This window comes from Panthera pardus, unplaced genomic scaffold, assembly GCF_024362965.1.
Source record: "Panthera pardus isolate Hobbes unplaced genomic scaffold, ASM2436296v1 HiC_scaffold_11, whole genome shotgun sequence".
Classification (NCBI taxonomy): domain Eukaryota; kingdom Metazoa; phylum Chordata; class Mammalia; order Carnivora; family Felidae; genus Panthera; species Panthera pardus.
Window position 1 is genome coordinate 98,179,335 of NW_026526666.1, and position 142,036 is coordinate 98,321,370.

General features: G+C 52.0%; 2 protein-coding genes across 4 annotated transcripts; one reads left to right on the top strand and one right to left on the bottom strand.

The window, feature by feature from the left end:
- The first annotated feature begins 25,207 nt into the window (after window positions 1–25,207).
- Window positions 25,208–25,510, top strand: LOC109274364 (selenoprotein W-like). Its single transcript, XM_053889194.1, is given in 1 exon segment — window positions 25,208–25,510. A coding segment is annotated over 1 exon segment (258 nt). The 5' UTR covers window positions 25,208–25,210; the 3' UTR covers window positions 25,469–25,510.
- A 37,568-nt stretch (window positions 25,511–63,078) lies between these two features.
- On the bottom strand, window positions 63,079–118,329 carry DISP3 (dispatched RND transporter family member 3). 3 transcript variants are annotated; one of them, XM_053898973.1, is made up of 21 exons: window positions 117,914–118,328; window positions 97,353–98,451; window positions 96,208–96,427; window positions 86,714–86,850; window positions 85,705–85,839; window positions 85,240–85,400; window positions 83,850–83,989; window positions 82,749–82,897; window positions 82,365–82,526; window positions 81,150–81,311; window positions 78,834–78,947; window positions 77,925–78,061; window positions 76,666–76,850; window positions 74,741–74,871; window positions 74,489–74,661; window positions 73,395–73,521; window positions 72,732–72,877; window positions 71,336–71,495; window positions 70,652–70,765; window positions 70,027–70,193; window positions 63,079–69,233 (listed from the first exon to the last, which is right to left on the bottom strand). In XM_053898973.1, exons 2-21 carry the CDS (start codon window positions 98,446–98,448, stop codon window positions 68,871–68,873), a joined length of 4,179 nt encoding a protein of 1,392 aa, XP_053754948.1. In that variant the 5' UTR covers window positions 98,449–98,451; window positions 117,914–118,328; the 3' UTR covers window positions 63,079–68,870. The 3 variants fall into 3 exon arrangements, with proteins under 3 accessions (XP_053754948.1, XP_053754949.1, XP_053754950.1); XM_053898974.1 differs by lacking the exon at window positions 117,914–118,328 and adding an exon at window positions 110,601–110,718; XM_053898975.1 differs by lacking the exon at window positions 85,705–85,839 and having other exon boundaries at window positions 117,914–118,329.
- Between the last annotated feature and the right edge of the window lie 23,707 nt (window positions 118,330–142,036).

The following is a 142,036-nucleotide window of genomic DNA, read 5'->3' on the forward strand; positions in this document are numbered from 1 at the left end:
AGGGGGCACGTGACCTTGGCCAAGTCAGGGCATCCTTTTTGGGGCCTCGGTCTCCCCATCTGTAGAATGGGCGTGGCAGTGGAGGAGGTGGCTTGTCAGATCTTTAGAGCTTGGACATTCTGAATCTAGTCCAGCCCTCAGAGAGGGCTCAGCTGGGGAGGGGGCCACACTGCGGGGGGGGGGGGGGGTGGTGGGAGGGTGGTGGCAGGGAGGAGGCGCTCGGCTTGCGGGAGCCAGGGGGCAACTGAGTCCCCGTAAGTCAGTCCAGGGGGGCCGGTGTAGGCAGCAAGAGCTGGCGAGGGGGCCGCTGGGTAAGGAGGAAAAATGCCTCCGATGCGCAGCGTGAGAGAAGCCACAGGATGACTCTGGGATTCCCTGTCGCTACTGTGACGGGGAGGGGCCTAAAAGCATAGACCCTAGAGCTGAAGGCAGCGTTCCTCATGGTTACGAGCAGGCCTCCGGGGGGCGGGGCCGCAGGCCGACCACGTGACTTTGTGGCCTGACCGCCCCATGCCTCAGTTTCCTCACTTCTCAAAGGAGGAGGACAGTATCTACTTCACGAAAGTGAGTCCTCAGTGAGTTGATCAAGGTGAAGAAAGGCTGAGGGCAGAGCTGGCTGGTGGCCTGGGAAGCTGCCCCCGGCTTGCAGTCAGAGACTTGAGTTGGCTCTCTAGCTCCGCCCCTCCCTGGCTCCGCCCCTAACAGGACCTTGCCTGCTCTGCGTCCCCTCTCCTCACTGGGACACAGGTAGGGGTTGTCTTGTGAGGCTTGCGGGTGACAGTGAGGCTCCTCCCAGAGCGCACCTGCCAAGCACCTGGTTCGCGGGGTGGGGTAGTGAGCCTCGGGGCTGGGTCCTCCATGCGGGAGGAAGGACGGACGGTTGTCTCTCCCCCTTTCCTCCCTCCTCCCTCCTCCCCAGCCTCTCATCTGGCCTCTGCTCTCTCCCTTCCGCTTCCCTTGTACTTTAAGATTAGACTTTATCGCTTGCGTCTTGAGGACACGGATTGACACGCGGGCGTCTTCGCGCATTTCTCCCCTGCCAGCGTCAGCCCCCCGTGCGGCTGCTGGTGCTGGACTTTTCACTGCAGTAGATGCACCAGGGGAGTGGGGGGGGGGGGTCCTGCTCCTCATCCAGCTGTGTAGACATAGGAGGGACTTTCTTCCTTTCGATTTGTACCTCTTGCCTCCTTACGCCCTGTGCTAGACGTGGCCTCCCCCTCCTTCCTGTGGTGCTCAGGATTCTAATTAAGTGGAAAAGGCTTTTACTCCTTACAATTCTCCAGTTATGAATAATGATACTGGCTCATAAATGAAAATTGCTTTTCTATTTAAATTCTGGTGTGTTTTTTTTTTTTTTTTTTTTTTGGTTTAAAAAAGAAGGTAGGAAACCAGGGCTCTTGGGTCATTTGCAAGTTATTAATTTCAAGCAGAGCTCTAAGCTAGCTTATTAACGGTGAGGGTATTACAGCTGAGTTAAATGGCTGCGATATTAATTACCTTGCAGGCTTTTATGTATGGAGTAATGGCTTATTTCCGTGCTGGTGGGTGGTCTAGGTGAGAAAACACAAGTCCCCTTCCGGGAGGCAGGAGAGGAAATTGGTGGGATGTTCCTTTGGTAGGTATTGAGTCCCCAGAACTCGGTGCTGGGACTCTTGGTGTCCTGGGATTCCAGGCAAGGGGACTGGATACGCCGTGGTGCCCGGGTCAGGATGTCAAGGCCAGGCACAGGCAGGGGAGTGAACACTTCTTCCCAACTCGTGCAACTGTGTCCCCTCGGCCCTCACCTCCACTGGGGACAGGCCAAGTGGAGGTGGGTTGACATGGCGGCAGGAGCTATTTCGGTCACTCCAGCATCCCTACAACCTCGGTTATTTCAGCTCTGTTTTGGCCATATCGACACACTGCCTGTTCTATTATTTACTTACTATTTTTATTTCCACTGAGTCACTTTTAAAAAACTTAAATTTAGTTTAAAGGGAAACTTTATATCACCTCCATAAATGGGAAACCAGCATCCCTAGTCATAAATTCAAAGCAACATAAAAGTGAATACGTGACTGTTAAAATAAAAAATGTCAGCTCCCACGTGGGCAATGGCGCATTCGCCACGTGAAGGAAAACCTCAGTCAGTTGAATCTGACCTCCTGGCTGGTGCAGCATCAGGGTGGGGGTCAGGGGGTAGGTGACCCACCCGGAAGAACCAACGCTTTCTGGGTCCTTCCCAAGGAATTCAGTTGGAAATTCCAAGGCTATAGGGGAAAAGGAAGATCTGGGGAATTTCTGTATATTTTGAACTTTACGGAACAGCATGTTAAGGGTATGCAAATACCCCACCAGCCACCATTTCTTCTCGAAGGCTGATTGCTCAGGTGTATTGGGCTGGCAGTGTGGGTAGCCTGTCTGTGGTTCCTGCTCTCAGCTGGTCCTTGGGCTCCTAGGAGCCACAGCAGGAGTGAGGGGACTGTCCAGAGAGCACTGGCCTGAGAGTCAGGATGGAGGCAGCCAGGCACTGCTGTTACACTGCTGTGTGACCTAGGACAGCCCCGTGGGCCTCTCTGGACTTCTGTTTCTTCATCTGAGGGGGCGGAACAAGATGCATCCGGGGACCCTATGATGGCTGACTTTATGTGTCAATTTGGCATGGCTACAGTGTCCAGATATGTGGTCAAACGTTATTGTGGATTTTGAGTAAAGCAGTCTGCCTTCCGTAATGTGGGTGGGTCTCATCCAGCCAGTCGAAGGTCTCCATAGGACAAAAGACTGATCTCCTTCCAACAAGGAGGAATTCTCCAGCAGAGACCCGGGGCCTTGAACTTCAGCATGGGCTCTCCTCTGGGTCTCCAGCCTGCTGGCCCATCCTGCAGATTTTGGATTTGCCAGCCTCCTTAATCACATGAGCCAATTCCTTAAATAAGTCTCTCCCTCTCTCTACATCTCCCGTTTGTTCTGTTTCTCTGGAGAACCCCGACTGATACATACCCCCCCTTTAGTCATCGGCCCCCTCTTTGGCATCAGGCAGGACAGACAGATGCTCATGGAGAGGACGGTGGCCGGTCTCCAGTTCCCTCAGCTTTTTCTGCTGCCCTTGCGTGAACCTGACAGAAGAACTCAGCTCACAGTGGCTTGAACCAGCGAGCGGGTGTATCAGCTCATGCCTCTGGGGCCCAGTGGTGAGCCCGCCCCGCTGCTGGACTCAGCCGCTCAGTGGTCATCGATCGTCCGATTGTTTCCCATTGCTCCCCTCTCTTCCATTGCCGGTGTGGGTTTCGACTGGAGGACGGCTTCCTTCATGGCAGCAAATGGACTTCGCACTTCCAGCTACGCCTCCCTGCACACCAGGAGGGAGATGTCCGCCCGGAATTCCAGCGAACGTCTTTGGCTGACTGGCCAGAGGGGTAACACGAATAGATGGGCTCAGACCTGGTTTGTTCGCAACCAAGCACCATGGTCAGGGGTGTGGGATGACCTTGTAGCAAGGGGGTTGGGGCGGGGTGGGGCTGGCCTCAGGCAAGCAGGGTGTTTTGGGGGTTTGTACAGGTGCTGAGCTCAGATGGAGCCCTGTGTGGTCCAGGCACTCTCCCTTCCCTTCTCTCCCTTCTGTTTCCTTTCCTCTCTCCTCCTTTCTCCCTCCTCTCCTCCCTTCTCTCTCCCTTTTATCCCCTTCCCACACCCTTTCCTTCCCGGTGGCCGCAGGCTACAGCCCTGCCTTGGCCAGCTGCCCAGTCACCTACTGGGAGACGCCGATGTGTCCATACTGTCTCTGCTCAGCATGACTGTGCCCTCTTCTTCTGCTGGCAGAGCCCCCTCCTTTGGGAGAACGTCCCCCTGGCCACTCCATTTGGCTGTGGGGAGCTCTTCATCACCGGACCCCTTTCTGCTTAGTGAGAGCCCATGAGATCCTGGCTGGGCCAGTCAGATTTCCTCTCTAGGGTTTTGCATTCTCTCCTTCCCCTAAAGCCCATGTCAGCTGGAGCCTTGCTCTCCCCTGTTATGTGGAGGGAGCTGTGTGCAGGAGAGAGAAAGAGAGAGAGACAGAGAGAGAGAGAGAGAGAGATCCATGAGCCCATGAGGTTGAAGGACATTGTTTAGCCCCTGGATCCAGCTGTGTCTGAAGCCAGCTCTACCATACCTGGACTTTTTAGGTACTGGAGCTGCTAAGTACCATTTCCCCGCAAACTAGCTTGGGTTGGGCTTTGGTTCCTTGTGACTAAAGGCCCCTGACAGGCATACCAGTTTTCATTCCTGTATTAATTTCACCAGTATGTATTCACCACTTCCTTCAGGCGGGGGATGCTGAAAGATGAGTATTATGACTAACCCTATCTCATAGGTGGGGAACGGAAGCATAGGGAATTTCAGCAATTTCCCCAAGGTCAATCACTTAGTCATGGTGGAGCTGGGATTTGAACCCCAGCTCTGCCAGTGTCTAATCAGCCAGCTCCGGACTGGAGCTGCTGTGAAGCCATCCATCTGAGGCCTGCCGCTAGGAAGTGACGGGGCTGGGATTTTCTCATGGCAGCAATTTCCACGTGTAGGTCAGAGCCTTGGGCTGGGGTCCGATCTTTCCTGAGAGCTGGCAAAGCCTCCCAGGCCGCCGAGGCGACAAGCGCTGATGGTAAAGGCCCAGCAGCTGGGCCCGGGCCTCCCCCTCCTGCATTCAGAGCAGGGACCCTGCTGATTTTCCAGAAGCAGCGTGGGTCATGCAGAGGGTTCAGGAGAAGTGGCCTTGCCCTGTGTGTGACTGACCTCAAACGGCGGCCGTTGGGGTAGCAGGGGCGATGGCAGAATGCGGAGCGGCTGATGCCAAGGAAGCCAGTGGGGCTCCGGCTGGAGGCAAAGTTGTAGGTCTGGTCTTGGTGGCAGGCCCTCACGGTGGTGCCCCGTCACCCCAAGCTCTCCGGGGCCCTGGGCTCTCTGCTCTGATGAGGGGGGTGGGAGGCTAATCTTAGTGTCAACCCTCTGTCCCTCTTGGTAAGAGCGGTGCCTTGTAACAGGGGTCTTCTAGAGACAAGGCCTTACCCCAGAGATGAAGACGGGTAGAGCTAGAATAACTGATTCACCTTCCTAAGGGGTGCCTGTCGGGGCCGTGAAGACCCCAGAGAAGCTGGAAGCTGGGCAGTTCTCCTGGAGAGGGGGGAGCCACCCCCATGCTGCTGCACCCCCCCCCCCCCCCCCCCGTCCACCAGGTCAGGCTTCTTTCCTGAAACACTCAGGATGAAGTCGCCACTCCCTCCGGGAGGCCTTGCTGGTCTGTCCTGCTGTCCCCCCACCTGGACTGGCTACAGTCACCATTGTCAAGGATTTCACACATTCAGTGACAGCTGATTACATTCAATTTAGACTCGGTCAAGCACTGTTGCTTACTTCTCCTTAATTTATTTAAACTGCTTTATCTCCCCCCCCTCCCCGATTTCAACCCCTACCACCCCTCTGCTCTGGTTCCACCATTTGGTTGCGTACCGCAAACACCTTGGGGTCCCTCGTACGTACCTGGTCCTGAGCTGCTTGGGCATGGAAGGCTCCAGGCTAGACAATCACGTGGTCGGCTTGAAGAAAACCTATCCCTGTGGAAGCTCGGTGCTCAGTGTGCCCTGCACTGGGGGGTGGGGCGGGGCGAGGCCGGGGAGAAAACCGGCTGAATGTCTCCAAGGATCACACGGGTCAGAGTGGGTTAGGTTGTGCCGTGGTAATAATGGCCCCAACCTGTCAGTGGTTTACAACAATAAAGGGTGTGTTTCTCACTCGCTAAACATCCATCGTGGGCTCGCTGGGGCTTTGCTCTCGTGTCATCTCACTCCAGAGCCCAGGTTGGTGAAGCAGCCACCCTCTTGAATGTACTGAGCACCTTGGCACCGAGTTCTGGAAGGTTCTCCACTTCAGGGTACACCCCATTGGCCTGAGCTGGTCGTGTGGCCCCGCCCCATACCTGGAGGCCTGGAAGAGAAGGGCTGGGACCATGTGGGCAGAAGTACTAATGACCAACCCTAAGCACCTAGAACCTAAGGAATAGCCTGCCACTCCCTGGACCCCAGTCTTCCTCATCTTGCTGGATAGTGGCATCTCCACCCATGGTGGCATGCTCAGGCCCAAACCTAGGAGTTGCCCCATCCCCCTTTCTCTCCTCACCAGTCAGCCCACTGAGGTACGAGTAGTGGGACCTTCCCATTGCCATGGCTGGTCTTGCTTACTCTCCAGAGCAGCCAAAAGGATCTTGTCTCCTTTTGGGGTTTCAAAAACACATATAATTCCTATAACATAAAAACCACCATTTAAAAGTGTATACTTTAGTGGTTTTAGTATAGTCGCTATGTGGTGCAAACCATTACGACTAATTCCAGAACATTCCATCCCCCAGAAAGAAATCCTGTAACCGATTAGCAGTCAATCCCTATTCTCCCTTCCCCTAGCCCTGGACAGCCACGGATCTGCTTTCCGTCTCTATTGATTTGCCTATTCTGGGTATTTCACATCATTGGAATCCTACAACAGGTAGCCTTTTGTGCCTGATTTCTTTCCTCTAGAATGGGTTCAGAGTTGTAGCCTGATTGAGTTTTCCATTCCCGTTTATGGCTAAGTAATATCCCATCGTGTGGGGAGGCTACGTGCTGTTAATCAAAAGATTCTACCCCACTGCTGCCCACAGGTCTCTAACAGCTTCTGCTTGGGGGTCAAGGTGAAGGCCACAAGGACCCAGGGCTTTGAGGGTCAGGCCCCACTGTGCTCATCTGACGCTCCTACTCATAATCCACTGTGTTCCAGCTGCACTGGCCTCCTTGCCTACCCTTGAACTGGCCACATTCATCCCAGCCCCACGACATTCATGATGGCTGATAACCTCTGTGTAGAAAGTTCTCACCCTGAATCCTGTTTTCATCTGTTGTTATTTTTTTTCCCTCTACAAACAGATACAACAGGAGAGAAAACAATGATCCTCCCCTCTATCCATCACCCAGATCTAGTGATTATTAATTCATGACCAATCAGTCTTGTTTTATTTATAGCCCTACTTGTGTGTGTGTGTGTGTGTGTGTGTGTGTGTGTGTGTGTGTGAAGGTTTTTGTGAAGCAGAACTCAGGCATATTGTCATTTAATCTGTAGATATTTTAGCATTATCTCTAAAAGATAAAAAGACTCTTTACCAGAACCTAACCCCAATGCTATTATCACACAAGAAATAAACTCTATTTCCTTAATATCATCCAACATCAAATATCTGTGCATATTTCCCCTGTTGCCCCCCCCCCCCCTTTTTCTTTTTGGCAATGTTTTAAATTTATTTTTATTGAGTTTTTACTTGGAACATTGTGAATTCCTACCTGTCTCCAGGTTCTTTTTTTTTCTTTTTAAGTTTATTTATTTTTGAGAGAGAAAGAGAGCAAGCAGGGAGGGGCAAAGAGAGAGGGAGAGGGAGAAAATCCCAAGAAGGCTCTGCACTGCCAGCACAGAGCCCGACTTGGTGCTTGGCCATGAACCATGAGATCATGGCCTGGGCAGAAATCAAGATTCAGATGCTTAACCCACTGAGCCACCCAGGCACCCCTCCAGATTCTTTTTTCCAAAAGTAATCTCTACATCCAGTGTGGGGCTTGAACTTAAGAGATTAAGAATCACATGCTCTAACACCTACTGACCCAGTGCGACACCCCATGTGGCTCCTTTTTTTTTTTTTTTTTTTTTTTTTAGAGTAGTTGCATGACCAGCACAGGGCTGAAGGCTGAACTCGTGACGCTGAGATCAAGACCTGACCTGATATTAAGAGTTGGAGCACTGGGTGTTTTATGGAAACCAATTTGACAATAAATTATATTAAAAAAAAAAAAAAGAGACCAACTGAACCATTCAGGCACCACCGAGGTGGCTTTTCAAAATATTTATTTATTTATTTATTTATTTATTTATTTATTTATTTATAGCACATGCACACCTGTGCATGAGCAGGGGAGAGAGAGAGAGAGAGAGAGAGAGAGAGAGAGAGAGAGAGAGAGAAGAATCCTAAGCAGGCTCCACACCTAGGGCAGAGACTGATTTGGAGTTTGATCCCACAGTCAGGAAACTGTGCTGTGTATACATTAGAGTTTCCTGCTGTCTGGAGTTTGCAGACTGCATCTTTTATGGTGCCATTGAACATGTTCCCTTGTCCACTGTCCCTGCAAAGTGGCAGTTCCATCTAGAAGCTTGATCAGAGTCAGGCGAGGTATTTTTGCAAGAGTGCATCTATGGTCATCTTGAGTGCTTTCATCGGGAGGCACACAGTGGGAGGCATGTTTTGTCTCTTTTTGTGAGTTACATTGCCCCTGAGGGTCACTGCATACATGCATGAACGTACTGGGTGGTGTCATAGTGGTATTCTAGCCCAGCAGTCTTCAACTGGGGTGACTTTGCTCTGAAGGGACATTTATCAATGACTGGAGACATGATTGGTTGTCACGACTGGAGAGATGTTACTGGCATCTGCTGGGTAGAGGTCAGGGGTCCTAACCATTCTATCATGCACAGGACAGCCTTCTCAGCTGTTACCCAGCCTGGCCATCCATATTTCCAAAGCTGAGAATTCCTAGCCTTTTCTTTGTGGAGATTGAATCAGTGGGCCAGTTCTTCAATTTTCTGCAATAAAGGTATGTGTCCACACAGGCTGTGGCCTCATGGGGCATGGAGGGGACTTTCCACCTGTTGACTTTGGGTTTGTTGGGGCCAGAGAGAGGGGTATTAGTAGACCTGATAGGAGCAAAGTCTTGAACTGTATCTTTTCTGTGCTTATTTACTGTTATTTATTTACTTTTTAAAATGTGTATTTGGAGAGAGAGAGAGAGAGCGTGAGTGTACAAGCAGAGGGGCAGAGACAGAAGGAGAGAGAGAGAGAGAGAGAGAGAATCCCAAGCAGGCTCCACGCTGTCCGCACAGAGTCCAACATGGGGCTCGATCCCATGAACGGGGAGATCATGACCTGAGTCGAAATCAAGAGTCCAACGCTTAACCGACTGAACCCTCCAGGCACCCCTGCTTATTGCCTTTGAAATGTAAGCATGCACACATCCACACACACACACAGACACACAATTTCTTAGATAAATAGCAACATATTATACACACCTTGCCACCTCCACTTTCCACTCAACAGTATGGCCTTGCGGATAGTCACGGTGTAGGGGCATTTGGAGCTCCTCCCCCTTCCTTTCTACAGGGGCCGGGCTCATCCAGCCACACCCCTACTGATGTTATCCGGGCTGTTTTGGGTCTGGCTTTTACAAACAGAGCCGCAGTGAATAGCTTGTGCAGACATATTTTTGCCAGTGCATTTTTGTTACTGCAGATATTTTCTTGGCTACTTTCTTCTTCTCCTTTGGGATTCTGCTCAAATAAATGTCACCTCCTCAGAGTAGTCGTCCTTGATCAGCCCTATCCCCCAGTCACTACTGAATCTATCCATTACACTGTATTGTTTCCTCTGTCTTGCCCTGGTGATGAATGTATTGTCCCCTCCCCCACAGCGGAAGCTCCCATAGGCCAGGGACTTTTTCTTATTCTCCCCCATAGACGCAAAGCTCAGTATCTGGTAGAGGGATTGACGGGTTCCCAGGATGTGGGACTGCCAGTCTTTAAAACCAGGACAGTCTGTGGGCACTGGGAAGATCCAGTTACCCTACCCGTCATAAAGTAGGTGCTCATTAAATATTTATTGCATGAATGCTGAAAAACCTGGTGGTAGATGTGTGTTGTCTAACCTATATAACATCTAATGAAACGTATTTTGATTAGATAACTTTTTAAAATTTTTTTTAATGTTTTTATTTATTTTTGAGACAGAGAAAGACAAAGCATGAGCAGGGGAGGGGCAGAGGGAGACACAGAATCCAAAGCAGGCTCTAGGCTCTGAGCTGTCAGCACACAGCCCGACGCGGGGCTCGAACTCACAAACCGCGAGATCATGACCTGAGCCGAAGTCGGACGCTTAACCGACTGAGCCACCCAGGCGCCCCTAGATAACTTTTACAAACTCGAGTATTTCATATGAAAATCTGGGTCCTGTTTTCCGAAAAAAAGCAGACGATCTCCCGTCATGGGGCCTTACACTCCCGCATGGCAGCTGTCAACTGGAGTAGAATTTTGGCCTTCTGTGTAGATGGGGCCGACGCCCCACAGCACCCAGTGCTCACATGACACTCAGCTGCTGACCCGCTCAGCCCTGGCAGGTGTTTGGGGTTTTGTGGCCTCATGGCCTAGCAGTTGGAGGCATCAACTTTTGAACCAGACAGATTTGGATTCAGGCCGGGACTGGGATGACTACTAGTTCTGCAAACTCGGCTGCCCCCCCCCCCCCCCCGCTCTCTGGGCCTCAGTTTCCTCCACTCTGCCTCCTTCTACCCTCCTCAAGGTTGAGGAGTTTCTAGACACTCCTGTTCCAACGTGAAGGTCTTTCCAGGTGGGGAATCAGAGAGCTGAGCCCTGGAGAGCCTAGTGCTTCTCGAAACTTCCTCCCGTGGCCTAGAGGGGACACTGAGCTCAGTGCTGGCTCAGCCAAGGCCGGGTGCTGTGTAAGGAAGACCTGGTGTGCTCCAGGCTAGTAGCAGGGGCAGGACCCCCAGTGTGGAGGTTACCATGACGATCACCCCATAAGGTGGGTGTGGGGGTGCAGGGACTGGAGACCAGAGGAGGAAAGGAGAGGAGTCTCGGGCGAAAGGTTCTCTGGCAGAGGAGGGAGCGCTGAGCTGATGGCAGGGGGCGGGTATTTCCCTTCTGGCTCTGATCCCTCTTAAAATGCAAATCCCTTGGGAGGGTCAGGTGCTGGCAATGCCTCTTGCAGTTATGAAAAAATGGAAGATGTGAGGCCCTGACAGCCTGAAATCAGTGGACTCAGGCTCCCTCTCTCCTCAGTTCCCATCCTCATACCCTGTGACCATGTGGGCTCTTCAGCTCAAGGCAAGACTCGGGGGTCTGGCTCCCCGGTCGCCGTCCATCTGGGACAGCCTCTGCCCCCACTGACGGGCCTAAAAGATGCACCATTCTGTGCTCTAGGCTTCCCCTAGGGATCCCCTCCTCCTTTCCCAGATGAGCTATCTCCTCTTCCAGGAAGTCTTCCAGGAATGCTGCCTCCACAGTCCTGGAGAGGTACCCACTGTGCTTCCTCAGCCTGTATTCCTTCCCTCAGAACTTGGCCCATCCTCTGTGACTGCTGCACTTACTTGTTTCTCTAGTAGTGTTGTGAATCCCAAAGGCACAGGGACTGTGGTCTGCCTCGTTTGCCTGCGTACAGCGGATGTGAATAACAGTGTGCGAATGGTTGAAGATGTGGTTCCCTACTACAGTTTAGCTGGGGCTGCTGTGAAGGTAAGAGGGGAGAGGGAGTGATTGAGGGAGAAATCAGAGGAGAGGGGTATCTGTAGCTTGGATAGGGGCTTGTCTGCCAAAGCCCACGCCTCGGCAGCCTTGCAAAGTCATCTCCGGTTTGCTGTCCTTACAACTCATGACCAGTGTGGGCAGGGATGTTCCCTATTGGGGTAGTGGTGGGGCAGGCAGCTGAGATCCGCCCCCCCCCTCCCCCCCCGGCCCCGACAAGGTTTGGGCCTCAGATTCCTCCATGGAGGCTGGGCTCAGGGAGTGGTGCTGGGCTGGAGGAAGGGGAGGGAGCCCGTGTGTGTATATGTGTGTTTATAGTTGGAGCTACTGGTCCCACCTGTCATGACTTATTCAGGACCCGATCGCAGAGTGCCTCACGGGCGGACAAGTCAGGGGTGTACCTTCCTCTCCTCTCCCGCTGGCCATGTCCCAGTTTCTTGCCTTTTGTCCCACACCTACTTAACTAGGGGTAGAGGGCACTGGCCATTTGGCATCCTCCAGCCTGCCAGCAGAGGAACAGGGCAGACTGGATCACCTTGACCCAGGAAAGATGCCTGGAGGTGGGGTTGGGGACTTCCCTTCAGCAAGGGCCCTATGCTGGGGACTTGTCCCTGAGGTCTAACCCAGATCATATATGCTGCACATACAAATGCTTCCCCAGTGACCTTGCCCTTGACCAGGCGGTTAGGTCCACGGCTGTGAGGCCCTGCCCTGTGCAGACCTGCAGCTATCAGCTGTCAGCTGTGTGGGGAGATATGGCAGGCTTTTCCACTTCCTTTTCCCCCTTTCTCTCCACCGAATTGAAAAAGAGTGGTCATAAATGTGGCAGGTTCATTAACTAGAAAATACACTCCAAACCACACAAATGAAATTCAACCGACTGGCAAAATAACATTTTTTATTGCTTTGCTCTTCATGGGTGAGAGGGAGGTCTTTGTCTCTGTCTTTGTGTGGTTCTGAGCATCTTCATAGTGGCTCTGGCAGCCCCTGTTGGGGCTTGGTCTTGTTCTGACCAAGCGTAGTTCTAAAATGTCGCTCCTGGTGTGGGTCAGCCCTGCAGGATTCGCCTATGGCTGGCAAGGCCCCCGGGGAACAGGGCGGGGGTGAAGCTGGGGCCCAGGGAGGCTCAGTTCTTTTTTTTTTTCAAGGTCACACTAGCTTTTTGGGCCTATGAACTTTTAAGGATCCTGCAAAAATATCTGAGGCCTTAAAATATTTATTGGCTGCAAAATGGGAAAAGAAAACGGTGAAATCGAAATTAATAAATGTTAAATGTCTACAAAATGTAACGTTAGGTCAACTGCATTAATTACTACATTAGGCATTCATAAAAGTGTCATTACTCGTAAAAGCAATTTGTCAGCTACATTTTCTCACTTGGTAAGAAATCCCGGGTAAGGAAGAGAATGGACGAGAAGGAAGGCATAGCCACCTGCCCGTTAAGTCAGTGCCTGGTAGCCAAACAATTCCAAGAACAAAATTATAAAAATCCTGTAAAAAGATTGTTGGCAAAAATGTCATATTTATTATGAGCTGTTGGTGCACTTTGCTCTGATAGAGGGGAGGACTTTAAAAGTCCTCTTGTCTTGGGCCTGGCCTAGGTCTGGGGCCTGCCCTTGGTGTCTGAGAAGCCTCAGCCAGGGCTTTCCCAGCACTTGCACGGCCAGTAACCCTTCACCACGGCTGAGGGAGGCACTTTAGCAGAGATAGGAAGGAGCCTGCCCAGGCCCCTCTTACCCCTCTGATTCTGTTGCCAGAGTCCCTTTGCAGGGCTGGTTGCCATGTCCCCATTAGGAAAAGGCCCCCGGAGTCTGGGAGCACAGCTGGAAGCCACAGCCTGGGTAGTTTGGGGATTAAAGCCACAGGCTCGACTGTGGAGAAGCCTGAGGGTTGGGTCTGGCTCGGCCCTGGCTGGGCAGAGATGTTGCAGAACTGGCCCATGAAAGACACCTAAAGACCATATCTGGTCCAGCATCAGATCTTAGCTGTCTCTGCCACAAGGAGCTGTGTGACCTTGAGTGAGATGCTTTCCCTCTCTGGGCCTCAGTCCTTCACTTGACAGTTGAGGGTACTGACCCATCCCTTTGAAGTATGAGAGCAAGAAGAGGTCTGTTAATGTAATCTCCCCGCTTTGCAATGGAAAAGGTGGAGGCTCAGAGAAGGGAAGGGAGCTGTCCAAGGTCCCAAGGGGGGATAGGTCGGAGGCAAGGCCAGAACTCCCTTCTGATTCCCACTGTGCTATCACCCTTCTTGCTTTTGTCTCCGCTTCCTCCGCTATAGGGTCCTCCTGCAGGGCAGACCAAGGGACCCAGCCCCTGTGGGGACCCAGGTATCCAAGGGCCTCAGGCCACTGAAAGCAGGTGACCAAGTCATTTCCCCCAGAGGCTCTCATCCCTTCCCCTCCCCACCCTTGAGAAAGCACTGGACTTGGAGCCAGAAAGCTGGGCTGTAGACCCTCTCTCCTTGTGTAATGGATGTACAGCCTTGGGCAAGCACTCAACCAGGTTCTCAGGTTTTGAAATCTATACGAAGAAGCAGAGACAAGCTCTGCTCACCCCGGGGAGGGTGGGTGGGTGGTGGTGACAGCAGCTACCAGCAGCCATTTCCCTGGGCCCAGACCTCCTCTGGAAGAGGCACCCCCTGCCCACCCAGGAGAGATGTCATGAAATCTATGATTTGTCACACAGAAACTGCTCCATCTGGAGAGAGAGAGAGCCAGAGCCCATGCCTTTCAGAGCTCCGTTGGAGAACCTGAAGTGTCCAGAGTCTCCCAATGTGGCCAGGAACCTCCTGATTGGGGTCTTTCCTGGAATGAGGTCCTGGCTCTCTGGAGGAGGGGGTTGCCAAGAGGTGGGGCCTGGGCTGGGCACCTGGGCACACCTTTTCTGGACGGGGGCTTGTAGTGAGCAGCAACGTGTTTCCAGCCTTTGGTCAGCTGACTCTGGAGAATGTTCTGGGTAACACTGAACACAGGCTCCCTTGAAGCCAAACAATCTGGGAGGAAATAAAATTGGGGATAATATCTTGGGGAAACCTATGGTCCTTTTTCCTCCACCTCTGCCTCATTCTAAAAGGGATTCACAGATGAAATCATAATGAATATTGATATTTCTCAAGCACATGTTACGTGCCAGGCACCATACTGAGCATTTTACATGCATTATCTTATTTAACCCTTGCTGTAGCCCTATGGGAGTAGGTGCTGTTTATTATCCCCATTTTATGGACGGGGAGGCTGAGATTCCTGTGACTGGCCTAAGGCCACACAGCTAGGATGTAGCAGTTCAGGGATTTGGAGGTGAATCAGGGCCCTAGAGCCCCAGCCCTTAACTTCTAGGTCATGCTGCCCTTCCTGACACGTTGGTGCCAATGCCCTGGGAACTGAGGCTCTTACTGGGACCCTTGGGATGGCCACCCTCCCCTTCTGTGTCTCCTGACTCCCTGGAACTGGGCCTGACTGGCACAGAGGGGCTCCAGCTGCCCTCCCCTTGGCTCTTTTCTGCAAGAGGGTCAACGTCCCAAGACCCTTGACACCCGGCCCAGTGTGCTCCCCAATTCAGCGCTCACCAGCAAGGAGCCAGGGACAAAGAGGAATTAGGAGCCGGAAGACTGTGGCTTGAAGCCAAGTGGGGGTGCTCCAGGAGGGGGCCGTGAGGTTAATGAAAAATCTGTCCCTGCACACGTTGGCAGCAATAGCACTGTGATGATCTCTCCGCCTGAGGCCCTCTGGACCTGCCCCACTGACTCGATTCAGTGCGATCGATTGGCAGGGGCTCTGTAAGAGCTGAGGGTCAGGAGAATTGATGTCCAAGGGCCTGGTGGGGCCGTTCCTGTGGAGCAGAGTGAAGAGAATGGCTGGAACGGGGGCCTCAGTTGTGGTCCGGATGACATTTTAGACCCCTGCCTGCAGAAGGGAAGGGGATGCTGTCCTAAAAGATCACATGATGGGGGTCCTGCCTTTGTGGCTTCCTCTCCATCCCTGGTGCATGGACCACCAGGCCGCGTTTCCCAGGGCACAGACCCTGCTGCCTCACTGGCCCGTCTGACCAGCTCCTCTCTCTAGGTTTCTCTGTCGACTGCTCAGAACCTTCTGTGGCTTCCAGCTACCTCTTGTGTTCATCTCCCCATCCATTCTCACGCTTCATGCCCTTCTCAGAGCGCTTATCCAGATCCCAGTCTCTAAGTCCGAACATTTTCCTGAATTCCAGACCCACAGATCCTCCTGCCCATTGGGCATCCCCATCTGGACAACCCCATGCCCCTCAGACTCAACAAAGCCAAGCAGGACCTGCCATCCTCCTTCTGCACCTGCCCCCCTCCACACCTGCTTTCTCTGCTCCAAGTCTCCCCATTCCAGTCAATGGCAGAGACACACACTTGATCAACACACAGGCAAACATGACTGTTTCAGACGATGTTCCGTGAGATGCAGGGAGCAAGTGGGGTAACGCAGTGGGAGTGACTGGGAGTGGGGCGGGGTGTGTTTGGTGGTCAAGGGCAGCCTCTCAGAGAAAACACATTTGATATGAGAGGCCAATGATAAGGCAGAGTTGGTTTCGCAAGGATCAGTAGAGTTTTCTGAAATAGCCAGTGCAAAGGCCCTGTGGTGGAAACAATGAGGCTGGTATGCTTGGGAAGCAACAGGAAAGCTTGTGCAGGGATGCGTACATGGAAATGTGCGGGATGAAGTCAGAGAAGTCAGCAGGCAAAGAGTTTGAATTTTTTTTTTCTGGTATGAGAGCCACTGAAGGCTTTTAAGCAAGGGAGAGGTGGTCACGTCTAATTTATATATTAAAAAAAAATTTTTTTTTTACTCTTGAAAGAGAGAGATAGAACATGAGTGGGGGAGGGGCAGAGAGCGAGGGAAACACAGTCTGAAGCAGGCTCCAGGCTCTGATCTGTCAGCACAGAGCCCAACACGGGGCTAGAACTCACGATCTGTGAGATCATGACCTGAAGTTGGTTGCCCACCTGACTGAGCCACCCAGGCACCCCACATCTGATTTATATTTTTAAAAGATCCCTCTGGCTGTTAAGCGGGCAGGGATGCTGGAAGCAGTAGGGAGTTGACTTGGAAAAGGAATTTAGGGACAGGGATGTATGAGGAAGCATATTTTGGGATAGGTGTTGGAGACAGAGCCAATAGGACTTGCCAGTTGGGTGCAGGGAGTGGGCACACAGTGGGATCCAGGATGATGCCTGGGCTTGTGGTCCAAGTGACTGAGGTGGAACCCTGTGCCTTTAGGTTCCAACAGGAGTAGAGGGAGACTGGGATTTCTGTATATATTGCTGAGCACTTATTGCGTGTGTAGCTCTGTTTTAGGTGCTGGAAATACAGTCGTAAGACAGCACTCGTGCCCTCTGGGAATGCTGACTTCAGTGGCTGAGGTGGCCATAACCAATGAATATGTAATGTGATGAGGAACAGTGACAAGAACTAGGAAAAATTTAAGTGAGATAAGGAGATAAAGAGCACTGGGGATGTTCTTTAATTTTTGTTTTTAATGTTTACTTATTTTTGAGACAGAGCATGAACAGGGGAGGGGTAGAGAGAGGGAGACAGAATCCTTAGCAGGCTCCAGGCTCTGAGCTGTCAGCACAGAGCCCGACGTGGAGCTCGAGCCCATGAACCATGAGATCATGACCTGAGCTGAAGTCGAACGCTTAACTGACTGAGCCACAGGTGCCCCCTGGGGATGTTCTTTAGAAGGGTGGTTGGGGGAGGGCTCTAAGGAGAGGACCTTTGAATAGAGACCTGAGGGAATGAGAGGTAAGCTGTCTGTATATCTTGGGGGAAGAGCATGCAGGCAGGAAGAACAGCATGTGCAAAGGCCCTGAGGTCATAACACAGATGTCCTTGTGCTGGCACACTTCAGAACAGACACACTGGGGGCTAATGAGAGTAGGTGAGCATTTTCCTGTTTCTCACACTCATGAAAATTCACTAGCAGGAACATTTCTTTTTCCTTTCCAATAATTTCTAGGTTTAAGAAGGATCCACTGGGTAGAGAGGTCAAAGCCTCTTTTGGGAAAGAAAAAAGGAGAGTCCCACCCTCTCTGGTGCAGGACCCTCACCCCCCCCCCCAAGTGTTTGCTCTGGAATCCCTTCTTATCACTGGGGGCAGGGGTGTGAGTTAAGTTCAGTGACACAAATTATCTTAATGATAACGGTGTGTAATGACCTAATGGCTTCATAGGGCTATTATCTATGGTCACAGAAGTCACCTCAATGCTGCACTGCCCAAGAGCACCGGAACACCCACACCCCAGGAGCTTTCACCCTGATTTAGCCCCACAACACTCCCACTTAAGGTGGGTGGGCAGGCCCAGCACCCCCAATTTAACACTATCGACCTCAGGGGATGAAGACAGACCTCCAGTTGGAGGTTCCAAACTCCTCCCTACTATGGGTTTTCCCCCTTCCCCAGCAACCTCCAGGTGCTTTGGGGAAACTGAGGTCACTGTCCTCAGTTTTTACATGTGTAGCATCTGGGGAAGGGAGATGGGAGCAGGGACTCCCCACTTCCCAGATGAAAACACCATTTCGTCTCTTGGTGACTCTGACTCTTTAAAAATGCTGTTCAAACTCATGTCCTTCTTTCCCCCTGGCCACGTCTTTCCAGGAGCCTCTGCCCTTGGCTGTCGGTCTGCAGCTGGCTTCCCCTCCAGCCCTGCCCTTCCTGTCTCTGCGTCAGAAATCCAGCAGGCTGGACATGAGTCCCTGGAGTCCCTGGGTTGGGAGAGATAGTTGTTCCAAGTGATGAAATTCACAATGGGGGACAGAGCCCACCTCTTCTTTAGACTCATTAAGCCAACAACAGCAGCAGCAACAGCAGAAATAATAATAAAGCACTCGTTGCATGCTGAACACTTTTCATACATAGCCTCACGACTGACTGTCGTCATCCCCATTTGCAGAGGTAAAAACTGAGGCTTGGAGAGGTTGAGAGCCTTGCCCAAGGTCGCACTTTCAGTAAGAGGCAGAGGAGGGATTTGAACCCTCACCTGGCTGACTGCGCTGCTCTCTGCCTGTACCTGAGCTCCCAGCCCTGTCACTCATCAGGGGGCCTTGACGGCTGCCTCTCCTAGGCCCCATCTGGATGTGCTGTTCCTTACAGGGGTCTCTGGTGCTGGTTTTCCCATGGCAGGTGGGCTGGCCTCTCCCTTGAGCTGGGCAGTAAGCAGCTTTGGCATGTGGAGACAAGGCGAGCGCCGAGAGGCATGGGTGGGATGCCATGGCATCCATCACATGGGTATAGTCACAAGGAGTAGGGGGGAGGATCAGGAGGGTTTCTGGGGGTGAAAATCTTCAGGAAAAGCTTCAGAAAGGCAAGAGTCATCTTCCAAATGGAAGGGATCACAGTTAAAACTGAGTATGAATACCCACCCACCCCGGCCCCAACTCCTACAGCACACATCATGACCAAGGTTTAGTGCATCCATCTGGCTGCCACTTCTGGCAAAATGAAGTGAGGCTTTGCTTGATTTCCAAGTGAGAGATTGTTTCCTGGGTCAGGAAACTAATCCTGCTGTGTGGGAGATGTGAGTGTTGCCAGTGACCCCCGAATGGGCTGTAGATCTAGGGTGTCCCCCAGTCCTCCTAGTTGGAAGCCTACTCTCCCAACATCCCCCCAGAGCTCCTGCCTACCCTGTCCCTTCTCCCAGCTTTTAATGTCCCCAAGCCATGGATGCTGGAGCCACTGACAGAGCGAGGAAATCAGGTTGAGCAGCACTGGGGGAAAAAAATGAGAGGAGGAAGATCTAGGGACATTAAGTTTCAGGGGCTTGGAAAGCATCCAGTTGTAGACAGATTACAAAGTAGGCAGCTAGAAGATACTCAATAGATTCTCCATTAATTTGGGGGAAAAATGGAAGAACTTTGTAAAGCATCTCCACTTTATTTTTAAAAGTTTATTTATTTTTTTGAGAAAGAGAGAGAGAGAGAGACCATGAGCCGGAGAAGGGCAGAGACAGGGGGAGAGAAGGAGAATCCCAAGCAGGCTCCACATTGTCAGCACTGAGCCTAATGCAGGGCTCGAACTCACAAACCGTGAGGTCAAAATCAAGAGTCGGGTGCTTAACTGACTGAGCCACCAGGTGCCCCAAAGCATCTCCACTTTTGTGAATAGTAATGGTAATAATCAGAATAAAAACAATGGCTGCCATTCATCGAGCACTAGGCACCACCCACTTGTAGTAAGTAATTTGTGGACATTTTTCTTATTGAATCCTCTCGCCCCAGAGAGGCCATAGGTAGGCACACGGAGGGCCTCCCCGGGTGCTTGTCCTACGTCATTTCCTTGGAAGTCATGAGGGCTCAGTGAGGATGTGGGAGGGTGGCCAATGCCACTGCTGAGCCTCGTTCTTCCCGTCAGAGCCTTGTTTCTCTAACAACCCTCAGAGTTACCTGGTTGTGTCTGTTTTGCCTCGTGAACTGCGAGCCCCAGGACAAAGACTGCTTTTCTCTCACTCCTATCTTTACTGCTCACATGGGGGATTGCTGAATACATGAATAAGGAAACCAAAGGGTCAGTTTCTCTAGGACAGGCTCCCACAGACCTGGGAGTGGTGTTTCCCATGGGACATCTAGGTTCAAGTTGACCCCACATTAAATGTAGAGGGAGGGCCCCAAGAACCCTGGCCTACAGCTTTCTGATAACTCCTTCTCCTTCTTTTGAAAGTCAGTTATATGCTGATTATAAACTGCTGTGTAACAAACTGTCCCCAAACTGTCCCCGAGCTGTTTTAGTCAGTGTTCTCCAGGAAAACGGAACCAATAGGACATTATTTCTCTCTCTCCCTCTAAATATAGATAGATAGATATAGATATAGATATAGATATATACATATGAAGATTTTTTTTATAGGAATTGGCTCATGTGATTGTGGAGACTGAGAAGTCCCACCATCTGCTGCCTGCAAGCTGGAGAGATAGGAAAAGCAGGTGGTGTCGTTCAGTTGAGTCCAAAGGCCTGAGGACTAGGGTAGCTGATGGTATAAGGTCTGAGTCCAAAGGCCCAAGAATTGTGGGGGTTGGGGGGGGCAATGGTGTAAGCGCCAGTCAGAGACTGAAGGCCAAGAACCAGGAGCACCAATGTCTGAGGCAGGAGACAGTGGATGCCCTTGCTCAAGCAAAGAGAGGACATTTGCCTGTCCTCTGCCTTTCTGTTCTATTCCTACCCTAGATGGATTGGATGATGCCCACCATGTCTGAGAGGTGATCTTTTTTACTCAGTCTACTGATTCAAACGCTAATGTCTTCTGGAAACACCCTCACAGACAACCTAGGATTAATATCTCACTGGCTATTTTGTCATCCCTTAGCCCAGTCAAATTGACACACAATATTAACCACCATGTCCATCCCTTGTCAACCTGACACCCACACCCATCTCCATAAACTGTACTTAATCTCCAAATAAGGACAATCACAAGGTCATAATTCTACCTAACACGATTGACTAGGCTGCATATGAGCAAAACACGCTAACTCCTCCGGCAGAAGAAGAGGTAAAGTCCTTGAGTGATGTGTACTCTTCTTGATATGCCACAACTTAAATAGTGTGATATAAAATCAGCAGTATGTGAAAACTGACGTTAAGTCAGTACATTTATGTTATATGACCAGGGAATAAGAGAGGAAAGAAAAGAGAGATATTTGCTTCATACATGTATATATATACACACAAACATAGTCATAACAATAAGGAGGAAATACTGATGGTAATTACGGTCCTCATTTCTGTAACTGGTCATTTGGTCATAGCTGGTATTTATAACTATCTTCTTCTGTTATACATGCTGTATTCCCTCTGCCTTCAGCAACACCTCAGCTAGTCATGGTCTTTTATGTGGTGGGGTGACCCAAACCTTCATTCCTAAAGGGTCTGGGTCATTCATAGTCCTGCCAGAATTAAGTTGTTACAGTTTTCCATTGACTCAATTTTTTTTTAATGTTTTTATTTGTTTTTGAGACAGAGAGAGACAGAGCATGAGCAGGGGAGGGGCAGAGAGAGAGACACAGAATCTGAAGCAGGCTCCAGGCTCTGAGCTGTCAGCACAGAGCCCGACGTGGGGCTCGAACCCACAGACTGTGAGATCATGACCTGAGCTGAAGTCAGACGCCCAACCGACTGCACCACCGAGGCGCCCCTAGTTTTCCATTGACTTTAATCACAGGGCATGGTAACACTAAGAGATGCCCTAAGGGATCTCCTGTATTCCAGGCATACTCTTCCATATTCCTTTGGGGAGTAAGAGCTCAATTTCCCCTTGGAAGTCAGGATCAATCACCCCAGCCAGGACTGTGATTCCCTTCTTTGCCTGTTGACTCAGAGGCCTGAAGTTCCCAAAGTCACTGGGTGGCAGTCTTAGCTTCCAGTTCAATGGAATCATTGTGTCTCCCGGTAGATGCATTTGTCCCTCTGGAACTAAGACCTCTAGTCCAATTAGAGCATAAAGTTTCTGGAACAGGAAGCAAAAATTTTGCTAGTGAGTCACTAAGGTTAATAGCGAGTGGTGCCGCTCTAATTTCTACCCTTGATTTTTGGACTGTGAATCCTGTCTATTGGAGAAACAACACCGTATATTGGAGCATATATAGCCTTCTGGAGAACCTTGCCCCAGCCCTACAAAGTATTACCACCTAGTCGACACTGTAATTGAGTCTTCCAAGGGCTATTCCACTGTTCTATCAAGTCAGCTGCCTTAGGATGGCAGGGAGCATGATAAGACCAATGAATTCCATGATCATGAGCTCATTGCCACACTTCTTTTGTTGTAAGTTAATTCCTTGATCAGAAGCAGTGTTGTGTGGAATACTGTGACAGTAGGTAAGGTACTCTCTAAATCCACGGACGGTAGTTTTGGTAGAAGTGTTACATGGAGGGGAGGTAAGTCTATATCCAGAATAAGTGTCTATTCCAGTAAGGACAAAAAGCTGCCCCATCCGTGATGGAAGTGATCCAGTGTAACCAACCTGCCATCAGTAGCTGGCTGATCCCCTTGGGAAATGGTGCCCTACTGGGGGCTCTGTGTTGGTCTCTGATGATGGTGAATTGGGCACTCAGCAGTGGCCATAGCCAAGTTGGCCTTGGTAAGTGGAAGTCATGTTGCCGAGCCCAGAAACAACTTCCATCCATGCCACCATGGCCATTTTGTTCATGAGCCCATTGGGCAATGACAAAGTTGTCTAAGGAGAGAGGCTGACTGGTATTCATAGAAGGTGTTCTCCTAGCCACTTGGTCATTAAAATCATCCTCTGCTGAGATTACCTTTTGGTAAGCATTCATGTACAACACAAATATCTTCACATTTTTTTGCCCATTCAGAGAGGACTATCCACATACCTCTTCCTCAAATTTCTTTGTCACCAATTTTTATTTTATTTTATTTTATTTTATTTTATTTTATTTTATTTTGTTTGTTTGTTTTTGAGAGACAGAGAGTGAATGTGAGCATGCGTGGGAGGAAGGGGAGAGAGAGAAGGAAAGAGAGAGAGAGAATCTTAAGCAGGCTCTATGCCCAGCATGGACAGGGGGCTCAATCTCACAACTGTGAGACCATGACCTGAGATAAAATCAAGAGTCTGATGCTTAACTGACAGAGCCACCCAGCTCCCCCTGTTTTCACTTTTTTTTAAAATTTTTTTTAACGTTTATTTATTTTTGAGACAGAGAGAGACACAGCATGAACGGGGGAGGGGCAGAGAGAGAGGGAGACACAGAATCGGAAGCAAGCTCCAGGCTCTGAGCCATCAGCCCAGAGCCCGACTCAGGGCTCGAACTCACGGACCGTGAGATCATGACCTGAGCTGAAGTCGGACGCTCAACCGACTGAGCCACCCAGGCGCCCCAGTTTTCACTTTTTAAAATATTTTATTTTTAAGTAATCTCTTTACTCCATGGGAGGCTCAAACTCACAGTGCCAAGATCAAGAGTCACATACTCCTCCAACTGAGCCAGCCGGGCACCCTTCTCACCAGTTTTTAAGCCATGTTCATTCCAACCATCCAGCTAAACCATTGGCCACAGCTCATGAACCAGTATATGTGTGTATATGGTCACACATCTGGCCATTTTTTCTTCCAAGAAAAGCAGACAACAAGATGCCATGGCCAAAATTTTGCCGTTTTGTCTTCCCACTTTGGGAGATTTTGCTTCACCATGTCCTTCGGGGATGTCCCAGGGAGGGGCAGTCTTGCTGCGGCTGTCCACTCTGAGTATTACCTGCATGTTGCACACAACCATCTGTAAACCAGGCCTACGTCTCCTCTTCCTCTGTCAACCCATCATAGGGAGCTCCCCATGAGACCATAGATGCAGGCTGGGTGAGAGAAAGTGGTGTAGCAAGTGGGGACCTGGGCATCTGGGCCATTTCTTCATGCAATTTGCCTATGCCTTCAGGGCCTGCTTGGTCCTGATCTTGTATATACCACTTCCATTTGATGATGGAGTGTTTGTGCACCCCCAGCTTCGTGGCTGGGTGGCTCACATCACTCCCAGAAATAATGTTTGCCAGTTTTCCGGGTAACCCCTTAGCCCAATTGACACACCAAATTAACCCATCACAATAACTGGAAACAAAAATTTATTATTAACTCTCACATTGCTGTGGGTTGACTAGACTCAGCTGGGTGGACCTCTCTTGGGGACTTTCATGTGGTTACAGCCCCGTGGTGTACAGGTTGGCAGGGCTGGATTCTTCATGCACACACCTGGTGCCTTATTTGAGATGCTAGAATACCAATCTCTCCCTCTACGTGGAGCCTCTCCATGTAGCTAGCTTGGGCTTCCTCACAGCATGGAGGGTAGTTGGACTTCTTACATGGTGGCTGGTTTTCCCTGGAATGAGTGTTCTAAGAGTCTTAGGTAGAAGCTGCAAGGTTTCTTGTGACTTGGCCTTGAATGTCACACAGCATCACTTCCATCATGTTCTGTTGGCCCACGGCAAGTCACAGTCCAGCTTGGATTCGAAGGGAGGCGCCACATAAGCGTGTGGATGTTAGGAGGTGTGGTTACTGGGGGTCGTCTCTGGTCATACTGGGGACCAGCTATTATGGGGGGAGAAGAGATGTGGTGAAGTAGGCAGGTCAGAAGACCTTGGTCTTCGCTCTACTGGTCACCCTTGGACAAGTCTCTGGACCTTTCTGGGACTCAGCTTCCCACAGTATAAATGACAGAAGCAGGCTAGATGATCTGGAAGTTTCCCCTGGTACCAAAAGACCTGGGCTTGGGTCCCTCAAAACTCAAGGCTGGCCCCCCACTCCAGGCTGGGTCTCTGGTGGAGTGGGTGGGTCAGTTGCTCCCCTCCGACTCCCTTGACCCCCAGCTAGGCTCCCAGACATGAGAACTGGGAACAGCTGGAGATTTAAGTCCTCGGCTTGAGGAAAAAAAAAAATCACCCTCCCTAGCCATCTCTGGGCACATTACTCACAAGTTCATTACTGTTTAATTTAATCACCAAATGTCATCCGAATGCCATTTATTTTGCCTTCTCACCAGAGATTTACCTATTTATTTTACATTTCAAATGAATTGCTCATTATTCTGTCATTTGGGGTTTTATTTTGTAATTCATTTGGCAAGTTCTGACAAGTTGAAAACGATGCTGTATTGAACACGGTACCTTCCGGGCCCCCTCTCAGGGGTCCCTCCCCTCAAAGCCCCCCACCCCGTGCCTAGCATCTCCCCTCAGGAGGCCAGCCCAGGACTCTCCACCTTTCTGACGGGAGAGAGACACAACATTCTGGACTTTCCTCCTCAGGTCCAAACCCTGTGTCCATGACACTCAGATGCATGCCAAGGACTGAGCTCTCCTGTCTGTGCCTCAGGTAGGTCACCTGTCTGTGCCCCTGCCCAAGCTGTGGTCGCCAGCCATGGCCCTTGCCACCTGAGTCATTTATTGTGGTGCTTGAAGCTACAAATCCAAGTACCTGCAGCACAAGAAGTTAGAAGTTGAGCTCCCCAGAAGCCTGGACATCTGCAGCAAGGGGACTCCGCAGGCCACCGGCTTTGAAGTGATGGTAGCAGGGAAGTTGTTTCACTCCAAGAAGGGAGGTGATGGGTACACGGACATGGAGAGTAAGTTTCTGAAGTTGGTGGCTGCGATCAGAGCCGCCTTGGCTCAAGGCTAATGTGTCCTGAAGGCAGAGTCCAATGACCTTGGTCCAGCCCCTCACGACAGACACATCAAGATAGGAAGGACTGAAATGTCTTGTGGATGCCTGATCTTTCTTTGATGTCCCTGTGGTCACCAGGTGGGGCAGAGACTCACGCCCGTGGTCCTTACCTGTGTGTGTGTGCGTGTGTGTGTGTGTGTCCCTGGGAGTGTACCCCTGTGTCCTGTCTAGCTCCTCCCTCTCCCTGCTTTTCTCTTCCCTCTCCCTGCATCCCCTATCCCTCTGGCTTCTCTCTGGCTCCCGGCTTCCTTCTCAGGGGGTGGCCAAGACAGGGATCTGGGTGGGTGAGTTGCAGATTTCAGCAGTGTTGGCAATGGTTCGTTATCCAGTAAACATTGGATGAGTTTTTGAAAAAGAGAAAGAAAGCTCAGGACGGGCTCTTCAGTGAACAACCTTGATGAGAGTTCTGATTTTGCCACTTGGTTATCAGTCTCGGACCTTAATTCCCTCGGGCAAACGGCTTAACTTCTCTGAGCCACAGTTCCCTCATCTGTAAAATGGGACGGTAGGGCTGTTGTGAAGGTTTAGTGGGACTGGGCACATCGTTAGCGCTCCCTGAAGTAGTCGGGAGCTCATTTTATCCTAAACCCAAGGTAGACCAGGTTGACCCAAAGCAGCCCTTGCCACGAAGCAGGGGACTAAAGGTCAGAGGGCTTGAAGAATTAGTTGACTGCAACAGGCAGTTCCAGGGCACCGGTGCTGTGCAGGGGCCTGCCAGGGTGGTGCTGCCCCCCTCCTTCAGCCTCAAGTCTCGTGGGGAGGCTTTCATTCGTGGGCTTTGCCCCAGCAGCCCTCCCAGGCTTCTTTGCTGCTGCTGAGAACAGGTGTGGAGCCAGCAACCCCGGAAGCGCCCTCAGTCTAAGACACTGATAGCCTCTCAGCCTGGACCCAGTACTCACATCTGTATCATCACATCTGGTACCTCCAGGTAACTTTACGGGCTGCGCAGCAAAGCCAGAAAGGCTCTGAGCTTGGCTTCCTCCAAATAGCTGGGGAGCCCCCTCCTCAAGATTCTGATTCTTCAGCCTGGGGTGGATCTCCAGGGGACTCAGAACAACTGCCTTCTGTGTGTCCTTCTCCAATCCAGAAGCTCCTCAGGCCTCTTGGAGTCTTGAAAAAAATTTTTTTTATTTGCTTTTCTAATTACAAGATCAATACCAGCTGTTGGAGGACCCTGGGAAAGCACAGAAAAACCCGCACTGGGGAAAGTGCAATGCCACTCCTGGAGAGCGCTAATGTTCCTAGTGATTCACTCCCAGTCTTTGTGTGTACATGACATAGCTTACTGTGTTCCCCTGCACTGTTCCAGCCTGGCTTTCCAGTTAAGGGAACAATGCTCGTAGGTATTCCTCTTCAGTGGGACTTTCAGCGTCTGTTTCTGTCCCGCATCCCCACTCTGGGACTGGTTCAATGTATCTTCCTCTCTCTGGAAGATTTGCCTTCCTTTTCGTGTATCCTAATCTTTACCCAGCATCCTCAGATTCCCCACCCTTAAATATGTCTCCTCTTCCCCTCCCCTCCCCCCAAGCCATTGTCCTTGTTGCCTCTTTACTGCCAGTTTTCTGAAAAAAGTTACCTTCCCAGCCCATCCCCGGATCTCCCTTTAGTGTCTTCATTTCCTGACCCCAAAAGTGAGGCTTTTGTCCCTCCCCATCTCTGAGATGCTTTAGGGTAGGGCCATCTAATCGAAATAAAATGCCAGTTACACATGGAATTAAAATTTTTCTAGCGGCCACCTTCAAAAAGTAAAAAGAGAGGGGTGCCTGGGTAGCTTAGTCGGTTGAGCGTCCAACTCTTGATTTCAGCTCAGGTCCTGATCTCACATTTTGTGAGATCGAGCCCCAAGTCAGGCTCTGGGCTGACAGTGCAGAGCCTGCTTGGGATTCTCTCTCTCTGCACCTTCCCCAGTCATGCTCGCTCACTTGCTCTGTCTCTCTCTCTCTCTCAAAATAAATAAATAAACTTAAAAAAACCCAAAAAGTGAAGGGACAAGTAAAATTAACTTTACTTTTGAAATAAATATGTTTCATTTAACTCAATATATCCAAACTAGTATCATTTCAACCTGTAACATGTATTCATTAAAAAAAATTATTAGTGGGACATTTTCCATTCTTTTTTGTTTTTTGTTTTTTTTTTTGTACCAGCTTTTTGAGATCTGATGTGTATTTTACACTTTCAGCACATCTTAATTCAGAGTAACCATATTTCAAGTGCTCAGTAGGCAGCGACCACTGTGGTATCAGATGACATATAGCTAGAGGACTCAGTGGTGAAATCCAACCATCTCTTTTTAGGGAACCGATTGCTAAACGGGGTTCTTGTGTCCAGTGTAGCATCCTACACTGCCTTGTGTCCTACCTTCACACGTTATACCTTTATTTCTGGAACTTCTTTTATGATATCGGTAACACAGGGTAGTAAACATCAGAAAAATGCAAATATGGTGATCTAGATCTTTGAAATCAGATCTTTGTAGACAAGCTGTCCTGTTCAGGCAGACGGATCGCCTTGCGCTAGGATTGATTATGACCAGAGGGTGACAAACAGACTGGAATAGTCACTGTTGAGATTTTGGAGAATCAAAAGACCCCAAGGAAAGCTGGGTTTGGAGTTTCTGCCGTAAAATAGGTGGGGCGAGGCGGGGGCCGGGGACACCCAGCTCCTCTGACGGGCATCACGAGGTGAGGACACCCAGGCTAGTTTCAGGGCAGAGAAGGGGACATTTCTCAGGGGACTCAGTTGATCTGTAGAATCATCAGGGGCTGAAGAGCAGATTCCAGCTGAAATTTTCAGCATTGATTTCTACAACCACACAGCAGAGCTCGGCCACCAAGGGGGAAGCTGTTCTTCTAGAGGCCGGTGCCAGATCCACAGCACCACCACCCTGACCCGGCTGCTGAATCAGGGCACGGCTGCCCCCATCCACACCAGCAGCCCTGGGGCCCTGAGCCCTGCCGGGTCGCTGGATTCCAGGGCACCGGAACTCCCCAGAAATGGAGCTACAGGCAACAGACAAGAATAGCCAAAGCAGCCAAGCCCCGTGGAGATCAGAGCATTTAGAAACGAAGTTGACCTTTAAGACATGAAAGGGAATCAGACTTCAGAAGTCTGGCTTGCCATATAAAGGATGGAAATCGTATCTGCACTGGCCCAGGCTGCTCTAACACAACACCACAGACTGGGGGGCTTAAGCCACAGACGTTTGTCCCTCATGGTTCTGGTGGCTGAGAAGTCTGAGAGCAAGGTGTTGATCTAGTTGCTGGTGAGGACTCTTCCTGATGGCCGCTGTCTTGCTGTGTCATCACATGGCAGGGAGAGGGTGAGGGGACGAAAGCTGTCTGGGCTCTCTTCTTACAAGGGCACTAAGCCCATGATGGGGCCCCGCCCTCATGACCTCATCTAACCTAATCACCTCCCAAAGGCCCCACCTTCAGATCCTGTCACACTGGGGGTGAGGGCATCCACGTATGAATTTGGGAGGACACAATTCAGTCCATACAAGTATTCAAAAGCTGTAAGGTCATTGAGGTGACCGAGATACAAGGGAGTCTGTGAGATATAGCGGGTTTTTTGAGGAGACGGCAATTCCAACGTCTGCAAAAGGGATGCACATTAGAAGGGGTTTGAGTGGTGCTGGCGTCACCTAAACGGGCGTCACCTGAAGGTCCTAATGGACCACATGGAGCCGATGCCCCACCGCACAGACACCCTCAGCATCCATCACCAAGAGGACCCCCCCACTGATACTGTGTTGCAGCTCTTGTATATTTTAATCAGTATCTACTTAACCAGAAAAAATATGGAGATCATCCTTGACATATAGCTCCATGATTTGTTTTCCTGTTGGCCGTATTTGTCGAATCTTCTCGCATATCAATAAACATTCACACCATCAATTTAAGCAGCTCTCCCGTTATTTCAGTCTTGATAAAACCATAATTTGTTGAACTAATATTGCTGGGATTCTTTTAAAGTTTATTTATTTTCAGAGAGAGTGAGTGAGAGAGGGGCAGATAGAGAGGGAGAGAAGGAGAATCTGAAGCAGGGCTCTGGGCTCCGAGCTATCAGCACAGAGCCTGACGTGGGGCTCGAACCCACGAACCGCGAGGTCATGACCTGAGCTGAAGTCAGAAGCTCAACCGATTGAGCCACCCAGAGGCCCCCCATTTCCCCCTGTTAGAAACAAAATTAGGAAGAACATTTCAAAAGCGAAATCTATCGGTAAATGGACGAGAGAAAAATTGCTCTGGGATACACATGACTTACTATATTGTCCTCCAGAAAAGTTGTATCAAGTTACAACCACAGCTCGTGGTAGAGATTGCTCGACTCCCCATGTCTTCAACAACACTGTGTATTATCATGAATTTCTTTTCCAATTTGATAGTGGAAAATCTCCCCACTCTGCCCCCATCTCTTTGATGTACTTCCTCTGACTTGGCTGGTGATTCTGTCTGGGTCCCTTCCACTTCCCTACTTGTCTTACAAAGGTCTGTGCTCCCAGCTGTCTGTCCAGCCACTTTCTTCTCTTCCTCTGCATTCCCTTGAAAATTTGAACAAAACCAATCTCTGCCGTCTCTCTTTGGCTGACGCCCACCCTCAAAGCCACCAGCATCCTGTCTGTCCCTCCCTTGGCCCCAAATAAATGTGTGATGAGTAAGTGCGTGAGCAATAACCCTCTTAGTGAGGGCTTGCAACCAAAAGTGGGGGGGCATCCCCAGGGCTTGTTGAAACCTCATTGACCTTTAGGAGAAATTGTTCATGCTCAGTACAGTCATGATTACATCAGCAAGAACAAAACAGAAAGCCATATTTAAAGAATCAGCTTTTAAGAGCCTTCCTGTAGTTTCCCGGGAGAGCAAGGACAGGTTTGGAACAGAACCAGGTGGTAGTTCTTAGGAACCACATTCCCCACAAGAGGAGGAAAAGTTCACTATAGGTTTGTTATAAAGATCTCCTGTAATACAATACTTTCGGGAATGTACTTTGGTTCGATCTAAAACAGGTTTTGTTTCTACCCCCAACCAGGGCCTGACCAACTTATGTCTGTTTCTGTAAATCTTTGGGAAGTGAAAACCCAACAATAACGAAGCCCCCCCACCTCGTCTCTGCGGGGGATCCCCAGTGGTCTCCAGCCAACTCTCTTAGAGTCTTAGAAGGGACGCTAACTAGATGTCTGCTAGGATCTCAGCCTCAAGATGCTGCCATATTATTGGCCCCTCTTCTTCTTACTATTTTTTTTTAAAACTTTATTTTTAAGTAATCTCTATACCTACCAGGGGGCTTGAACCTACAACCCTGAGATCAAGAGTCACATGTTCTGCCCACTGAGCTGGCCATGCTCCCTTTCTTACTATTTTAATAGCCAACACGTATCGAGCCCTGTCTTAGGTTAAGTTTCCCCAGAGGCGGGCCCAGGGAACACTCATTGGGGGAAGAGAAGTGGGAAGAGGTAAGGGAAGGAACCCAATGTAGGGGGCGTTAATGAGCAGGTGATGGGCGTGGGCAGCTGGGCTCACTTCCTGGGGACCTCTGGAAACCTTCTTTGAGTGGAATTGCCCTCCGAGGGACAAAAAAGCCAGGTATGCCTCTGCCAATTCTTGACTGTCATCTGTGTGATTGCTGCAAGGGTCCAGGCAGTGAGTGAAGGCTCTGGGGAAGGACCTGCCAAGGGCTGTCTGTAGGAAGCCATTGGCTTTGGCAGGAAGGGTACGTGCCAGTGAGCTTCGAGGGGTGCCTGCAGCTTCCACTATGAGAGCATCTTACGTGCCAGGCAGGCATCGTGCTATTTGGTTGGCTCACACCATCTCCTAGGAAGTAGAGACTCAGGAACCCGATTCACAGGTGGAGAAACTGAGGCCTGGAAATGCCAAAGGATGAGCTCAGGCTCACACGCACCCAGGAGGTGAGCAGGGTTTGGACCGCAGAACCTGTGCAGCCCACTCCACACCCTCTGCACACCGTTACATGGCTGTGCTCCCTGGGATCAGGCAGTTCCTTCCAGGGTGGCACCTGGGAAGGAAACGGAGGCAGATGGAAATCAGGCGCTTGTTTAACCCCCTACCGTGTGTTTCCTGACATCACAGGTTTCTTGCAATTTTCGGAGCTGTCAGTTCCCCACTTGGCGGGATTTTAGACTCTATGGAGGGATTTGTGCTTGTGAAGTCCTGTGGCGGGGGCATGAATGGGGGCAGCATTCAGAGGCTTGGTAATTGCCTCAGCTTGATTTTGATGAAAGAAGATATGTGTGCATGTGTGATATGTTATAATGCTTGCTTTTTTTTTTTTTTGCTGGAAAACAACCATTTTCTTGTGCTTTGATATGTTCTTTTTTTTTTTAACATTTATTTATTTATTGAGAGAGAGAGGTTGAGAGAGAGAGAGAGAGCACAAGCAAGGGAAAGGGCAGGGAGAGAATCCCAAATGGGCTCTCCCCCCGGTCAGCACGGAGCCCGTCGTGGGGCTCGATCTCACAAACCGTGAGATCATGACCTGAGCTGAAATCAAGAGCCTGTGGCTTCACTCACTGAGCCACCCTGTCTCCCCTTGAATGATATGTTCTAAATGAGATTCCTCTTCCATGTACTGGGTTCAAAACCTTGGTCAAGTGCATGAGACGAAAGGTATTTTTATTCTGATTTCTTTTACTTCCTCCCTCTGCGATTCCCTTTGGTAGAATGGAAATAGGAGTAGTGGGAAACTGGCAGGGGACTTATTGCTGTAAAATGATATCTATATGTGCTAAATTGTAGATGTGCTGTATATAAATACGCATATGCACTATTATACCTAAATATCTAAATGCAAATACATAAATATTATATTATTTCATGTCCACAATAACCTTGTGAGATGTGTATCCCATTTTTGTAAGAGCTGAAACCCAGGTTAAGATGGCCAAGCTCACTTAGTCCGGAGCCCGGAGCCTGGAGCGGAGATCAACTGCCCACCATCTGGTGCCAAAGCCCCGGGCCCCCACCCTGCCTGCCCGGCCTCCCTCTCGCCCACCCAGCATCCCTCTCGTCCTGAATGTGCTGCCTCTGTGTTTTTCAGGCTTTGGTTGCTCTGCCCCATTTTCCAGATGGGACCTCAGTGGAAGCTGGCACCGCTTCTGCTCCGGCTCATCTGGCACATTGGCACTGAGGCTGGGGTCTCCAAGGGTGGTCCTGTAACTCGGTCCCCTGCTCTGTGTCCCTGGAACCACTGTCCCCAGCCTCTGCCCAGAGCCTGTCATCACAAATAAATATGCCACAGTGCGATTTGTGAAGGATGTCAGGACGGTGGGTGATTTTTTTAGCTTCTAGTCTGATTTCCATTATTCTTGTTCTAGTGTAGGTGCACCGAGAAACGAGTAACAAAGGCATTTTTCTTCTCTCTGTCCTCTCCCCTGGCTGCCTCCCTTTTCCATCTGTGGCTTGTCTTACACGTGAACAACCCTTCGCTGGCCCCAGCAGTGGCTTAGAGCAACTCCCCCCACCCCCACCCCAAATGCTACTCCGCCTGGGGACCATGGTTCTCTCTCTACCAGTAGACAGTTGCTCCGCGAAAATCTAAATGTAAATGGCTCAGAAAAGATGTTCTAAAAATCTGAGCAGCCACAAAATAAAAGGCAGGGAGACCCAGATCATGTGCCCTCTTACTGAGCTCCTGCTGTGGGCACATGGAGAAACCATCCAGGGGTGAGAAGGGAGGAGGAAAGGAGCTGAATACGGCTTCTCTCCCTCCAAGCTCTGCTGGGTCATTGACTTGTTCAACATTCACTGGGCACCTGCTATGTTCCAGGCACAGTTTCAAGCACTGGGGATGTAGCAGGCCAGTATTCCTGCCTTTGTGGAGCCTAGATTCTAGTGGAGAAGAAAATACATTTACTGATAAGTTAGTAAATGGGAAAGAATAATAGTTTGTGAGACAGTGACGAAGTAGGAGGGGGTGAGGCTGGGACTGGTTGGGAGTGGTTTGCAGTTTTAAGCAGAGTGGTCAGCCTAGGCCTCGCTGAGGAGGTGGCCTGTGAGCACAGACCTGAAGCAAGGGTAGGTGTGGGCCAAGTGGATCTGTGGGGGAGAGCATTCCCAGTGGAAGTGGGGCAGCAGGGTGGCGTTGGAGGGACATCAGGAATCTAGTGGGGCCAGAGCAGGGCGAGTGAGGGCAGAAGTTCAGGTGAGAGAGCGGCCGGGTGCCAGAGCATGCAGGAACTTGGGGCTACCATAAAGACTTTGGCTTTGATCTGAGCAAGACGGGAGCCATCGGAGGGTTTGAAGCAGAGCAGGGTCATGATCTGACTTACATTCAGCTGGATCCCTCTGGCTGTTGTTCCTGGAGAGGAGGTGCAGGGGCTAGAGGGGAGACCACCCCGAAGGAGTGCAGGGTGCTGGGGCCTGCGCGGCAGGTGGGGGCTGCGGAGCCAGCAGACTCCGGGTGCCTTTGAAGGTGGCGCTCGTGGGGCTTGCCACTGGGTCGGCTGACACTGGAAGAGAAAGAGCTGAGTCAGGATGACACTAAGGTTTGGGGCCTGGGCATCTGGAAGGATGGAGTTGACTGAGAGGCACAGGCTAGGGGAGCTGCCGGTGTGGGGTGGGGGGGGAAGAGGGGACCGCTCTGGCAAAGCAGGAAAGGTTCCTGGCGGGTAGTAAGACAGCCTGGCTCCAATCTGCACCCCCCACTTGCACTGCAGGTGGAACTCAGCTCCCCAGAAGGACACAGGACACAGTCTCTTCCGCAGGAGTTATCACGGGGATAATAACCACACTAATGTCTATCATGGGCCTATGGTGTGCCAGACGCTCTGCGTGCTTTACGAGCCTTAACTCACTTACTTTTCATGGCAGTCCTATGGGAGGTATATTTATCATCTCCACTTTACAGATGAGGAAATTGAGGCACGGAAAGGTTAAGTAGCCTGCCCAAGGTCACACAGCAAGTGAGTGTCAGAGGCAGGGCTCAAACTCAGGCAATTGGCTCCAGAAATGGCCCCCTTTCCTGCCTTCCTTCCTTGCCTTTGGCATTGAGTAAGATACTGGGTGGAGTGCACTGGGGGCCCAGGGGAATCCCCTTTTCTCTGTTCTTGTCCCTTCTTTTTTTTTTGGCGGGGGGGGAGATTTTTTAATCAAGATTTTATTTTATTTTATTTTTTAATATATGAAATTTATTGTCAAATTGGTTTCCATACAGCACCCAGTGCTCATCCCAAAAGATGCCCTCTTCAATGCCCATCACCTACCCTCCCCTCCCTCCCACCCCCCATCAACCCTCAGTTTGTTTTCAGTTTTTAAGAGTCTCTTATGCTTTGGTTCTCTCCCACTCTAACCTCTTTTTTCTTCTTCTTCTTCTTTTTTTCCTTCCCCTCCCCCATGGGTTTCTGTTTGTTCTTGTCCCTTCTTAAACAAATGTTTATTTATTTGTTTTTGAGAGAGAAAGAGAGTGAGCAGGGGAGGGGCAGAGAGAGAGGGAGACAGAGAATCCCAAGCAGCCTCCACTGTCAGTGCAGAGCCCAATGCAGGGCTTGAACTCACAAACCATGACATCATGACTGGAGCTGAAATCAAGAGTCAGATGCTCATCCGACTGAGCCACCAGGGCACCCCTGCTCTTGTCCCTTCTGACACCCTCAACCCTCTTTCCGCAGGTTCCTGCATCTCAGATGAAGCTTGGACCGGTGGGGAGTGTGTGTGCAGGGGCAGGAACGGAGTGGGGAGGCTGGAATCTGATCGGGGATTATCAGCGGGAGTGAGTGTGTGAGGTTGCCCACCACAGCTAAGGGGACAGCTGTGTCATGCAGGTCTCACCCTGCAGGTGTATGTGTGCAAGAACACATTGTCTGTGTCCTATAATGAGAAAGGGAGTCAGACCGTTGATGGGTCAACTAACAAAAGGTCTCAGATGTACCTCGAGGCAGCAGGTGTGTGGGTGAATGTGGGGATGGGTGTGTGCACGCAGGTGCGTGTCTGTGTGTCTGTGTTTGTCTGTCTGTCTGTGTGTGCACGTGCACACTGGAGCTGGGGAGAGGGCGGTTGGGGCAGACCTGAATATGGGATTCTCCTCTCTATTCCACCCGGCCTTGCTATATTCTAGAGAAAAATCACCATTTGACCATTCCATTATTTGGCCATTTCCCCTTTTTTTCTGTAGAGCCAGAACTCAAGAATTAATAATAATAATAATAATGAATATCGGGGCACCTGGTGGGTCAGTCGGTTGAGCATCCAACTCTTGATCTCAGCTCGGGTCATGATCTCACGGTTCATGGATTCGAGCCCCATGGCGGTGCTGACGGCGTGGAGGCTGCTTAGGATTCTCTCTCTCTCCCTCTCGCCTCGCGCCTCCCTTGCTCTCTCTCTCAAAAATAAATAAATAAATTGAAAAAAAAAAACCCCACAATAAAAACCCACCACTGGTGGAGTGCTGCTTCCTTAGTGCTGTGCTGAGTGCTGTGTCCTTAACACCTCACTCATGGCTCCCTGGAGGTCCTGTCCTGATGGCTGTTTTCCAGACAAGGAGGGTGTGGACGTTGATCAACTTGCCCCAGGAGGAGATGCCAGGACCTGGCTGACTGCAGGGCCTGCTGGGTTGCAGTGGGGTCTCAGGGGGGGTCTGTGGGAGCAGGGAGATACACACAGCTGGCGGCGCTGGGCCCTCCGCCATAGAAACACCTGCACACGCCTCCCACTGGGTCAGACCGGGAGGTGAGCAGGTCAGTGGCTAGCGTTCTGTTTCCCTCCCTGGCTGGGAGGCAGTGGTGGACAGGACACCAGGCTTGAAACAGCAGTGCTGAAAGTTTGGTGCCAGGACCAGGGACATCGGCATCCCTTGTTAGAAACGCAAATTCTCTCGGGGCGCCTGGGTGGCTCAGCCTGCTTCGGATGGTGTCTCCTTCCCTCTCTGCCCCTCCCCCGCTTGTGCCCTCTCTCTCTCTCTCTCTCTTTCTTTTTCAAAAATAAACATAAAAAAAAAAAGAAATGCAAATTTTCGTCTGGGGCAGGACCCAGTGTTCTAAGGAGCCCTCCAGCCAGAAGATCCAGCGGCTGAGATCAAGACATCCACCCAGGACACGATGTGTGCTGAGCCTCACGTAGGTGATCTCCAACACAATGAACGGTCGGTGTCTCCCAAACTCTCCCCCCCCACTCCTGTTCTCTCTCTCCTTCTTCCACGCCTGCTCCCTGGGGGAGCCCGTTGGCGGTGGTGAGAGCTCCCATTCCTAAGCAGGCCCCCAAAATGTGACAGGTGAGGGTCAGCCCCAGAACCCTCGAAAATGTCAAGTCCTAGCTGAAAGCCACAGGACGGGGGAAGGTATCTGCAACGCATTTATCCTACCGACGACTCACATCCCGGATATACGAAGGACCCCTACAAGTCAGTACAAAGAAAGAGGCCCCCAAAATGGCCAAGGGAAAGGCGACAAGATGCCCCATTTCATTAATTATCAGAGGAATGCAAATGAACACCATTAATAGGATCCCACTACATCCACCACGGTGATGAAAATGTGAAAAGAAAGTACGGGGTGCTGGCGGTGATGTGGAACGGCAGGAACGCTCTCACACGCGGCTGGTAGGAGTATAAATTGGTGAAACTCCTCAGGGAAATGGGCAGAATCTCCTGAACCCCGAACCCACATGACCTGGCGACTCTATTCTTAGGGACCAGGCTACCCTTGCGGTGTGCAAGGCCCAGGGCAAGTATTTTTTTGTTTAGATAAACAATTTTACTAAAAATATATTACAATGCCTCTAGGCCCACACGAGGCGTGGACATTTACTGGTGAAGTTTAGAATAACCGACAGAGTAACTTATGTCTTTGTTTATCACCTGTCAGTTTCTTTATAGCATCCAGGCACCGTCTCTTCCGTTTAGACCCAGAAACCCTCACTTCGTGTTCTTTTTCATCAAATGTGCCGTTCCTGGCTAACTGTATTTCTCCCTCCAGGAGGACAAGGTAGCAATGCTGTTATGATTCACAGTGCTGTGGTTTTCTGGAACTTGTCGTTCCTGGAACAGTATAGATCTTCTCATCTCTGCGGTCCCCTGATGCGTTCCCTCCATGCTGCTGGCAGCACGGCTCACGCTCCTGTATCGTCCACGGTGTCACCCCCGAATCCTGACTTCTCATGACTCTCTCAGAGGCTGTTACTGACCTTTGGCGACGATGCGCGCAGACGCAAGTCTTACCCAGCGTGCGTTCTCGGGAAGGGTTAGGTCTACGTTTGGACGTTCGTAGCATACGCGTGGCATAGCACATCTTCCGACCTTCTCTTCTTTCGAGTTTTTTGGGTTGTAATCATTGCGTTCCCAGAGCGCAGTCTCTGTCAGTGTTGACCGTGCTCCTCCAACAGGATGCCACCCCAGCATGGAGAAAAGTAAGGCGCGGGATCCAAGCAAGGAGAGAGGTCCCTTTCATGCAAGGAGTGTTGGCCCTCTGTCCAGCATGACTTAAGACCGGTGGAGCACAACATCCCACACTGGCAGAAAAGGGAAGGTGGGGAGACACCAGCAAGAGGGGTCCACTGGCCTCATGGAGTAACCGTCTCAGAAGCCCTCGGAGGAGGTGGGTGCAGCCACCCCCAGACTGCATGACATGCGAGGACGGGTGGGAGGCTACCCTCCCAGGACCAGGGCCTCGCCACGGGGCCACGGGACAAGCCATGGGTGTGAGTCCCAGAGCCCCATGGGGCGTCTGCCTCGTCCCACGTGCAGGATGGGGGGCCAGGAAGAATACCAGAGAATACCAGGCTGGTCTGGGTTTGGGGTGCTTTGTCCAGAAAGCACTGCTTGCCCTGGAGGTCCCAGCCACCAGAGGGGGCTAAAGAATTCCAAGGGAAGTTCTCCAAAATGTGAGTTTCACCCCCGCTCCCCAGGGCACAGGACTCTAGCCTGGGTCTGAGGGTAGTACGGTCAGGGTCTCCCCTTGGGGGTTGTTACTGGAAAGGGGCATGAGGGGGACCTCTGTGGTGCTGCTAGTCTCCTGTATTTTGATTGGTTGTATTTGCCCGGGTCTGGGTTTGAGAAAATTCATTGAGCTGAACGCTTAGAATGTGCACTTTTCCATACGCATTTTAAACTTCAATAAAAAGTTTATCAGGGCGCCCGGGTGGCTCAGTCCGTGGAGAGTCCGACTCTTGGTCTCGGCTCAGGTTGTGATCTCACAGCAGTGAGACTGAGCCCCGCATTGGGCTCTGCACTGACAGCGTGGAGCCTGCTTGGGATTCTCTCTCTCCCTCTCCCTCTGTCCCTCCCCTGCTCAGACACTCACGCTCTCTCTCTTTCAAAATAAAGAAATAAGCGTTAAAAAAAAAAAAGAAGTTTATCGGCATGCCTGGGTGCTGCTTGAGTGTCTAACTTCGGCTCACGTCATGATCTCACAGTCTGTGAGTTCGAGCCCCACGTCGGGCTCTGTGCTGACAGCTCGGAGCCTGGAGCCTGCTTCAGATTCTGTGTCTCCCTCTCTCTCTGCCCGTCCCCTGCTCATGCTCTGTCTTCCTCTCTCAAAAATAAATAAACACTAAATAAATAAATAAATAAATAAATAAATAAATAAACAAATGTTAATCAAAATGAAAAGAAAAAAAGAAATCCCAGTCGAGCAGTCTCCCCGCTATACCCCCCACCTGGAGCTCACCCTGCAGGCCCTGATGCCTGAGACATCTCCCAGACACCGGCGGGGACACCACACTGGAGGTGGCCAGGCTTCGAGAGTCAGAGGCACCTGACTCACTCCCAGGGGGCAGCTGGGGCCCAGGGCCAACTGCCTGGGCAATTAGAGACCCAGAGAGGGAAAAATCCAGATGTGGCCAGGTCTGCAAAGTTGACTCGTCTCTATAAGAAAGTGTTTATATACAGTCTGTGTATCTATTAAATGCCTCACTTGGGGAGGGCTTTTCTTTCTTTCTTTCTTTCTTTTTTTTTTTAAAGCAACCCACTTTTGGGGATTGAAGAAGAGGAATTTCTTCCCACGGGGAAGGTTGTGGGGAGGGCGAAGGAGGAAATATAAAGGGTCTTGTACTGGTGTTGTCTCTGACCTTGAACCCGCGGTCGGGGCTGTGAGGAGGGAAGGTTGCCTCCGGGAATGTGGTCGGGCATTACATCCCAGGGCTGCCGTAACAAAGAACTACAAGTTGTGCACCCTAAACAACAGAAATGTATCCTTTTACAGCTTGGAGGCTGGACATCCCAGATCAAGGTGTCAGCAGGGTTGGGACATCTGGGGCTTGTCTCCTTGGCCTTCTCCCTGTGTCTTCAGACGGGGTAAGTGGGCATGTGGCCAAAAGCAGTGATCCGTCACTTATAAAGCCCACAGACAGGTTGTCACAATTTTGGGGGGCTGTCTGTCTCTTACTTCCTAGCTGTGTGATTCTCAGTCAGTTATTCAACCTCTCTGAGCCTCAGCTCCCTTCCCGGTTCTGTTCTCCCGGAGATCTGTTGTGAGAGTTTCAAGGATTAATATTTGTCATTTTACAGTGCCTGGCACATGGTAAGGGCTATCTAAGGGTTAGCTATGATTATTTTCAAAGTAACGCAAACTGCTGAAGAAAGTGTTGAAAACAGAGAAAAAAAAATTTAAACCCCATTGCCCTACACTAATACACCAATTGATTTGCTTTTTAATGGCGAGACATGCCTAACGGAACATCTAGAGCGTCTCGGGGCTGGACGGGTTCAGAGACCCCTCGCCCCTTGACATCAAAAAGCCCCAAATCGGAGGTAGCAAGGGTGGGAGGGCAAGACTGGTGCTCTCACATGGGCCAGGATAGAAGCTCAGCTCCAGGTGTTCCAGAAGAAAGCCCCCCTAACCTCACCCCTGTGCCCCCGCAGTCTCTGAATCTTTTCAAGCTTGTAATTTCCTCTTCTCGCCATGGGAACCAAAGCCACCCCATTAACCCGCATTGCAGGTGGGCTTTTTTAAAGGATCTGTCTGGTTCTGTGCGGCTCTGACTTCAGCTCCTGGGCAAACGTGGCCTCCGTTGTGGCACCCGGATTGGCTAAATGGTACCCTCGGGAGCTCACGGCGGGACTCTATGATCCGGATCATGGTTAGAAGCATGGTGGCAAGGGTCATTTGCGCCCTAAAGTGTGTCTGCCACCCCCACTCCAGGCCAGTTCTCTGTGTTTGAAGAGGTTGTGTGTGTGTGTGTGTGTGTGTGCATCACCCCCAACTCGGCCCCCCAATACACGATCCTGCCACCCTGATGATGAAGCAGCCAGTGAATCGTCTCCACCCCCACCAGGCACGGAGGCCCTGACGTCTCTCAGCCGTCCCTGTGGACCCTCAGGCTCTTGGCCCAGGAGACCATGGTTTCCTTTCTGCTCGAATTGGCACCCCCAGATTTGTTGCCACCCCGCCTTTGTCTGGGCAGCAAACTGACAGACGAGGAAAATGCTCGCGAAGACCGTCACGAGGCCTCCTTGTGAGCAGGCCATGTGCCGCATCCTGAGTGTGGATTTGCTCACTGGATTTTCACAAGACACCTGAATGTTAAGTTCGGGGAGGGCACGGTTCCTGTCATCTCGCACGCAGGGAGCAATCCGTTAATAATTGTTGAATGAAAATGCAGGGCCCTATGAAGCGGATACTCTTGTTATGCCGTTCGATAGATAGATGAGAAAAACGGGCTCAGAGAGGTTGGGTAATGTGCCCGGGGTTGCACAGGTCAGACAAGGCAGAGGTGAGGCCTCTGAAGTACGACCCTGGCCGGGCCTGCTGCTCCCTGGGGAAGAGGCCTAGAGTGAGGAGGGGCTGAACCTCGGCCCTCCTGCCCTGCCCCCCGTGGGGGGCAGCAGGGTGCTGAAGTCGGGGCCTCTGGGGACATGTCTGGTCCAGTCTGTGTCTGGCTGGATGGCTGAGCTGCCTGCCAAGCCACACTGGCCTCCCGCATCCATTCTCCCAGGCAGTGTGTTTTGGGTCACGGGCGCCGAAAACTAGGTGTGCTGAGGAAGCGAGTCCGCGAGGACCTTCCTTTAGAGAGGAGTTCCTGCTGCCCATGTCTGGAATATTCTCCTACCCACCCCCCCCTTGCTCACAATGCCAATCAGCTGATTCCCACTCCCTCCAACCAGATTCCCCAGAACACCCCTGTATCCCTGCTGACATCTGATAGGCAGTTATCCTCACCAAAGCACAGATCTAAGAACATGAAGTGCCAGCAGTGTCTCTTAGATTTGCACAGTGCACAGCCCGCACAGCTGTACGTGCTGAACTCAGTGTACCATATATTTGTTAATGGACCCGTGGTTGTAAATAAAATGTGCTTCAAATGCTCACATATGTAAACTAACTAATTTAAATAACAAACTGAGTGTCTGCTTAGGGCTGAAGAGACTCCAACCTTTGCAACACAGGGAAGAGAAGTGGGTCGGTGATGAATAGATAACCATGAAGGGGCTGTTTAGAAAGGCAAGACCCAGAAGTGGGTCAGGGCTGGATCCTGTGCAAATTAGCAACTGTTTATTTAGCGACATTTCCCCCATTGTGTGTTGCTGCAGGGCTGGAGATTTAACTTATTTGGGGGATTTTGTTTCACGGTAGAATAACAAAATTCTCTTAAAAAATACCTTTCATTCTTAAAGTGAAACATTTTCTGCTGAGCTGAGGCTGGCGCTCAGCGTAATTGGCACGCTGGTGTGGTGTGGGCCAGAAGGAGGACAGCAGAAACCTTTGTCTTGACTCGCTAATGATTTGGAGTTGCTTTTAAATGGGGCCCAGCACCCCGGGCACCTTCATCTGTGTGTGTGTGGGGGGAGGGGGTGGAGCTCTGGTGCCCCAGCGTGGAGGGCAGGCCATGGCAGTCAAGGGTGTGTGTGCAGGGGTGAAGATGGAGAGAGGCCGCCCCCAGAGCGAGCGTCGTTGCTGCTGTCATTGAACAGACCAGAATTCTCAGTCTCGGGTCGGCAAAGCTTTTCTGCAAAAAAGCCAGATGGCAAATAGTTTAGGCTTTGAGGGCACACAGTCTCCACCAAACCTGCCTTTGTAGCATGAAAGCAGCCATGGACGGCGTGTAAAGAAGTGGGTGTGACCGTGTTCTAGTAAAACTTTATTCACAACAATAAGATGACGCGTGAGGGCTCAGCACGGCTAACCTGCCGCCTTGAGGTCTAACAAAGGGAACCATTCGGTGGGTAAGAACAAGGCGGGTGGCGCTTGGATGTGAATCCCATCTCCTCCACTCATCTGCTGACCTTGGCAAATGTCATGACCTCTTTGTGCCTCAGTTTTGTCATCCGCAGAATGGGGACGGTATCCATACAGAGCTGCCACGTAGGATCATGCGAGGGTGCAACGAGCCAGAAAAGCAAGGTGCCTGGCACGTAGCCGGTGCTCTCCAAGAGTGGGTTCGAGCCCAGGGCAGTCTGACCACGAAGCCAGGGCATTTTCCCATGTAGGATCCCTCCCTCTCCACCGCCCTCCCCCCCCCCCCTTGAAGAGGCCCCTGGCTGCTCTTGGGGAGACCTCTCGGCCACTGGCTCCTGAAAGAAGCAGGAGGCAGGGGGGAACACAGCGGGAGACTCACCCCCAGCTTCCAGATCACCCCCCTCCGCCTCCTCCCCCTCCTCCCCTAGGGACCTGCTCTCAGCAACTCCATGCACTTTCTCCAAAACCCTCCAGCTCAGCCCATTTCTCCTGGTAAGGATGGGGCATGAGAGTGGGGGCGGGTTTGTAATGAGAAGAATCTGGGGTCTTGCTCCCATGCCAGGGTTCTTTTCCCCCCACACCCGCTCCAGGTGACCCGCTCAGGAGGACCTCACGGGCTTTTTGAGAGGTGGGGTCGGCGCGAGGGGCAGCCCCCCTCCCCCCGACCCCGTTGCCTCTGTGTCGCTGCATCGTCCCGCCATTGGCAGATGGCTGTGCTCGGGGCAACTGTGAGCCAAGGATTGATGGGGTGAAGCGAGAGGGAGCCGTGCTGGCGGATTAGCTCCGCGCAGCGCTGTTCAGCATGGGGAGGAGAAAGAAACATAACAAATGAGATGCCGTCCCTGAGAGTCAGCTATCACAGCCCATATATTTCTGCCTAAAAGAGTTTTTATACAGCTCGGCACTTGCTCAGCAGGGCCGCTGTGTGTTTACAGACAGGGTTTTTAAAGGAATGTCTAAAGGAAGGTCTATAAAGTCACAATTAGCCGAACCCTAATTTACGAGCATAATTTGCTGCTGCCATTAGAGCTGGTGATGCCCTGGCTTGCTCGAAGCTGTGTCTGGGGTATGCTAACGGAGGGAGGTTGCACTCGTGCTGGCCGTGGCGGAGGTGGGTGGGGGGATCCCTGAGAGCAGACAGGGTGCAGAGGGTATCCCCAATACGGGGAGGTTATCCAGTGCAAAGCTCCCTACTAGTTTTCAAATCCTAAAACGGCCCTGGGGGTAGTTCCTCATCGTCTATCCAACTTGCAAAGGAGGAAACTGAAGCTCAGAGACATTCAGTAACTTGTGTGGGGTCACACAGCCTATACATGATAGAGCTAGAGCTTGAGTCTAGAGCTGGGGATCTGGACCGTTAGGGACTCAGGAGGACGGCAGCCTTCCTGCTCGGTGCTGTGTAACCTTAGGACAGTTGCGTAACGCCTCTGAGCCTCATTTTCCCTACCTGTCAGATGCGGAGGACGGAGGAGCTTATGTCATTAGACAAACGGTGGGTGTAAGGGGCTTTGCCATGTCTTGCTTTCCCCAGGTTGCCCACACACATGACCACTAACTGGGGGGATTAAACAGTAGAAATTTCCTGTCTCGTAGTTCTGGAAGCCAGAAGTCCGAAATCAGGGTGTCGGCAGGCTGGTTGCTTCTGGAGGCTGGGCTTCTGAGGGTTGCCCACCATTCATGGCATCCCTCGGCTTGTAGACGTGTTGCTTGGAACTCTGCCTCGGTCTCCACATCACCTTCATCTCTGTGTGTCTGTGTGTCTGTCTTCCGTTGTCATAGGGAACGGTGTCATTGGATGCAGGTCCACCCGGTTAATCCAGGATAATCTCATCTCTAGATTCTCTCTCTCTCTCTCTCTCTCTCTCTCTCTCTATATATATATATATATATATATATATATATATATTATAACATTTATTTAAAAAAAATTTTTTTTTACATTTATTTATTTTTGAGACAGAGAGACACAGAGCATGAACGGGGGAGGGTCAGAGAGAGGGAGACACAGAATCCGAAACAGGCTCCAGGCTCCGAGCGGTCAGCACAGAGCCCGACGCAGGGCTCGAACTCACGGACCGCGAGATCGTGACCTGAGCCGAAGTCAGACGCTTAACTGACTGAGCGACTCAGGTGCCCCTCATCTCCAGATTCTTAAGTTAATTACACCCACAGAGACACCTTTTCCAAATAAACCCACATCCATATGTTACAGGTGGATGTATCTTGCGGGGGGCGGGCACCATTCAACCCACTTCGGCCTGTGACAATGGCTCAGTAACGTTGCTTGTTATTATCATGACCAAGGGCTTCCTGAGAACATGTACAGTAGCTTCCGGAACTGCCCCCCTACCCCTCACCCCCACTTCCCCTGATGAAAACTCTTGAGTTCTGTTTCTTTTGTCTTTCCGTCTCTGGGTCTCAGGGGCTCAAGAGGCACAGATGTTCTGCTACCTTCAATTAGCCACTGCGAATTACTCCAGCGGTGAGCGACGGGTGTGGGCAGTTCGTCCCTGGGTGTGAGGGGTTGCCCAACTCGCAGGAAGCCCCCTCCCTTGACCACAAAATGTGGCAGTGGGAACGGTCACCTGGGCATCTGCCTTGGGCTTCCAGGGAGACTCACGGGCTCAGGGAAGCAGCTCAAGTCAGGAAACAAGGGTCTGGGCCCTAAGGAGGCTGGGCTTCGGGCCGGGAAAGCAGGGGTCTGTCCTCGCTCTGGGGACGTCAGGATCGGAACAAGTGCAGGTGGTGAGTTAAGTCTTTGCATTTCAAAAATAAAAAGCAATCGTGCTCAGTATGGAAAATGTGGGAAAGGCAGAATAGAAGGAAGTAGAGAAGGGGATCCCTCAGCATCCGGGGACCACATCCTCACCTTTCGGAGTATTTCCTTCCAGTTTTTTTTCCCCCTCTATGCGCAATTTCAGTTTACAGGGTTGATGCTGTTCATACTGTTTTGCATCTTGCTTTTCCTTGACTTAGTCTTTTTTTTTTTAAAGTTTCTTTATTTTTGAGAGGGAGAGAGAGAGAGACAGAGAATCCAAAGCAGGCTCCGTGTCATCAGCACAGAGCTTGACGCAGGGCTTGGGCTCACAAACCATGAGATCATGCCCTGAGCTGAAGTCGGATGTTTAACTGAGCCGCCCAGGTGTCCCTTCCCTCACTTTCTCTTACAGCCCCAAAGTAGTCTCCCACGTAGGGACGAGTTCCTTGCAAATACAATTTTTCATGGCCAGATAGTACGCCGTGGAGGGGCTGCGGCATCATTTCCCCAACCGACCCCCGCTTGCCAGGCATCGTGGCTGTTTCCGGGCTGTGAGTAGCCAAGGAAGCCAGCGGACTGGGCAGCGGGCAGGCTGGGAACCCCAGGTGTAAGGTCTCAGGTCAGCGGAGCTGTGCTCACCGGCCACCTGTAAGGCCAGGCGCCCGGCCCGAGCTGCTGTAGCTATTGTCAGACCCGTTCACCTGTGAGCAGCTTTATCTTCATTTCTGACGGATCTGCGCCGGGCCTGGGCCCTGACACTTCCTCTTTATGTCTCTCGCTCTTGGAGCCTCTCTGTCAAGTAGCTAATGAACTGTAAATAGACACTCCGGTGCTCTGGGAGGTGGGGGGGCCCTCGGAGGAGCTCACGGCTTGCAGCTGTACAGCGAAGAAGGCTTCGGGGAGGCAGGTAAGGCCCGGCCCTGCACGGGCTCCTCTCGGGGGCTGGACGGTGAGTGTCTCCGCCTGTGCTCTCCCTGCGGCTGGGCCATGGAGGTGCTCCCCCCGCCCCGCCCCGGACAGCCTGGGCCCTCAGCTCCTCTCCCTGTTGCTCTGGAAGCCTCAGAGGGTCCCTGCCCCACCCCCTTCCTCTCCTTCCCCTCTAGCTCAGCCGTTTGGGAATCGGGTTCGTGACTAGTCTTGCTTGCCAGGAGAGCTTTTGGAAACTGCCGATCGCCAGGCTCTCCAGGATGGGGACTCAGCGGGTCATGTGGAGCCCCGCTTGATTAGATTATCATGTCCCATTGGGGGGGCGCCTGGGTGGCTCAGTCGGTTGGGCGTCCGACTTTGGCTCAGGTCATGATCTCGCAGTCCGTGGGTTCGAGCCCCGCATCGGGCTCTGTGCTGACAGCTCAGAGCCTGGAGCCTGTTTTAGATTCTGTGTCTCCCTCTCTCTCTGACCCTCCCCCATTCATGCTCTGTCTCTCTCTGTCTCAAAAATAAATAAACGTAAAAAAAAATTAAAAAAAAAAGATTATCATGTCCCGTTGGGAACCGCTGGGTTAGGCTGGGGACACCCCCAAAGCACTGCTTGGCACTGCCTCTCAGGTTGAGCTTGGTACCGCTCGTGAGAGCAAGGAGTCCAGAGGTCACTCCACTCTGGGAGGGATGTGTCCTATAAACTCTGGTTTTAAAATCACTGACCTGATGCAGTTCCTTCACTTTATATCTGAATGAGCTAATGGCAGGGGTGAGAAGGGACTCATTCAAGGTCACTATAGCAGGGCTGAACTAGAGCAAAGCTCGCCCATTCCCCGATTCATGGCTCTGCAGCCCCGGAGGCTCCTGGCCCTACTCTTCTTCCTCAGTTCTCTAGCCCTCGTTTGGCTGTGTTTAAGGATGAGGACAGAGTGGTCCCCCCTGCTCCTGCCTGCCTCTCGTACTGTTTAGCTGACTCCTCGGGTCCCCTGCCCATCCGTGGCCAAGCTACTGCCATCCTGCAGTTTCCAAAGGCAGTTGGGTCCTGCTGAGTCCTCTGGCTGCTTCAGTTTCTAGTTGGTTCCACTAGTTGGTTCCACAAGAAGGGGGAAAAAGGCAAATGCCAAATCACCCTGCTGGTGGAGGGAGAAAATGAATAGCAGATCCCTTATCTCTGAGGTCCTTATCATGCTTGAAAATCCCTGATCTTGTCCTAGGCCCGCCTTCAGGGACTCAAGACGTGCTCCCCCACCCCGTGCTGGTTTGCCGACACATCAGGTTTGTGGCAAGCACCAGGTCCCTTGGGGGAGGTGGGGACACCGGGGTGGGGGCACGAGGGAGCAGGAGTGCCTTCCCTGGCAAGGGGGGGAATAGCTCTTCTTTTGGCCCATGGGAAGTGCTGGAAGGTGGGGGCTGGGCTCACAAAGGGGCCTGAGTGCATCATAGAATGTAGGTGCTGTGGGGGATGGGGTGGACTTTGGGCAAATGGGCTGTCAGCTCAGGCCCTGCATGTTCCCTTTGGTCCGGGGCCTCCTCTGAGGCAGGGAGGCGTGAAATGGGCCCACTGAAGGAATGGACGGCAGCTGAGAATGCTGAATGCCTGAAATGAAATATGGATGAGTCTTTTCATCCCAGTAAATTGGTGGCCGGGGCTGTGGGCGGTGCTGGCTGGAGGCCATGGGGTTTGTCTAATCTGATAATGGCCATTTTCAGTGACACTCACTCCCTCACCTCTGGTCTCTCGTTTTGTGAATTTCCAGGGGGGAGGAGGGTGGGTAGGGATGGGCGCCTGGAGAGAACTGGTTCTCTGGAGCAGAGGCCCAAGGGGTTGAATAACTTTGGCTCTGAGACAGGGCCGGGTGGGGAGGGCCCTCATATCAAACCCGGGAAGCTCATTCTGTCCCCATGAGGATGGGGACGGTTCCTGCCCTGATCGCCTGTATTTCAGTGCCTAGCACAGTGCCTGCATATAGGCTCCACCAGTATTTGCCAAGTGGATGAATGAATAACCTCTGTGCCCAGTCCCTTCAAGAACTTACTCTCTTTACTCTCTGCCAGGTATCGGTAACATGATTTAACGTAATCAATGCTCTTTTTTAATTTTTATTTATTTTTATTTTTTAAAAACTTTTTTAAAATGGTTATTCATTTTTGAAAGACAGAAAGAGACAGAGCACAAGCAGGGGTGGGGTGGAGAGAGAGGGGGACATAGAATCCGAAGCAGGTTCCAGGCTCTGAGCTGTCAGCACAGAGCCCTACGCTGGGCTCAAACTCACGAACTGCGAGATCATAACCTGAGCCGAAGTTGGACCCTCAACCGACTGAGCCACCCAGGCACTCTGATGCTCTTTTTTTTTTTTTTTAAATTAAAGTTTATTTATTTTCAGAGAGAGAACAAGTGAGAGAGATCAGGGGAGGGGCATAGAGAGAGGGAGAGAGGGAATCCCAAGTAGGCTCCACGCTATCAGTGTGGAGCCCCATGTGGGGCTTGAACCCACAAACCGTGAGATCATGACCTGAGCCGAGATCAAGAATCGGATGCTTAGCCGACCGAGCCACACAGGAGCCCCTTAATCTATGCTCTTATATCAGCAGACACTCTTTTATTCATTCAATCCATATTTATTGAGCACCTACTACGTGTGAGACAAAGTGCCTGTGGTCGAGAAGCTCACCCCAGTGCCAAAGGGTCCCTGCTTTCAGGGAATGTTTCAGAGGCAATTTCTTAAACTGAAGAATTAAGCTGAATGGTGGGTGTGTCGGAAGCTGTGGTAGGTGGGTGGCAAGGAGATCTCTTGTTGAGGAAAGGGGAAGGGGGACTTCCAAAGTGCTACCTTGTTTGAGCCCCCCAGCAATCTGGGCCAGGCAGGGCAGGCAGGTGAGGCCCCAGCGACTCATTCCAATTTGCACTGGGATTTGGTAGCAGGGCCAGCATCCTGGCGGCGGATTGGGATTCGAAGCATCACCAGGCTGTTTCCCAATGTGCTGTGATTAGCTGGGGCTGAGAGAAGCAAAACTTTCTCCCCACGGCAGCAGCCCCAACTCTGTGATTTGCTGCAGTCCCTGGTGAACCGGAGTTGGAGAGATGTATTATAAATGTTAAGTAGGGAACACTGATGTTCCTGGGACGAAGAGAGATACTAGTCATGGAGGGTCCTTGTCACGCTTTCAGGAGTGTGGGAGGACAGAAAGGATTGACCTGGGGGTGGTCCCAGCCTGTCCCTACCCCACACGATAAAGGGGGTTCTGGCATTGTCTACTGGGTTCCTTCCACCCTGTGAGTCCCCCTCCCCACTCCAGGGAAGGCCCTCGTGTTATCAGACCAGCTCTTTGGCTTTTGGGATATGGGATCAGGGAGAATAGGACGGAACAGCTGGAAAATCTGTAGCTCAGGAGGTGGAGTCAGGACCGGGGTATTTGGCAGGAAGGAGTCACCAGGGGAGCCAAATACTGTATGGACGTAGGTGACAGGGATAAGCAAATTGGGAAGTTTCTCCGACCACGTGTCCCCTTCAAAAGGTCTGAGTTATGCAGCTGAAGAATTGAAATGATTTTAAATAACGTTTTGGTTGCTGGACTATGTGCCATCATGACACTGACCATTTGCATTGTGGTTTTAGTTAGGGTTACATGTCAGTAAGAACAAGGACAAAAATAGTACCTACCATGTACTGAAGGTTATTATCCAATATGCCCACATTTCACTTAACAACACTATTCTGCTTTTTTCTCTTTTATATTTTGAGTTTTGACCCCCTCAAGACTGCTTTTTTTTTTTCCCCCTTCTGTGCTGACTAATAGAATTCCAATATTGGATCTTGAAACTGTAAGTCCTTATAGCTGCTGGCGAAAGAGATCTCAGCAAGATAAGATGTAAAAAAAAAAAAAAAAAAAAGGTCCCCACTTTCCCTGCAGCTATAGGAAAGCAGATTCTAGTCTGCATGAGAAATCCATCCTTGCAAATGTTATTTCTAACAAAAGAGCTTTATACGGGCACCCTGAGTTCAGAGGTGGTTGCAATCCTCCCTGGTAAACAGTTTTCACTCTTAAAGAAAACCCCCCATAATTCCAATTGATTGTCTTACTTAAAAATGTATCACCCTGGTGATAATATGTAAGTGGATATTTCCGTGTTCTGGAAGGTATTAAATACTTGTGAGCTGTCTTTGTGAAGCCAGAGGAGGGTGATGGGCACTGTCTCTTCTCCTGCATGAATGAGCGTGAACAAACCTGGCCCTGTTGGAATTTGTATTTAAACAAGGAGTTGGAGAGGCCTTGTGTCATTTCAATTAATAGGAGCAAGGTGCAGTGTCCTCTACCTGGGTTGTCTTGTTTAATCCTCCCAGCAACCCCACAAGATGGGAGCTTCTGTCATCTCTCTTTTACAGACAAGACAATGAGACACAGTGAGACTGACTAATGTGCTGGGGGACACACAGCGGGCAGGCAGCAGAGCCAGGAGTTAGAGCCAGGCTGGCTTGGAGACCACACTCTCAGCCTGGATGCTCTGTACCTGAGGGAAGGGGGTTTCATTTCTTCCTGTGGGTTGATGACTCTGGCAAGTAGTGGATGACGAAACTGGGACTGGTTGAGAATCCACGTGTTCAGAAAAGAGAAGGGTAGAGCCTCAGAAGCAGGGCAGTTTCACAGCACCTGGAAGGAATAAACACAGAAAAGAAAGAAAAGGAGGAGAATTGAGAGATTGTTCCAGAGTCAGAATCCAGGAGGCTGTAGTGAGAGCAGGGGGGTGGGAAGAGCCCAGGAATGGGCTGGAGGGGCTTGTAGAATGGCCTGGGTTTGGCGGGTAAAAGGGACAGGGACCTCAAGGTCTATGTCACTGACATAATACAACTCGGGGCAGGGCACCATTTATAAGGAAAAAGAGGTGAGTGGTAAACCCTGGAATTGAACAACGGAGAGACCCCGCCTGGGGACACTTTGCTTAGAGGAGCAGCCAGCTCACCGCAAAGAAGAGGAGGGAATACACAGAAGAGCTTACTATGTGCTTTAACACTCTGCCCAAGCTAACTGGGCACCGTGAGGCCCAACACGGGAACAGACCCACGTGTACATTGTCTTTATCCTACAATCATTCCTGCCAGCGGTGAAAGTTGGTACGTTCAGAAGTGGTGGGCCCCCATAGGCAATTCTTCAGGGGTTAGATATAGTGCCTGTTTGTCTCATGTGCTTATCTGTCTGCCTTCTAATTCCTATGGGAAACAATCTAACACCACACACACACACACACACACACACACACACACACACACACACACACAAAGTTCCAGTTATCTTTTGTCGCATAACCTATTACACCTAGACTTTGTGGCTTAAAACAACCATTTTATTATGATCACAGATTCTGTGGGTTAGGAATTGGGAAAGGACATAGCAGGGATGCGTTGTCTTTGTTTAGAGGGTGTCTGGGGCTTTACCAAGGAGGACTCGCTATTGGAGAGGAATCATCCTGACGCGATGTCACTCACATGTCTGGTAGTGATGTTGGTTGTCCACTTTAACCTCCACTGGGGCTGTTCTAACTGAACACCCACCCTTGGCCTTTCTACATGCCCTGGGCTTCCCACAACTTGGTGGCCTTGAACTTCTTAAATGGGGGCCCAGAGCTTCAGAGGTGAGTGTCTCAAGAGACGAAAAAATAGAAGCTTCCAGTTTCCTTTCTCTTTTTATTTTTTAAAATGTTCATTTATTTTTGAGGGAGAGAGAGAGAGAGACAGCATGAGTGGGGAGGAACAGAGTGAGAGAGAGAGAGAGAGAGAGAGACAGAGACAGAATCTAAAGCAGCTCCAGGCTCTGAGCTGTCAGCACAGAACCCGAGGCAGGGCTTGAACTCATGGACTGTGGGATCATGACCTGAGCCGAAGTCAGATGTTTAATCGACTGAGCCACCCAGGCACCCCAAAGTTGCCAGTTTCTAAGGGCTGGACCTGGAAAAAGAGAAAGAATTACTTTTATCATATTCTAGTGCTCTAAGCAGCCACAAAGTCTGCCCAGATTCAAGGGGAAGGGACCAACGTGACCATGAGATGAAAGGAGTGTCAGTGTTACGTTGTAAAAGAACATGGGAGATACTGGGGGGGCCACAAATGGAAAAATACAATATACATATACTTAGTCTTGGTGTGTTCGTCAATAATGGTGTTCTTCTTGTCTGGGAGTATGAAATCTCGGGCCTGTGATGACCCTCTTGGCTAACTGGTTGGGGCAGGCCCACCTGCAGAATGACTCCAAGCAGGCATAGGCAGAGCTGAGAGTTGGAAAGAGACGGAGTTCTAACAAATTGCTTAATCCTCTGGGTAGAGTCATGCCCCCAGCCAGCTCTTGTCCAGGATTTTCATGTTTCTGGCACAACTGAAAGAATTCTTAACAATAAAGCGAGGGAGAGAGGGATGGTTGTACCACAAAAGTAGTACAAGGGCCAAGATTTTGAGCCCCAAGTCTCATTCTGTGGGGGAGAAACTTCTTCTAGATGGAGGCAGAACATCTCCCAGGGGAGAGATAGTGGGAGACTGCTTTGGGGAGGTTCCACCTCTCACAGAGTATTATCAGCTCCATTCCTTCCTCTCCTCTCACCATGGCCCTAAAGAGCCCAAGAATCACAGAGATGATCTAGAAGTTGGGCAATTAAAGGTAGCTGCTTTCCATTCCTGTGATATTGAACAAGTCACTTAAATCTCTCTTAGCTTCAGTCTTCTCATCTAAAATGTGGAGATTATGGGGTAATGTGAGGATTAAATGAGATGATAATCAGGAAATCCTGAGCACAGTGCTGGGTACACTGTAAGCTCTTGATGACTAGAAACTATTACATGAGCTCTTTTGGTAGTCAAGATTCTTCTGATGTTAACACAAAGATGGAGGTCTTCGCATCTCTGAAATAGCCTCAGGTCTGCCCAGCCTTCTCTCAGTGCAGCCTGTGGAACTATTAGAAATGACAGGAGGCTCTCTTGCAGATTTATATGTATGGGTGAGCGGTAATTTCCATAACAAACACAACCACACACAGGCGGGGCACAGATACCTCCAAGGCCCAGGAGCTGCAAAGGGAACACCTACTAAATCAGGACTGGTGAATAAAGCCCAGGGTGTCTTCCTCCCCTTCCCCATGCTAATGAGCTGGTATATTCCAAATTATGAGCCCAGTGGAAGGGCCTGGCCATGATGGGATTTGCCAGTAGCTTGAAACTGAAATAGCCATACATACCCACCAGAGGCTGCATGGAGTACAGGCATCTTCGTAGTACCAGCATACCTCCTGATGATGACCAGAGAGGTTGCAGAAGAGCCAGAGCCCAGCAGGGGCTTGAAGGGGCTGGGAGAAGGGGAAGGGGATGTCTGGAGTGAGGTGAGGAAGGCTGTGCAGAAGGCACTGCTGTGAGTTCCTTCTGGAAGAGTTAGGATTTACCTGAGTGAGTTGTAATTGCATCTATGTCCTCTCTCATTCAATGTCTTGTGATCTTGAGGCCTCGGTTTTCCCATCCTGAAAAATGGGCACAATGATACATACTTACCATACTTTGGGGGGGGGATTTGGGGAGTACAAGAGGAGATACAAAAGAATGTGGGAAATTGAGGCCATTGCAGATTTAGAGACTTCTTGAGCTAGAAAATCATGAGGTTCAAATAAACCCCTTCATTTTGCATTTGAGAAAAGCAAGGCCCAGGGAAAGGAAAGAATTTGCCTGACATCTTCAAGTGAATTAGTGAATGAGATAAGACCAAGTGTCAGAGACCCTGATACTAAGCCATGTGATCTTTGTTTTTCCTCTCCTTGCTCAGTTTGCTCCCTTCCTGGTGGTCATATTGGATTCCAATTCCCATATTGGATACTTATGGCTGGTGAACCTAGTTGGATAGAGCATGGACTCACATATTATGCATTTGTGGTCTCCCTAGGTCCTGTGGCTGGTCTGGGAAGTGATATTACTGTTACATTAATGCTTTAAATATCATATACATTCATGCTTTTGTTCACTGCATGATAGTGTATAGTCTCCTCCATTGACATCCCATCGGCATGAGCCTACAATTCCCACTGACTTGGTAAAGCTTATTTCTCAGATGATGAGCTATGAGGAGTGGATTAAGTGCTCTGCACATCCTTTCTCCCCAACAAGTAACCCATGAATTGAGAGAGTGAGAAAAACTGGTGTAAAAGAGGTAATAGATTCTATTTCTAGACGAGACAGGTGGCTCTGAAGCCACCACTTATTCATTCTTTCAATGGAATGAGCCATAATATGTGACCATGTGCATGTTCTCTCATAATATCTCACAATAACCAGTGTGTGGCACTGATTATAAGAGGGACCAGAGAACGGGAACATGGATGACTCAGACAAGTGCATCCTTAATTTTGGAGACAAAATTGCAAACGGTGGGAGGTGAGAAGGGTTATCATAACCATTGTCTCTCAGTGGACCTTTGCAACAGTCCAACTTGGTCTGCTAGCTTCCTCTCCCACTTCCCCAGTCCACTCTCCACATAGGGGCTAAAAAGCAGGTTGTTTTAAACATAAATCGGATCACTCCCATGCTTAGGATCCAAATGTCTTATATGACCCACAAGACCCACGTGGACCAGTTCCTTCCTATTTCTCCAACCTTATTCCTCCAGGTCTTCCCCTCGTGCACTACACTCCATCCACATTGGGCTCCTTTCCACACTCTGAACATGCCACATTTGTTTTCACCTGAGCACCATTGCAGTTGTGGCACCCTTTTCTTGGATTGCATTTCTGCTAGCTCTTCATAAATCTGACTCCTTTTCATTGTTCAAAACTCAACTCATTCATCATCTCTTCAGAGCAGCCTTCCTTGACTATCCTAGCCAGAGTAATTCCCACCCTGTCACCATAGCCCATTTCTCTGCTTATTTTCTTCATAGAACTTACAACGAACTGAAATTATCCTAGTTACTGATATATTTATGTAATTTTTGCCTTTTCCTCCCACTAGCCTGTACACTCCATAAGAGCAGGGAATTTCTTTGGCTCATCACTATATGTCCAGTGCTTAGCACAAAGCCTGGCACACAGCAGGCTTTCAATAGTCAAGGAAAGATTTCTAAATAATAACCTCACTTTTCACTCTCTCAGAGAGGAGGTATTCTTGCATGTAGGTTTCAGAGGGAAAATAAGTTTGGTCCCAGGGGTTCTGCTCTTCTACCCATGTACTCCACTGACAACTTTAAAATATGAGAAACTCCATTTACCTGGGCATTCCCTGAAGTGCAGGTCCCTTGGGAAACACGTGGATTGGAGGAAGGAGGTGGAGGTGGAAGGGAGGTAAATGTTGGGTGTTTTCCAAACCAATCTTCTCATCACACATACATTTTTAATGCTGTCAGAATTTAATTTGTTATACAAAGCTGGAAGCAGTCGCGTTGTGTGTAAATAGCAAACTGTGGGAAGATTGCTCTCTGCAAATACGTTTTGCCAGCCCAGTCTATTTCCATACCCATTAAATGCACGAGCCCGCTGTCCCTGGTGCTGAAATAAGAGAACCAGCTGGGCACCAGGCCTTAGCGAGGGTCCTTCCCCTGTCCAAGGTGCTGAAACAACCTCTGGGAGCTACCCCTGGCGTATGGTCACCAAGCATAGCTGGATCACTGCAATGATAGCTGTTGGAAATCACAAGGCTGGACTATAATTCAATTCTAATTTAGTATGTCTTGAAATTAATCCAGGAGCTGCTGCGACAGCCATCCTATTCTGCTCTAGGGAGAGTGGCAGGGCTATGGGATGATGAGACCTTTTGGCAGCTCCAAGGGGCATGTCCAGCCTCAGGCGTTGTGCACCACATCAATAATGCCATGAGGAAGGACAGAGGTGTCACAGATCGTGGTTCACAGTCTCCACTCGCCATGACACCTGTCAGTCCAGCCTTACACTACGTGGTCTGTAGTGATGTCTCTGCTGGAAGATCCCATAGCTCATTATCCTCATGTGCACAATGAACAGCTATGTTTCCATTTCCCTCAAGATGGAAAATAAAGAACAAAGGTTTGTAATTTTATAGCCCTTGAGAAGTGAATGACAGGTGACGATTTAAATTTTGGACTGAGGGAGTGGAGTGACCATTTGAAAACATTTATTAACCATTTTGAGGAATAACTTGTATAAAGTACACAAATCTTAAGTATACAGCTTAAAAGTGTGCATGTGTGTATAACCACTATCCAGATAAAATGCATAACATTTTCAGCACCACTTTCTTGTGATGCCTCCCACCAAGGGTAACTCCTTTTCTGACATCTGTCACCAAAGATTAGTTTTTCTTGTCCTTGAACTTCATATAAATGTATTCACTCTTCTATATCTGACTTCTTTCATTCAACATCATGTTTTGAGATTCATCCATGTCATTGCATATCAGTAGTTCATTCTTTTTTTATTTCTGTATAATACTCTTTTGTGTGAATAAACCACAGTCTATTGATACATTCTACCATTGAGGGACATTTGAGTTGTTTCCAATTTGAGGCTGTTATGAATAAATCTGTGAACATTCTTGTGCATGCCTTTTGATGGACAAAGCACTCATTTATGTTGGGTACATACCCAGGAGTGAAATTGCTGATTATATGTATATTTGCATCAATTTACAGTCATTTTTTAAAAAAAGATGAATTTCTCCTTTGTGATTTTGCCTTTCTTCATTCTTTTGGTCAACAGAGAAGATGTTCTAGGGAAAACTCTGTTTAAATAATGTGGCTTTAGATTTTTCTGGGACATTTTATTGACTAATATTGATTAGTCAACTATTCCCTACTAATCTTTTCCTAGAAACCAGAGACATTCTTCCCTGAGACCTTTCTTCTCTTTGGTTATCATCATGACTGACCCCTGTAATGGAATGTGAATGAGATGATGCAGAGCTTATAATGAATAATCTTCTCCTTCCTCTGCATCCAGGTACAACAATGTCTGAGAGAAGAATCGCCAAGAAGAGCTAGGAGCATCATATTTACCTCCCCCCACCTCCCCGCCAGTGCAATGAAAGAATCTTGGGAGCTCCACACACTCAAAGGTCAATTAAAAATCTGCAAGGAGTTTTATGCTCCAAGAACAGAATGGGGATGGGTAGCAGGGAAAATAACAAGGTCCTTCTCCTTTGTTCTTCTCCATTCTTGTCTTTTGTCCAGATTTTATGAGATTTGGGAGCATTATATTTACTGCTAGTATACAATGTTTAGATAATTTTAGGGTTCAAATTTGGACTGTATTATAGACAGCTCAACAATCTCAAGGGCACACATGGAGTATTTTACAGATTTTCCTAAACATTGATCCATTCATTAGGAGACCAAATGCCCAGTCTGCCTCACCTCCCTGGATGTTCTCCCTGGCCTTGAAGTCACGAGATTTTCCATTACACATTTACTCCTCTGTAAAATTTCTCTCTCTCTGTTGCTCTATGCTCTTTTTTTTTTTTTAAACACTAGGTCTGTCATTCTCCTCACTTCTTTCCTCTGGACTTCTCATTTTCCCTCTCTGCTTCCCTTCCCACTTCCTTCTGTCAGGCATACCCTTTGGACAAAAGATCTCTGGGTTCAGAGCAGCCAAAATGACTGACGAAGAATAAAATGAGACTCTGATGTTCTCTTGAGATGGAGATAAAGTTATTACAGCCCCTTTGGAGGTAGCAGTAGAGATGGATAATGGTTTGTGCTTTATGAAATGGAAGCAATCAGAACTATGTCAACAAGAACCAAAGACCTTCCATCCTGCCTTTCTGAGTTGGGGTTAGAGAAGCTCTCAGCTGAGCTGAGGGTTAAAGGACTTGAAACTTAGGATAAGGAAGGAAAGTAGAACACACTTGTGGTATACCTTGGCTTGGATCCCTTTGGCCTAGGGAGTTGGGGGTCAGGAAGTCATGGTGGGACAAGAGAGGGTGCAGTGTTCACCCTGGGGCCCTGGGAATCTTGGAGGGTCACACATATCTTTGACATGCCTTTAGGGAGTCCCTGTAGGACTGGAATTAAGGGCTCTGCCTGCCTCAAGGTTATTTAACTTCCTCATCAGCCATCAAGGCTACCTGCAGGTCATACAAAAAGTGATCTCCAAATCTGCCATAGCTGCAGGATTCTCCCCTGGCCCACCCCACCTCTCTGGCCTGAAGATGGTCACTGTCAGCACTTTCCCTCTCTATGTAGATCAATAGGGCCCTTGGATATGACCTCAAGTTCAATTATGGCTTCAATTATGGAATAAAGAGGCCGTTATTGCACACCTACCTCTTATTAAAAACACTGCACTGGGGGGCTGGCAGAGACTGGACCTGGGGGGAGTCATTAGCCCACTAATTTGAAATCAATTTAAAGTGTATTTGCTTAATGGTATAAGCATAGTGAATTATCTATAAATTGTTAATTTAGTGGAATGTCACACCAGATTTTCGTTTTATAAATTGCATTTTGGGGTTGGCAAGTGTATATGTCCTTTCTCTCCCCTCCACCCTTGCTTTCTCTCTTTTTTATAAAACAAAGCTTGATAATCTGTCTTCTGGGATTCAACCCATAACAGGAGGGTTGAACACAATTCAGGCCATAATAGGAGGCCTTGTGCACTCCTGCTCATTCTTCAGGAACCATGACGCTGCCTTGTGAACAAGCCTGGTGAGTGACATATGGCCCTGTGACCCTTGTTCCCCCAGCTTGACAGCTAGCCAGGCCCCCAAAGCAAAACCACTCAGTTAACCCACAGCTGACTGCAGACGCATGAGAGAGTCTCTAGCATCAGAAGAACCACCCAGATTATCCCAGCGTAATTTAATTAGCTTACAGAATCATGAGCTAAATAAATGGCTATTGTTTTAAGCCACTAGTTTTTGAAGTGGTTTGTGAGGCGGCAATGGATAATTGGTATATTGAGACTCAGAGAGATCATGTGGCTTTCACAAGGTTGCACAGCTATAGGTGGAACCCATGCAGCCTGATGGTCTGATTACCACACGATGGGGAAAGGGCCTGCCTCGAGGTATCAGATGTCCCAAAGTCCCCCTGGGTCAAGGGCCCCAGAGTCCCTTAGTGGGACCTCTGGAGTTCAGTGATTCAGGGGGCAAAGATGGGAGGAGTCTTGCCTCAGCTCCGCCATTTGCTGTGAGATCTTGAGAGAAATCACTTCATCTTCCTGAGCCTCAATTTTCTCCTCTGTAAAATGGGGTGCTAATAGGCCTGCTTTGCAAAGTTGTGTGAAACTGGCGAGACAGCCTCTTGTGGGTTGCATAGTGTTATACGCATTTTAGGGTGTCTCTATTTTTATTATAATAATGTCTTCTATGCTCTCTGTTCCCTTTGGTGCTACCTGCACCACTGAGCCACACCAAGTCACTGCTCAGGGTGGAGGCAGTTGCATGCAGTAGAAACTGACCTTGGAGTCAGCCAGCCTGGGTTAGAATCCCACCACTAGGTAAAGATAGGTGACTCACTTTCTTCTCTGAAAAATGGGATACAATCTTCCTTTCAGGGAGGGTAGTAGGAATGACATGATTTCAAGGCATGTGTAAGGGACTCAGTTATATCTCAGCTTCCCTCCACCCCTCCCTGTAGAATTCTGCCTGTTCTCACCAAGGGAAGGCAGATCTGCCCTGAAGGCACTCTGGCAGGCAGAGTGGAGTGACTGTTGCGGCACAGTCTGGTCAGAAACCCTTCTCCTCTCCCCACACAAGCCAGATAAGTACAAGCAGCATCTCTGTCAGGTAGGCTTGTGCAGAACAAAGGCTCCACTGATCTGCCGAGAAACCCGTCCTTCACCTCGAGTCCCTTTGACAAGAGGTGGGGGAGGAGGCTGAAGGCAAGGAAGGATGCAGGGTTTCTGGAGAGTAGAAGGCATCTGTTAATTCATCCCCCTGTAGAGAAGCAGAGCAAGGGCATCCTTCTGCCCCAGTTCTGATGAAATAGTTCCCATTTTACAAGTAGGCAGATGGAGGCTTGAAAGGGACAGGAAATTCATTCAGTCAGCAAATATGTATAATGAATATACTCTATGCCAGGAACTGGGGATATTCAGTCTTTTGCCTTCATGGAATATGCCCTCGTGGGGAGAGAGAGACAAGTAGAAGGTCACTAAAAATATGGGGCACAAGAAATACAAAGGGCTGTGGGGTCACATCCCAGTACAGCCAACTCAGACATGGGGCAGTAGTGAAGGCTTCCTGGAGGAAGCTGAGTCCCAAAGGGTAGGAAAGAGCTATCAAAGTGCAGTAGGGAGAGGAGTGTTCCAGGCAGGGAGAACAGCCCACAGTGGAGGCTGGAGGTGAGTCAGAGCACTACATGCATCAGGACTGAAATAAATTTGGTTCAACTGAGGCCCAAGGTACAAAGTGGAGTCAGTAGTGTGAGATAAAAATGGGGAAATTGTCAATGAGACCCTAAAAGAATTCGAAGACTACATGAAGGACCTTCATCTTTATTCTGGAAGTAATGGCCAATGCTTCAGTCAGCTATTGCTGCAATAATGCTGCAAAACAAATCTCCCCAAACCCAGTGGCATAAAACAACAATCACTTACAGTGTCAGCTGAGAGTCAGGTGATCTATGCCAGGACTAGCTTTGCTTGACTCTAGACTACAGCTTGGATCCAGTCTGTTCCACATATCTCTCAGCCTCCTAGAACAGGTGGGCTCCCTGGGACACATCTTTCTCTTGGAGAAGCAGAAGCTCAGAGGGCAAGTCCCCTCAGACAGACATATTTCAAGCCTTTGCTTGCTTCACGCCTGCCAGCATCCCAGTAGACAATGCAAAGTCATATGGCCAGACCCAGCATCAATGGGACAGGAAAAAACATTCCACTCACAGTTGGAGAAAAACTAATTGGGAAGCAAATAGTCCCTATTTATTGAACAGCTTTGCAACTTTAAGCACATAAATGCTACCCTGAGTTGGGAACAATGACGATGGTAGTGATGATGGTTTAGCAGATATCACTATGGCCAAGTCCTTGGCATTATATTATCTCATTTAAAATACAACAAGCATGCACCATGGACTATTCTATTTAATGGATGAGCAAACAGGTTAAGATAGAGCAAGTGACTTGCTCAAATTCACACAGCTAATGGAGGCAGAATGAGGACACAAAACCCGATTTCTAGGACTCCACACCAGCACAGACACATAGCCTGGCCCCGGCCTTTTTCTATCACCCTGTGCCCCTACCAAGCATCCCCTCTGCCTTCCCAACTACGAGGGGGAGAGGAAGAGGCATCAGGCAATGCCACACTCCCAGTCACTCCAAAGCCTCTGATTAAATTCTTTGGCTCCAGAGCAGGTGGTTATCCCATGTTTCTGCTTAGAGGAGGAGGCAGGGAGGCTGCCATTGGCCCCACCAGCTCCTGGCAGTGCCTGGGTTCAGAGCACTTCAGCTGATGTTTGTAGATGCTTTTTCTGGGTGGAGGGTGCTCCCCTCCCTCCTTCCTCACTGCTCACCCTGCCTCACTACACCCTCCTCCAGTCTACCCTCTGCCCTGCAGCCAGAGTGAGCTCTCTAAGGAGTAGATGAAAGCCACACTTCTCCTCTGCTTAAAAAAACAATCATCCAGGTACTACATTCCTGAAGTCAAAAAAAATCCAAGAATGTGAAAAGATTTATTAAAAAAGTCTTCCTCCAGTGATTGTCTGCCATCTGCCTGGTAGCCTCCCCCCCTGCCCCCCGCCGCCATGCCCACAGGTAACCAGTGTTTTAGCTTTTCTTGTTTCCTTCAGCATTTCTTTATGCATATACAAGTGAAAATGAGAATATATCCTCTCACCTACCTATTTTTTTAAACACATAAGCTAGCACATTTTACACACTGTTTTGCCATGTTGCCCGATTTGATGTAGTTTGGTGATGTTTCGCCTGTTGGCACTTAGCTTCCTTGTTTTTTCTTTACAGCTATAGAGTATTCTATTGTCTGAAGGGACTAATTTATTTCATTGGTCCCTGTGTTGATGGACATTTAGGAGCCCCCAGTCCTTTGCTATACCAGACAAGGCTTCAGTGATTAATGTCTACACTTGACCAGTGTGTGTTTATCTGCAGGCTAAATTCTCAGAAGTGGGTTTGCTTAGTCAAAAGGATCATGCAGTTGTGATTTTGAGTGTTACTGCCAAATCACCCTCCATTTTGAGTTGTTTCTACTCTTACCAACAACGCATAAGAGAGCCTGTTTCCCCAAACCTTGCCAACAGAGTGTGTTATCAAACATTAAGATTTTTACCAATTGGACAAGCCTATAATGGTCTCCTGCTTTAAAGAACCCTTCATTATATCCCCATTCCCCTGGGATAGAGTCCAGCTTCCTTGGGCAGTCATAGGAGTGGGCACAGCTTTTTCCTTTTTAAGAGTACTTTGTCAGCCAGGAAGGTAGATGTGGACATGACTCATGGTAACATGGAACATGGTGTTCCAGCAAAGAGCCATGCAAGAGAAGTGGAAGCCTTCATGGAGAAGATGGCATCTGAGCTGAGCCTTGAGGGACAGGCCAGAGTTTGACAAGTGTTAATGGGGGAAAAGTAAGGGGGACATGTGCGTATAGTCCAGAATGGAGATGGGGAATGTCTGGGGCAGATGAAGAGTCTAGGATGGCTGGAGGACCTTGAAGGAGGTGAGCTTGAAGGGAGGCTTAAGGCCAGGTCATTATGGGCCTTGAATGTTATGTGCAAGAGTTGGGGCTTAAGCCTGTAAATATTAGAAGCTCTTGAAGCCTTTGGTGGGGGGCTATTTAGTTAGGACTCTTGATTTAAAGTGAAAGAGAACCTTACTCAAAGTGGCTTAAGGAAAAGGGGATTTATTGGCTTAAGAAAGAAATCTAGGCATGTCTAGCTTCAGGCATGGCTGGATCCAGAGGTTTAAGTAATGTGATCAGAAATTTGACTTTTACCCTTAGCTCTGCTTTCCTCTGATCTGGCCTCATTTCGAGGCAGGCTCTGGGCTCCTCCCACAACCTGGGAATATCAGTCAAAAGACAGTACATCTTTCCCATGATTCCAGCAAGTCCCCAGGAAGACACTCAATGGACCGACTTGGGTCAGGTGCCCATCCCTCCACCAATCACTTTGGTCAGGAGATGGAATGTGCTTATTGTCCAGGCCTGGGTTACATACCCACTCACCTGGTGGAGGGGTGGGGGTGATGTAAGGGGGTAATTGGGGGAGTGTGTGTGTATGGGGGAGGGTGGTCTCAGCCTCACCTGCACCACATGTCCGGGATGTGGGAAGATCCTCAAAGAAAAAATCAAGGTGCAGTGACCAGAGAGGGAAGAATGGGCTTGTATGGGAGACAGATTACAGGTGGGGAAGCCAAGAAGGAGACAGTAAAGTTTAGGAAGAGGGTGGGGGAAAGGAAGAGGCTCCCTTTGAGCCCCCTGTTGGGGGTGTGGTGGTGGGGGGGCCCGAGCACCTCTTTGTGGCTGGGAAGCACGCTCTGCCATCTGCTGCAACCTGGTCTCAGGATGCAGACCTAGTCTCTAAGGCAAATCCAGGCAGCCTTGGAGGGTGGGGCTGGTCAAAGACATCAAGCCCCATGCCAGCCTGAGCCCCTCAGGCACAGTGATGTGTGGAAGAGGGAGGCTGGGCTCGTATTATTTCACATCCGCTGGGAGTGGCTGGCATTTCACAGGACTCTGCAGAGCCTTGAATGCCAAAGGCAATGGTATTTAGCCTGCTGGAGTGCGTGTGACCACCGCTCCAAACTCCTCTAGAGGCAAAGGAGACTTGGTTCTTCCTGAGGAACTTTCTGCAGGAACCGAGGCTGGCCTGCGAGGCCTGTGCAGAGGGCCACTCTGCGTGCTTTGCTCAGCTCCCTTTGATTCACCTGGTGGGTTGTGCGTGTCACTCTGAGCCAGATGTTCTCTCCTGGGCCAGCGTGTTACCTCTTTCCACGTCTGCTGCCCCCAAAGCCTCCAGCCTTGCCCCCTCGAAGATCCAATGAATCCCTTCTTTTATGCTTAACATCAGCCTGCAGTGGGCTGTCCTTTGGCTCAAGAAGGCCTGTGTCTGGTGGGATCAACTCCCCAGAGGCGAGAAAACCGGTCCTCAGTCCCAGTTCCAGTCCCAGTCCCAGTCCCAGAAAGGGCCCTTTCTCCTCACTCTTCTTCCTCACTGCTGTTTGTGGTTATGTGTTTGAGGGTTTTTTTTTTAACGTTTTATTTATCGTTTGAGAGAGCGTAAGTGAAGGAAGGGCAGAGAGAGAGAGAGAGAGAGAGAGAGAAGGGGACAGAGGATCTGAAGTGGGCTCTGTGCTAACAAGCTGACAGCAGTGAGCCCAACGTGGGGCTGGAACTCACAAACTGTAAGATCGCGACCTGAGCCGAAGTCAGACGCTCAACTGACTGAGCCACCTAGGCACCCCGAGGGGTTCTTTTGTTAATTTTCCCCACCTCCACAGTAAGGTCCAGGAGGTCAGGGTCTGGGTCTGTGTTTGCGTTACCTTGTATCACTGAGGCCTGGAATGTTGCCTGGCACACAGTAGGTGCTCAGCAAGGAAGTTGTTGGACAAATGAACACACAGCTCCAATGGGTATTCTTCTGCCTATCAGATGTGAACAATGATGGGAACAAGAGAGACTTGGGATGGCCACCGATGGTGGACGAAGAGGACAGCTGGACTTCAGGAGACTCAAATTCTGCCAGCATAGCAGTGGAAGGATTTGGAGCTCTGGACATCGTTTTGTCCCCTGCCCCATTTCCCAAGGGATTATATCAATGTTCAGTGGTTTGTTCAAGGTCACCCAGGCAGGGCTGGAACTAAGACTCAGACACTGGGCTCTCAACTCTAGACCTGGTGTTCCTTTTTCTGAGAGTAGCATGCAGGCAGGGGACAGCAACTGAGGGACATTTGTCAGCTGGCCCTCGGGTCAAAGGTGGTGCATGCTGAGAGGCTGAAGGGGACAGAGAACATATAGTCAGGAGCCAACAGCCCTGGGTGGGAAGCCCAGCTCTGTCTCTCACAAGCTGTGTGATCTCAGCCCAGTTACTTTTTGTCTCTGAGCTTCAATTTCCTTCAGCAGTGAAACAGAACAAAAACATTCCCTTCTGAAGCTGTGAGAATTCCCAAGAATGCATGGATAGGACCTGGGACGCAGTCGGCACTCCAAAAAAAGCTGGCTCTCATTAATAAGTATCTCCTGGCCTCCAAAGGAAGGAGGGAAAGAAGCTGGGGCTCAGGGAACTTTTGCAGGTGACAAGGGTCTCTCTCTGCTGGGCTCCCCTGGTGTCCCGTGGCCCTCCTTGGCCTGCTGAATGCCTGCACATCTTCACAGACCCCAGAATAACTGCTGTGCCCGAGCTAATGAAGGGCATCTCATTAATGCTCAGCAAAAGCTCATTAAGACCGTGAGCTGTGCATCAGTAGCAAAGGAAGGTCAAGGTTCTTTTCATGGGAGTTAGTGCCTCTGGGACTCTGCGTGCGAATATTCACAAACAAGTTAAAGGGCGATTTACTTGTAGACAAGTAGACAGTCAGGTGCGTGGGCCCAAATAGTCACCCACATCCTTCCCTCAGCCTTGCCTCGGCCCCTGCCCCTGGTGAGGAGAGCATTCCTGGCCGGGAGCTGGACAGAGCGGTCACCACACAGGGCCTGAGGGACCAGGACAGGTCAGCTTTGATTAGGAAATAAAGATCCTAAGTTGAGAATGCCACCCACAGAGGGGGAGCCTGGCAGGGAGGCGGGGTGGGGGGGGGTGGCGGGAGAAGCCTGGTGCTACCGGAAACTGCCCTCCCCTCTGCGTCCCAGGTGTTCGTCCGTGAGACAGGAGCCGAGCTCACTGGAGAGCTAGAGGGGTCCCCAGAATAGTGCCCAGGCAGGGCAGCCCTAGTCAACTGCGGGGAGGTGACAGCGACGCCAAGGCCTGGCTGCCTGCTCAACACCCCCACAACACTGAAGAAACCAGAGGCCAAGGGGAAGGAGGAGGAGCTGTTTCTTAAAAGGAAATGGGCTGAGGGTTTCTTTACAAATGGGCATTATTGGACTGCATGCAAATGATATGCAAATGACTTTGCCTCTGCTTTAAAACTACGTTATTGGAGAGGCTATTAGACAGACCAGACGGGGCAGTCCTTTCTTAGAGCACCTTCCGGGCTGTCTTGTTGACTTGCCTCCCAGTCACCCCCTCCCACCTGGGCTTCACCCGGAAGCTTGCCTGCTCCTCCCACAGTGCTGATCACTGGAAGGGGCACAACCCCATAAGGGTCCCCCACGCTGCAGAGCCCTGGGTTCACTGGCCTGGCCTGAATCCCTGAGCAGCCCCTTCAGGGCTGTGTGGTCCCAAGCACAACCTGCCCCTGAGAGACAGTGCTCTTTGCTGGGCCTCCAAGGGCTCAGGTTTCACTTAAGGCTGACGAGAGAGTGCTTAAGTGTGAATATGGTACACATTCAACGGTTTCCAACCCAGATTTTCTAACCATAGGCCTCTCGCTCGATGTGACCACCAACTTTGAATGTCCCCATCATCGGGCTTTATTATAATTCTCCCACAGGCAGTATGCCCTTACTGGCCGAGCATACATCCTGGGGCAAGCTGGCTGGGGGCAAAGTCTGGCTCCACCTTAACTAGCTATGTGACCTAGCCAAGTCCATCTCTTAGAGCCTTGGTTTCCCCGTGTGCAAAATGGGTATGCTAGCACCCACTCTGTAAGGTTAATGAAGGATCTATGCAGGCTGAGCCCTGTTCTGGGTTGAAATGTCCCCCCGAAAGACGCACTGAAATTCTAACCGTGGCACCTACACATGTGAGCTTACTTGGAAATGGGGTCCTCGCAGATGATAAAGTCGAGTCATTAAGACAGACCCTCATCCGATACCACTGGTGTCCTTAGGGAAAATGACGTCAACATCACAGAGAAAAGACGAGCACGAGAAGGCGAAGGCAGAGATTGGAGTGATGTGTCCAGAAGCCGAGGACCACCAAGGACTGCCAGCAACCAACAGGAGGCAGCAGAAAGGCCCAGAACAAATTCTCCCTTGGAACCTCCAGGAGGAACCACACTGCCGACACCTTGGTTTTGGACTTCCAGCCTCCAGAACCGCGAGAGAATAAGCTTCTGTTGTCTAAGCGCCGCCCCCACCCCCCACCCCCGTCGGTGGCATTTTGTTATGGCAGCCCCAGCAGATTAATACAAATCCTCAGAAGGACGTCCAGCACGGTAACTGGTACCATTAACTGCTCAGTGTCTGTCTTCACCATAGATGGGGGGGTGGGGGTGGGGAGGGCAGCAGTCCAAAAGTCTGCTGTTCCCGGCACAAATACCGAGTCCCTGCTTGGTAGGACACTAAGTGGGAACATGGTGCTGTGCTGCTGTTGTGCATCCCTGGACCCCAGTTAATATTTACAGATGGCCAGGTGAGCTAGCCCGGACACCACCCTTGACACCTTTCTCACCCTCAGGGCTCAGTTCCCGCTCAGTCTGTGTGCAGCTCCCCAAAGCCCAGGGGGCAGCGTCTGCCCCGAGGAAGGAGGCCAGTACCTGGTGCAGCACGCGGCACGCCAGACGTGCTCAAAAACGCCCCAGCCAAGGAGCCGGAGGAACCCCTTAAAAGAAGGCACATCTACTGAGCCCCACTCCCACAGAGCTACCCAAAGCCCCCAACCTCGCCCCTGCACGCAGAGCACTCTGGGACCTTGGTCCCTGGGGGGCCCAGGCCCACCCCCTCGCCTGCGAATAGTTATCACGATTTGAAGAATATGGGGGAGCCAGCGATGTTACGATGCTCGTGTTAATGGCGGCAGTTTCCTCTCACTGGGATTGGAACCATCTGCTGTGAGATGCCGGCAGGCACAATCAGCCCCCATCTCCCAGGGGCTGTCTCCCCCAATTCCGGCCCCAGAGTCGAGTGGGGGAGCTGGGGACTTGGATCAGTGAGGAAGGCTGTGTTGGGGCCCTGCGGCCCCCGGGGAGAAGGAGCCTGTTGAGACTGGGGCCAGGGTCGGGCATGCAGAACCCCAGGCCAGTCTCTGTACTCTCTGGCCAGGACCAAAAGGCCTGGGAGGGACCACAGGACCACCCAGCACTGGCCGCCATAAAGCTGGGGGAAGGGAAAAATAGGATAGGGGGTGCAAGGCCCCTGCCCTTGAACCTGCTGTGCTCTTCCTGCAAATTCCCCGAGGGGAGCATGGGACTCAGGAGGCGGCTGGGCTCTGTCACCGACCCAGCTACAGGTCAGTCAATGTGCCTCCTGGTGCCTCAGTTTTCACATCTGTAGAACGGGGGCCCTGTAACACCCGCATGCGAAAGTTGTCAGCACTGAGGCAGTGTGAGAGGGACACGCCCGTGGTGACCCGGCATGGAGGGGGGCTGGACTCTTCTGCTATCAGGGGATGTCTGGCACGGTGGTAGCCAGCTTCCCATCCAACTCTGGCTGGGCGCCGTGATGAAGGCAGTGCGGGCCACACAGGTGGGCATCGGCTCCCACGCTGAGCGACTTGGCGCCTTTCCAGCTCAGGCCTGGGAACAGAACGAGTTAGAGCCGAGCCAGGAAACATGTCTCTGGGATCAGAGAGCAAGGGCCTCGTCCCACGCCCGCTGGACAAAAGGTGCATTAAGTCAGGACCCAGTGCCAGCGCTATAGGGAGGTCCCAGTGGGCAGGGGGATCTTATAGCCACTCCGGAGGAGCATGAGGCAGGCGGCCAGCCCCAGGGCCCCCGCCAGGAGCACAGCGCCCAGGGCTTTGAGGAAGGAAGTCCTGGTCCGGGTGAAGGAGCCGGGGGCCATGATGCCGAGCAGGGCCGTGCTGACCGTGAGCGTGTAGAGGATGGAGACACCTGTGTTGAGCGCGACGATCTTGCCGAACTTGGCAAACGGGGCGATGATGCAGAAGAAGAGGGGCACCGTGGCGATGACCGTGGTGAGGGCGCTGGAGACGATGGCCACTCCCACGTGCCGCACGGCCTCCAGTGTCCTCCATTGGCGCTGTGAGTGGGTGTCCTGGTGTGGGGTGAGGGCAAGAGCTGGGGCCAGGGACGGACATGCCAGCGGGATCCCTCCCCGCCTGGGGCCAGCCCGCTCCTGGAGGCCCCCAATTCTGCCTCCATAAATGGGGCCAGTAACAGCACCTGCTCCCCAGGGTGGGTGTGAAGATGAACCAACTCCCTGAAGAGGGCGCACAGGCAGGCGCTTAAAGGTTGCTATGACGACCAGGCTAAGGCTGATTTGCACAGTAGGTCTTCACAAATGGCCCTGATTGGAACGGAGCTCTTTCTTTTGACCAAAAGCACCTAAACACATAGCTGATTCGCGTATTTATGAGCGTTTTCACACCACCACAACTCCAGGTTAGGAAACAACGAAAACTTTACGAGACCCAGAGCTGGTGTGGGCACAGAGTATGTGAGTACATTCTCACTAAGCTGAGAGGTCCAGACGGGTGGTTGGTGGCCTCAGAGTCACGACTGGAACAGCCCGCCCTGCTCCCCAGGCTGGAGAATGAGACTCGACACAGGGAAGCAGGAAGGGCCCTTGGGCGTCAAGGGGTCCAACCCCTTATGCTCATTAGAGAAACAGGCTGGGGGATGGACCCGCCCAAGGCCCGGAGCGCTGCTCGGTGGAAATGCCTTAGGACCCAAGTCCCCTGGGCGAGGAGACTGGCCGTGGAAACCTCAGCCCCTGGAACGCAGTCTGATTGGGAGTTGGGCACCGGGGATGTCCAGCTGTCCTGGAGGATCCCTCTGCTGCACTGGGGACGGGAGATGCGTTGGGGTAGGACTGGCAGGTCGCTCACCTCAGCCTGGTGCGGGGGCAGGTTCTCTCCGGCCAGCAGGTAGCCCTCAACCAGATGGACACAGTAATCCACGGAGGAGCCGACGAGGATGGACAGGGAGATGGCCTCCACGGCACCCATCTCCCAGCCGCTCCAGTACATAATGGTCACCACAAGGCAGACGATGCCTGCAGGGGGCAGGGGGGGAGGCAGCTTGGACCCAGCCTCACCCACACAGTCCTGGAGGGGTCCTGGGCGAACTCGGAGGGCCCCTGGGGAATGGGGCCAAGCCTAGAGTGGAGCCCCCACTTCTAGACACAGGAAGGACAAGGAGGGCCAGGGCCAGAGAGAAGCGGACGCTCCAAGGGGGGGACAGGTGCGGCAAGGGGTCACTGGGCCAGGAGCTACTACCTGGCGACACGCGGCTACCTTGTGGGAGCACACATGCCTGTGGGGCACTGTCCTATGCACGCCTGTGGCTGAGGGTCTTTCTGCCTGGGAGGGAGGTGGGGGTGGTTGGGAAACCTTCACCGAGGAGATGTGACAGTTAAGGGTGGAGAGAAACCCGCCGACCGGAGGCCACTAGCAAGGCCCCTGCCCATTCCTGGCCCCACAGCCTGATGCCTGTTACCCCTCTGCCACATACCCAAGATGCTCAGGAGCACAGGCAGCAGGAGGAGCACGTGGGTGGTGAACACGGCCACGGCGGCCACACAGATGAGCAAGGACAGGGCCAGGCCGTACAGGGCGCTCTGCACCCCTGGAAGGCAAGAGCAGACGGTCCTCAGCTGGGCTTCGTGGGTGCGGCGCCTACAGGCCCCCCTCCCCTCCGTGGTTCCGAGGTTACTGGGGTTCCACGGGTGGACACGGTCACCACTAGCTGTGTCACTCTGGGCAAGCCACGACCTCCCTGAGCCTCACCCACAAAAGAGGGCAATCACAGCCCCTACCCCACAGGCCTTGTTGGGAGTTTAGAGAGAACGTGGGTCAGGCCCTCGGCATGGGGCGTGGCACCGGGAAGGCCCAGCATGACAGAGACCTGCCATGTGGCGATCACTGTTACTTTCTAGGCGGCCAGATTCAAGATCAGAGAACGTGGCTAGGTACCCCAGAGCAGGAGACACCAATTCTGGCCTCCGATGGGTACTCCTGGCCACCGTGCTGTTCTGGTTGCTGCAGGGCTCTTGGCCAGGACTGAGGAGATGACAGGCTGTAGCTCAGGCAGGCCCTGCCCTGCCCTCCCCACCCCAGGTCACCTCCCTGCCCCTGCCCCCTCCCCCACCCGTTGCCACCAGCCCGGCCCCGGCGTGGGGGCAGGGCTGCCACTTGCCTATGATCTCCATGAAGATCTGTTTCCAGTGCTCGCAAGTCTGGAAGCCTCGGCGCAGGGCTGAGCCCTCAGGGAACGTCTGCAGCTGCTGCTGTAGGAAGCTCTCCCAGCGCAGGTAGTCGGAGTATGTCTGGAAGGAGGACTTGCCCTTGTACGTGGTCTGTGGGGCACATGAGTCAGTGAGACGGGCAGGGGGCGGTGCCCACTCACCCTTCCCAGGTGACAGCTGGTCTGCTCTGTGGCAGATGCAGCCGGCCCTTGGCCACCTGCACACAGAGGATGCTGTGCGTGGGGGCGGAGGGTGCCACAGTCCAGGAATACCTCCCACCAGCCTCTGCGTGCACGTGTGATCCTTACAAGGGCAGCAGGCTCTGATGTAACCACAGTCCCCGTCCCTTTCTAGCAGAGCCCGCTGCAGCTCCCAGAGCCCCTGCGCTCTCACGCCGCGCCCTCTGCACACGCTGTTCCCTCTGCCTGCACAGCCAGCTCCCACTTGGCCTTCAAGGCTCTCACTAGGGTTCTGTCTCTTCCAGGAGCCCTTCTTTGATTAACAGGCCTCTGCTGGGCTCTGCAAGGCCTCGGTGCTTCCCCATCATAGCTGTTGTCACTGCCCAGCAAGCTGCCCGTCTCCTGGCTGCAGCGTGAGTCTGCTTCACAGCCCCCAGCTCTGAGGAGCCGTTCGGGGGAAGAGGCAGGCACTCACCCTGCTCTGGGACTTTCACGTGTATCCTCACTGACCCCGTTCTGCAGAGGAGGAACCTGAGGCCGGCGGGGATACGTGATTTGTTCAAGGACACGGAGCACACCAGGATCAGAGGTGGAGCCGGACCCTGGGTCTCGGCACAGGGACAGCAGGGGCGGGCTTGGGAAGCCTCGTGGAGCGAAGTGCCAGGGCCCTGAGGTCCGCAGATGCCCAAGTCAGGGCTCTCATGTGCTCACGTGTGCGTGCGTGTGCGTGTGCGTGCGTGTGCACGTGGGAGTCCAGGGAGTGTCAGGATGAGAGAGGAAGTAGTGACGTGCGTGGATGGCTGGTCCTTTGGCTTCCAAGCTCTTCCGGGGCAGGCCCAGCACCTGGCTCTGCGACCCACAACCAGGCCCCCCAAAGGGGCCCTCAGAGGGGAGCATCCTAGACTCTCACCAGCCCCCAACCTCGTCTGCTCCCCAGCCCAGAGGCTGCAAAACGACACACACCCTGGGCTGGTGGGAACCGGCGGACAGCCGACATCAGAGAAAGGGCAGCGCCCTGTGGTCAGGTGGCCCTGGTTTAATACCCGATGCTGACACTCATAACCACGTGACCCGAGCAGCCCCTCTGGTCTGGGCCGGGGGCGGGGAATCAGGGGACACACGTGAGGCGAGCCCTCGGCACTGTGCCCGGCTGGCCACGGGAGCTCACCGACTCAAAGGCCATGGAGATCCACTGCACTCGGCCTTCCTTGACGCCCACCGCCCCGTGGGACAGCTGCCCCGGGAGCAGGTTGGGCTCCGGCAGCTCCTTGCATTCAGGGTGCAGCATCTGCAGGACGGAGGAGGTGCTGTAGCCTGCGGGGAGAAGGGGAGAGAGGTGGTCAGGGAGGGGACCCCGGGAGAGCACCCCTGCCCCACCCCATCCCCCCCCCACCGGACGTGTGTCCTCACCCGCCGGGTGAGAGCGTGGGAGGGGTGCACGCCCTTCCCCCACCCCCCCAGCTTTCAAACGTGTCTGTAACCAGTGGCAGTGCCATTAGGCAACTTACAACAGTCACTTGCCATTGGGGTGGAAAAGGACATCTTGTGCTCCCTTGAGCAGAGCCCTGGCAGGGCCTCATCTGTGTCAGCCCCGGCCCTGGCTCCCAGTTCTGGAAAAGCTATTCCTGCAGGTGCCCCCACACATGTGCACGTCTGCACCTGTTCACGTTCACGCATGAGCCCACTCGGGAAGAGTCACGCACCCCTCACCCCAGCGCGGATGCAAATTCAGGCACAGATGCCTGTCTGCAGGACACGCGCCAGGCACACGTGTGTGTGCTCACGGCTGTCCACCCGTGGAGCCTCCCCAGCCTGTCCTCCCCCCGCGCACCTGAGGGAAGGCACTGGGCCCCGCCTGGCTTCACCAGCTCCGAGTTCCCCGCGATGGCCTTGCAGAGGCGACACAGGTGCCCAATTTCTTTGAAGAGATCAAAGCTGCTGTCATAGATGACACTGCCCTTTCCCAAGGAGACACAAGCGGGCACAGGCTGCTCAGTGAGTCAGGAACTCGGCCCTGGGCCCTGCCCCGGGACCAGAACCTCCGAAGCTCCCACCACCATCACAGACACTGTGCTGGAGCCCCGGGCACAGTCGCCTGAGGTCCCTGCCCGAGTCCACTCTGTAGGGCTCCCACCACTGCCCACCCTGCACGGTGAGCCCCCCGGGCTCACCCCTGCTTTTACCCACAGGCTCTCACGGGGGCTTCCTGCTCCCTCCCCTCCCTCTGCACATCCAAATCCCTCACCCACTTCCCCAGTGAGCTTTGTCCCCTCCTTACCTCCCCACCCTCCTCTAAACACCTCGGGATCTTCGGTCTAGACTGATCACACAGATCTCAGACTGTTCTGGCTCCCGAATTACTTCGGGAAAGATTCCTGTATACTCAGCTGGACTGGCTTCTCAAGGCAGGAGCTATGATGGTACCACATCCACAGCCCTGCCTACCACGTGCTCAGCCCCCACTCTGTGCCAGGCGGACCCAGCCACGGCTCCGTCCGTGTCTCTCCCTTTCAGACACCTGAGAGCCCAGCACAGGGCACAAGCGTGTACAAAGGAGGAGACAGAACGGAGGGCCCCTCGGTCAGGCACGCAGCAAGGGCTGTGGGTGCAGGGAGGGCCTCCTGCAGAAGGCGGGGGTTTACACACTTGCATTCTCCCTCAGCTCCGTTCCAGCCCCTCATGCTGAGGGGGCAACCAGCTCAGGCCCAAAATGTACCCAGATTCCTGGGTGATTCTAAGAGCTCAACCCTGATCACTCCTCAAGAGAAACAGTGCCCTCAAGAGCCCATGGTGGTCCCGTCTGAGCTCGGTGAGCAAAGGAGCCAGGAGGGGGTGTGGGGAGCAGGGCTAGTGGCCGCCCGAGCCTGGTTTGTGAACCTGGTGCAGTCGGGTCCTCCGGCATCTGCTCAAAGTGGGCCCACGTACCGGGTCTCCGATGACATGGTTGTCCACCTGCCGCGTGCGGTTGATGCCAATAATGCCAAAGACCACGAAGACCATGGCCCCGGTGTCCACCAGCGGCCGCACGGCTGGCTTCCCGCAGCCGGTGTTCACGCAGGGGTTGAAGCCGAAGGTGGCCGAGAGGCGGGCCTTGGGCACTGCAGAGGGAGTCACGTCTGTACAAGAGGGTGGGGCCCGGCCTCCCCAGGCCCCAAGGCAGCCTCCCCGTGCACGTACCTTTCTCACTGGGCACATAGAAGAAGCCTTTGGTGGGGCCGTCGGGGCTGGAGCTGAGCAAGCAGCCCGGAGGCGCGGCGCACACACGCCCGTGGAAAGGGGGCTTGTGGGACTGAGCAAAGTACACTTTCCTGTGGAGGCAAAGGAGCCGGGCTGAGGCTGGGAAGGCCGGGAGGAGCCTGGGAGGTGAGGCAAGCACAGCCATGTGTGGCTGCGAGCAGGGGCTAGAAGAGTGCAGGGGACGGACTCGGGTCCCCCAGCACCAGGATGTGGTCTCAGGTTGGGGGCTGGGCTCTGGAGGCCACTTCTAGTCTGGCCACTGCCAAGGCCCTCCCCAGGGCTGCCTCACAGCCTTCCCTTCTGCGTGTCTCCCCACCTGCTGCATGAGGGGTGAAGACCAGGTTTCCAAACCGCCCTGCAGGGGGTGCAAGAGTTCACAGAGGGGCCCCCCGGGCCAGCCTCAGGGTTCCTGCTCAGAGGCACCCTCACCTTAACCTGAACAGTCACTGAGCCTCAAGATTCTGTCTGAAGCAAGGGTTCCGCGGTTAGCTTGTTCACCACTGGACCTGATGGAGCTCAAGGTTCTTTCTAGAATGTTCTAAGCTCGTCCAGGCAGCCTGATCCCAGTTGCCGTTGTGTCCTTGCAGAGCAAGCCCAGCCCTGGCCTCAGGGGAGAGCGGGCAGAGGGACCCCCACTGCCCGAGCCAGGGTACCCGAGGCTGGAAGGACCGAGGGAACCCGTCTCAGTCACCTCCCCACTCCCCCCCACCTCTGCACCACTGCCCTCTGCCTCAAGTGGAGTCCAGCCTTTGTGGGTGCCTGGTGCCCTGAGGCCAGGCTGTCAGAGACCTTAGCCCCGTGTGTCACCAGCACAGGGACCGCACTGCTGCTCTCTGGGCACGTATCATCATTTGTAACGACATCGCGGCTGACTCGTTAGCTGCTGTCTCCCGCTAGCTGGCCTAAGGGCAGGACCCACATCTGTCCTGTTTACCACCGTATCCCCAGGACTAGCACAGTGCCGGCACACAGTCGGTGCCCCATGTTTGTTACGTGAATGAACGAGAAATACAGCCTCAATGGAGAAATGAATGTGGGGTCAGAACACAGGGATAAAACCTGGGAAAGAGGTGCCCCCAGCTGCTCAGAGACCCGCCCCCCCACCCCTCCAGTGCACAGGCACAGAATCCCAACACTCATTAAGTATTTTGGGGCACTTATGTCATACCAGGCACTAGGCAGGGCCTGGGGATACGACAGGTAAGTATAATAGACACAGTCCCTCTCCTGTCTCCTTATGGTCGGGGAGGGGGATGGCGGTGTTTTCTGAATTGATTATATTGGGAGAGAATGTGAAGAGTGCCTTCGAGAGGACGTACGGAGCGCACACGTCCATTCATTCAGCAAGTGTTAGCCGAGCGCCCCCTGTGTGCAAGACATCATGCCAGGTGCGAGGGACGGAGCAGGGGAAGCAGTCAGGGCGCCCGTGGAAGGATGCCTGCGCGCTCCTGACGCAACACAGCTTATAAACCAGCCAGTCAGTGTGTTTCCAGGTGATGATGGGGCCAGACTGGGAGCAGGGGGTCCCTCGCAGGGAGAGAGAGCGGGTGTGGCTCTTCTGGATGGAGGCGGGGTGGGGGGACAGCCTCTCCCCAGGGGGGGCATCTGAGTAGACCCCTGAACCCTGGAAAGAGGCCAGCACATGAGGCTCGCGAAGGAGCTACGGAGCCAGCACGAGGCAGAGCGGCAGAGCAGGTCACGGGCCGTCCTCTGCGCCCAGGTTCCCCGCGCCCCGGTCCCGGGCACAGAACCACCTGAACGCGTGTGTGCACGCGGACAGGGGCTTCCTAAAGGCGTCTGCTGACATCCCTGGCGAGAAGGGGGCCGGGCTGGCGGACACCGGCTTATCCGCGATGCTCTGTTACCGGGTGTGCTGCTGCTCCTTGGCGGCCGCGTAGAAGCTGAAGTCAAACTTCCAGCCCCGCTTGGCGTCACAGGCCAAGGTTGTCACCATCCACTTGCGGGAGGGGCTCGCCGCCTGGAGCAGCCCTACTGTAGACATACAAGCGGTCAGCTTCTTGGTGAAGTTACCCAAAGGCGCTCTATACACCTAGGCAGTGGAGCGACAGAGACAAGACACGTGACTCCGGGGGGCTGCCTCGGCCTAGGCCCGGCCTCAGGCTCCGCGCCCTCCCCCTGAGGCTGGTTCCACCCCGTCCCCGCCCCCACAGCTGGGGACAGAGGCTCAGGAGGCCTGGGTTCGAGTCTGCACATTGGGCAAATCCTTCCCTCCCTGTCTGAGCCTCAGCCCTTTTCTGCAGCTGAGCACCTACTGTGTGCCAGGCCCTGAGCACACAGTAGTCAGCAACATGGGCTTGGTCCCTGCCCCCCGGGGGGCTGCCGATCACCATGGCTTTGGGTTCTTGCAGGGGCCGTGAATTAAAGAGTCAGGATGATAAGACACGGGATAAACGGGCAGGGGAGGAGGAGGGCGAACCGAGAAGTGCCCCGGCACAGGGCCCTATGAGGAGGTGACAGTTACGCTGAGGCGTCGGTGAGGGGCCTGCCATGCATTAAGCTGGAAGGAAAGCTTTCTGGGCAGTGGGAACAGGAGTGCAAAGGCTCAGGGTCAGGAAACGCCACAGGCATCTTTCAAATGGAAATATAAAGCCTGAACACAGGAACTGACGTAGGTAACTACGTCCCCCAGGGGGTGTAACATGTCAGAGAAACACAGAGGACTCCTGACAGGGCCTGGGTTGGCCCTCAGAGGCTCTTTGCTGGGGTGCGGGAGCGGCTGCCAAGAACCACATGTAACTTGCCGAGCAGCACTTGCTGCGTCTTACGTGCTACATGCCATGCAGGCCTCACGTCGTGGACCTCCGACCCTGGCTGTGCTTTACACACCCTGTTTCACAGATGAAGAAACTGAGGCTCAGAGAGACTAAGTAAGCTGCCCGAAGACACCCAGATTACAGACGGCAGAGCCAGGACTCGAACCCAGGTCTGGCTGACTTGGGAGCCCATGCTGTCCCCGCTCTGTAGGTGCCACAGACCTGGCTGGGAGAGGGTCCTCATCTGCCTCTAGCAGCAACGTCCTCGCAGACCCCGCCTCCCCCTCCCTACGTGGCCAGTGCCACCTTCCTCGGCAGCCGCGGTTCAAGTCCCGGCAGCCCGGACTCACCTGAAAGGAGGGCACCTCCCCGTCCCCGGGGGACACGATCTGCCAAGGGGCAGGCAGGCTGGCGTTGAGGGAGAACCTGTACACGGCCGGGTGACCCTTGCTCTTCACCTTGGAGACGTACACTGTGCCTGGGGAGTCTGGGAGGCAAACGAAGGATGGAGGAGGGGTGGACAGTCACCCTGACCGGCTTCCCTGACCCCGGAGCAGCCCGCTCTCTGTTCCGCATCAGGGCTCAGCTCTGAATGCTGGCTCTGCGCCTCTCTATTGGACCGAGCCCACGGCAAGCTGGGGATGCTGGTGGTGGACGCGGGGATGGGTTGGTGGCACAGATGAAAGGGAGGTGGCAGCGGTCACCAGGATGGGGTGGCGGCATAGGTGGAGGGAGTGACGGCGATGGTTCGGATCGTGGTGACGAGGTGCAAGCAATGTGGGCAGTGCCACCCAGGGCGGGGCGCGGGCTGAGCGGCGGGGCCGGAGCTGGGAGTGACAGTGGTAGGCACAGAGGGGTGACGACAGCCAGGGGATGACGAGGACACACAGAACTGCCCCAGGGTGGGGGCTGATTCCTACACGTGTCCCAGCACCCCATCTGTGACAGAGACCCGGGCAGGGATGAGCCACCCTCCAGGGCTCAGGACACCCCTGCCCTCCCCCAGACACTCAGGGTGGATCTGGTGCATAGCGGGTTCCTAGGGCACCAGAGCCTGGCTGCGGTGCTGGCAGGAGGGGCCCTGAGGTCACCCCCCCTCACAACCCAACCCCTCCTCAGTGACCCCAAGAACACAGACTGTTGTTCTCCCAGGAGACCCAGGGAATGAATGTCATCTATCTCCACAGGACCTCCACACCCCAGCACCAGGCAGGATCCCCCAGAGCCCCCACCCCAGCCAGAACACATGCCCCACTTACCCTGTGGGGTGGCCTCAGGCCGGCTGGCCCAGGAGACCCCTGAGCCCCGCTTCTTCTTCTCCAGGGACGTCCGGATGTTGTTCTGCAGGCTGTGGGGCTTCTCCTGGAACAGACCTGGCCCCCCCCACCCCACACGTCATTAGGGACACAGGGCCTCCCTGGCTGAGCCTGGCAGGGGAGGGCAGAGACTGGGACGGATAACAGCCCCAGGGACGTGGGCCTCAGGGCTCTCAGCTTAGGGGGAGGGGTGTCAGGGGTCTGAAAGAAACGGGATGGAACTGAAAAAGTGCCAAATATCGAATTTGCAGGAATCTTTATTTAAATTTTTTTTTTGTTTATTTTTTTTGAGAGAGAAAGACAGAGACACAGAGTTCTAGCAGGGGAGGGGCAGAGAGAGAAAGAGAGACACAGAATGTGAAGCAGGCTCCAGGCTCCGAGCTGTCAGCGCAGAGCCCGACGTGGGGGCTCGGGCTCCTGAACTGCGAGATCGTGACCTGAGCCAAAGTCGGATGCTTAACCGACTCAGCCACTCAGGCGCCCCTGATTTCGCAGGAATCTTAAGGCGAAAGAAAGGCACCTGTCAGCTCCACCCAGAGAAAGACATGCGGACGCATTCTCTCGTCCTCCTCGCCACGCCTCACGTCCCTGCTCTGGCAAACGGGGTGACCCCGAATCTCCAGAGGGTGGTGGAAGGACCAGACGGGGCGCTGCATCTCGTGCGCTTGGCTACATGTCTGGTTCGTGATAAATGCTCAATTAGTGGGAACAATTAGAAAAGGAACGTCATCAACTAGCACAGATGACAGGGGACTGTCTCGTTTTGCCTCAACCACTGCGGATGAATTTTCTGTTTTCTTCGTTGTTTTCTAATGAGAGAAATTTGACACCTTCAAAGATGCAGTCTTCACAATAATTCTAGAAGGTCGCTATCATTAACCCCGCTTGACAAAGGAGAAAGCAGAGGTTCAGGGAGGTGCCGTGACCCGCAAAGGAAGTGAGAGGCAGAGCCTCATTCAGATCCAGTCTTGTTGGCCCTGCAAGCCCTTTTTGGGACAACATGAACAGGTCCCTCTGAGAGGCAGTTCAGAATGCTGAGAGCTACAAGGGGCTGGGGGCTGGACTTGGGCCGGCATCCTGGCCCTTCTCCAGATGATTCCAGGAGTTTTGGCACTATCCTGGGTTTTGTCCATCTGTGAAATGGTAGTGGATGTGGCTTTTTGACTCCGGGCCCTGAGGGATGGCAGGTGGCCTCATAGCGGCAGTAGTAATGGAGTTTGATGCATGTGCCCGGGCGGGCAGGAGAGGAGCCGGGGATGTGGCGGGAGTGGGGGGGAGGGGGTTGGCTCCAACTTAGGAGGGGCTCTTCAGGCACCTCCCTGAGCCACACTCAATTATCATGCATTTGGCTAATGCCAATACCAAGGGGAAGGCCAGGTTAATACGGACACCGCCCTAACTAAATGAAGGCAATTAGAGCGGTCAGCGGATCCTCTCCTAGAAGCAGGAAGCACTTGCCCAAGCATCTTCTCCTTTGGTTCTAACCGACTGGCCAACTTCCCCTGCCCCCAACCCTGACCTCAGGCTCTCCTCTGGACCAGACTACCTCTAAGGCGAGGAGACATCTTTAACTCACCTCTTTGCTCATCCCTGACACCAACTCCATCCCCAAATCCTATGGCTTTCACCTCCTAAAAATCTCGTGGCTCTGCTGCCCCCATAAGCACGCTGGCCTCAGGCCCACCATCTCAAGTTCAGATGAGGGCACCGGCCTCCTACCTGGTCTCCCAGCCAGCTTGCACCCTGGCCCTACCGTTCACCTCCACACAGCGCCCTCCATCACAGCCCTACTCTGCTCAAAACCCTCCACTAGCTCCCCCTGCCAATTAGAATAAAATGCAGACACCTCGCTCTAGCCCTCCAGACCGTGGCCCCACCTACCTGGCTGGCCTTAGCTCCCGCGGCTGCCTCTCTCAGACTTGGCCCTGGTCTTGCCCACCTCTCTTCTCTTCTCTCTCGAGCTCCCCAGGTGCCCTGTTCTTCCTCCATCACAGCTCAGATCCACTATTACAACGCTAGCCCCTGGCAGGCGAATGAACTCCCTGAGTTCAGGAAGCCTGTCCTGCCCACTGAGGTCTCCCCAGCACCCAGTAAATACCTGTTTCAGGAAACGCGGAAACACTCAGGCTCAGCGGTTTGCTGAGGTTGCACGGTGACGGACAGCCTGGACACGTCACATCTCTCAGGCTGACAGTCTTGGAGACCAGAAACTCCAAAGAGAGCAGGGAGCCACAGGGGACACCCCGACGGAACTCTCACCTGAACAGGTGATGCACGATATGCCCTCAGCGCTCAGGTTGTACTTGAGATCCAGCAGCACCTGGATGTTGGTATCGGGCCGGAAGAGCAGGGGGGCCCGGCTGGCGGGGCGGAGCCGGCTGGCAAACACCAGGGACAGGATGAGGACGGAGACAAAGAGCCCTGCCAGGAGAGGACGCCGCGCTAGGTGGGGCCAGGGCGCAGGAGGCACCCACAGCCCCAGGTGAGAGCTGTTCCCTTTGTGGGGTGGCAGGGTGGGGCGGGGGCCCAAGGGAGCTGGCAGAGGTATGGTGAGCCGGCCTGGGGGTGAAGCCTTGTCAGGGACTGGTCCTTGGTGCGGGGGGGGGGGGGGGTCGGGGGGGGGGAATGGATGTTATTTGTGTCATTTGGAGATCAGGCTATAAGCTGCGATCTCAGACTCCTGGATAAGAATCGGCCACTACCTTAGGGCACTTAACAGTTGGTAAAGAGCTGGCACATGTGCTTGGTTATATACAACCTTAAATACTCTCAATCATTATCATAACGGCAGCACTGAATGTTTCTTGAGCACTTACTGCACCCCACACACCCGGCTGAGTTCTCTACTTGCCCCACGACTGCCTTATTAGATACATACTGTTCTTTTTTTTTAAGTTTATTTATTTATTTTTGAGACAGAGAGAGAGAGAGACAGAGAGAGAGAGAGACAGAGAGAGAGAGAGACAGAGAGAGAGAGAGACAGAGAGAGAGAGAGACAGAGAATCCCAAGCAAGCTCCACGCTGTCAGTGCAGAGCCCGACGTGCTGCTCCATCCAACCCAGGAACCGTGAGATCATGACCTGAGCTGAGATCGAGAGTCAGATGCTTAACCAATTGGGCCACCCAGGCGCCCCTAGATAGATGCTATTCTCCTCCTCAGAAACAGGATAGGAAAGTGAGGCTCAGACTGACTCACAGCTCAGCCTTACTGGCTGGTCACCCAGTTGGTGGCTGACTGGTCTGACTGGGTGGTCTGACTCTGGAGCCCAAGCATTGGGGGCTCTGCTCTCCCACCCAGCATGATGACTGGAGCATAGTAGATGCTTAATAAACAACAGCTGTTGTGGGACCGGCTCCATTCTACACAGGAAGTGGGGAGGCCCAGAGAGTGAGACACTAACCCAGGTTCGTTTGCAGGAGGGGGCTGGGATCCCACCGCAAGACACAGGGGAAGGAGGGTGGAGAGCCACTTACCCACGATCACCCAGCGGCTCTTGACGGCTGACCACAGAGCCCAGTGGTACAGCAACTCCTGCAGCTGGGCAATGAGCTGGCCCCGGCTGCCCCTGTCGGGTGCTGGCTGTAGGCTCTCCGAGGGCACAGACACCAGGGACACGTCTCCCAGCTCCAGCGACACTGCCAGGCAGAACAGCGGCCCATCAGAGGCCTGACCCAAACACCCATCAAAGCCCACCCACGTCCCCGCCCTCCCTAGGGAAGCCCAAATGCTCGAGGGGGATCCCCAAGGGCCATCAGGATCCGCCTGTCCTCAAATCACTTCGTCGAAAGTGACCTTCCTGGCAGATACAGCCCCGGGTCCCGCCAGGGTCAGCAGGGCAGGCCTGTGCCGGAACTCACCTGGCTCCTCCTCCACATTCAGCAAGGGGATGTCATCATCGAGGTAGGGCATGGGGCCCTGGGTGGGGCTGCCCCCAGCCCGCTCGGGGGCGGCAAACACGTCCCCGGGGAGGTGCAGGGAGCTCTTGCGGCCACATTTCTGGTGGCAGCTACGGACAGAGTCGGGGAGAGGGGTGAGCCCCAAGGGCCCCAGGTGTGCCAGGAGGGTGGGGCAAGCCCCCCCTCACCTCCAGCCTCCGCCCACCACATGAGCCCGGGCCTCAGGCTGCTGCGGACATCTCCCGAGGACACGCGTCACAGACTCCCAGGAGCCTGTTGTCTGGTTCCTTCCCGGTGCCATCTGCCCCCCAGACCCTCGGTGCCCCCCTTCCTCTGGACAAAGGGTGACAGCAGCCATGACCCAGGGAGAGGGACCCCCGCCCTGGTGTGCCCTGCCCCAAGCCCAGAGCCCCTGTCATTCCCAGCACCCAAGCCCAGCCAGCCACCCAGGCCAGACCCCATGTGGCCTCCCCCGCTCTCCCTCCTTGCCCCACCACTCGGGCCGTGAGACCCCAACCCCCGACCTCTGGCAGCAACCGTGGCCCTGACCCGTTCACGTCTGCACACAGCTCACTGTGTCTAAATATGTTTCTCCACCAAGAGGAGAAGCCTGGGGACATTTAGTATGGCACCTGGGCATGGGGTCTGGTCAGATTACGAGGTTTTAATCTCAGCTCTGCTGCCTACTGAATGGGTGAGCTTGAGAATGTCACCCACCCTCTCTCAGCCCTTGTTTCCTTGTGGGTAAGACCAGCAAAACAAGGGAACCCAGCTCCGAGGGTCCCGGGGACGGGGAGGCGGTGGGAATAAGGTCTTGTGCAAAAGTGCTCTGCCCACTTCCTGGCACGGAGCAGGTAATCACAAATGGTGACTATCAGGGAGGGTTCTCTTCTCCTTCCTTGGTCCCCCGGTAGCACCCAGCATAGAACTGGGCATACAGAAGGTGCTCAATAAAGGATCACAGAGCTTGTAGAAGAGAAGGTGGTATGCTGAGTGGCCCCAGAGGACATGCCCCCTCCCCCTCACCCCCCCTCCCCACCGCGCCTCTGCCCACCTGCTCACCTGGTCTGGCAGGCACTCTCCAGTGGTGCCATGTAAAGGCTCCAGATGCCCAGGGCAGCAGGCATGGTGAACAGCACAGCCAGCCAGCAGCAGGACACGATGAGAGACATGAACAGGCCAAAGTCATGGACGGCCGGGATCTGGCAATGGAGAGGCAAGGGTGGGATGTGAGGCTGGTCAGGCCTGGAGCCCAGGGAGTCTGAGACCCTGCAGCCGGACCACCTCCAGAACGAGACGGGATGAGGAGGCTCAGGCTGCCAGGCTGCCAGCCACGGGAACTAGGAGGACGTCAAAAGGCAAGGGCTGGTGTCAGGGGACCCAGCAGGGGAGGGACACTCCTAGCTCTGGGTCGGAGGCTGGTGTCCATGCTGCAGCCCACTGGCCACAGCGGTGCCTGACTCGGAGCAGGTGCTCGATAGCAGTCATTCCAGGAGCGACTGACGATCAGAGGAAGACAGCATGTTAGACACCAGGCCGTGTGTTAATGAGGGTAAGGAAGAGAATGTTCACATATGCTCCTGGGGCCGAGGAACAACGGGTGTGCTCCAGGGTGTCCAGGGACCCTCACAGGGATGTGGCGCTCAGAAGGAAACTGTAACCAACAGCAGACAAGCCTTCACTGTTTGTGAAAAACTTGGGACAATCATCTCCTTTTAGTCTCTGAATAAGCTACACAGGGGGAAGTGAGGCTCAGAGAGGTCTGGAGGTCACGTGGCCCATCACAAAGGTGGAACTAGAGCCCAGCTCTGTCTGTGTTCTGGATGCAGTTCTCTAGCACGGCCTGGATAATCCCAAAGCATCTAGTGGTTTCTCGATGAGACACGCGGCCCAGGTCATTAAATGTTTTGAAGGCTCAGGTGGGCTCACTGCCTTTCAGGTTCTGTCAGCACCAAGGCCCTGGCCCCAACACAGACCCTTCTCCTGAGCTCAACTCAGAGGCCTGAAGGAGCATGGGGCCAGGGGAGAGGGACGTCAGCGAGAGGGGTGACAACACAGTGTGAAGCCGGTGGTTGGAAAAAGCTCTAGACGGAGGGTCAGGGGACTTGATAGGCCACCATTTACCAGTTGTGTGACCTTGGGGAAGTTGCTCTACCTCTCTGGGCCTCAGTTTCTGTATTTGGAAAATAAGGATGTAATTGTACCTTCGTCCTATGTCTTGAAAACTAAATGTGGAAGAGCTTTGGAAATTGCCACATACCCTTCAGGGCAGAAGTTGGATGACTACCATTTGTTAAGTTCTAGTAATGGTGACTAGTAGCCAGAATGGTGTCTAGGGACATGGCAAGTGCCTTGAGGCAAAAGCTATGTGGGGCATGTGGGAGGAGCAGAGTCCAGGGCTCATGGTGGGGGGAAGGAGGAGGCGGGGCCAGGGACAAAGGCAGTCTCGCACCTGGGAGAAGACATTAGCTGCATAGGCAGCGGCCGTGGTCAGGGAGGTGAAGAAGGTGGCCTTGCCTGCCGTCTGGATGGTGTGGATCATCCGCAGCTGTGGGTCTTCCAGGTGGGTGGCCTGGCGGTAGGTGTTGATGAATACAAAGACATCGTCCACACCTATGGGAGGGAGTCCCAGGCCAGCAGGGGCAGGCTCAGGATCATTTTGCTATATCCAGAATCAGGCCCAAGCTGGGCCTAGCCCAATCCTGAGTCTGCCCCAAGAGGTCAGGCTTCAGGGGAGTCCTCCTTCTCAGTCTGGAGTTTGGAAAGACCCATCCAACTTTGGCTCTACCCACTCGAAATCCAAGCCCTGCCCTTCATTCTCCCTGCCCTCCCCAGCCCCTGTCTCCAGAACGAGGCCCCTGTTTCCAGATCTTGGCCTCCTTTCCACCTTTCCCACCATGCCACAGAAACAACTCACCAATGCCCACTATCACAAAAGCAGCCACCCCGTTGAGGATGCCCAGGTACTGGATTCCAAAGACCACATGGTACAGGAAGAGAGCCACCAAGCAGCTGAGGCCGATGCTGGCAATCCCGAAAAAGGACAGGAACACTGGGCAGGGCAAGAGGGGATACAGTGGGAGGATCCAGCAGAACACACACCCTTCAGGGACACAGCTGGGTCCTGTGGCAGCCCTGCACTACCCTGGGTGTGCCCTGCACAGTTCTCACGCCCAGAAAGAAGGGGCCAGGCAGGAGCCCGAGTGGCAGAGGAAGCCACCTGAGTAGGTGGTTCATAGGCCCTCATCTTTGCAGAACCTACCTCAATCGCTAGTAGGGAATTATTATGTGTTTAACATCTGTCACCCCAGTAGACTAGAGGTTCCGTGGGGGTAGGAAATGTGTTGGTGATATTCACCACTGTATCCCTGGCATCTCAGAGCATCTGACACATAGTTGGTGCCCAATTAATATTTGTTACATGGACGAATGAGTGTCTTTTCCATTTGTGAAGGTATTACTAATCTGTTGTTCACCTGGGCAATAGAGAGTACCCACTGTATATGCAGTGAGAAGCAGCCAGGGTACATGGAAAGATGATGCTGTTAAAGTGACCTTGGGGACAGAAGGGCAGCTGCACTGGGACTGTAAAACAGGCTACAGAATAATCCATAAAGAAGGGTCCAGTACTCCAGACTCCCCAAAACCAAATTTTTAGCAAGAAAACGATGGTCAAAGGGCAAAAGGTTAACCACGTGAGGTCCCAGGAGCAGGGGCCCTCAGGTATGGCCCAAACTGCCTCTGGACCTCAGTCCACCTGCCTGGGGTTGGAAGGTGATTTCTGAGCACCCTTCCCCAGATTCCTTTGACGCAATGGATTTGAGATGATTTCTGGCATTCTGGAGAAGGCAGGCTTTGGCCGGACAGGAGCACACAGGAAGGAGAGAAAGGGGCTGGCTCCTGCTGGGCCTTCCAAGGAGGCCTACCTGAGCAGGAGGTGAGAATGTAGACGAGGGCAGCAATACAACTGCTGCTGATGAAGGCCAGGAGCATGTCATTGTTGAAGGTTCTGCGCACCTCGTAATCAAAGAGGTCTGTCCCCCCATACAGAACCTGGACTTTGCTGGAAGGGGAGAGGAAAGACAGAAGTGGGTTGTACTGTTGATACTTGGAAGAGGAGCAGGAGCTACCCACCCCCACAGGGCTCTTTACCTTGGCTCCATGTTAAATCACCTGGGGGCTTCCAAAACTCCTGATGCCCAGGCCGTACTCTAGACAAATTAAACCAGAATTTCTGGGGTGGGGCTGAGTCATCAGTATTTAAAAATCTCCCAGGTGATTCAAACGTACAGTCAAGGTTGAGACCCTGCTCAACACAGATAATAATCAATTATAGTCAAATACTACATCATTTCCCAATACTCAATTATTCACTGCAAAATTCTAAATTCAAACCAGCTTCCACTTATGCAGTTTTACACTGCTATTCAGTGTGCACTTAACACAAGCTATTCTTCATAATAACAAAAATGTTAACCGGGCTGGTCAAGTAGAGTTTTAAAATACAAACAGGAGTGATATCTGCTTCTGGACACGATGCAGTGATAAGATGAAATCTAGATTTACCCTCCCCATAAAACTAACAAAAAAATAAGAGAAACTATATAAAACAAGAATCGGGACATGAGACAACACAGGATGATGATTCTTGAGAGATGAGAAGCAAAATGGGCCCTATGGTTATCCTGACTAACGGCCTTGAGAGTTGCTGGGTCTCAGTGTAACCTTATACATAGATTATGGGGCTCCCCAAAGGAGGCTGAAATTTTTCCAAACTTGATGGAAAACTATAAACCCACTGATTTAAGAAGCTGGAGCAACAAACTCCAAGTACAAAAAAAAAAAATGAAATGAAATGACAATAATGCACATCATAACCAAATTTTTTCAAAACCAGTGACCAAAAGAAAGTCTTAAAAGCAGCCTGAGGAAAAAGGCGCATCACATACAGAAGGACAAAAATAAGAGAGACTTCTCATCAGAAACAAGTGCTAGTGAGACAATAATGGAGCAGCATCTTTTACCTATTGGGAAAAACATCGACCCAGAATTCTATACCCAGCAAAAATATACTTCAAAAGCAAAGGCAAAATAAAGACTTTTTCATTTTTTATTTTATTTTAATTTTAAAGTTTATTTATCTTGAGAGAGACAGAGACAGCATGAGCAGAAGAGGGGCAGAGAGAGAGAGAGAGAGGGAGAATCCCAAGCCTGATGTGGGGCTTGAACTCATGAAACCATGAGACCATGACCTAAGCTGAAACCAAGAGTTGGCCACTTAACCAACTGAGCCACCCAGGCGCCCCAGTAATACATGAAAGCAGAAGGAATTAATCTCCAGGATCCCTGCACTATAAGAGATGTTAAAGTAAATCCTTCAGGTACAAAGAGAATAACAGATGGAAATATGGATCTATACAAAGGAATAAAATGGATTAAAAATGGTAATGATATGAACAAATATAAAATATTTTCTTATTGCTTATTTAAGTTTCTTTATAAGATAATTGACCACTTGAGCAAAAATAATAATGTAGTGTGGTGTTGATAACACACATGAAAATAAAATACATGAGAACAATACATAGAGGCTGGGAGGAAAGAAATGGTAGCATACTACTGGAAGTGTCTTACACTATACACAAAGTGGTAAAATGTCATCTGAAGGTAGCCTGTGATAATCTAAGATTATATACTATAAACCCTAAGCAACCATTAAAATAAAAAGTTATAGCTAAAAGACTAACAAATGAGGGGCACCTGGGTGGCTCAGTCAGTTAAGTGTCCTACTTCGACTCAGGTCATGATCTCGTGGTTCATGAGTTTGAGCTCTGCATTGGGCTCTGTGCTGACAGCTCAGAGCCTTGAGCCTGCTTCAGATTCTGTGTCTTCCTACCTCTTTGCCCTTCCTCTGCTTGCTCTCTGTCTCTCAAAAATAATTAAATGTTAAAAAAACTTTAAAAAAAGACTAACAAAGGAAATAAAACATAATAATAAAAAAACATGGAATCAGTCCAGAAGAAGGCAAAAGAAAAGAAAAGGGGAACAAAGAGAGACTTAAGTCTAGCCATATTAATAACTGCATTACCTATAAATGGTCTAAACACCCCAATTAAAAGGCAGAGACAGACTAGATTTTAAAAAAAGCAAGACCTAGAAGCTTACAAGAAGCCCACTTTAAGCATAGAAACAAATAGGTTAAAATATTTAAAAAAGAAAAATATATGACATGCTAACTCAAATCAAAAGGAAGCTGGAATGGTTATATTAATAACAAATGAAATAAATTTCAGAGCGAAGAATATTACTAGGGATAAAGAAGACAATTTCAAAATGATAAAACGTTTGATTCATCAAGACAACACAATCAACCAACTTGACCTGATAGGTATTTATTAAACACCCCACTCATCAACAGCAGAATATGTATTCTTTTTAAGTGCACAAGGGAACATTTAGTAAGATAGACCACAATCTGGACCAAAAACAAGACTCACTAAATTTAAAAGGACTGAAGTCATACAAAGTATGTTCTCTGACCACAAATGAATTAAATTAAAAATCAGCCACAAAATGATATCTGGAAAATTCCCAAATATTTGGAAACTAAATAACATACTTTTAAATAACACACAGGTCAAAAAAGAGATCGAAGGGGAAATAGAAAGTATTTTGAATTGAATGAAAATGAAAACACAACATGTGAAAATCTGTGGGATATGCTAAAACAGTACCAAAAGGGAATTTATAGCAATAAATGCCTGTATTGGAGAAGAAGAAACATTTCAAGTTAATGGCCTCAGCTTCTACTTCAAAAAAGTAGAACAAGATAAAAATTACATGTAAAGTAGGCAGACAAAAGGAAATAACAAAGATCAGAGAAGCTAATGAAATACAAAACAAAACCAATAGAAAAAAAAATCAGAGAAATCTAAAGCTAGTTCTTTGAGAAGGTTAAAAAAAATTTGATAAACCTCTAGTCAGAATGATCATGAAAAAAGAGAAAATACACAAGAAAGATGTGACATCACTACAGTTTTACAGATATTTAAAAGATAGTAAAGGAATATTATGAACCACTTCCTACCAACAAATTTGACAATTTAAATGAAATGGACAGATTTAATGTTAGACTCAAAACTACCAAAGCTCATGCAGGAAGCAATAGCTAACTTTAATAGCCCTATCTATGTATATTAAAAAATTCTTCCCATAAAGAAAATTTCAGGCCCAGACAGTTTTATTGATGAATTCTATCACATATTTAAGGAAGAAAGAATACTAGTTCTATGCAAACTCTCCAGAACACTAAAGAGAATACTTTCCAACTCATTCTATAATAGCAGAATTACCCTGATACCAAAATAGGACAAATACATTACAAGGAAACTACAGCCCAATATCTATGTTGAACATATTGTGCCCATGAACACAAAATACAAACAGAATACAAAATACAAAATAGAATCTAACACTATATAAAAAAGAAACTATATCATGACCAAGAGCTGGGGGGGCTTGGGTTGCCCCAGGAATGTAAGCTTAGCTTAACATTAAAAACTCAATCAATGTTATTCACTACATTAAACCAAAAAAGAAAAATTGTATGATCTCTCTTTAGACACAGAAAAAACATTTGAAAAAATTCAATATTCATTATTGATTAAAAAAAAAAAAGCTACCAGCAAATTAGGGATAGAGGGAGCCTTTTTAACCTGATTAAGGACACCTACAAAAACCCTATGTACTTTTGATTAGGAATAAGACAAGAATGTCCTCTCTCATTACTTTTATTCAACCTTATACTGGAGGTTCTAGCTAGTGCAATCAGCCAAGAAAGAAAAATAAAAGGCATCTAACTTGGAAAGGAAGAAGTAAAACTGGTTTTATTAGCATAAGATATAATTAACTATGTAAAAAATCTAATGTAATTTACCAAAAAACTTCTAGAACTACTAAGGGAGATTAGCAAGGTTACAGGATACAAAATCAATTATATTACTATATACTAGTATGAACAATTGAAAATTAAAATTAAGAAAATTATACCATTTACAACAGCATAAAAACATGAAATAGGGATACATCTGACAAAAGATGTATATACTACATTCATGGGTAAGAAGACTCAATATTGTTATGATGTCAGTTCTCAAGTTGATTTATGGATTCAGCACAGCCATAATCAAGATCCCAGCAGACATTTTTTTTTCCTGGAGAAACAGACAAGTGAATTCTAAAATTCAAATAGAAATTCAAAGGACCTAAAATAACTAAAATAACTGTAAAAAAGAATAAAGTTGGGAGGCTTAACAGATTTGTTATAAAGACAAGATTTGGTATAAAGCTACCAAAATTAAGGCAGTGTGGTACTCATGTGCAAATAAAGAAACAGATTGATGGAACAGAACAGAGAGTCCAGAAATTAACTTATATATCTATGAACAATAGATTTTTGTCCTAGGTACAAAGGCAATCTTTGTTGAAGGAATAATCCTTTTGACAGGTGATGTTTGAACAACTGGATATCTGTATAAAAATATGTGGCATCTTGGGGTGCCTGAGTGGCTCAGTTGGTTAAGCAACCGACTTCAGCTCAGGTCATGATTTCACGGTTTGTGAGTTCAAGCCCCGTGTTGGGCTCTGTGCTGACAGCTCAGAGCGTGGAGCTCACTTCGGATTCTGTGTCTCCCTCTGTCTTCCCCTCCTTTTCTTGTGCTCTGTCTCTCACTCTGTCTCAAAAATAAATAAATGTTTAAAAAATTTTTAAAAATGTGGCATCTCCATACACTGGGTTACTGCTCAGCATCTAAAAATAATAAACTATCAATGGCTGCAATAACATGGATAGAACTTAAAGTAATTAGGCTGAAAGGGGTCAACCAAAAGAGTGTATACTATATGATGCCATGGATATAAAATTCTAGAAAATGAAAACCAGTATGCAGTAATAGAAAACAGAAAGTGGTGCCTGGGGTAGGGGTGGAGAGGCAAGAAGAGGCAGGATGGACTCATTAGCCAAGGGACATGAGGAAACTTTTGGGGGCGATGGATATGTTCACTATCTTGATTATGGTGAAGGTTTCATGGTATATACATGTGTCAAAACTAATCAAACTGTAAACTTTAAGTATGTGCAGTTGGTTGTATGTCAATTACATCTCAATAAAGCTGTTTTTAAAAACAGAACACTTAAAAGTAAAATAGAAAAGATCTCTGAATTATCTACTTTTTAAGTTATATAGATCAATTGATCTTTCATTAGAGTAGACAACTGAAAATTCAAACAATTTTTTTAATGTTTATTTGTTTTTGAGAGAGAGAGAGAGTGAGAGTGCACAACTGGAGGAGGGGCAGATAGAGAGGGAGACAGAGGATCTGCAGCAGATCTGTGCTGACAGCAGAGTGCCTTGATGCAGGGCTTGAACTCATGAACCATGAGATCATGACCTGACTCCAAGTTGGACTCTTAACCGACTGAGCTACTCAGGAGCCCCAAGAAATTGTTATTCATTCTACTCATTCATTCGTACAGCATTTATAGAGTGCCTTCTAAGTTCCAGGTCCTATTTTAGTTGCTGGCTATAAAAAGACACAGGCCCCAATTTTCACTCTCAGGTATAAAGGAATAGTTCATGGAAGACAAGTATTCCTGCCAAGAACTACTAAAAAGATAAAATTCAGAAATCATCTGTTTGATGACAGTAGAAGGTTCCTGAAGTAATGAGAAGTAGAGGGACTCCAGAAAGATTCCATAAAGGGAAGAACCTAGGAAAGGTAAGCCGTTCTACAGCTATTTTCACCCTGGAGGCATCTGCTGATTCTGAACACAGGCAGAAAGATGTGAAAATCGAGGCTAGGAGTCAGATGAACTAGCAGAGTTTCCCCTCAGCACTTTGGTTAAATACTGGAGCTGCATGAAGCATTAGGCTAGAAACCTAAGCAGAAAGCTTCTTTAAAAACGTGGCATGGAGTTTCTGTTGGTGTGTGTGTGTGTGTGTGTGTGTGTGTGTGTGTGTGTTTGTAGTTTTGAGAAACAAAGATTAGAGTTTGGAACTTGTTAGGGGAAAGAGTTCTGCAGAATACACCAGACTCCCAGTAGAAAGTCCTAGAGAACCAAGGGCAAACAAGGGGCAGACTGAGACTTTCCAGGGCTGCAAAACAGCCTTGACTCAACAAAATGGTTGGTTACTTAAGGTGATCAGTCACAACTCTGTCTGCCTAGTGGAAGGAATGATAGACTTTCTGTGCAGGAAATAATATCACCTGGACCTGTTTGTTTTTTTTATGCATAATGTTTATCGCTCAATAAAAATTACCAGGCATACTCATAGGCATGACCACATGACCAAAAACCAAGTGAAAGAACAGACTACAGAAACAAATCCACAGCTTATCCCTATGTTGAAAGTCGGCTGATAAGGACTTTAAAATAATGATAATTTAAAAAATAATAATAATATGTTTAAGGACAGACAGGATACTATGGACAAAATAAATAAAATGATGAATTTCACCAGGGATTTAGATAAATAACAAAGAATCAAATGGAAATTCTCCACAGAAAAACATACCATTAAAATGTCAACAGACATTAAGTGGCAGATTAAATATAACAAAAGACTGGATCAGTGAACTAGAACATCTAAAACACAGAAAGAAATGAAACATAGAAAGTAACAAAAACCAAAACATAGAAATGAAAAATAAAAAACCTAGACAAGATCCCTGAAAACACATGGGACTCAGTGAAAAAAAATCTAACATTTGTGTAATCAGAATCTTAAAAGGAAAAGAAACATAGAATGAGGTAGAAGCAATATTTGAAGCAGTGATAGCCAGGAAAACTCCCCAAACTGATGAAAGTTATCAATCTACAGATTCAAGAAGTTCTGTGCACCCCAAGCAGAACAAATTCAAGGAAAACTACACCTACATAACTCATGGTAAGACTGGTGAAGCCAAGGAGAAAAATCTTAAATGCAGCCAGAGAAAAAAAAGACAATTTTTCCAAGGAACAACAAAAATATTTACCGCTGACTTTTCCACAGGAATGATGGAAGTCAGAACACAATGGATTGACAGCTCTAAAGTACTAAAAGAAAATAACTACCAGCTTACAATTCTATACCAGCAGAAATATACTTCAAAAATGAAAGTAAAATAAAGATGTTTTCTAGGCAAAAACACAGAATTTATCCTCAGCAAATATGCACTTAAAAAACTATTAAGAAGAGGTCTATAGATACAAGGAAAATGATTCTAGGGGGAAACATGAAATTGTAGAAAGTAATGAAGAGCAACAGCAAAAGTAAATATGTGAGTAAATATAAATGAGTACTGACTTAGTAAAATAATGTGATATCATGCGGGGCTTCAATGTATCTAGAATTAAAATGCATGCAACAAAATGCAAAAGGCTAAAGGGTATAAAAGCAGTGAACATGTTCTAAGATTCTAATATTATCAGAGATGTAGTGAAAGTGATCATTTGTATTATTCTGTAGTTAAGTCAAGGTGCATGTTGCCATCTCTTGGGTAACCAGTCATAAAGTAGTAAAAAGATCCAATTATTCCAAAAGAAGATACTAAAGTCTATAGGGACTCTGCTTTTCATTGCTCCTATGAAGCTCTAGAGTAATGGGAACGGGAAGAGAGGCTTTTTTACCCAGGCAGAGGTTTTGTCTTAACAGCTGAACATATTACGCAGTGGTAGTTTTTGGTATTTGAACCCTAAAGATCCTCCTGCAGGCAGCCCCTCCCAGTTTCCCACCCTAGCCAAGTACGTTTCTCTGGAACACCTCTATTTGTTCATCCACCCCCACCCACCCACTCATTCATGCCCAAGATAAATTCCTACTAAGGGGTTCCTGGCACTGTCCTAGGGACCAGGCCTATAGAAAGAAGCCAGGAACAATCCCAGCCCGCAACAAACTCACACTCTCTTGAAACATAATGAAACTAAACCTTCCTCAAACTTTAACATGCAGACAAGTCATCTAGGATCCTGTAGGTCCAAGAAAGGCCTGGAGATTCTGCATTTATAACAACCCCCCAGGTGAAACAGATGCTGCTGATCTGAGGAATGCACTTTGAGTGACAAGGAATTAAACAGCTAAAATACAGACTGACAAGTGCCATGATGAAATTGTAGCTCAGAGAGGTGAAAGAGCTCATGGAAACTCCCAAGTGGACTAAGTCACCGGTATGTGACCTTAGACATATCTAACTCCAAAGCTCATGTATGCTCTTTCGTTCCTCCTCTAGTGAGAAGGAAGGGCATGGTGGAAGGGGGGTGGATTGGGCTTTCACTCCAGCTTCAGGGAAAAACCGCCCAGGCTGGATCTTAGTGGATGAGCAGGGGTTTGTTTAGCAAAGAAGCAGGGTCAGGAGAAGGTTCCTAGTGCAGCGACTGGCATAAAAACAAAAGGGGTAAGGGCTCTGGATTGGAAAGGTTGGCTTTTAGTGCCAATCCCACCACTTATGGGCTTTATAATTTGGACAACTCACTTAATAGGGCTGTGCCTCGATTTCCTCAACCATAAGATGGAGATGATCATAATAGCACCTGCCTCATTGGGTCGGTGTTGAGAATTAAATGAGATGGTGTGTATAAGGGGCTTATACCAGCACTGTGCCACATAAATGTTGGTTCTGATTATCATAGTTGTTGCTCAATGCAATGAATGAGTAATGGAAGGAACAAGGGTATTTCAGGCAGAATGATTCATTTGCCTGGAGCTGGCCTGTCAGGGCAGGGGACTGAGAAGCATCACAGTTACTGCCCATCAGGACTGATAGATGAACTATTTAATGCCCTTTCTGGGTGAGGAGGGGCCTACGTGTATTTTTAGACACATAGCCCAAGGTTTGGAGGACAACCAAAGCACCCACTACCTGAGAGCACCTTCACATCTCTTGGCTCACCTCCTCCTAATGCCTCCAGAAGGTATCAGGACTCATCATCCCCATTCTACAAGTAGGGAAACTGAGGCCCAGAGAAGTAGAGGCATATTTGCCAACTCTCTCTCTGGGTAGACGAGGCAGACAGGCCAATACTCCCTGGTCAGTACTCTTTCCAGAAAGCCCTCCAGGCACCATCTCAGGAGAAAAATCAATATCCAAGACTTCTTAGGCAAAAGCCCTGGGATTTCCTACCTCCTCCAAAGCTTTCATGTTCACTAACCATCAGCACTGATCAAGAAAAGGGGCTTTTTGAGCTGTCAGAGTGACAGTGAGGATGTATCTGGCTCTGCCCCTGATTCAGGAAGAAAGACTTCCTAGGGAGAAGGTTCAGGGGAGGTGATCTGGGGTTTATGAGAAAGAAACACTCGAAAGACAATTTCCTACCCTAACACAGCCCTTTCCTGATATACACAAGGACAAACAGACACTGCGTGCAGCTGGACCTCCTACCTACCTAGTAGACTGCTTGGCCAGCATGGCCACGTAGGTGACCACAAAGCTCTGAAACTTGGCCCGCTGCTCCTCCCAGCGATCGTCCACTGAGTAGTAGTTGGGCAGGGGTGCTCCAAAGAGGATCTCGCTGCGCAGTAGGGAGCTCTTGAGGTTTTCTGCAGAGAGGCCCTCGTCCACATACCAGTAGAACTCGGGGTGAGTCATGGCCAGCTCTAGGGAGCCTGCAGGGGCAGGGGTGGTGGCCCAAGGAGCTCAGAGGGCAGCTCCCCACAGCCCTCCATCAACATCATCCTGTCCTTCTTGCTAATCTCACTCCTTTCTAAGGAGGTGGCACTCCCCCTCAGGCTGCCTCCAGCTATCTCAAATGGAACAGAGCAACGGTTTAAAGAACTCACTGCCCAAGAGCAGCAGTCCCCCAAACCTGCTCAGGCAGCCTCCAATAAATTCACATTTTATTTGCATGTGAACCTCACCTAATTCCAAGGCTCAGTCTTTGCAGCCCTCGAGTTCCACCTTTCCATTACAGTCCCCATTCATCTGCCTAGAATCTTGCCCGTGTGCCCCTTAGAAGGCACACCCAAGCACCCAAGCCCCACCCCACGACCATTCTCTAGCCCCACCCCACCTTTCAAGTCTCATCCCTAAATTACTACAAACTAACCCCGCCTTGGTCTCCCTTCAACTTGTCTCTCTCCCTTATCTTCCTCTGATTAGATGCCCGGTCCTCTAACCACACCTGGGTTTCCCTCTAATCAAACTCATGCCCAAGCCCTACCCCACCCATTCTTTAACTGGCCAGTTTTCCACAATCCAGGTCTGCACCCAAACCTTCCTTGCCTCTCTCAGATCCCATCTCACATCCTACCCTGCTGCCAGTCTTTCGCTGTATCACCTTCAGGTCACGCCCAGCAGGCAGCTCGAGCCTGAGTCTGCCCACAGCGGAGTCCCACCCCATTCTCCTTCAGGTGTGAGTCCATGGCCAAATTTCCCATGGGTCTCTAAAGTACCTTCTCTCAATCTCATGAAGACCCGCCCTCAGCCTCACTGAGGCCCCGCCCCTTACAAGCCCCACCCACCCAAGGGCTCCACCTCTTACAAGGCCCTCCCCAGCAGGCTGTGTCCCCAGCCACACACAAGGCTGCTCACCCCGGATGTCGGCCAGGTCCTGGCCCATGCCATCATAGTAGATCTTGCCGCCTCTCTCAGTGGGGAAGAAGTAGGTCATGAGCGAGCTGGGTGGGGAGCAGTAGGAGTAGGACCCTAGTGGAAGGTCCTTGAGCACCTCATGGGGTTTCCAGCAGAACTCCCGGAAGCCCGGGTGGTCCATGATCTTGCGCTCAATCTCGTGGATTGTGACCAGCCGCTCACTGGTGAAAATGTTGCGCTCTGCGTCCCCACGGGCCAGGAAAATGAGCTCAATGCGCCAGTGCGCATGCGTCTGGGTGTTGGCGCTCACATAAGAACGTGAGTAGTCCCAGCGCGAGGCACCCCTGCGGACTCGGCTCTGATTGGCCGCAGCCACAGCACGGGGCGGGGTGCTGGGTTGGCACCGTCCATTCTTCTGCATGCCCTGGTTCGTTGGGCCTTCACTCTGGTTGGCTGCCAGATCCACCAGGGTTGGGGCCTCCCGCCGAAGACGCCCACTCCGATTGGCTGCTGGTTTCTGGTCTGCGGAAGTGTCAGGGGATATGCCTGGGCCACGCCTTGGGGCCGAAAAGACTGCCCGTGGGGGCCTGGTGACCGGTCGAGAGCGGTTGCCTAGATGCAGCTGCTGCAGCTGCTCTGAGATAAGGCGTTGGAGCGTCTCAGAAGTGAAGTCAGCCAAGTCGCGCCGGTTGCGCCCCCAGGACCCAAACTGGGACTTAAGCGCCAGCGCGAGGGCATCAAAACGCTGGGAGGCCTCATGGTTGCGGATCTCAAAGGCGTTGTAGGAGATGTCAATGTCCAGCGGCGGGTAGTAGAGGAACATGAAGGCCGACAGGGCCATGGGGATGCTGCAGCCCAGGAAGAGCACCAGCCCTGCACAGCAGGGATTTGTGAAAGCCCAGCCCAGGGTGCTCCAGAAGCCCGAGGCAGGCGGCCGGGAAGGCAAGGTCCAACGCCTCCAGCAACACTGCCCTCCTTTCCCAGCTCGGGGCCCTGGCTTCTGGGCCCTCCTAAAGGCCTCACCTGTTGCTTCCTCCTCTTCCTGCTCCTCCTCTAGCCACACGTCTTGCAGCAAGGGGTCATCCTCCGAGTCCATAGCCTACAGGAGAGGGAGAGGGTCAGCAGGCTAGAGAGAGGGAGAAGACGGTGTCCTGTGGCTGCAGTCGCCCAGCCCTGGGTATTAGCCCCGTCCACAAATACTGCGATGGAATTGCATCGCGTGGGCATGTAACTCAACTGAACTTCATCACTTGTACACGAAACAAAGAAAAACATGTTACTGGTCCATCACCTCCCCCAACTAGATCTTGGCTTTCGAGGCCACAGGAAAGGGAGAATCACAGCCCGTTTGCAAACAGAAGAGACATTCCTCCCTGTGTAAGGGATACTGGGGCGTGGGGGTGGGGGGTGGACTCTGACTACACACGATTTCTCAACTTCCTCTTCATGCTTTGATTCTAGAACTCATGGCCAACAGGAGGCGTTACTCCACTGCCATCACGTTTACTTATAGTTAGCAACTCTAAAGTAGATCTCCCCTATGACCCAGCAATAGCACTGCTAGGAATTTACCCAAGGGATACAGGAGTGCTGATGCATAGGGGCGCTTGTACCCCAATGTTTATAGCAGTACTTTCAACAGTGGCCAAATTATGGAAAGAGCTTAAATGTCCATCAACTGATGAATGGATAAAGAAATTGTGGTTTATATACACAATGGAATACTACGTGGCAATGAGAAAGAACGAAATATGGCCCTTTGTAGCAACGTGGATGGAACTGGAGAGTGTTATGCTAAGTGAAATATGTCATACAGAGAAAGACAGATACCATATGTTTTCACTCTTATGTGGATCTTGAGAAACTTAACAGAAGACCATGGGGGAGGGGAAGGGGGAAAAGTTAGAGAGGGAGGGAGGCAAACCATAAGAGACTCTTAAAAACTGAGAATAAACAGGGTTGATGGGGGGTGGGAGGGAGGGGAAAGTGGGTGACGGGCATTGAGGAGGGCACCTGTTGGGATGACCACTGGCTGTTGTATGGAAACCAATTTGACAATACATTTCATATGAAAAATAAATAAAATACCTTCTGAAGTATCAGGGTAGGAGGAAAGAACGTGGTCTTTGGAATCGGGAGTTTGGGTCCTGGTAAGGTGAACATTGGCAAGGCAGTAAACCTCTCTGAACCTCAATTTGTCGTCTATAAAACAGAGGTGGCCACTCCTGCCTCACACAGTTGTGAGGAGGGCTGCAGTCTGGGTAGTATATTAGTTACTATATCTGTCACGTAAGCAGATTTGTTTGCTCCCCTCTGGGGGCTGTAATGTGCCTAGCGGTCGCCCATGGATGGGGCTGTGCCAGAGCTGTCATAGCTCTCCTCAAGAACTCTCAATAGCTCCCCACCCCCTCTTTGGGACACTGCAGCTGCAGCCACTGTTTGTCAGGCTCAGGCCACTTAACATGCAGCGCCAGCAACATCAAACCTTTGGGCACGAGCAGGGGCCAGGCATCTGTCTCCCCAAGACTTGGGCACAAGCAGCAGGAGGGCCTGGCAGGAGAGGGCAGCCCGGGCAGCCTGAGGACTCCTGCAGGGTGGCCCGAAGGCAGGAGGCCTTCCGGCATCCCCGGGCATGGCCTGTTCCCCTTGTCCCTCCTGTCCTCAGTTTGGACGGGGAGAGACTCATTATCCAGTTAGACGCCAGGCAGCGAGAAGAGGAAGCTAATTATACCAGAGCTGGCTAATTAATGCTGCCTTTCCTATTAACATTCTCTAGAGTGCTCCATTTCAATTAGACGGTCTGTCCGGGAAGAGAGGGGGCTGCCGTCAGCCCAGAGAAAGTGAGGAAGAGAGGGTGAGGGGAAGGAGGGAAACAGAGACAGAGAGACAGGAAACGGGAGAGATGAGAGACAGAGACAGCTGGGAAGAGGAGACAGAGAGGAGAGGGGAATTGAGTGGGGGGTGGGCAGACAGAGATGCAAAAAGGGAAACAGAGAGGAGGGTGGGAGAAGAGGAGGGCAAAGCAGAAAACTTGAAAGGGAGAGAGGCCTGGAGGGGATGGGAACCGCTCCTGTAATATGCAAGAGTCCTATCCTAAGATGAGATCATTAAACTTCCCATTTGCGATGCCCTAAAGCATTCTGGCCGAGGGGACGCCATATGCTCCCAGGACCAATTTGTGTTAGCAGGAACTCCTGAGTGTGAACCAGAGGCAGCTCAGACTCACCCCATGTCCAAGGGGCAGAACTAAGTCTGCATGTGGAGGTGGGGGCAGGTGGGAGCTTCGCCCCCACTCCCAGCCTTGGAAGGAGGATGCTGATGGCAATATGGTGGAGAGGGAGGGACAAAGGCCACTTCTGCCTCTTTTTCTGGGGTCCATCCACCCTGCCCCCAGCCTCAGCCTGCCTTTCAAGATGTATAGTTTACGGTATGTTGATATGTGAGCGGGGGTCCAAGGCCAGGATTCTGGGTCACGGCAGCACTTCCTGAGGGATTTGGGGGATCCTGCTGTTGCACCGGCGAAGCCATTCCCTTCCCTAGGAGTCTAATGCATCTTTCAAGGTCTTGCTCAAGTGTCACCTCTGACAAGAAGCCTTCCCAGATCTGAAACCCCCAGCGACCCATCTAAACTTCTCACCACACTTAGGGGGTACAAATTACTCAGGGACAAGGAGGGAGAGGCAATATAGTAGGACATTAAGAGCTAAGGCTTTGGAGGCAGACAGATCTGGATGTCGGTCCCAGCTATACAATTTAGAGCAGGCGATGTATCCTTTCTGACCCTCAGTTTTCTCATCTATAAAATGGGGCTACCAGTAGTCATCATCACAGAGGTGATCAGATGATGTACACAGCAGGCTGACCACAGTGCCTGGTACATGTAAGTGCTTGGGAAATGACTGCTTCTGTTCTTTTATACTCTGCTCCTCCGCCAAGGCTGTGAACTGGAAGACTCACATGGCTCATTGCATTTGCCAAAGATGATCACAGCAATATCTCTCGTCTCATGTGCTTTTCTCATGGTATGACTGAGACTTCTCCCATCAAGAAGTAATGTCTGCATTCCTTCCCCTTGAATCCAGGAGCATGGGGGCTGTGACTGCAGCAGAAGTGGCTCTGAGCTTGGCAAATGGAGAGGCAGGCTTCCCCCCTGGCTCTCTTGGGATGCTTTGTCCTTGGAGCCCAGCTGCCATGCGGAGAGGAGGCCCAAACTAGCACAGGAAGGGAGACCACATGCGGGAGCTCCTGCTGACAGCCAGCATCAACCATCAGATATGTGAGTAAAGACACCACCGGCCAAGGAGTAACCCAAGCCTTCGTGTCTTCCCGGCTGAGACCCAAGTACCATGGAGTAGAGCTAAGCCACCGTCTCTTGTACCCTGTCCTGACCCACAGAGTCCAGGAGCATAATACACTGGTTGTCATACATCACTAAGTTTGGGGGATGATTGATTACATAGTAACAGTAACTGAACGATTATAATGGGTCCCTGTCCCCTACGTTTGACTCTGTGCCCTGCAGACAACATTTTCTGGATTGAAGTGCCCAGAAAATTGGGCACAGCCATTCTGCCTCCCAGTGAGAGCCCCGCAGCCGGGTGGACATGAACTCCAAGGGAGCAGGGACTTGGCTGTCATGTTCCCTGCTGGGGTTCTGGGTTTCGGATAGTTGTCGAATGAGGAAAGGTAAAGGAATCTCTGGAGAATCTGGATTAGGTATTAGAACTTCCCCCCGGGACAGAGGATGATCACCAAACAATATACACATGCAGCCGGGAGTATGGTTTCTTCTGCCTGGGGTGGGGAGGATCTTGAAGAGGGTGAAACGAACACACAAGAAGTGGACTCGATGAGTTCTTTGTCTCTCATGCCTCCCACCCCCACGCTTGTCTTCTCTACCTCTGGGAAGAAAAGCTGCCACGTGGGAAATGACACCAGATTGGTGGTTGACCACCACGGCTGCAGGCCTGGCTCAGCCATCAACTTTCTGTGTGGCCCTGGGCCTGTCCATCCGCTCCTGGGGCCCTGTCTCCCCCATCTGGCATTGGGATGGTAAAGCCTCAGGTCCCTCTAGTGGTGACTCCCGCCGAGCTGCAGAGAAGCCCTGGTCTGCAGGCCAGCGAGGGTGGGTGGGGTCTGAGAGACCCTCAGCAAACCCAGGGAGGCCTCAGCTCGCAGGTGGGGTCTGACAACAGCACCTCAGGGGACAACCACCTCCTCGGGCTTTTCCACAGGGTGGGCAGCAAATTGCACATTTCTTTTCCCTTCTCAAATAATGGGAATTGATTAGCCGAGCAAGGAGCTCCAGCTGCTCCATGGAAAGGCACTAAGGACAGCTTATGAGGGACCCGTCATGAGCCGACTTCCATTATGCCTTCACGGTCTTCATCATGGTAGGCCTGCTCAGTGCCCAACGTCCTCTCTGTCCTCCCCTGTCTCTCTCTGTCTCTGTCTCTCCTACATACACACACACACACACACACACACACACACACACACACTCAGAGATGGTCAGAATTGAACTCTGAGCCTCTCAGGGGCCCAGGAGACAAGGTGGAGACATCCACAAAAAAAGGTCTCCCTTCTCTTGGGGGAATCAAGAGGGGCAGGTGCCTGAAAGGGAATGGTAGGCCCTGGGGGGCCCAGGGAGGAACCTGGCCCAGTGTTAAGGGCCAGGCATGGGGCAATCCAAAGCCACATTTGAAGCATAATCTCAATATTATAACAGAAAAAACAAAATTCCACATGCATTAAAAGAAAAAAAAAACCACTTACAATGGTTATCTCTACCTGGGAGGATTATGGGTAATTTTCATTTTCTCCTTTATACTTGTCTATTTCCAATTTTTCTGCAATGATCAGGTGTAGCCTCACTTTTAGAATGAGAAAAAAAACCTTATTTAAAAATAGAATGTGTGTGTATGTGTGTGGAAGGGATTTTGTGAACAGCCTCCAACTCTTTGAGGAGTTAGGATAATAGGGCCTGGGAGGAGGGTTCTGTCCCCAAAGGAGAGCAAATGCGGAGGGGGGGTGACTGAGTTGCAGCAGGAGAGACCCTGGTTAGAAAACAGAAGGTCCTGGAAGAGAGGCAGCTGGCAAAGGCCAATGAGTGAGCGAATGTGGAAATCTCCTGTTCTCCTGAGATAAAGAGAGGGGTCTTTTTTTTTTAAGCTTATTTATTTTGAGAGAGAGAGAGAACAAGCAGGGGAGGGGTAGAGAGAGAAGTAGAGACAGAATCCCATGCAGGCGCCACACTGTCAGCGAGGAGCCCCAAGCGGGGCTCAAACCCATGAACTGTGAGATCATGACCTGAGTCAAAATCAAGAGTTGGAGGCTTAACCGACAAGCCACCCAGGTGACCCGAGAGGGGTCTTTAAAATGAACAGGGAGGGGCACCTGGGTGGCTCAGTCGTGTCTGACTTCAGCTCAGGTCATGATCTCATGGTCCGTGAGTTCAAGCCCCGCGTTGGGCTCTGTGCTGACAGCTCAGAGCCTGGAGCCTGCTTCGGACTCTGTGTCTCCTTCTCTCTCTGCCCCTCACCTACTCGTGCTCTCTCTCTCTCTCTCTCTCTCTCTCTCTCTCTCAAAAATAAGTAAACATTAAAATTTTTCTTTAATGAACAGGGAGTAGATCATGTCCCAGAAGGGGCATCAGAGCACAGGCAGTCCAATCCCTTTGTCTTCCAGATAGGGACACTGAGACCAGGCAAAGAGAAGGGACTCACCCAAGGTCTTATTTCAGTGGCAGAGCCAGGACTCCGGCTTGAAGGAGTGCTCAGTCTGCTCCATCGGCAGATTCTGGGGGGACTTCTTGGCAGTCCCTGGGAGCCACCAGGCCCGGAGAAGACGGCACGTGCTCCCAAAGAGCCAAATAGGGAAACGACTTTTAAGGTCTAGGGAAAGAGGCCTTCTTCAAGTCCCAAGCCAGATGGACCCGCCCCCCAACCTGGACAGGATGGGGCTTTGGTGGGAGGCGATGTTTCCTCAAAGACCCCCTTGACCCAGTTCTTGCTCTCCTGCAGCATGGCTCCCAGGGATATGGCCCCACGCCAGAGCCTGCCTGCAGCGCTGGTTACAACGTCCCTCCTTCCCGTGATGGGTGACAGAAGCATTCCTTCTTCATTCCCTTATCCCAGCCAGACTACTAAAAGTCACATTAGACATGCAGATTCAACTTCAAATACATACATGTATATATAATTTAACGGCAATTAGGAGCTAATCAGCTTTTTCTTCCTGTCTCGGGGTGTTTTGCCTCCCTGGTGCGGCGCTGGTCCTCAGAAACATCTTGGGGTGTTTGATTCTTCTACCCTTCGGCTGAGAGATGTGCGTGCAAGTTCAAAATGAGACAGTTGGAGTTGAACGGTCCCATTCTCCCCTGACACTGAAGTGGGGGACATCGTGTCCTTCTCTGCTTCCTGGTTCTGGGTCGGCGCCTTTGGGTGAATTCAGCTCATCTGAGGCGGAGAAGGGCGGACAGGAGAAGGGAGAGACCTCCTGGGCAGCAGTGTCCTAATGCCCTATCTGCTGATGCCCCGTCTTCCCTCCAGATGCCCCAGCTATGTGCCTTCCATCCTGAATCCCCAGCCCTTCTCCAAGACCTGGGCACTCCATCTCAGGCCAGGAGGCTATAGGAGCAGTGGAGACGTGGTGGTAAAACTGAGGCCAAATCACCCAGATGGGGTGAAGCTAAAAGCCCCACTAACTCACTGCAGAAACTCTGCCACCCATTAAGATAATCACAATCTAATAATTAGCTGTGTGTCTGCGAGGTCCAGGTACTCTCTCCACCCTCCCTCATACACCAGCCCTGCGAGGGAGGCAGTAGGAGCGTCCTCATTTAACAGAAGAATAAACAGAGAGGTTAAGTGACTCCCTTACGGTCACACAGCGAATAAGGGGTGAAACTGGAGTTTGAACCTCAGGTCTACGGATTCTGAAGCCCATGATCATTTCTGCATTCCAGGTGGCCCATCAGTTTCTTGAGAGCTGAGATGGCAATACCCATTGAAAAAACCCACTGCTCTTTAGCAAGCCTGCACCAGCACTGCAAGACCTAAAAATCACTCTGCTTTCAGTACCTGTCAGCTCAAGGCATGACTTAAAGGAAGTCCCCATCAGTCTCGGAAGCCTAGCCTTCCCTCCAATGGGAACATGGGTGTGTTGGTTACCTTTGTGTGGCTGGGCCATGGGATGCCCAGACGTTGGACCAAACATGATCCTGGATATGGAGCCTGAGGAAAGCAGAGGACCACCCCCCACAATGTGGGCCTCATCCCATCAGTTGAAGACCTGACTAGAATAAAAGGGCCGGGTAAGACAGGGCTTCTGCTGACTGCTAGAGCTGAAGCATTAGTCTTTTCCAGCCTTCAGACTCAGTCTCAGACATTGGCTCTTCCTGGGTCTCAAGTCTGCTGGATTTCGGACAAGAACTTACATCATCTGCTTCCCTGGTTCTCAGGCCTTTGGGCTCAGATTGGAACTACCATCGGCTCTCCTGGGTCGCCAGCTTGCTGCCTGTGGACCTTGGGATTTCTTAGTCTCCAAACTCATGTGAGCCAATTCATCTATCTATCTATCTATCTATCCATCCATCCATCAGCCTACATCCTATTGGTTCCATTTCTTTCTAATACAGTTTTCTCAGAGGGAAAGTGGGGGTGAGGCAGGAGCCCCATCCCAGCAGTTAGATCCTAGAGGTCTTCCTTCAAGAAGACCCAAGTCCTACCCAGAATCTCAAATGAAAATGGCAAAAGAGCCAGGCAATGCCCTCCAAATCCGTAGAGGGTGGGGCATGGTTGGGAGGCTCTCAGGGCGTGTCTGAACCCTTCCCTCAGTAAGAAGTTCCCCCATCTACCCCCCCCAACCGCCCCCTCCCCCAGCCCTGAGGAAACCTGGCTTTGCAGCTGTAGCTGAAGCTCACACGTGCCCCTACTCCCCTTCAGACCCCCTGCCCCTCAAGAAACACCATATCCTCATTAGCTAAATGTGCCAGCAGAGGGCAGGAAGTTCAGGAGGACACACATGACCACTTCTCACAAAGCAAATCTGGGCTTATTTATAGGGAGGCAGAAGGGGTGGGAGGGAGGGAGTCGGCAGGGGCTCTGCGGTGAGCCTGTCCAGGCCCCATGTTCCCCAGACCAGGGCCGGCTGCGGAGACAGAGTACATGAAGGACAGCCGGCCTCCCGGGGTTGACAGCTGGTGAGGAAACTGGGCACTGACTTGTAAGCCCAACAGCTCAATATATATCAGGCAAACAAGCTTTGCTCTGGTCAATATATCACCCGGGGAATGTCCCAGCCAGCACCAGAGGAATCCAGTATTAATGGTCACCAGAGCATTGCCACCTTCCGCCGTTCTGTGTGTTCTCTCTAGTGGGCTCAGGGGAACAGAACTGGCCTCCCCCCAGCACTAAGAAGGATCTGGGGTACCAAGAGCATCAGGGCCTGATTTTGGCGGGGGGACGTGGGGAGCTAAGCATGGATTTTGCAGTCAGATACACCTGGAGTCAGACCCTGGCTCTGCCGCTGGCTGGGCGCCTGGGGTTTCGTTTTCCCCATCTGTGAAATGGCGATGGTGACACCTGCTTACTGAGTCACACAGCTGCTGGTGCGATCAGTATGAGCTTCAGAGATGGGGAGAACCCTAAATCCGGCCCCGGCTCCTGTGCAGGGCTGTACGTTGGCCGGAGCCACCTCTTTCATTCTCTACGACCTTGGCCCTCAGATGTTAACATGGGTCATTCACCAGGTGCGCTTGTTCAAGTGCAAACTTCTCAGCCAGACACCGGATCCAGTCATTCAGACTCTCGCGGGGGGGGGGGGGGGGGCAAGGCCCAGGAATCTAGTGACACCACCTCCCCGGGTGATTCTGTTGCAGGCGGCCCGGGAGTATTCCTTGAAAGACTCTGCTGTCCTGGTCACCTTCCCCAGCTCCCCGTGGTTTCTTCCGGCAGGTGGTCTAGCCTTTGGCACTCCCTTTCCTGCGGCTCATGCTTGCCTCTCTGCAGGCTCACCACACCCCCAGGGGGCCCTGTGGATGGACTCAGGGCTCACTCCTCTAAGCACCTCTTCCTCCAGCCATGAGGAGGGAAGAGATGACAGCATCTGGACCAGGAACAGGACTTTACGTCCAGAGAGAGGGACACAGGCCGCCCAGATCTGCCAACCAGCTCTTCAACCAGCAGTGAAAGAAAACAGCAGGCCAAGGGCTTACTCTCTGGCAGAAGCTGTGGGAGGGGCCTGGGCAGGGAGCTTCGCATCCACCAGACACTGCTGTGTGCCCAGCACTGGGCACTTTACTTATGTCCTCTCTGGTCCAGCCTCAGCTCTATGAGGCAGTGTGCAGGGGTGGGGCGGGGATCCGGGCCTCTGCAGGCCCAATGTCAGAGCCCATCATTTTAGCCTCTGTGCTCTACTGCTAAGAGGGATTCCACACAGACTGCCCCACTCTACACCTCTTGCCCCTCCCCCACACCTCTTGCCGCCTAGGAACTCAGACCTCATAGCCCAGACCCATCAGTGTGGACTCCTGGAGCCCTCCAGGCGACCTTGGCATCTCTGAAGAAGAGGCAATGAAAGCTTAATAAAACCAGCAACACTTACAGAGGCCGCAAAATACAGCCAGGCCCCCAGGCGTCCCTTGCTTGAAGGGTCAGAAGGTTCCTGAAAACCCTCACTACATGCTCTGGCCAACCTGTCTGCCTCCCACCACCTCTTCCCCACTCCCTGGTCCCAAGTCCTGGCTGCTGTCTGGACTTCAGTGTCCACAGGGCCCAGTAGCCAATCAGCTCCCCAGCCCCAGACCGCTAGGTTAATAAAAAATAAAAAGATTCCCACAAAACACGACCAATAACCATGGCCATAAAAGCCAAATTGGATTCCTTCGTGGATGATGAGCTTGGGGTCCTTCTCTGTCTCCGAGACCTGATTAACAAATATGTAAAACGATTCCCCTATCATCTCTGGCTCCAGCCAGCTCTCCCTGCAGCTCCAAGCTCAGGGACAAGGAACGAGGCAGAAGCGGGGGGATGTGTATCTAGGGCAGAAGAAGCAGCCCTCTGGGCCTCGGCACTGGCCTGCTGTGTCACTCAGAACAAGTCACTTAATACCTCTGGATGGCAGTCCCCCACCTGGGGAGAGACGCTCTCACACCCTCACGCTTTGTGTTCTCGGCCTCTGCCCAAGAGGGGGACACAAAGGAAAGGCAGAGGGCTGCCCTTCACCCCATTCAGAAGCTGTTGTATGACTGGGGGAGGGGGAAATGTTGGGAGGGTCCTGCTCTGACACCAGCCAAGCAGTACGTCCTAGGTGCCATCAGCTTTGCTGGGACACAGCAGGTGGCTGGCCACCTGTCAGTAATCAGCTCTGGGGGAGGCTTTGGAAACTGTATCCCTTCCCACCCCCACCCCCCCAGAGCCCCCAGACCACATCTGTGGGCACAAGGACATTGCAAGACCCTTCTCAGCCCCACACCACGAAAGACAAGCATGGAGGTAAATTGGAACACCAAAGATAAAAAAGCACATAATACGAAGTGCTCAGACCACAGAGAGGCCACCACGACTGGTTTGGGATGGAGCTCCAGGGAGGCTGTACCCCAGCCTGACTGCCAGGAAAAAAACAGGGAGAGTCCTTAGGGTAAATGTCCCCTCTGAGCACTCTGAGCTTCCCCAGCCCCTGCTGCTGACGCTTGCGGAGGGCCAAGGAGGCCAGCACCGGCCGAAAGCACAGGAGGGAGATGCTGGACGCTGCTCAGACCCTGCATCCCCAAGACAGAGCCAGCCCTGCCCCTGCCCCTCACATCCTGGGGGATGCGTCTACGCAGCATCTTACAGCTTGTAGATCATTTTCACGTGGGGTTTCAAGTCCTAGGAATTATTTCCAATTTGCAAACAAGAACTGAGGCTAAAAGAAGTAAACGGATTTCTTTGAACCGGATTTCTGATAAGCTCGGCACTCTCCTCACTATATTGGACTTTATTTGAGCCTTACATGTTTGAAACTCTCCGAGTTCTGGAATCAGCCCTCCTGATCCCTGCTGGTGCGCACACAGGTGAGCGCCTTCTCCATCTCCCTCGGTCTTTCTCAGGGTCTGCACCCCCCCCCCCAAAGAGTCATCCTGGCCACAGCCTAGGCACAGCTCAGGCCCCAGGGAAGGGAGGAGAGGAGGATCTGGGACTAGCAAGTGACTTCATCGACTTGAGTGTCTAGGTAGAAATGCACCTTCAGTGCCCACACCGGTCAGTGGCTCCGGGGAAGGGCTTCCTGGCTACACTGATGATGACAACTCGGGTGCCTATAGTGGGGAGTGGCACAGAGGCCCCCGACAGGGTGGGCAGTCTGACACGGGCTCTCGGCCTCACCCCACACCCCGTGATGGTGCAGCTGTCTACAGAGACAGGGATTAAGGGTCCACGCTGAGCAGGCAGAGCAGAGTACCCGGGATAAAGAGCAGATCTCTAAGCATCCTTCCTCAACTCCGCTGCCTTTCCCAGGAGATTCTGGGCCCCAGCAACTGGGTGTGGCTCCCAGCTGCGGGACCACAAGAGACCCCAGTGAAGTTACCTGGACTCAAGAATCCCAGTCCCTTTCTGCCCCACCCCACCCCTGCTCAGTGGTGCAGTATCACCCTAAGTCAGTGGGAATCCCCACCCCAAATCCTTCCACAGTAACGGGGCTCTGTCTCCTCCTTGCTTGTGATCTCAGGCTAGTCTTCCTTCCTGGGTCTCAGTTTGCCCTTTGTCAAATGGGAGGGCTGGTCGCAATGAGATTTTAGATACCTTCCAGTTCCGTCATTCGGAGACCCCACAAGGCCAGGACACAGAAGGGTGACAAGAGAGCAAATAGGGTGGCTGAGGGCTAGGGGAGCAGCTGGGAAGGTAAAGAATGCTGCAGATTTCACAGGGTGCTGGGCTGCAACCCCCATCGGCTGTGCAGCCTCTGGGTTTCAATGCCTGCCACGGCCAGGAGCCAGAGGACACCTGTGACCGGAGGGTCCTGCAGAATGGGATGGGGGTGGGGCATGCAGTGAGGCACCAAGGTTCAAGGACTCAGACTATCTCTCCCTGATCCTGTGCTGAAGGGTGTTCCAGGGGACAAGAACAGGTCCCTTCCCCTTGTCAGTACTTGGGGTCAGGCTCTGCCAGATCAAGGTCCTGGCTGTCAAAGTCTGCCAGCCCCACTTACCAATTCTACATTTACCCCTTCATTCATTCATTCATTCATTCATTGTCTTAATTCATTCACTTGATGGTGCTTGCTGTAAAATAAAGAGTTTCCAGGGCACCTGGGTGGCTCAGTTGGTTAAACGTCCGACTCTCTTGGTTTCCGCTCAAGTTATGATCTCACGGTTCATGAGTTCAAGCCCCACATCAGGCTCTGCAATGACAGTGTGGATCCTGCTTGGGATTCTCTCTCTCTCTCTCTCTCTCTCTCTCTCTCTCTCTCTCTCTCTCTCCTCCTCCTCCTCCTCCTCTCCTGCTCTCTCTCTCTTTCTAAAAAATAAATGAATAAACCTTTTAAAAAACAGTTGAAACAGTAAATTGAAACTAAACTAAAGACTTTCTGTTAAATTACCTTTATCTTGAACTCCTTTTCTCCAGAAGACTCTATGAACCTTCCCACCCCGGATCTATTCTCATGGTCATTAATGCCCAAGAGTACCTCTTGGCTGACATGTTCCTGCTCATCACAAATTCCTGGCTCTGTTACTCTGGAACCATCTGCTCAAAGCCTCTGGAAAACAGGGTCAGAAAGTCAGGAGCCCTTGCAAGGAGCGTGCAGATGTTACTAGCCTGCAATGTTCTTCACCAGTCAGCTTCCCCCCAGCTTCTTCAGTTGAAGAAGGGAAGGAGGGGTCTTCTCCTCTGGCCGCTGACACTTTTCCAAAGCCTGACTTCTCTCTAGCTTAGCCTAATGTGTCTCAGGCCTGGATGGCAGAGAGGAACCAAAACCAACATCCTGCCTTTGTGAAGCCACAAGATGATGCTTTAAAACCAGCAAATACTTTTCACCCAGGGATCTCGCACATGCAGTCATGTCCAGAGGGATTTGAGTCCCAGCTGTGTCTACATGGCATGAAAAGGGGAAGCATCTGGAAGAAAGGCAGGCAAGTCCCGCCAGTCTGCCAGATGTGGCACGCATATGGACATCTGAAACATGGCCCGCTTGGCTGTTTGGCAGTCAAGAAGCAAGTGGTCAACCCATGTCACCCTGTCAACCGGGACACGGCCCCAGTCCATACGTACAAGTTACTCAGATTACTGAAGGATCCGAAAAGTATTTTGGCTGCAATCTTTAGAGACCTACATCAAGATAAAGGCCAAAGAAGGGCCTCGATCATCATCTGGGGTCTGTGCTGAGCCCAGCTTGCCTGTGTCTCAAGCGCCATCACTCACCAGCAACTTGTTTTGTCTCTCTGTGCCTCACATTTCTCATCCTTAAAATGAAATAATAATAGTAATGCTTTGGGGTGCCCAGGGGGCTCAGTCAGTTAAGCGTCTGACTCTTGATTTTGTCTCCAGTCATGATCTGACAGTTCGTGGGTTCGAGCCCTATGCTGACAGCATGAAGCCTGTTTGGGATTCTCTCTCTCTCTCTCTCTCTCTCTGCCCCTCCCTGGCGCTCTCTCTCTTGAAATAAATAAAGAAGCTTAAAAAAAAGAAAATCCTTTAAAAAAATAATAGTAATGCCTTCATAGGGCAGGTATGAGGATGAAATTATAACACCCATTAAGCTCTAAGCCCGGTGCCTGGCAAGCAGTAAACATTCCAAATATGTTGGCCATTATTAGAATCACTGTCATCAGGGCTCCTGGGTGGCTCAGTCGGCTGAATGTCTGACTTTGGCTAAGTCATGATCTCACGGTTTGTGAGTTCGAGCCCCGTGTTGGGCTCTGTGCTGACAGCTCAGAGCCTGGAGCCTGCTTCGGATTCTGTGTCTCCCTCTCTCTCTGCCCCTCCCCTGTTCATGCTCTCTCTGTCTCTCTCTCTCTGTCTCTCTCAAAAATAAACATTGGACTAACCAAATTTTTTAAAAAAAGATTCATCATCATCATCATCATCAGACGGGTCACTCTGGAGAACTCTCCCAGCTAAGAACACAAGAAACCACCCCCAGGACAGTGCAAAGGCCAGTATGGGAGGGAGGGACACATACTTCTCCCCACAAACATCCAAGGACCGCCAGTTTGTCAAACCCTTTGCCCAGCTCAGCCCCATTTAAGCCGCCTTCCCCAGAGACAAGGAGATCGCCACATTCTGCTCCATGATAGGAATAGCTTCCAGCCGGCAGTCATGTGTCCTCTAGTAACAAGGTTTGGCAAAGGACATGTCGTCCAGGTGCCAGTATGTGTGTCGGATGCCTCGGGCAGATGGTTGGGTGGGGACAAGCTTTCCCTACATCCCATCTTCCACCAAGACATCATGCTAGGAAGAGCACCCAGGTGTGCTGTGGGCACCACTGGTGGGAAACTTTCCTCCTGACCCTGGAATGACTGCTTGTTTGGATCATGTCCTCTGAGCCCCAAAGGACAGACACCTGGGTTCCTCTTCTGCTTCTAGTGGGGGACCTAGAGGAGCCATCACTTTCACCCATCACCTCTGCTCCAGGGAGGAGACGCCAGGCGAGGATGGGAGACTCTGGTGAGCCCTCCAAGGACAGAGACAGGCTTTTCCACTTCTGCGCCCAGTGCCTGGCACACAATGGGTCTGCCCAGGCAGACACTTGTGGGATTGCAGGAGTAAGGAGAAGGCTTTTTCTTGTAGAGGAGGTTTCAGCCTCTTCAAACATTAGCACAGCACCTGGCACATGGTCAGTGTTCTGTATTTGCTAATGTTGATGTTCATGATGATGCATAGGTGGGGACCTGGGCAGGTCGGCAGGGTCAGGCTTGAGCTGGGGGTGCAGGGTGCGGGGGAGAGGACTTGGTGCGAAATGCAGTGAAAGCCAGCTGCATTTCACCCCTGCACTTGGAAGAGAAGTATTATCTTTCCCGTCTGTATCGGCTCAGCTCCTTCTTGGAGGCCACTTGGATGCTTCCCATACTCAAGGCGGCCAGCCTGGCTCCCTGGCGTTTGGGCCTTACCACCAATGTGCTGCGTGATGCTGTGTAACCCACCCCCTCTGAAGTAACCTCCCCATCGGTAGCCCTGGCATGTCACAGAGGTCAACCGTTTTCCTAGTCCAAGCCTCACCGGGGGCTCCTGCCTGAGCCCCTCCACAGGCAGACAGGTTTGGGCTCCCATGGTTGGTGACCATCCAAGATGCAAAGGCAAAGCCCCCGGTCCCAGCCCTGGAAACCCATTCTCCCTGAGACAGGGCCAGAGCTAAACTCAGGGGACAGCCCTGCACCTTTCACCCTTGGTGGGGCCAGCAGAGGAATTTACATTCTTTTCAAAACCATCATGTAAATGGTTTCTTGACAAAAACCATTCATTCAGTGAATGAATGAATGAATGAATGAATACCAGAAACAATGCAGAATCCTGGACAAAGTAGGGTCTTTTGCTTTATTTGATTAAAATCTGACCCCAGTGTGGCCTCTTTTAGGTGTACAGCTTTAGGAAAGCTTCTTCACTTCTCTGAACCTTGATTTTCCCATATATTAAATGGGAATAATGATCCGTACTCCAGGAGAGATGCTTACAAGGTTAAGTGAAATAGTATCTACACATACTTAGTAGGTAATCAGCAAACGGCAGCCTCATTATCAGCTTTGTTATTCTCAGCCTGCTGCTCCGTTTGTAAGGCAGAGGACTGAGGCCATTAGCCTTGAATGATGCCCATTTCCAAAGAGCTCTGATGAGCCTACAGACACACATTAATTGCAGCCCTCCCACCCGTGTGCCTTCCAGCTGGAAGGAGCAGAAGCGGCCGTCTGGTCTCTCCGTGGCCAGGCAGGGAGCTCACTCACTGGGGGAGGCTCGGCCACCTTCTCTGGGCTATCCCGGCAGCACCCGTGCCTCTGGCTTTTGTCGAGCAGCTGGAGTGTGAGCCACACTGTCTGCCCGTGAAATGCGACTTTCAGAAAACATGCATATTTGTGAGTTGGTGCATGTTTCTATTTCGGGCCGACACTGCCCTCTTTATTTATTTTCCCTGGGCTTTGCATTTGGAACCCGGCTTGGAAGGGTGTTTTGACAGACTTTGACACCGCTCCGGCTCCTCTGGCAGGAGACATGCTCTGGTGGGGAAGGAGGATTTAAAATGACAATCTTTCTCTCAGCTAGGGTCCATTGACAATCAGACACTCCTGCCTCCTGGCCCAGCCCTGGGTTTCCCCATATTTGGGTGGGGGGCGGAGTAGAAGAGGTACAGGTGGGGAAACAATTTCAAAGAGGGGGAAGAAGCCCAAAGAGACTAATCATTGAGCTTCCAAAATCATAATATCACTGCCGTCATTATCAACACCAGTAATGTTACTATCAACTGCTGTCACCACCACCACCACCACCACCATTTTTGGGTTCCTATTTTTGTGACTGACAGTGGGCTGGAAGACGGCCCTTAGGGAAACCACCTCATCTTTCAGCATCTCACTGTGCTCATCTGTAAAGGTGATTTTGCAGTACTCAGCTCATGGGGCTGTAAGAAGTGGCCGCTCAGTCAAATGGCAGCGGTGACTGTCTTGCCTCCTGGTCTCAGATCTTGGCCAGCTGCCCACGGACAGCCGACTTGGTCAAGTCTTAGGGATTTGGGGCTGATTGCCAAGACCCTACCCACCAGGCAGCCCTCTAAAGCTGCTCTCAGCTAGTCCCCTCTCTGTGGTCATTTACAAGCAGCCCAGAATTGACCTTAACTCAAGGAGGAAGGACCTTCGCTCAGACAACTCCATCTGCCTTTGGATGACCAGGTGAGTGGAAGGGGTGATGAAGAGACCAGAGAGATGTTTAAATGCTTAAACTGTCAGACAAAAGAGCCTAAACCATGATTCCAAGGCTCCGAGGGGCAGGAGGTCCAGGCTTAAGTTCCTCCGTTTCTACTCATTCATTCATTCATCCACTAAGCATCCACCAGCAGAACCAGTGGTTCACGTACAAGATATACTGACAGGGGAATCAATGTCTGCCCCAATGGCGATTGCACTTCAGCAATGTGACCTCAAGGAAATTACTTGACATCTCTGGCCCTATAAAGGAAATCATCTTAACATCCACTGCTCAGGGGACAGAAAGAATTCACCAGTGGCGGGTGCTTTGGGCAGGGGGGAAGGCACCATAACCCCTGAGGTTAGAACCATGTTTTCAATCCCACCCACACCCAAGAGTGAGTCGATGTTCCACATCACTAGGACCAAACAGGGACTCTTGAGGATCCCTTCAGCTAGCCCTGCACCGATGGGAAGCCTGAGGCTCAGGGAAGGGAAGTAACTTGCCCAAGAACACACTCTGAGACTGTGGCCCAGCTGAGACTAGAACCCAGGTCTCCCCACTTCCACTCCAGTGGTTCTTCTACCACATCACACTGGGATGCTTCCTCTTCCAACAGAGTTTCTGGAGTTTAAGGGCAATAGCAGAAGAGGTATCAAAGGACAAGCCAGAACATGGGTACTGGATGCCTCAAAATCCCCATGGAGTGAGGGCTTGCTGTAATTCCACAACAGAGGAATCCCAGCCTGTTGGAGAGACTGCGGAGGCTCTGGGGCATCCAGTCCTAGAAACATTCCCAGGGAGGGGCTGGAAGCGGCTGAGGCCATGGGCAGGGAGAGGGGTGCTGTCAGACTTTCAAAGGGAGGGGAGTGGAGGCATGGAGTCTGCCCAGGGAATGGAGTCAGCTCCTCCTAAGGGTCATCTGTGTCCATATAGGAGCAAAGAGTGACTGGATCAGACCCAGGCTGAAGGAAAGTTGGGGAGAGAGTGAAGGCAGCTGGGAAGGAGGAACTGGTGAGAAAGACAAAAAAAGGGGGGGGGGGAGATACACATGGGAGAGGAGAACAGAGCAGGGAAACAAAGAGAAAGTGCAAGCAAAAAATGATGCAGAAAGAGGGGTGTGTACCCTGGTTGTAGGAGATTTGTCTGGGGTACATTTGAGGAAGGGGAGCAGGCATGGGGGCGGTGAGCAAAGCAAAATGGATTCTGAGGCTAAAACCAAGATTCTGTTAAGGCCAGGCTTCTGCCCAGATTCCACTGGGCCACAGCCTCTTCCTTCCATTTGGCAGATGCCGGGTTTTCTGCTCAGGTCTGCATTGGTGGGGGGGGGGGGGCGGGGGGCAAAGAGGGGGTAGCTGCTCCTCTACCCCACCCTCCACCCCACCTGGAAGTATGTGTGTGCACGGGGAGCGCAAGCAGCTCTGTGAATTGCTGGGCACCGCTGTGAGCACCCAGGGGCGAGCTCCGGAGTCTGGGGCTTAGTAAGATGTCGGGGAACAGCAGGATCCGGAGTGAAGATGCCCGCCTGCATGCTTGTGCTTGTGGGGAGACCTGAGTGTGTCCACGTGCGAGTGGATCTTCCCTCTGTGTGTGGGCTGTGAATGGATGTATGTTTGCGTGAGTGGACTATGAATCTGTGTGGGGATTGTTTGTGGTCTGTAGATTTGCGTGGGTGTGCGCATGGACTGTGGGTCCGTGAGCTTGCGCGGGGGTTGTGGGTCTCGGAGGCCGCGTCGCGGCGCTGTCCGCGGTGCTGACCCGGGGCTTGGATGGGAGGGGACCTGCGCCCAGCCTCAGGGGGACCGCGGGAATCTGGCGCCGGCTGTGTAGCAGACAGGAGCCGAGGAAAGGAAGCCTCCAAGTCTTTCTTGGAGGCGCCTTCTTAGTCCACCTGCGGGTCCCCCCCCCCGGCACCCCCGGGGGAGTTGGGAAAAGTTCTGCCAGCGGCGGGGTTGGCTCGGGGGACTCCGCGCCAATCGCACCAGGAATCTTACCCCAACCCTCCGCGCCGCTACGGCCCCGCTGCCCATCGCACCTCCACCTTCACTCGCGTTCTCGGCAGGGCACGGGGCTCCCCTATCGCGCTCGGCTTCCATCGCCTGCCCGGTCTGCCCCAGAGCTCCCGCGCGCCCGGCTGGACCTGCAGCCAGGTTCATTGCTTTCCAGGACTCGGGAAACGTCTGGGTGAAAGCATGAGTGCGCTAAGGTAGGGAGTGGATGGAGAGGAGGTCAGTCACCCTTTCCTCCCTCCCACTCTAGCCAGGCCGAGAGCCGGATCCGGGGCGGCTTCAGACTGACTCAACTTTTACGGAATCAGTCATCCACCCGCGAGGACGAGCAGGGGGCCGGAGTGTGAAGCCTCCCCGGAGATCGGAAGCCTCGCCCGTTGTGGACCTCAAACTGGCCCGTGCAGAACGAAGCTGCTCCGGCCCCGTGAGGAGTTGGTGCGGAGCTGGAGCCCGGCCACGGGGGGCCAGCTCCGGGCTCTGCCCACTACCGGCTGGCTTTCCCGGCGGGGGCGGGGGGGGAGGCGCCAAGGCCTGCACCCAGGGCTGGTTGGAGAGCGAGAGAACTTCACACACAGCCCCGCGCAGGCCGGGGTGGGAGCGGCGCGGAGGGCTTGTCCCTTCCTCCGAGCGATGCATCCCCCCAGCCCCGACTCGGATGGCGCCCAGGGGCAGTCGCACTCACCTCGGCTGGCCAAGCTGGGCTGGCTGAGCCGCGGGCGCGGGAAGGAGGCGCACCGGAGGGGCCGGGGGCTGCGGCCACCCCGCCGTGAGGACTTGTCCCCTCGCGGAAGTCTCAGGGAGATGCTCTTCGTAGCTGCGGGAGGCCCGAGTTCCCCGCTCCGCTCCAGAGAGCGCAGACCGCGCACAGCCTAGTGCTGAGACTGGTCCCCAGCGCGCAACCCGAGCGCTCGGCGCCGCCGCCGCCTTTTATTCGCCGCCCGCCTTTGTTTGGGTCCCGGCTCCTACCACGGGGTATGGGGGTGTCGGGCGCAGGCTCTAGAGCCGCGCCGCCTCCTAGCCACTGGCGCCTCAGGCCTCCACGCCGCCTGGCTTTGCGTCAGTGGCCGGCAAGGGCCTGCGCTCCGCCGCGCACTGCTGTCCCTGGAGCCCGCCGCCAGGCGCCGCCGTGGCCGCCGCTCCCCCTGCGGGAGCCGCGCGGTGGTACAAGCGGGCTCCCATTGCCAGCGGGCGGGGTTGCGGGTGGCGCAGCGACCCCTGGGGGTGGGTCCATGCCTCTGCAAACGGCCCAGGCTGTGCCTCCTGCCCCGCCCCCAAGTTTCGTAGGTTCCCAGGTCTCTTCCCCCGTCTTCGCTCCTCTCCCAGTCCTCGCAGCTTTGGCAGATCACCAGCCGCCTGGACACTCTAGGGCGTCCCCGGGTCTCCTCCGGAGGGAGCTGCCAAACTCGGGCTCCTGGCGCCGTCCCTTCTTCCCTCCTTCTCCATTCACCTCTCTGGCACCAGAGCCCAGAGCCAAGCCAGCCCCTGGGACCCGGCATCCCTCCAGCTCTAGCACATGGTCTGCCTGACACCCCTGCCCGAAAGGCCACAAGGAGAAGGGGCTGGGGAGCAGAGACCGGTGCCTGACCCCTTTCTCTTCATCGGGGCTCAGAGGGCATTGGCACTGCTGTCACCAGGGGAGAGCGGAGGGGGATGCCTCAAAAGCCAGAGAGCTGTAGGACCCCAGATGCAGGATGGAGAGGTTTTACTTACAAAAACCAGAAAGAAGGGAGGCCACTGCCACTGTTGTGTGAGGGGAGAGCCGGGAGTTTATCGTGCATCCTCAGACTGTGTGCTGGGAGGAGCAGGGAAGACAGAGATGGGGAATCAGAACCTCCTCCTGCAGCAAGCTCCCAGCTTAGAGGAGAGATGAGAACACCAGAGAGTTCCAAAATGAAACACTAAGCCCCGCACCCACAGCGGGTATTCAACCCAGTTTCTCCAGCCCTTCTCTTTAAAAGAGGAAAGCTGAGTTGAGGGCATGTCTAACTTTAAGGCGCTGTGTGGCACCCTGTCACTCACCTGCCGTTCCTGCTCTGTCTCTCTGGTGTGCAGTCCCAGGGAACTGTACCCACTGGCTCGTTGCCAACTGGACACATTGGTATTTATGACCCTAGATGCCTCGAGAGCTCATCTATGCAGAAGCAAATGGCCCGAGCCAGTGTCCCTGCCCCGGCACTCACTCCCCATGTGCTCAGGATCCTCAAGGGAACCATTGCCAGACTGGCCAAGCCTGTTAGAAGACTCCCGGTGGCTTCATCTGGCCTTGAAGACTTTGGGTTGGAGACAGCTCCTGACTCGAAGGATGCCACCCTGAGCTATAAGGGAAGAGAGAGACAGAGACAGGAGGCATCTTCTGAGAAGTGGGGAGTGCGTATGTTGCTACCCCAAGATCAGAGGTCAGATCTGACATAGGAGCACAAAAGAGCAGACCAAGGACCCCCTCCCCCCCCCACTTCCGGTCTCTATTGCCACATCCCAGAGAGAAGCCAGAAAATGTGGAGCCATGGGAGAGGGCGGGAGGAAGGAGAACGGGGCAGATTGGTTTTTAAGGGAGCAACACAGGAGACACGAAATGTGTTCCCAAGCCCAGCTGAGAGCAAAGGGTTTTCTTTGCTGGGGGAATGGCTTACTCTTCTCATCTGGTTGGATGGCTGCTTCCAGGAGCCTTCTCAAAGTTCTGTGAGGCTCCTGCACTGTTCCTCTCAGTCTGACAGATCCACAGGGAATGCCATTGTGTGCCCCATGGTGTGAGCCACCCTCAGCCCATCCTGGGGACACAGTCCCCTCTCCCCTGGGGAAGATTTTTAGTGGTTTGGGGCCCCAATTTCATGCAGCCTAGCTAGCCACAGCTGTGGCCACCTTGGCCACACTCTCCCCCGCACCCTCCCTGCCTCTGGGGGCCTCCAGATGATCTCTAGTGAGGGGTGGGCTTGCTCTGCCCTTGGCCAGAGATTTCTGGGTACCGAGGATGCAGAGGCGGAGGCCAACGGAGTGGGGGAAGAGGGAGGGAGGAGTGTGGTACCCAGGAACACTGAAAGGATGCAATTTTCCCAGGCCATCAGCAGAGTTTTAAAAATGCAAATGGAACCGGGCCTTTGAAATATGCCTGCCATAAAGTGGGGCTGGTAGTGGCAGCGGGAGCTGGCGCGGGTGTGGAAAGTCATGAGAAGCTTTCTCGCGGGACCTCATCCTCAGACTTCCTTCCCCTCCCCAACTCCCCACTCTGCCTGCAGGATGCCTGTTTAGGGGGCGACTGGGGACGCAGGAGTCAGAGATTCCCCAGCCCCCCAAACTCAGGGTACCTCCCTGAGGCTTCCTTTACCTCAATGATCTGCCCAACAGAAAGGCTGCAGAGAATGAGATTCTACACCCACCCCCCAACCCCCCACACCAGTGCTGTCTGCTGGAAGTTCTTCCTGAGTCTGATTTAAATGCCTCTTGGTGCCGATAAGCAGCTTCCCTTATACTCTATCTTCACGACTAATTGAAAAGCTTCTTTTGTAAGGGGCTTGAGCTATAAAAGGCTGCTTTGTCCTTCGTTCCCGACCCTTTATTTCTATTTTCATTTTCTCTCCAACGATGTCTGAAGGAGTCAGCTTCTGACTCCACCACTCGCGAGAAAGCTGTATTTCTGTTCCACCCCTTACCAGCTGCGTGACCTTGGGCAAGTCCCTTCACCTTGCTGAACTCAGTTATTTCGTCTATAAGATGGGGATGGTAAAGTACTTACCTCATAGTGGTGGTTATAAAAAGTTTATTAGATGAGTAAATCTCAGTGTACAAATAGCATTTAGCACAGTGCATGGCACAAACCAAGCTCTAAATAAATATTAGGTGGTGGTGATGATGATGATAGGTTCCTGTTGAGCAAGAGGTCACCAGGAGGTGACCATAACACTTCTCACTTCTTTGCCCCACCCCTGATGAGGCGGATTGTGTACAAACCATGTCCTCTCACCAGATGGTTGAGCAGCTGAGGGGAAGAGTAAATGGGAGGGCTGGAGGTGTTTATCCTGAAAAGTATAGTAGATTAAGACTGCTGCTCCATTGTTCCAGCATCAGGGAATTGAATAATTACATTTAAAAGTAATTCTCTCTTCCATCCGCTAACACTCTGATTTTGGAGCTGTTGGCCCCAACCTCCTGTCTCACCTTCTCCAGGAAATCAATGATGAGAGGCAAGTGAACTAGGGTGTGTTAGAAAGAGCTCTAGATATTGGGGTCTTTTACTAATTGTATGACCTTGGGTAAGTCACTTCATTTCTCTGAGACGCAGTTTCCTCAACTGCAAAATGGGAGTATAATGCCCTGTGCCTGTAATATGCCTGCAAGTATCTTTTCAGCTGAGGTGGAGCACAGATTTATAGGCAACAGTCTGATAATTAGTCATATATATAGTTACATGTTGTTATGGTTATATACAGTTAGAGATAGATAGAAAGATCAATCCCTCTTTCCATGACTTTCAGGGTTGACTGCACTTCGTTTGATATAATGGATGCAAAAGAGCTCAGCAAACTTGCTCCAGTTCATGGTGGATGAATTTCTGACTCAAGGTCATATAGCAAGTTAGTGGGAGAGTTGGGTTGGACCCGGGCCTCCCTGGGTTCAGTCCTGAGCTTCTCCCAAGGCATCATCTTTCTTCTCCCCAGCCTCCTTCTGCCTGGAGCTCTGTTCAGGAGATGGCTGTGAGTTCATGGGGGGCACAGGATAGAGGGGCCAATAATTCAAGAGAAGAGAGAAAAGTCTGGGGATGGGGGTGCTACAAGACAGGGCCTGGGGGAGGCTGGACAGATGGCAGCCCTCTCCTCCTGCCTCCAGAATTCTGAAAGCAGCCAGACCCACCACTTCTTTTGCAGCCCTGCCTGCCTCCTCCAAGGAAGCAGGCAGCCTGCGCCAGAGTGAACACAATCCAAGTTATTAATTGCCTGCAACAATTAGCCCCAGTGCTTGGGCCTGCGGACACCTAGGCTCTGGGAAAAAAAAAAAAAAAGCCAATTACAGCTTCACCAATATTCGCTCTGCTGCATAATCCTCCCCCAACTCTACAGGCCCACCCTAACCCCCATCCATGTTTCTAGGGGGCCTTTGCTCTGACCCCAGCATCTGGAGAAAACCATGTTTTCCTGAGGTTTTCAAGAGTGGAAGTCACTGAAGGGTTAGACCCTAAGGGTGCATGACACATAGCAGGGCAGGGAAGAGAAAGACCGTGCCACAGGTCTGGACAGTGTGGCATTAGCCAAATGCTGTCCCATTGTGTGGGAGGGAGTACAGCCTCCAGGTTGAAGGTTTGAAGTTCGCTGAGTAGTGGCAAGGGAGAGATCAGAAATACACCCCAGTCCAGTCACGTACTAGTTTCGTGGCTTTGGGGAAATCCCTTCATGTCTCTGAGCTCATTTCCTTATCTGCAAACTGGGGATGGTGGTCACGCCTCTCCATGAAGGGAAATGCTGTGCAGAAGTGCATAGCCCTACAGTGGGTGGCACGGAGTGAGCTGGAAATAAATAGGAGCTATTTTGTTCTATATGGACAGAGCCCTGGCAGGACATTCTGTGCTGCCTGTGGGTCCCCTTTCCCTTGGCAGGGAAGCAGAAGTGGGAGGCAACAGGGAATGAGGTAGATGGGGAGTTGGGAGACCTGGATGCTGACCCCAGGTTTGCTCTAACTTACACTGTGGTCCTGGTGCCCTCCGCACTCTGGCCTCTTGTTCTGACCTGACAAATGAGGGCACAAAGCTGGATGAGAGCCCCTCAAACTAATTTTTTTAGGAGGGTGTGAACAGAAGGAATGAGCTTAGAGTGGTAGGAGGCCATGGGGAATATAGAACCCCCAATTTTTCAGGGGTGAAAGGCAGCAGTGATAAATGTAACGGACCCACCAAAAGAACATGAAACCGGTTACATAAATAAAGAGTTAAGCCTAGAGTCACCAATCTGTCGGTTCTGCATCTGTTAAAGAAACCACTTACCTTTCATCAAGACAGGGAATAAAGATCATCACCTGGTTCAGAACCACTTGGGAGAGGCTGAGTAGAAGTTCCCAGCACAATCTTGATTGGGCGGGTATTTCAGGACCATGGACAGCGGCGGGTGCCACCCTCCAAACACCTGGGCCAAGGTTGAGGGGAGGGCAGAGGGATAAGGGACATGGACTTGGCCACTGAGCTGGATCCTCAGAGATGGTGTGCTGCTCAGCGTGAGCAGTGCTGAGCTTCAGGAATAACTCGGTTCCGCATGGTGTGCATCTCTATCCAGCAGGGTTGCCCAAATGTTAGAGCAGGGTCGTGTATGGGGCCTGTCTCCCAGCCCCTTCCCAGAAGCATCTAAGGCTCTCAGTGCACCTGCCTGTGTGTGAGCTCTTTCATGACTCAGCACAGAACTCCAGCCCCACCCCCCCCCCCCCACCCGCGCCTTACCCTGACCCTTTGTCCCTCTGGCCTCGGCTTCCTGGCACAAGTTGGCCAGTGCCTCCCTTTGCCTCAGTCAGCCTGGCTGGCCCACTGGCGCCAGAAGCCAAGCCAGCCTTAACCCTGGCCACCAGGATCCATCTGGGCCTCAGCAGTGACAGCAAGAAAAAGCTTTTCTGGCATTTTCCCAGTCAGAAATCTGCGCGGCTCTGATGGGCTGCTCCCGTGCCAGCTCCTATTCCAGCACGTCCAGCGTGGGCAGGGTGGGGAATGTTCTGTGCCAGGGAACTCTGTGGCCAGGACCCCTGAGCTGGAATGAAGGGCTGGTAAAGAGATCATCAGTGCACGGGCAGTTAAAATACATTTTAGGCAGCAAGGGAATGCCGCTGACAACATCAGCACCGTTAATAATTAGTGGCTACCATTTGTTGAGCGCCCGGCTCCATAGACACATTACTTCATCGAAACTCGCAACCACCCCAGGACGTGAGGAGGCATCATCCTCCTGACCAGGGGAGGAGATTGAGGCTCAGAGAGTAAGCTGTTTAAGGTCACACCGCGGGTAAACACTGAGGACTCAACCCCAGGCAGTCTGATTCTATAGCCCAGACTTTTCACCACATTATTATTCCCATTTTTCAGAGGGAGAAACTGACGGTCAGAGAGGTGAGGGACTTGGTTAAGGTCACGGAAGACTCAGTGAGGGAGAGGATTTGAACCAAGATTTGCCTGTTGTTGGAGATACCACTTTTATCTATTCCACTCTACTGCTCCCTGATGAATAGATCCCTGTTCGGTGCCCACTCCCAGAGTCCCCTGATGTGGCCCTTGGGGCTCATCCTAGGTCTAAAACACAAGTAAGCCAATCTCCCTGTTCTTCCTTAGGGAAGTCACTGCCTCTCTGAGTCCCAGTCTGCAGCGGGAAGCATGCTAAGACAGACCTCACATTCCAATGTGAGATTTGCTTTGTCTGATAACATTCTCCCACGGACACTAGATAGGGCCATCGTGCAAAATGGCAGGACGGTCCCCAGGACCCAGGAGGACAGGGTCACAGTCATCCCTTCCAGGACAAGATGCAGGGGCCAGGGCCGCTGGCTGTGGACACACTGCCTGACTGCCATCACCTGACGCCTCCCAGGTTCTCATTTATGAGGAGAGTAAGGCCCAGGGCGGGTGAGTGCAGTGGTGTAGTTGCCTGTGGACAGCACGGTCTCTTTGGCCACCCCTCTAAGACTTCTGTGTCCTTCCCAACACCTCTGAGTCCTCATTCTGCAGCTGGGCACGTCTGGAGACAGCTGTTCTCACTGGCATCCGGGACCCCATCTGGCAGATGTGGCAGCAGGATGCAGGAGGAATGTATGAATAGTCTTAATGGCCATGATGGGGAGCAGTCCCGGCCAGGACAGCATGGCTGGTTGTGCCTGTGGGGACTTAACTGGTAGCAAGTCCCCACAGCCTCCTCCTCCTCCTCCTCCTCCTCCTCCTCCTCCTCCTCCTCCCTGTCCTCCTCCCCCTGGTTTTCCTTCCTGTCTCTCCCCTCACACCCCCAAACACTCCCACGCTCCCTGCCTTACCTCCTTTACACTTATTCCTTCCCTTGATAACGAACACAGCCAGCATTTGTTGAGCACTTACTATGTGACCAGCCCCGTACCAAGCATCTTTCCTACACCCTCCTATTTGGTCTTCATAACAGCCCTTGGGAGAATAATCCTCTTCTTTACACATAAGGAAAATATGGCTCAGAGAGGTCAGGAGGTGAGGCTTGACTTCCAAGCCCACACTCTCCTGTCTCTTGGCTCTGCCGGGCACAGTAGCCCCTCATCACACACGGGGCAGGAAGGCCAGAGGTGGTGTGAACCGTTCCCTTCAGCCTTGGAAGGATTGTTTGGTAGAGGCTCTTTTTTTTTTTCTTTTTTTTTCTGCCTTTTGATTTTCCTTTAAAGCTCTAAGCTGATTTCATCCTCCCACCCACCCACCCCCCCAACCTGGATTGCTGTGTTCTCTGCACCTTCCAATCCTTCCCTTCCCAGAGTGTGCATGGGCAGCCCAGAGTCAGCTGTTCGTCATGCTTTTGCTAAGTCAGGTAAGTGCAACAAGACCAACACGCACACACACACACACACACACACGCACATGCACAGGACCAAGGGTTAGTGGGCCAAGTGCAGAGGACTCCCCTCATCCCCTGGGAATTTTGTGACCATGGTCATTTCAATCCATGGATAATTAAGGCCTACGGGGCAGGTGGCTAAGAGCATGGAGTCTGGAGTCAGACAGGCTGGAGTCCATGTATTTATTTAAAAAAATTTTTTTTAACATTTATTTATTTTTGAGAGACAGAGAGAGACAGGGCATGAGCAGGAAAGGGGCAGAGAGAGAGGGAGACACAGAATCCAAAGCAGGCTCCAGGCTCCGAGCTGGCAGCACAGAGCCTGACGTGGGGCTTGAACCCACAAACCGCGAGATCATGACCTGAGCTGAAGTCGGACACTTAATCCGACTGAGCCACCCAGACGCCCCTGGAGTCCATTTATAACGATGCCACTGGCCAGGTGATGGTGGCCAAGTCGCCTCAAGTCCCTGAGTCTCAGCGTCCTCACCTGTAAAACGGAGACTTACCTCAAGCAGAGGTTGGGAGGACCCAATAAGAGAGTGTGTGTGATATACCTGGTATACAGTCCTCAGGCCATTGCCTTATCCCATCTCATTTTGGGTCAAGGGAATAAGAGAAACATACTCCCTCTGGCCCAGGATGGTCCCCCTGGTACTCATTCCCCAGAAATTGTTCTTCCAAATACTTTTTGGTAGGATTTAGGTAACACGGTCACAGTTGGCATTTTTGCGCATGTCCTTTGTGTGATGTGCGAATTGCTCATATCATCTCCTATAGAACCCATGCGTCCCCAGCCTAAATCCCGGAGCAAAACAACCTGCGTTCGAATCCCGGCTCTGCCGCCTACCAGCTGTGTGACTTTGGGGAAGTCATCTAACCTTTCTGTGCTTCACTTTCCTCAGCTGTAAAAGGAGCTTATAATAGCACCTACTTCCTAAAACAGTGTTGAGGAGTTAGGGGTGCGTGGAAAGTACCGAGATCAGCACTTAGCCATGATAAGCGTGCAGTATAAATAAATGTCAGCCATTATTATTTAACCGCCATGACAATCTCAGAAAGTGGATAGTATCCTTGTTTCACAAAAGAAGTGACCGGTAGAGGTTAAGTCACTGGTCCAGGGTCATATAGCTAGCTAGTGGCAGAGACAGGGTTTGAGCCGAGTTCTGAATGATTCCCAGGCCTACAGGTTTCACACTGAAGCCACAAGCCTAGGACAGAAGAGGAGACTGGGGCTCTGAGGCTCAGTCAGCCCCTCCAATGCTGTGACCCAGATGAGCTCACTTCCCACCCTCTTGCTTCCTCTCGTCATTCCCATTCAGTCATTTATTTCAAAAACACTCCTGTTTTAACTCTGACAGTTTCCTGATTGTTCCCGTTCCAGACCAGCTCACTTTGCAGGGCTCCCAGGCCGTGGGAGCCTGCAGGGGCCCTGAATCTGGTCTTGTTCTCCCTCCTGCCTGGTATGAGCTCTGGGAAGCCAGGAGGGCTCCCGGGTATCCAGGAAGCCCCTAGGACTTCTGTTCCCTGCTAGAGGGTCTGCTGATCCAAGAGCTCCACGGCCCCACCCTCCCCACTGCCCTGACCCAATATGGCACTCAAGGCCCTTTCCTCCCCAATGGCCTCTCTCCAGCCCTGTCACTGCAGCCCCTCCCCACCCCAAAGAGCCCCCTACCGTTCAGATATGCCTCTCAGTCTTTCTCACGTCATTCCCCCCCCCCCCCGAAAGCTTCTTTCTCTTCTTCTCTACTAACTGAAATATTACTCATCCTGAAGGCCCAACTCATCCTTTTTCCATGATGGAGCCACCCCCCAACCCTACGCCTACTCTTCCCCCGGAGTCTTCGGCTCTCTCTCTTCTTTGCTCCCGGAACAATTTCACACATCTATTTGTGCATTTATCACTGTGTGACTTGTTTTCTACATAGAGTCTGTTGTGTGGGGGCACAAGAAGACTCAGAAGGGGGGCCACTTCCCAGGCAAGGGCTGGGGGCCTGGAGGGGTGCGCCACGAGCAGCAGCAGAGCCTGGAGTTCAGGGACCACCTGCTCCAGGACCCGGCTACCGAGGCCAGAAGCTGGGGTCACATGTTACATTCCCATGATCACATGGCACTTCATTGAGGAGCCATAGAACCTGGGCCCCCAACTCCTGATCCTATCCCTTAAAAGTCCCAGCTGTACACATGGGCTGATGCACTCTCACCGCCACCCCCCCGCTCCCGTCACCCAGGGCCTCCAATCCTCCTTGCTACCTTTATTCATCAGCCATTGCCACAATCACGCTGCCTACCAAACCACCTCAAAGTCTTGGTGGCATTTAACATTAATGTGTGTATTTTGCCCATGGGTCTAGAATCTGACTGGAGAACTCTGCTTTGGGTTGTGGTCTAGCTCATGTCTGCTCCACGTGGCCTGTAAGGGGCTGCAGCTACCCTGATTAGGTTTGTGGGCATGGCAAAAATGCAGGAGCATGAGCACAAGCAGGTAAATGCATCCCAGGGCTCTTCTCTCATTGTATCTGCTACCGTCCCATTGACAAGAGCAAGTCCCCCGCCAAAGCCCAAAGTCACGTGGTGATGAAGGAGCCTCTCGGCTCACCATGTAGCCATGGCAAGGGTGTGAAATGTGAATTACCAGTCTGGGAAGCTGAGCATTAAGACCAATAATTCAGTCTTCCATGCCACATTTATGCCTCCACCTTTCTTCTTTACAGATTCAAATTGATCGCTGACTGCCCCCCACCCCAAGACACTAGATGGGTCTCTCCAGCTTCCTTCCCTGCAGCCACCACCCACAGAACTTTCAGCTGAAGCTCCACCCTCTCTACCTGAAGCTTAGCCATGCTGAGTGCAAAATAACCATGGAAAAGAAATGTAATGAGAATGCTCAGGCTCCAAGAGTTGGATGTAAGGAAAGAGGAACGAGGCGCATAGTTTGTTTAACTTTGGAAAGGTGGAGAATGGGGGTGATTTATCTTCACCCCCGTCTTCCAGCACTACCCATTGTCCCAAATCTGAAAGGTGAACTTTAGGGAACTCTCAAAGCTTTGAGTCAGGTTCTCATAGGACCACTCATCCACATGGCTTCAGAACCTCAGTGTGGGGCTTTATTTTTATCTATTTTCATCAGTTCACCATTTCTTTTTTTGATAGCAGCCCATCAATTTCCAATGGAGAACTACCATTTCCCCTTTAGATCAAGTGATTGGGAGGAAGATGCACATGTGACCGAGGCCTAAGCCAATCAGAGCATCCCATCATCTCCTTGGCTATAGTGATTGACTCAGGGATAGGGCCATGGCAAATCCAGGTCAATGAAAATTCAGTCTTGGACATTTGTCAAATTTCTGGGCATGACATGAGGAGTTAGAGGAAGTCAGGAAGAGACTATTTTTCTTGCAGGGCCTGAATCCGAGAGGCTATAGACTTTGCATTACTAGCACCCATCATGGCACCACGTCAATTCCAAGAATAAAGTGCGCCAACCTCACCATGAACTGAGGACAAAGAGGGACTTGGCTTAAGCTCCTGAATCAAGCTATGCCTGAAATCCTACCTTGAGACTTTTGAGCAATGAAATCAGGTAGAACAGGCTTTCTCTCACTTATAACTGGAGGGGTCCTAATTAAACAGTCTTGGAATTCTATAATCATGGGATTTGGGGCACCTAAAGCCGAGGATGCTTAGAACTATACATTTGTCGAATCTCAGAGTTGAAGCCCTTGGAGACTAAGCCTAACTGAGAGGAGTACGGAGAGAGCCTCAAAGCTATGGGCATGGAGCAGGGCAAGACCCAAGGTGCATGTATGCACCCCCACTGGTGCCAGCACACTTGTCCTGTACCTTCAACTCCTGTAGACTGGCCATGTGGGGTGAGATGTATAATCTTTGTCTCCGCAATGGCCCTTCGCGATGGTGTTTGTACATAACACCTTCTTATCCTTTTGTCCGAGGAAGCGATGGGGTCTGAGCTGGCAATGTAAGCGGTGTTGCTAGGAGAGGCTGCTGCAAACAAGGGTCTGAAAGCACAGGACTGCTCAGAGGGAGAGGTGGAGGGTGAGGACACCCCTTAGAAGAGCTGCATTCGGCCAGCAGAGAAGCTTGCCCCAGACTGCACTGCTCTGAGCCAGGCACCTGGCCCAGTGTGCCAGCCTCCATCTTGGCACCGGCACCCACCCTTGCTGGCTGACCTTTCTGAGCAGATATTTCAGGAAAGGGAATGGAAGCTCACACCTCACTCTGGCTTCCCCACCTGCTGAGACCATCTTCAAAGGTGCCAGTGGCTGAACTGGCTCCTGGGTCACTTCTCTCTGCCAGGACTGAGGCTGCCATTGGCTGTGTTCCACTCCAGCCCCCAGGGCCTCCCTCCTGGCCGCAGCTCCTGGATCCGGCTTCACTTCTGGCCTGGCCGCTTTTTCCCAGAAGGCAAGGGGCCTCTGCATGGAGGTTCCTGAGTATGATACACTGGGGTTCTAGTCCCACTGTCTCCGGTGACTTGTCACTTGTATATATTGGCCTCAGTTTGTCCACTTGAAAACCGAAGTCTTCCCCCAGTAGTGATGAGCCTCACTACACTTGTATAAAATAGGCCTTCTCACTCCCATTCTACAGGCAGAGAAGCCAACCAAGGCTCTGAGAGGTCCTGACATTACTCATTAGGCAGCATTCATGTAATAAATACTAGCTGAGCATAGTCTACTTGCCAGGCACTGTACTACCTTCTCAGGACATCAAGGTGACTGAGACAAGGTCCCTGCCCACAGGCTTCTCAGTTGGGGGTGGGTAACACACTTGCTGAAGGGCATAGAGTGAATTGTCATCTCCTCTGCACATGTTAGGTGCTCAATCAATGCATGAATTGGCTGAAATACCTTATGGGCAACTGACAAGGAGCAATTGTGGGCAAAAAGATAGCAGGATGCAAAGGATATATCTGGAGAAAGGGAGATGTCAATTTCCAGCCTTGGGGCTAGGTTTGCAAACAAAAAATCTATCATATCTGATGCAGTTTGCTAAAGACTAGATATGGAGATGAAGGAAATGCACGTGGTGGATGGTGTGCTTGGATTCTGCCTGACAAAGCAGCTTGGGGCCTGCAGGGGCTGCCCTTGGGCGATGAGCTCTAGAATGGTCCCATCCCCCCACCCCCACCCCCCGCCCCATCAGGGCTTCAGAGAGGATGGAAACAGTGCAATCAGAACGACATGCTGGTCACACCGGTAATGGGCAGGCAACAAGGTTTGCAAATATGAGGATGAACCCAACGGATGAGAGTCTCAGAGATGATGACGGCAGGTTCTCTTTCTCCTCTGGACCTTGCTTCTCAAAGTGTGGTCCATAGACCAGCAGTGTTGGCGACATCTGGGCGTTTGTTAAAAATGCAGACTCTCAGTCCCATCTCTCACCTACTGAATGTGAGCCTGCAAGGTCCGCAAGGTTCTCCTGTGTTTCCCAAGCCTGGCTGCATGTTTGACTCCCCTGGGGAGGTTTGGAAAACCCTGAGGTCTGGATCTATCCCAGAGATTCTGATTTAATTGGCCTGGGCTGTGGCTGGGCAGCAGAACTCTACCGGGATGTAACTGACATTTACCACTGTATCAGTTTAAAGTATACAGTGTGTCGATTTGATGATACACTTCTATCTTGCAAAACAGTCCCCACCAGAGCATTAGCCAACAGCTCCATCACATCATGTAATTATCATTTCTTTTCAAGCAGGACTTCTTAGTGTTCAGGAGGTGATCCTGACGTGCAGCCGAGGCTGAGGACCGCTGCTTTAACTTTACAGAAGACATCCCGAAACTTGACCTCATCTGCCGTTTACTACAATCCTGGTAGCTCAGGAGGGGTTGTCCCCATTTCCCAGAAATGGCGTTATCCTTATCTTTCAGCCTGGCAGGTTGGCGCATAACAGCGGTTCTCAAAGTCCCCAAACCAGCAACATCAGCATCACCTGGTGGCTTATTAGAAATGTGCGCTCTGGGGGCGCCTGGGTGGCTCCATCAGTTAAGCGTCCGACCCTTGATTTCGGCTCAGGTCATGATCTCGCGGTTTGCGGGTTCGAGCCCCGCGTCGGGCTCTGTGCTGACAGCTCGGAGCCTGGAACCTGCTTCGGATTCTGTGTCTCCCGCTTTCTCGGCCCCTTCCCTGCTCGCACTCTGTCTCTCCTTGCCTCTCAAAAATAAATAAATATTTTTAAAAAATAAGAAAGAAAGAAATGTGAACTCTGGTGGTTGGGCCCAGAATCTGTGTTTCAGCCGGCCTCTCAGATGATTCTGGGGCAGGGTCAAGTTTGAGAACCACTAGGAAAGCACCCTGAATGGGGAGAGGAGTTTTGGCATCTCTCCCTGGCTCTGTGTGTCCTTGAGCAGGGGACTCTCCCTCTAGAGGCTTCCGTTTCCACTGTGTAAAAGGGGGGGGGGGGCGGGGGGGGGGGGACGGACCAGGTCGGCGCCGGCACCCCCACAGCGCCCCCTGGCGGACACTGCCAATCCGCCACAGCTCTGCTTCCCAAGGCGCCAGGACTGACCCCAGGCTTGCCTCAGCACTCCCTCCCAGTCAGTGCAGCCCTCCAGCTGAAATTTAAGTCTCTTTACTGTCATCCCAGGTGCTGGTTGATCTCTGAAGCCCCTCCACCATGTTAGTGGCAGGTGCAGGCCTCAGACCCTGGAACCCAGCGCTTTCTCTCTCCTCCTCCTCAGGCTCTGAGAAATGGAGAAGGGGGTGTATCCACATGGGCTGGAAAGATGTGTCAAGGGGGCCGGTGACCCGTCCCCACCTTCAGGCCCTTTCGCACCCCTATGCTTTGCACAGCCCGTTCCCATTACCTGATGCACTCTTTTAAAAAATCTGTTTTTAAAGTTTACGTATTTTATTTTTGAGAGAGAGAGAAAATCCCAAGCAGATCAAGGGGCTCGATCTCACAAACCCGGAGGTCATGACCTGAGCTGAAATCAAGAGTCAGACGTTTAACCGACTGAGCCACCCGGGCGCCCCCCTCGTTTTAGCCTCTTCCTCTGGACTAATCCTAATGCAGCCACTGAGGCCCAACTCAAATGTCACCTTCTCCGTGAAGTCCCCTGTGCCTCCCGGCAGGAACAGCTAAATGTGCCAGGAGAAGGGGTCACTTCCTGCCTGCATTTGCATGTCCCTGACAGTCTGTCTCCCCAGGGGATCTGTGGCTCCTGGAGATCAGGGACCCGTCAGCATCCCTAGCGCCAAGCCCTGGGCTTCATAAGGATAAATGCTCAAGATCCATGTGCCTGGGTGCAGTGCCCAGATTCCCAGTGTCAGGGGCAAGATGTCCTCAGGAGCCCCCAGCACCCTCCTGGTCAGGGCACCTTCTGTGCCTCCCTCTGTCAGCATATTGACCAACTTCCCGCCCGCCTACCCTCCAGGCCCTCGGAATCCAGTGCTGCCTGGTGTGGGGCTGAGGGGTGTGGGGCCCGGGAGCTGCCCCAGTGCCCTGCACAGCCTGTCTGGCCTGACTCCTTCCCGGGAGAGTGGGAGGGAGGAAGGAGGAGTGAGGCCCACTCAGTCCACATTTACTGAGCACCTACTGTGCATTGGGCCAGGGGTGGGACGAGCGGGGCACAGTCCCTGCTCTTAAAAGGGGGATGAGAAGGGGAAAGATCCTGGCATCGGATGAACCCGACTCTATTCCATGTCTTCCGTGAGGGAGAAGAATGTATATAGCAGCACACCTACTATGTGCCTACACTTTCAAGGGGAGTATGTAGTCAGCACGTGCTCTGTGCCAAGCCCCATGTGCATACGCCCTAAGCCCGGGGCCCTGAGAAAGGAACACGGACCGAGTACCTACTACGTGCCAAGCTCTGTGTGCGGAGCCTCATACACAATTAAACCTTCTACCAATTCAGGAAGTAGGCTTTCATGGCTGTGTCTCCCTCCGCTACAGGAATTCAGCCCCTCCTCATCCAAGGCCCAGCTCGAAGGCCATCTCTTATGGGAAGCCTCTCCTGATCTGTTAGAACTCTCGGCTCTTTTCTCCGCTTTCCGCCCGCAGCATGCCAAGGCGGTTCTCATTTCCTCTGCCTGGGATTCCTCAGCCAGAGAGCCGTGTGTCCAGCCCTTCCCATGGGCCAGAAGTGATGCGGAGCCCTACCGGGCTCCCCCTCAGTCCTCGCCACCCAGCTACTGGCTAAGTACCACTGTTACCCATTTTACAGCCAAGGAAACTGAGGTCCTGAGAGGCTAAAGGGCTTGCCCAAAGCCACACAGCCAGCAGGCAACAGAGCCAGAGTTTGACCATAAGCCTGGGCATTTCCGAGGCCCTGGGGTGAATGACCCAGCCCGATCCCTGGGGCCCTGGGCATGGGTATCCCCAGAGGACATCCACTGGCCATTTTAGCAGCAGTAAACAGGAGTGTTGGTCCTGACTTGGCTGCCGCTCACCCCACACCCCCCCCGGCACCTGCCGTGGCACGCAGAGACCCCTCCTCTGGAACTCACCAAGATGGGACATTGTATTCCCAAACTGGGGCACACGCTGAGGCTTCTGGGGAGAAAAGACCGATCTGCAGAAGCCTGGCTCTCACCTCCCCGCCTGGGAATTTGCGTACTGCAGTTACCCGCGATGCTCTCCTCCACTTCACAGAATAATTGCTGAACAGATTGCACCGGAAGGAGAATTCCTGGATTATGGAGTCATGATTCTAAATGGCTGTTTATCTGTGTTTTGCTTCATTTCTTAAAAGAAAAATGGCTAGGATTTAAGTATGTGAGTTGAATGCCAGGGAAATGGAGGCTGCGTCCATCACCCTGCGGAGGACGGCATGGAGCGCCTTGGAGGAGAGGCGGGGAGGCGCGATGATCACCGCCAGCTGCCTGCTCCGCTCCCCTCCTCGTCTGTCACAGCTTCCCCATCGCCTTCCCCGCTGTACATGTGTGAGGCAACGAGGGCCCAGAGAGCTCAAGTGACTGGGCTGGGGTTGCACAGCTGATACACAGCAGAGCTGGCACGGAGGCACCAGTCGGTCTGACCCCAAAGCCAAGCTCCTGCTTCCGGTGGCGAATCAGAGAGCTTTCCAGCCGCCTCTCTCTGAGACTCACTGGGCGGCTGCTCTGGTGTGACCGAGGACACAGAGGCCCAGGGGGTCAGACCCACGCCTGGAGATGCCAGGCTCAGCCCAAACTGGGTGGGGAGATACAGGGGGAACCCTCTCCTGCCCCCCAGGAGCTCTCAGTCTTGGAGAGGATGACGAAGGGCCCCGGCACAGTGAGGTACAAGAATAAAGCCACCTCCTCCATCCAAGGACACACCTGTGGGCCCTGGCCTCCACAGCATCGGTGCCCTGGGCCTCTTCTTGGACCCTGAAGTATGTGATTTTCTCCCTGACGCTCCGCTGCATGGCCCTTCAAGGCAGAGGGTGTAGGGTCCTCTCTCAGGCTGCTGGATTCAAATCCCCACCTCTGCAATTGACCAAGCATTAGACCTTGGACAAGTGGCTTAACCATTCTGAACTCAGCTTGTTCATCTATAAAATGGGGACAATAATCGACCTGCCTTGTAGGATTATCGGGGGGATCAAATGAGTTGATTCAAGTAAAGGGCTTAGAACAGTGCCTGGCAGGAAGACGTAGTAAGTGCCCAATAAATACCGGCTGATAGCATTCTTCGTTCAATAATTTATTTACCGGGCACCCGTGCCCAAAAGGATGCAGAGTTAAGACACAGACCCTGCTCATTTGAAGCCTACAAGCTAAGGCCTTGAGGAGTCCAAAGAGATGAAGACTCCCCCACCCCCCATCCATGGGCTGTGAGCTACAAGGCAGGTAATCCCAGGGCACTAAGGGAGCCCAAAGGCAGAGGGTCAGTGAAGGCTCCTGGGAGAGGTGATAGCTAACCTTAATCTTGATGAATGAGGAGTTATTCACCAAGGAGTCCCCCAGGATGGCCAATCATGGCAGCAGGTGGACAGTTGGACATGAGTCAGGCATCCAGGCAGGAGGAATAGCACACTGTCTCCCAGAAGAAAGAGAAAACTTTCTCTGTCATCTAGGGACTCGTAAGTGGCTGGGGATGGCCGGATATCAGGGGTGTGAAAGGCAGTGATGGGAGATGAGAGAGACTGGGAGGAACCAAACCACTGGGAGCCTTGGAAGCTCTTATGGTTTGAATTGTGGATACAGGAGCACTGATGCATAGAGGCACATGCACCCCAATGTTTACAGCAGTGCTATCAACAATAGCCAACGTATGGAAAGAGTCTACATGTCCCTCAACTGATGAATGGATAAAGAAGATGTGGTTTGGGTCACCCAGGTGGCTCAGTCAGTTAAGCATCAACTTCGGCTCAGGTCACGATCTCATGGTTCGTGGGTCCGAGCCCCACGTCGGGCTCTGTGCTGACAGCTCAGGGCCTGGAGCCTGCTCCGGTTTCTGTCTCCCTCTCTCTCTGCCCCTTCCCTGTTCACACTCTATCTCTCTGAAAAAATAAACATTGAAGAAATTTTTTAAAAAGACTTAAAAAAAAAGATGTGGCTTATATACACAATGGAATACTACTTGGCAATGAGAAAGAATGAAATCTGGCCATTTGCAACAACGGGATGGAACTGGAGAGGGTTATGCTAAGTGAAATAAGTCAGGCAGAGAAAAGACAGATACCATATGTTTTCACCCATACCTGGATCCTGAGAAACTTCACAGAAGACCATGGGGGAGGGGAAGGGGAAAAAAGTTACAGAGAGGGAGGGAGGGAGGCAAACCGTAAAAGACTCTTAAATACTGAGAACAAAGTGAGGGTTGATGGGGTGGGGGGAGGGGAAAGTGGCTGATGGGCACTGAGGAGGGCACCTGTTGGGATGAGCACTGGGTGTTGTATGGAAACCAATGTGACAATAAATTATATTTAATTAAAAAAAAAGAATTGTGTACCCCCCCCCCACACACACAAAAGAGACCCGATACCTGTGAATGTGACTCTATTTGGAAATGGGATTGTTGCTGATTTCATCAGTTCAGATGAGGTCATACCAGAGTGGGGTGGGCCCTTGGTCTGCTATGACTGATGTCTTTACAGAAGCAGAGAGAGAGACAGGGAGGAGAAAGCCATGTGAAGACAGACACATGAGGGGAGAAGGCTGTGTGAAGCCGGCGGGCGGGGGGCAGGGAGGCTGGTGTTAGGTGGCCGTGGGATGCCACGGAGTGCCAGCCCCCACCGGAAGCTGGACGAGGCGGGGAAGGATGTTTCCCTCCAGCCTTCAGAGGGAGCGTGGCTCTGCTGATACCCCAATATCGCGCTTCCGGCTTCCAGAACTGTGAAAGCATAAATTTCCAGGTATTTCTATTAAGGCCCCAGCCTGTGGTACTTTTGTTACAGCAGCCCCAGGCGCTAACCCAGGAGCTGAGCTACTTAAAGCTCTCAGGTCGAGAGGGTTGATCCCCACATGCCTGGCCACGATCGCTTCTCTGAGGCCCCCGTGGTGCGTGGTACACGGTGGCACCTCATGGGGACCTGGCCTTCTGCTACCTGCCTGGTGCACCCACGTCACCTCTGCCTTCATCCGTTGTGCCTTCCTGTCGCGCCCAGGCCACCCGTGCCCACCACCATCCACTGGCCACAGCCCCAGCGGCTCATCACCGAGATATACAGCCAGCCTTGGGCGTGATGACAGGGCCCAGACGGGCAGGCATGAATCATGTTTATCGCAAACGGGAAACAAAGGGAGAAAGGGAACAAAGCCCTGGGAGAAGGAGATGGGCAGGCAGGAGTGAGGCACCCGGCCGGAGTGGGGGCCAGCCTAGACACGCTGCCCATGGAAAGACCCATTCATTTCCTGACGTTTGCTCCAGGACCAGGAGCTGACAGCCCGGCACTCTGTTGAGGTTTATCTGTGCGCCTCAGCTGTGAAGCGTGCTGCGTGCCAGCTTCTTGGGTACTTTGGAGATTTGCCAGGCCCGGGGGGGGAGGTGGAAGGTGGCAGGAGGCACCAGGAGCAGCTTCTGGCCCGTTGATGACCCCAGTAAAGGCCTGGCTTTCAGCGCTGTCCATGGGTGAAGTTGCATTACCTCCTGCCCTGCAATGAGGTTCTGTGGGCCTCGGCATGGGGCCAGGACCTGCTCCGGCCGCCGGCGCTGGCCCTGGTCACCCCCAGCCCAGACTGGCCTGGCCTAAGCCAGGATGGGGAGGAGGAGAGGGTGGAGGCGGAGGGTCACCCCCAGGAGACCAAAGGGAGCAGAGTTTACTGAGCACCACTGTGTACCCAGACTTGTGTTGAGAGTTTTGGCTTCCTCCGAACAGTGTGTTAGTTTCCTACCGCTGCTTTGACAGATTGACACAGACCGGGGTGCTTGGGACAACAGAAATGTGTTCTCTTACCATTCAGGAGGCTGGAAGTCCAAAATCAAGGTGTTGGCAAAACTGGTTCCTTCTGGAGGCTCTGGGGGAGAGTCAGTGCGATGCCTCTCCCCTAGCTGCTGACGGCTGCCAAACCCTGGTGCCCCCTGGCTTGTCCACACCTCGTTTCAGCCTCTGCCCCTAATGTTCACGCAGCCTTCTCCATGGCGTCTGTGTCTGTGTCTGTCCAGAGTTCCCTCTTTATTGTTTTTATTTTTTAAATGTTTTATTTATTTTTGAGAGAGACAGACAGACAGAGCACGAGCAGGGGAGGGCAGAGAGAGAGGGAGACACAGAATCCAAAGCAGGCTCCAGACTCTGAGCTGTCAGCACAGAGCCAGACATGGGGCTCGAACTCACAAACTGTGAGATCATGACCTGAGCTGAAGACAGTCGCTCAACCAACTGAGCCACCCAGGCACCCCAGAGTTCCCTCCTCTTTTAAGGACACAGTCCCTGGATCCGGCCCACCCTCATCCAGTACGACTTCAATTTAGCTCAATCACCTCTGCAAAGATCCTCTTCCCAGATAAGGTCCTGTTCACAGGTCCCGGGGACTTAGGACTCCAATATATCTTTTTTTTTTTTGGAGGGGGACACAATTCAACCCACAACGAAGTTAACATTTGCTGACAGCTTACTTGAAGCCCCACACTCTGCTAGGAACTATTCACGAGCTGTCTAACTGGATTTGCACAACAGAAATAGGAGGCAGCTACTGCTGCTAGGCCCACTTTAGAAAATATATTATCGTTGACGAAAAAATTGAGGCTCAGAGACGCATAGCGGAAACGTGGTGGGTCCCCAGGGCAGACCCAGACCCAGGGGCATATCGCACAGTCATGCCGTAGTCGGGACGTCGCAGCAGTGAGGTCGGGGATAGAGGGAGGTGGGCGTCTGGAGCTCTGAGCGCATTCAGGAGGCGCGTGTGCACCTCTCTGGCTGCAGCCGGCCGGGCCTCGGTAGACCTCAGTGTCTCTAAGGTGGGCATATGAGTGGCTCCCTCCTCGGGCTGCCGCGAGAGGGTTGGGAGATGTTCGTGCAGCATTTAGCACTGTGGCTGGTACTATCGCTATAAGTTGGAGGAGGTGGTGGCCCCATTACACCAACAGAAAGGAGGGACGGGCTCGGGGCAGGGTTAGGCAGGACGACAAGGACTTTGGAGTGACCTCAGAGGCAGGGTCCGAGGACAGGACCCAAGGGTCCGTGCCTTCCGCTGGCACCAACCCTTTGTCTTCCCAGCTGCACCCCAGGTCCTGATAGTATCACCAGCCTGCTTCCTGCGTTCAGACATCCAGCCACTTGCAGGGAGCCTGTTCAGGACGGTCCTGACCTTCCTCTCCCCCCCCCCCCCACCTCCCCCTGCCTCCCAAACTCCATGCCGGCCAACCTCCAGGACTGCAGCACTGGGATTTTATTTCTGATCCCCAAGCCTAACACGGGACATGTTTCTCTATGAATCAGTGAACAAAAGGAATCACTGAACGAATGCGTCGGAAAGGAACAAATGAGGGAGTCACCAGCCCTGGCGGCCTCCCCCATAAGGCACCTCCCGTGCTCCCTGGCCACTCCTGCCTCCTGTGTCCCCCTTGTACAGCCCAGCCCACACCCCACAGGGGAGCTCTGCCCATCACCCCCAGCAGAGAGACCCTGGCCCAGAATGCCAGCTCCATGGGGCACCAAGAGCGTCTGGAGTCCTGTCGTCTGCATCTTGCCTCTTCCTGCAGCCTCAGCAGATGGGGGGTGGGGGGGTGGCGGGGGGAGGGGACGAGAGGGAGGGGCTTCGTACCTGGCTGGTCATGGGCAGGTGCGGTCCTCACCAGGGAAGGGGTAGCAGCATCCCAGCCATTGTCCCCACCCCGGACTCACTGTGTCCTCATCCACTGGGCAGGATCTCCATCTTCCAGGGCCCCTGATATTTAAGGAAATTAAGGTCAGGTCTGGCTGCTAAATATTTGTCTAAGCCGAATAGAAAATGGTGCCAGAGAAGAAGGTCTTCAATTTTATGAGCAAATAAATCATATGATGGGAGAGTGGGCTGGGAGGAGGGGGGTGAGGCAGGATGCTCAATTATTTAGAACAAAAAGTGCTTCCCAAAGCGGGGGGCGTCCATGTTCCCCTCCCTCCTAAAAGTGTGAATCTTGCACTTGGCTCTGTGCACCAAGGCAGGGGACAGGTTACGTTTGCCGATCAGTTGACCTTGAGGTGGACAGATGAACCTGGACGACCCATGTGGGCCCAGTGTAATCACAAGGGCGGTTTGAAGTGAAAGAAGGAAGCAGGAGAGTCTGTATCACACTGATGCAGCGTGAGAAAGGCTCGACCAGCCGTCGCTGGCTTTGAACGTGGAAGGACGGAACGCAGCCCCAGTGGTTTTCGCCCCGAGTGACCCATCTTGGACATCTGACCCCCAGGACTGTAGGGTAATAAATTTGTGTTGTTTTAAGCCACGGGGTCTCTGGGAATTTGTTACAGCTGTGATGGGAACCGAACTTGCCCCTAACTGCCCACACTACGTGGAGCAGCTCCCCTCCGCTCTCCAGACTCAATTTCCTTCAATTTCTTTTCTTTTTTTTTTAAAGTTTATTTATTTATTTGGTGGGGGAAGGGGCAGAGAGAGAGGGAGAGAGAGAATCCCAAGCCGACTGTGCACTATCACCGCGGAGGCCCATGTGGGGCTCAAACTCACAAACCATGAGATCATGACCTGAGAGGAAGTCAGGTGCTCAGCCGACTGGGCCCCCCACCCCCACCCCCACCCCGGGGCACTCCCACACTCGGTTTCCTCACCTGCAAACTGAGAGGATTTGGGTTACAAAGGATCTTCAAGGTCTTGCCTCCCAATCCGAAACATTTTCTTGTTACAATTGTCCCCGGAAAGGTTCTTGTGTCCCCGTCCCACGCCCCTCCTTCCCACCTGCCATCTGCCCCCGGCTCCCGGGCCACGTCCAGGCTGGAACTGGCAGAGCCAGAGGCCCCCCGGAGGAGATAGTTAATAAAGGCGGGAGGAGAAGAATCAATGTGAGCTGACATCCCTATGACAGATTGGTGAGAGCGACAGATTTAATATCCTGCCGTTTTCCTTCCCCAGCCTGGGGGCCGGAATTGATTAAATAAATTAAGGCTCCACAGCGCAGGATGCTCTGGGTAAGGTCGTCTAGTTCTCCTGCTGTCCCTGTCCGGCTGCACAGCTCACCCCACCCTGGGGCTCGAACCACCCGGCGGTCCTGAATAGCCAGCCAGGAATATGGAGTCCTGAAAAGGGCAGGTGCCTCGGCCTCTCTTGGGACCACACAGGAATGCGGATGGACCATAGGTCAGGTGGGAAGCAGGGGATGGGATGGGGAGGCGGGAGGGGAAAGATGGAACACAGAAGGCAAAGACAGGCTGGAACCCCACAGAGGACCAGGTACAGGGGCTGCAGCGGTGAGCCAGGCGGGTGCGTGGCTTGCTGGGTGCCTGGGTATGTGCGGGGGGAACCCTTGGCAGAGGCCCAGGACAGGAGACAGAAGGGACTTGCCAAGGGGATGTGTGGCCAAACTGGGACTGAGCCCCTATTCCTCCCTCCCAACCTGCTGAGGCCCTCGCCCCGGCACACCGTGCCAGCATGCACGACCTTCACAGCGGCTCCTTTGCTGTTTCGAACCGTGATTGCTCAGAAAAGGCAAGTTCATCTCAATAGCCTCCTGAGTCTGGAGGCTTGGGGGTAACTCAGGTGTAAACAATGACAGTGGATTGCATCCTTCAGGCTCAGCCAGAGTGATTGGCTGTCTGGGGCCGGTCCCTGAGCCGCTCCCCGTCCCTGGTGTGGAGTCAAAGCCACCTATAAGGCCACAGAGATTTGCTGGGGGGACCCTCCCACCTCCCACAGCCTCTGCTTACGTCTCAGCCATTCACGATGGGGGAGGTATCTTTTGGTCA

Coding starts and splice junctions, on each gene's coding strand:
- DISP3 (XM_053898973.1), bottom strand. CDS start 98,448: ATGGACTCGGAGGATGACCCCTTGCTGCAAGACGTGTGGCTAGAGGAG. Junction 86,851..96,207: donor CTGGCCAAGCAGTCTACTAG/GTAGGTAGGAGG, acceptor CTCCCCTTCCAG/CAAAGTCCAGGTTCTGTATG. Junction 71,496..72,731: donor TCTCCATGGCCTTTGAGTCG/GTGAGCTCCCGT, acceptor TGTGCCCCACAG/ACCACGTACAAGGGCAAGTC.